This window comes from Mobula hypostoma, chromosome 2, assembly GCF_963921235.1.
Source record: "Mobula hypostoma chromosome 2, sMobHyp1.1, whole genome shotgun sequence".
NCBI classification, from domain to species: Eukaryota; Metazoa; Chordata; class Chondrichthyes; order Myliobatiformes; family Myliobatidae; genus Mobula; species Mobula hypostoma.
In genome coordinates this window covers 123,753,433-123,875,328 of record NC_086098.1, presented here as the reverse complement: position 1 = coordinate 123,875,328, position 121,896 = coordinate 123,753,433, and the positions used below count along the sequence as shown (strand labels likewise).

At 52.2% G+C, this 121,896-nt stretch overlaps 1 protein-coding gene across 1 annotated transcript; it reads right to left on the bottom strand.

The window, feature by feature from the left end:
* Positions 1–358: 358 nt before the first annotated feature.
* parp1 (poly (ADP-ribose) polymerase 1) lies at positions 359–64,332 on the bottom strand. The gene is made up of 23 exons (XM_063040598.1): positions 64,185–64,332; positions 57,437–57,599; positions 47,466–47,581; positions 42,983–43,197; positions 41,672–41,771; positions 41,403–41,519; positions 40,367–40,543; positions 31,391–31,508; positions 30,880–31,020; positions 29,891–30,133; positions 28,579–28,647; positions 21,710–21,842; positions 19,743–19,938; positions 14,927–15,055; positions 12,263–12,346; positions 11,028–11,150; positions 9,832–9,960; positions 7,771–7,869; positions 6,178–6,330; positions 5,051–5,178; positions 3,877–3,938; positions 2,605–2,719; positions 359–965 (listed from the first exon to the last, which is right to left on the bottom strand). Exons 1-23 carry the CDS (start codon positions 64,296–64,298, stop codon positions 884–886), a joined length of 3,006 nt encoding a protein of 1,001 aa, XP_062896668.1. The 5' UTR covers positions 64,299–64,332; the 3' UTR covers positions 359–883.
* Positions 64,333–121,896: the final 57,564 nt, after the last annotated feature.

Genomic DNA, 121,896 nt, shown 5'->3' with positions numbered 1-121,896 from the left:
CAAACCAGATCTACCTCATTAGTTTGAGGAGAACTTCTGGATTCAGACGAAGAGAATTCTGACTGGTTGCATCACCGCCTGGCATGTAGGCTGCAATGTCCAGGATCGCAAGAGGCTGCAGTTCTAGATTCAGCCAGTTCCATCACAGCACGGCCAGCTTGATCCATATACCCACTACCTCTGTACAGAAGAAGTCGGAGACCAGGTGGGGGGGCGGGGGGAATGAGTAGCTCAGGTAAGAATGTGTAGGTCAGGTGGAAGAATGTGAGCACATTATATTTCTTTGTCTGTGTTGTGAATAGTTGCATCCTGAGATACGTCCTGCAGGTCAGACTATAATGAACACAGGCACCAAAGCTCTACTTTAAGCCATCCTTTATTCTTCACATAATATAAAATGGGGGAAAAAAAACAGGAAATTGAAGGGAAAAAAAAAGTAAGAGGGAAGGAGCGAAGAGGGAGAGAATCGCTTTCCAATGGAAGACAAAGCAAGATGGGCTCAAATACAAAAGAAACTCAGCAACTCCTGATGGGCCAGACTTCACAGAAAGGAGGACATGCCCCAACCTTCTGTTCCATTTCACCCCCAATCCAGGTTCTCACAAGTTAAACCAAATGTTTTAAGTTAGTTAAACCACTTCACTGGCCGAATAAAATTAAAGCCATTTTCACATTCTAACACCTCCCAACCCAAATAACTTGCATCATTTATTTGTATTTAAAAATCTAACAATGCTTATTTATGGCTTTTGTCAGCTTTGGTGGAGGGGACAGATTCCTCACCACACTTTCCTAGCCGAGTGGCAGGGTGGAAGCACAACCTCTGACCTGGTGTCTCTGTCGCCCTCTCATTCCCCCTCCACTACCCCATCTGGGCAAGACTTCACCACAGGGAGCTCTTGTACTTGAAGTTCAGTCGAAGCAGGTACTTGAGGTGCACCTGGGCCACGTCATACACAATGTACCTGAAGGAGAGTGAGTTAAGGCAGGTGATCGACAACATCTCGACATTATTACCTTTTCAGAAGCAGCCCACCCATCTGGATCCAAGCACAGAACTGGCTATGCAGCAACTCCGAACCAACAGGGGGCCTCGGCTAGGGAAGCCCACCATCTGTAGGTTGGCACAGCAGTAAAACCACCCAAGTAACCCAGGTTTGATCAGCAGTTCAGGCATTGCCCGTGTGGAGTTTGGGTGGTCTTCCCGTGACCATTGCTCCAGCTTCCTCCCACATCGCAAGGCATGCAGGCCAGTGGGTTCACCGGCTACTGTAAATTGCCCCTAGTGAGTGGACAAGGGGTAGAACCTGGTGGTGGGGGAGGGGATGTGGAGAGAATAAATAGGATTAGTGTAGCATTGATGTAAACGGGTGACTGTTGGTCCTGCTTCTATGCTGTGCAGTTCGCTCTCTGCCAAGCGGCTAAGGTGGGGGCCCAGAAATGAAATGCAGAGAACAGCTCAACACACCCCGCTCCAAACAACACAGCAGACAATGGGGGGGGGGGGGCGGGCAGCTCACCTTAGTGTCCGGAAGCTCACAGCTCAAAACAAACCATGGGGGTTGAAGAACACTCCCCAGCTACAAAGACAAGGTGGTGAGCCCTCCATCCTCCTGCTGCACTCTGCATGCTGTGACATGCTCCCTCCAACAGCAGCCCATTCCCTCCCCAGCTCACTCCTGTCTGACCACCAGATATAGGAGCAGCATTGAGCCATTTGGCCCATGAGTGCATCTGCCACTCAATCACGGCCGATTCTCCCACCTTTTCTCCAAGCCCTTAACCAACCAAGAACCTAGCTATCTCTGCTTCAAACACACTCAGTGTCTTCACCTCCATAGCTGAGGCAATGAATTCCACAGATTCACTATCCCCTGGCTGAAGAAATTCCTCGTCTCAGTTCAAAAGGAACGCCCCTTTATTCTGAGGCTGTGCCCTCGGATCACAGACTCCCCTACTGATGGAAAGGATCAAAATACAAGAAACAAAACAGCAACTCTTAATCCCTTTCTCAACCTGGTTCAGAGGAGCAATGAAGAAGATGCCTATGGAGCCATACACCAAACCTTGGGGGTCTAGCAGCATCCAGAGAGGAATGGGTAGTTGGTGTTTCCGGTCGAGACCATTTATTTGGACTAAAAGAGTACAGGTGAGAGGTGATAGGGAGGGGTGGGGAAAGAGCAGGCAAAATGATAGACCTACCCTGGTGATAAGCAGATGGAAGTGGGGGAGGGTGGGAAGGATAACAGAGATGGGAGGGGGTGTTGACAGACGGAATGGAGGAAGAGAGAGGGAAGAGCAAGAGATAAGAGAGATGATAGGCAGATGGTGAAAGGGAGAGAGGGAATAGCAAAGGAGGTGGGGAGGAGTGATAGGCGGAAGTGACAAAGGGCTGCAGATGACTATCATCTTACTATTTTTCAGCTCAGATGGAGGGCCTCACCCCAAAACATCCACTGTCCATTTCCCTCCACAGATGCTGTCTGAACCCCCAAGCCTCTCCAACGTCTTATTTGTTGCTCCGATTTCAGCATCTGCAGAGCGTGGCTGCAGCCTCCAACCATCAGCACTGCCCCCAACCCCAGACCTGCCTGGGAAGGATACTCGTTGTACAGCAAGCTGGAGTCAGTGATGGAGGTCTGCACTCCTCTGCCCAGCGGCACCTCCACTCCGCCCAAACTGATCGTGGCGTTAGGGTCTGGAGCAGTCTTGCCCACACCTGGCGAGAGAAAAGAAGCAGTCGTCATCAGCCTTCCCTCCCCTCCTGCCTACCTCCCTACAGGGGAATCAGCATTAGGAGACCACGGCTTTCCCATCAATGCTGTCCAACCTCTCAGCGCAGCACAGGACAGGAATGGGGAATGGACAGGGACTGATGGTTGCTCCTAGGAGAGCAGATTACAGAAAGGCAGAGAGCCAAATGGGCCTTCTGCCCAGGCCAGCACCTCTTTACACTACACCCTGGACAGGGGGCAGTAGACTGGGGACCCAAGGAGGTGCTGAGGAACACTTTCGCTGGAGGGACGAATCTCTGGAATTCTCCACCCCATGGAAGCTGGATCGTTAGAATGATTTAAAGAGGAGGTTAATAGATTTTTGAAAGACTGGGGAATGATGGCTGATGAGGAGTAACAAGGTACAGTGAGGAACTTTATTTTGCATGCCACGCAGATCATTCCACCACATCAGTGTATCAAGGGCTCTTTAAGGAAAATCAATGACACAACATAGTGCTACACTTACAGGGCAAGTGCAGTTAATGCAGACAACAAGGTGCAAGGCCTTAACGACAGATTGTGAGACCAATAGTTCACCTTATTGTCCAAGATGTCTGTCTGGTCAATGGTCTTATTTCAGTGAGACAGAAGCTGACCCTGAGTCTGATGGTACGCGCTTTCATTCTTTTGTATTTTCTGCCTGATTTTGGGGTGGAGGGGTGGGGAAGAAGAGAGAATGTCCAGAGTGGGAGGGGCCTTTGATTACATGGGCTGTTTTATTGAAGCAGTGAGCAGTGTAGACAGAGTCCGCGGAGGGGAGCCAAGTTCCCTGAAGTGCTGAGCAGTGTCCGCGACTCTGCAGCTTTGGAGAGAAAAATTACCATACCAAGCAAGAGGAGATGAGGCCTGGGGGCAGATAAATCGTCAAGACATTGAGTGGTGGGGATGACTTTCTTACGCTTCACGCCTGCAGGATTGCCGGCAGAACAAATGGGATCATCTCACTAAATCTGAATCTCAAAACCAGACAATCTGGCATGTCCGTCATAGGTATCAGAGTCTGGGGAAGACAGTTGTCAACAGGGGGTCGGGAGAGGGGGATAAGAACCCCAGACTGCAGAGAACCAGCTTATCATTAACTCTGCATCGCTGAACTTACCTTTCACACTGTGTTTGCCTTTTGGTAACTTCGTAATATGATTGGCTCGTTTTAATTCATACCTGGGAACAAATAAAAATTGTCCAACTTGCTTTAGAAGTGGCAGTGATCTACAAACCAGCAACATTTCTTAATATCACCTCAGAAGTCAAGCCCCATAACAAAGTCCGTAAGTACCTCACTAGAGTTGACCCGCGCCAAGGAGAACATATTGTGGGGCCAAGTACTGAACTCCATGGCAGGGACACAATCCAGCCCCACAGTACTCTGAAATCAGTCACATTCCCAAACCATCTCTTTTCCTCAAATGCTCTCTTTCTGATTAATTCCAAGCCCTTCAGCCCACGACCCTGAACTTCCATCCTACGCTGATGGCAGTAGCCCTCCCAACTCGTGACCCCAAGTCTCCACTCCTCCAAACCCCGAATCTGAACTGGCTGAACCGGGCAATGCCGTCTGAGTGTAGAGAAAGCCCGAGGACCAGGTGGCAACTGAACCATCGAAGACACCACCAATCAACAGACCACTCACACAGACACAATACTTATAGCAAGTTGGTACAAGGATTCAAAAGTTTTTACTTGATTTACTTTACTGACTGATTTAGATTCTGTTTCCAACAAACTCCATCACTGCTGGTAACAAGGAAGGAGGCCTTTGGGCCATGGAGGAAACCAAACATCCGGGGTGAGGACCCACATGATCACAGGAAGAACAGGCAAGCTCCACAGAGAGAACTGAACCTGGGTCTCCGGAGCTGTGCAGCAGCAGTGCTGAGCCTTTCTTGAAGGTAGAGGCTTTTTAAAGTCCTGAACAATACTAAAGGAAAAGATGCTGTCCGAAAGATTGCCAGAGAGCAAGAAGAGCCCTGAGTGATATAAGACTGAGAGAGTGGTTGTATTCCCCTTTGGTGGGAGGAGCTGATAAAGATAATGGTCTTAAAGCTACAGTTAACCCAGTCACTGTTAATAGCAGAAAACAGCTCTTTGCATAAACCGTGGAGAAACTTTGGACATGTTAAGTCGCAGATAGACATCTACTACTCACTGAATGATAGAAAAAGGTGAAGGAGTATTGTGGACAGTCCCGTCACTAAAGCAGATCATTCATACAAACCACAGATCAATTTCTCTCATAGCTGCGCATATTTCTACCACTGTTTTGTGGTACTCACATGTTCCCCAGGGCTACCTCAGCCAGCAATACAAGGCCCACCGGCTCAGCCTGAGACGTGTGGCAGTAGTTGGCACTTTTAGACACCATGTCTGCAAAGTAGACCCCTTTCCCAAACATGTAGCCCGTCTGTTGGAAAAACAAAACACGAGGACACAATGTTAGTTTCCAGCACCGTCAGTACCAGGCAAAGTGCCCCAGGAACCACAAACAGCACTGGAGAATCTCAGTGGGTCAGGCAGCGGCTGCAGGAGAAGGTGGGAGTCAATGTCTCTGGTCGAGGGGTACTGGGGATGGTGTGGGGGAAATGTCTGCAGTCATGTAGAGGCCAAATCAGGCAAAGACGGTCGATTTGTTCCCTTGAGTTTACTTCAGGCAAATCGGTTATTTTGTGACTAAGAACTGTTTTCTGTTTTAAGTCCCAGATTAGTTTGTGGGAGTTAATTTAAATTTACCACAACAGTGGTAGGATTCAAACCAGTGTCTTGTATTACTGGCCCAATACTCAGGTTACAAGACCAGCCACTCCCAGTCACACTTGGCCTGGATTTGAAACATTAGACTGTGATACCCAGACAGGCTGAGAGGGGACAAACGCCCTCTACACCGAGGAAAATTGAAGTGCCTCCTAAAGGCAAGTGCTGTGATGTTGACACAGCCGTGGCCCATACTGATAGATGTGACCCTGTAGGCAGCACTCCCCAGACAGAAGGCCCACTCCAGCAACTCAAAGAAGCCAAGTGTGGTGCTGAGGGACAAGTCAGTTTCTGTCCATCCAGCAGCCCAAAGCAGATGGATCCCACTGTGCTGTCAGCCAACATTCCTCCAAGAGCCTCAGGATAAAGGGGCACTCCATTAAAACCAAGATAATGAGGAATTTCTTCAGCCAGAGGGTAGTGAATTTGTTCTCCAAGGCCAATCGTTAGATATCCCTAGTTCAGGTCGACAGCTCTATTAGAGCTGAAAGGTCTGGTTCCGTGATGTACGACTGACTCAGTTACTGAGTTCTGGTCTTTGCAAGAATGAGGGATACGCAATAAGGCATGGAACTGATACTGAGTGGAAGAACCGTGGGATTACTATCCTCACTACTGGGCGCCCATTTCTGATGTTCCTGTGCCCACTCACCACGGGAGCCTCGGGTGGGGCGATGCGCAGACCCTGAGACAAGATGCCGGCGAAGTTGGTGGTGCGGGAGCCATGCCAGAGAAGCTGCCTGTTGTGGAGGTCACTGAAAGGCTGGAAACGCTGCTCCTCCCCCTCACGCTTGATCTTAAATATCTGTGGGAACAAGACAAGGGTGAAGGGAATGCAACGGACCTGCAGCAGTGTTGTGGGAAGCTCGTCCCGTCCGGAAGAACAGAATCAGGGCAGAGCTGTGGGACCCAGAGGCGCCATTGTCCCACATCCATTGAACCACTCCCTCCCTGGTCAGTCCTGTCCATCCACTGGGTGGGGGCTGGGGGTCAGAGAGCACAATTCTGACCAGAGTACTCACTGGTCATATACACCTTCTCCATACACCACCGGGCTAGACCCCAAACCCCAGCTCACTGCTGGACTCTGGGACAGCTCACAGAGTAGCAGCAGGATGGGCAAAAGCCAGTGGCTCCATCCTTCCCCAGCACCAGCCCCCTCACGCACCCATAAATCATCAACCCCTTACAGGCCCTCTTTAAACCATTCCCCTCCCCTCCCCTTCTCCATCCAACCAAACCAGCCCAACACCAAAAGCTCTGGAGATGACAACTCCCCTGCAGAACTGCATGAAGACGACCACCCCCACCCCCCCAATCTGGACTCCCTGGTCTGATACCAATGATCATGGAGATCTCACCACCGCCCCCCCCCCCACAGACCATGCCAACACCCCCCTGCCCAAAGGATGGTTCTCAGCCTCTTCCCTTCTTGCCAGCAGTCCTGGGGATCCAGCCCATCTCATACCTACCGCATCAGGTTAATCCTGTTACCATGGTGATCCCTACAGCCCAGCAACACTGTTGGGGATTACTTCAGTTTTATTCACTGTCTGTAATTTCATATTATGAGAACCAGTCTTCAGGAAATAAAATCTATAATTTAACTTCAATTTAAGGTCTTTAAAATCACTGGTTGTGGGGCATTCTGAAACTGTACTACACAGGGGAAGGCAATAGATAAATTTTCTGGTTAATTGGTGTCACTGGAAACTTCAGGAAGAGATTGGGAAGGCATTAAGTAACCATCTTCTGTATTAACACATTATTAAAGACATATCACTGCCACTTAATGCATGGTTTAGGACAGGTCTGTTTTGTCTCTTAATAGCTCTGGCCAGTTGTATACTCAGGGAGACATCCCTCAACACCACAATAACAGAGGTACATTTTGGGTATCTGCACTTTGTGCTCAGAAGCTTTCAGACTAGCCACTAAACAAAGCTAGGAAGCAATCAGAAAATACTCAGGAGGTTCTGCTAGTTGGGATGTGCTACCATTATAAATATATAACTCTTTAAGTTATCTGTTTATACTCAAAATGTTAAGGTAAATGATTATAGCCACTAAAACTATAGTTAATTGTTGACTGTTGTTTTGTACTTTTTAAATATAAATACAATGTGTTTGGAGGAGAACTGAATACTCTCCAGAAGATCTGCTGTGTTGAATAAAGACATTCCTATCACCAGTTTCAGCTTCCAGGTGCTTCAGTTTAGTCAGTCACAGTATCTGACACACTCACCTCTAATACTTCAAGGTCATACTGGTTGTGCGTGGCAGCATGTGTGTTTTTAACATAGTCCACAATTATCTTGGCTTCATCTGTCTGTTTGTCCAGAACCTGAAAGGGAGAGTTGAGGAAATGAAGTTAAACAGCAAAAACAAGAGGCAGTGACATTCATGTCAACTCTTGTAACTCTGGGTGAGCGAGGGAGAAAAGCAACAACGGACATTACCTAGGTCAACGGATGGTCTATCCGCAGGAACAGACCATTCAGCCCCTCATACATGCACTGTCATTCAGTATAATGGTGGGGCCTCAACTCTCACATTCCTGCCTAATTCCAGTCTCCTTTGATTTTCTAATAAACCAGCTTGACCTTCAATGCACTCAATATCTCAAGCTTCTAAGCCTCAGGGTAGGTGTCCAAACATTAACAATACTCAGAAGGTATTCCTGAAGTGGACCAGCCCTTATTTGGAAATTGTTGCCCTCCACAGTTCTGAATACCCTCACTTGGGGGAAACGTTCCTTCAATATTTAATCTGTTGCATGTTCTGAACTCCAATATGGGTCCAACTTCTCAGCCCTTCCTCATCAATAACCCTTCCATTGCAAGGAAGGGACAATAAAGAGAAGGACAAACTAGATCCAGTGCTCCATTTCACACCAAGACCAAATGATATAGGAGCAGAATTAGGCCATTCGGCCCATTGAGTCTGCTCTGTCATTCAATCACAGCTGACTCTTCTCGTAACCGTTAACCCCATTACCGGTGAAAAACCTATCCATCTCTGCCTTGAATACAACCAGTGACTGGATCTCCATGGCAACAAACTCTAGCCGCCACCCTCTAGCTGAAGAGATTCTTCCATCTCAGCTTTAAAGGGATACCCCTGTAATCTGAGGCTATGCACTTGGATCCTAGATTCTTCTACTAATGGAAACATATCCTCCCAGTTCACTCTATCCAGGTCTTTCAGTATCTATTAGGTTTCAGTGAGCTTCCCACACCCCCCACCGACCATTCTCTGAACTCCATCAAGTTCTGGTCCAGAGACAGCAACATTAAGCCTTTCATTCCTGGGATTTTTCTTGTGAACCTCTCTTGCATACTGACTGGTTCTATCATGGCCTGATATGGAAACATCAATGCCCTTGAACAGAAAATCCTACAGAAAGTAGTGGATATAGTCCAGTCCATCACGGGTAAAGCCCTCCCCATCACTGAGAGGACCTACATGGAACATTGTTGCAGTAAAACAGCATCCATCATTAGGGATCCCACCACCCAGGCCATGTTCTCTTCTCACTGCTGCCATCAGGAAGGTGGTACAGGAGCCCCAGGGTTCACACCACCAGGTGCATGAACATTTATTACCCCTCAACCATCAGGCTCTTCACTTGTTCCATCACTGAAATGTTCCCACAACAACGGACTCACTTTTGAGAGCACTTCATCTCATGTTCCCAATGGTTACTGCTTGCTTGCTTATTTATTTATTTATTGGTTGATTGATCTCTTTTTGTATTTGCACGGTTTGTTGTCTTTTGCACACTAATTGAACACCCAGTTCATGCGGTCTTTCATTGATCTATTATGGCTATTATTCTCTTACGGATTTATTGAGTATGTCTGCAAGAAAATGAATCTCAGGGTTATATATAGCAATATATACGTACTTTGATAACAAATTTACTTTGAGCTTTGAACACACTCCAAAGCCAACATATCTTCACAACCCACCTCACAACCCACTGCTCACAGTGTTCCAAATGTGGTCCGACCAACCCTTTGCTCTATAAAGCCTTTCATGGGCTAGTCCTCTCGAAATGAATGCTATCACTACATTTGCCTTCCTTACTACTGACTCGGGATGAAATAATGAATTTTGGGAACTCAAACAAGGTTGGGATGTACACATAAATGGCGGTTTTAGACCTTCCCGCAAGTGGAAACAACTGCCGTGATCTGCGGTTCAACAGGCAAGGGGTCACGGCAGAGGTTTAAAGATATTGTAAAGTTTAGCCACAGACTGCTGCATGGAGTAGGTTTAAATAAAGAATAGCTCCACATATTACCTTAATGTCTGTATGCAGCTTCTCATAATTGATGTCAACGGGATCCTTGGCATCATCTTCCATGCCATCCTTGAGGAGACTGTACGCAACCTCGATGTCCAACAGGCTGTCCAGCATCTGGACCTTGGTCTGCAGAGGGGATAGAGCAGAGGGCGGGGCTCAGAGTAGCAGCGATGTTCTCAGGGTTAGTGGGTGGGGGGGGTGGAAACAGAGAGGAGTGCAAGCAGGCAGTCAGAGTGGGGAGTGATGAGAGTAGAGTGTGGTATAGAGGAGTAAGAAAGCTAACGAGCAAGGAGGGAAAGGGAAACCGAGGAACACAGGCAGAACAAACTCCTCAACCCCGCACCATTGCCAATGCAGTTCTGGCTGACACTTGGACAGTATTTCCCAGCTTAATTATAGAGTAACAGCACGAAAGCAGGCCCTTCTGACCAACTTGTCCATGGTTACTATGGTGCTCACTAAGTTAGCCCTTTTGGCCAATATGCCTCCTGTCCATCCACTTCGTCTGGCAGCTTAACCCATATACCCACAATCCTTTGCGTTGCCCCTCAGATCACTGACAATTCTTTCGCCTCCACCTTGGGCAACTCTGCAGGAAGTGGATTCCAATGCTGGGACTGCTCAGTGCCCATGGCGTTCCTCACCTCACTGCCCTGGGCACGCTGGCTGTTTGACCATACTTGTACCAGAGAAAAATGCCATCAAGCAAGATAGGGTGCAGAAAAGCTTTACCAGGATGTTGCCAGGACTCGAGAGGCTGGGTTACAGGGAGAGATTGGACAGACTGGAACTTTCTTCCTGGGAGTGACCCAATTACGCCCTCCTGATTTTATACACACTGATAATCTTATGGAGGTGTTAAAAAATCATGTCAGCATAATTAATTAGTCTTTTTCCTCCAGTGTTGGGAAATCATACAATAGAGGGCATCGGTTTATGACGGCGTGGGGGAGACTTAATTGGAGCCTAAGGAACAATTTTTTCACCTGGAGGGTTGTGAGTATATGGAGGTAGAAACAGGCAGAATAACAGCATTTCAAAGACACTTGGACAGGAACATGGATAGGAAAGGTTTAGAGCTATATGGGCCAACCTGGGGGAAATAGAATTAGTTTAGACCGTGTCAGCACGATTAAGTTGGGCCAAAAAGCCTGTTACTGTCGCACACACAACTTTCCTGTCACCATGGTTACCTGAATATATTCTTCATTGTTCAAGAGCGGAGGTTTCTTCATCCCAAAGTCATGTGGTATGAGTGTGTAGAAGCGATTGGACAAGTCCAGTATCTGAGACTCCGACCCAGCACTGACAACCACCTCAACACAACAGAAAAGTCTGTCAGCCTCTTCCATCAACACAAATTCACCACCACCTCCTTTACCACACCCATTCAGAACTGAACTTGCTTTCAATTTAACCCCATGCTTGGCAATACTTCCCCACCAATCTGCTGAGGTGACGGCATACCCTCGATAGTGTTGGGAAGCCCTGGCTTCTCACATGGTCACATGGCCAGTGGTTGAATACCTCCCCGCGAGATACCAAGGGCCATGCCCACTGATGGGCACCAATCACCGGATGGCACAGTGAAGCAGCAAACAGAACCACCGCCTCAGTGCCAGAGACCCAGGTTCGACCCTGATCTCCGCAGCTGTCTGCATGGAATTTGCACATTCTCCATGGGTGCACTGATTTTCTCCACATCACAAAGACCTGCTGATTGGCAGGTTAAATGTCTGCTGTAAATTTCCTAGTTGTAGCAGGCCCACCATCTGCACCAAGGTATCTTCTCAAAGTTACCTTTTGGCAGGAGAGCCTCATCACCAGTTTAAAGAACAGTCCACTTCACCTCAACTATTTGGTTCTTGAATCAACTGGCATAATCCTACTCACTAATCCAGAATAGCAAAATATGACCTCCTTGCACTACCACTGACTTAAATTTTGTTTTAATTGTGCTCCTTCTTGTAAAAATCGTGAAAAAATTAAACAGTATTTACATTTTCCTTGTGAATATAATTCATCTGTTTTGCTGCTGCAAGATTTTCATTGTACATGTACATAGATGTACTTGTGCATCACAAATGCAATCAGGGGAAGTTGAAGGGAACATAGGAGAGGATAGGCTACGGGGAGAAATAAATGAGGGAACAGAGCAAGTCTGGCAAGCCCTCAATGGACTGACTGGCCGGGAGAATGAGACTCACAGTCCAAGCAAGGAGCACTGAACAGTGAGTATAAAGGGCCACAGATTGGGGAGTGAAGAGCCACTCTGAACAGTAGAAGTGGCTCTGCAGACAATGACCAGGATGGTGCAGCAGAGAGGTTGCATTTGGAATTCCCTTTTGCTGGTCTGGGACCAAGCCCTCAGCTTTCCACTGCTGTCCCAGTGACACACGAGGGCAGAGAGGGAGATCTGTAACATTACCTGCTGAACCTCGTTTAGGATGGAGTAGGCACTCTGGATCTGCCTCTTGCTCAGTTTACCCAGGGGCATCTTCTGAAGATCGATCTGCTCGGGAGAAAAGAATTAGGGATGGAACTGGATCATGGCTAGCTTCATGAAGTCACTAACATTCCCTCATTCCACGATCAATATCCCCACTACTGCTCACACAGAATGGCTAAAGGCCACTACATAAATAGACAAGTCAGTCTGGAGTGACTCCATCCATCCAACACGAAACAGGACACTGATAGTGTCATGCACCTGTGCTCCACATCCAAACAAAGGTCAAACCGCATCACAGCAAATTCAGCTGATTACCTGGAATTTGGAAATACAGTGGATTCTGGTTAATTGGCAAAGAGGCAAACATCAGGATGCTCTTTTTATCAATTACAGCTCGACATTTAACACCATCATCCCCCTCGAAACTAATCGGTAAACTCCAAGACCTGGGCCTCAATATACCCTTCTGCAATTGGATCCCGGATTTCCTCACTTGTAGACCCCAGTCAGTTCGGATTGGCAAAAACATCTCCTCCACAATCTCCACCAGCACAGGAGCCCTGCAGGGACGTGTACTGAGCCCCCCGCTCTACTCACTTTACACCTTTGACTGTGTGGCAAAGTACAACTCCAACACCATATGCAAGTTTGCTGACGACACCACTGTTGTGGGCTGTATCAAAGGGGATGATGAATCAGCATACAGGCGGGAGACTGAAAACTTGGCTGAGTGGTGTAATAACAACAACCTCTCACTCAGTGTCAATAAGACCAAGGAACTGACTGTAGACTTCAGGAGAGGGATGCCAGAGGTCCATGAGTCAGTAATCAGAGGTGGGGAATGTCAGGAACTTTAAACTTTAAAACGCTAAGTATGCCCACAGAAAAAGAATCTCAGGGTTGTATGTGGTGACATGAATGTACTCTGATAATAAATTTTACTTTGAGCTTTTGAACTTTGGGCCAACGGTTAATCAAAGCAGTCACTTATTTGGAACAACTCAAAGAATAAAAATTAATCGAGAAAACAGCTGGGACTCCCTTCGTTTATTTGGGACACAATGCCACACAATTGGGACAGGAGACTCTAGCGTCAGTCATGTGCATTTATGTGGCCATTAGACACTACCACTGTGCTTAAAGTGAACAGTTTTTAAATAGTATCAGTTGTGAGAGTCTGGGTTCAAAGACCAGTGATTTTTGTCTCTGATAGTTGGCGAGACATAATCAGTAAGACAATACGGAACTGCTTTCATCACTGCAGTTTCAAGCATTCAGGCTTGGAGATGCCAGAAACAGCTGGGAATGAAAATGAAACTATTTCACTACTTCAACAAGTTAGGACCTACGAAAAATTTGACAATATGGTCAATCATCTTGAAATGTTACAGTGAAAATTAAGATTTGGAGGATGCAGTCGTCCAAAGCATTGTATGAAGGCAGCCCATTATCTGTGCGAGTAGACCCTGGTTTTGTTCATTTAGTCAATCAAAAGAACACGGCAGTGTACAGCGTATTCCTCCATGAATAACTATTAAGAACTAAGAGCTTTATAGTACTCTGGTACTATCGATAGTGTTCAAATTTATTCTGTATTTTACTTAAATAATTTGTTACTCAGTTAAATGGTAGTTTGTCCTTTTTATACCTTTTTAACAAAACTTCAGCTAATTGAAGCAGCAGATTCAAATGTACAGGCTCTGATATGTCCAATTAACTAGAATCCACTGGATATCAACCAGATTTAGTGACCATGCTTGGAAAAAGTAACTGGGTTATTGTAAGCATCCACCTGGTTCATTAAATTTCCTCTGGGAGCAAGATCCACTGTCCTTACCAAATCCACCCCACCTGTCGACATTTAAATGGGCCCTGAAATTGCCCAGGAACCACCCAATTTCAGGGAAACTAGGGATGGGCAATAAATGCCGGTAGATCTGCGTGGAGCAATTAGTCTCCAACTGACCTGGGAAGGCCCAACAACTGGACCGCAAAATCTTATGTAGTGACAGTGATCCACATACTGTCTGAGAGGGAGCTACTGCGCCACCTGCTGGCCTGTTCCTGTATATACACATCGTGCCTGCAATCTGCTTACATATGGCACAGTATTCCTGGAATTACAAGTTATTAAGTGTGCCCAAAAAACCTCAGCAAAAGGAATACTAGGGAAGTTTTTTTAAACAAAATATTTTATCTCAGTCCGTCTTCCAACCCATCAAATGGGAAAGAACCAGTCAAGGTTCTGCTGCAGAGCCAATCAGATCGCTCCTTTAAAGGGCTAGATCATGTAGAGGGGCTGAACTGCTGGAGGTTCTAGCAGCAGCTATGGAGGGGAAATGGGCAGTCAGCATTTCCGGTTGTGAACATTGTAAAATCTCAAATTTCCTTTTAAACAATGGCTCACAATTACCATCGTTTATCAGCGGAAATCTGATCACCTGTGCAAAATACTTCCTTTCAAGAAAAAAAAGAAACCATCTGCTGAAAGAACTCAGCGAGTCAAGCAGCATCTGTAGAGGGAAAGGAATTGTCGATGTTTCAGGTTGAAAGCCCGCATCAGAACCGATTTCAAACTGCTTGTCAAATAACTTGAAATATGGGCTTGCCCCTCCTCTCCCCTCCCCACCTCGTCCATACCTCAAACTCCACCAGGGCCTTCTTCATACTCTCCACATCAAAGATGGTCCTGATGAGTTCCTGTACGGCCTTATCCAGCTTTGATTTTGTACCAGAGCTGGCAGTCAGCTTCTTCACAGCTTCCTCGTCCTTTGGGAGAGAGGGATACAGCAAGGTTCTTGAGTCTGCACTGCCATCGACCTTTTACCTCAGCAACACACAAAACCCAAGAAATAGGAACAGGATTAGGCCCATCAAGCCTACTCCACCATTCAATAATATCATGGCTGATCTGACCATGGACTCGTCTCCACCTATCTGCCTTTTCCCGTATAACTCTTAATTCCCCTACAATGCAAAAATCTATCCAACCTCGTCTTAAATGTATTTACTGAGGTAGCCTCCACTGCTTCATTGGGCAGAGAATTTGACAGGTTCACCACTCTGGGAAAAGCAGTTCCTCCTCATCTCTGTCCTAAATTTACTCCCCTGAATCTTGAGGCTACATCCCCTAGTTCTAGTCTCACCCACCAGTGGAAACAACTTCATAATTTTGTTTCTATAAGATATCCTCTGATCCTTCTGAATTCCAGGGAGTACAGTCCCAGGCAACTCAATCTCTCCTCATAGTCTAACCCCCTCATCTCTGGAATCAACCTGGTGAGCCTCCTCCGCACTGCCTCCAAAGCCAGTATATCCTTTCTCAAGTAAGGAGACCAGAACTGCACACAGTACTCCAAGTGCGGCCTCACCAGTACCTTATACAGTTGCAGCATAACCTCACTGTTCTTAAATTCAATCCCTCTAGCAATGAAAGCCAACACTCCATTTGATAGCCTGCTGCACCTGAAAACCAACCTTCTGCGATTCATGCACAGGCACTCCCAAATCCTTCTGCACAGCAGCAAGCTGCCATTTTTCACTATTTAAATAATAATCTGATCCTCCATTTTTCCTTCCAAAGTGGATTAATTCCACTGAACAGTGCACAAAGAAGCAGCTCCATCATATCCGTGCCACCCTGACACCAATATAACCAATCTAATCGGCCTGAACTTGGTCTATACGTCCCTCCATTCCCTGCCTGTTCAAATATCCATCCAAATGCTTCTTAACAGTTGTATCCACTACTTCCCCTGGCAACATATTGCAAGCACCCAATCCCTGGAAACACTTACCCCACACTTCTTTAAACTTTCCCCTCATTTTAAATCTATACCCTTTAGCCTTTGACACTTCTACCCTGAGAAAGAGTCTATCTACCCTATCTTAACTCTATACACTTTCACCCGGTGGCCCAGTGCTTCAGTGTAAACCATCCAGTGTTCAACCTTTTCTTACAGCTAATAAACTCCAATCCAGAGAGAGCCCTGGTGAGGCTTTTCTGCACCCTCACATCCTGCCACAAATGCAAACTAAACACCAAATGTTGCCTGAACTCTTATATAGATGCAATCCAACATCCCAGATTTCATACTCAGTGACTCAACCAATGAAGGAAACTACACCATACACCTTCTTTAAGGCCCAACCTACTCTGAGGGAGTTACGGACTTGCACCCACAGGTCCCTCTCTACAGCAAAGTGCCCAAGTGTGCTGCCATTTATCGCATATTTGCCTCTTATGTTTGATCTCTCAAATAATGCAACACCTCATATTTGTCCAGATTAAACTGCATGAATCTCACATCTGCCAACCCTTCTGTTGAATATACTCAGTGACCAAGCCCCCACCTCTGGGTGAAGAAACCTCACTGCAGTTCCCAATGGCCAACCCATTGGCACTTTCGACCCCAACTCCAGATACCCCAAGGGAAACATCAAACACAGAAACAGGTCCTTCCAGTCCACAATATCTGAGCCAAACATGACACCAAATTAAACTAATTCTCTTCTACACACGATCAAAAGAGGTTGCACAGACTAGGACTTCATTCCCTGGAGTGCAAGGGATCAAGGGGTAAACACGAGGAATTCTGCAGATGCTGGAAATTCAAGCAACACACATCAAAGTTGCTGGTGAACGCAGCAGGCCAGGCAGTATCTCTAGGAAGAGGCACAGTCGACGTTTCGGGCCGAGACCCTTCGTCAGAACTAACTGAAGGAAGAGCTAGTAAGAGATTTGAAAGTGGGAGGGGAAGATCCAAAATGATAGGAGAAGACAGGAGGGGGAGGGATGGAGCCAAGAGCTGGACAGGTGATTGGCAAAAGGGATATGAGAGGATCATGGGACAGGAGGCCCAGGGAGAAAGAAAAGGGGGAGGGGGGGGAAACTCAGAGAATGGACAAGGGGTATAGAGAGAGGGGCAGAGGGAGAAAAAGGAGAGAGAGAGAGAGAGAGAGTGTGTGTATATAAATAAATAACAGATGGGGTACGAGGGGGAGGTGGGGCATTAGCGGAAGTTAGAGAAGTCGATGTTCATGCCATCAGGTTGGAGGCTACCCAGACAGAATATAAGGTGTTGTTCCTCCAACCTGAGTGTGGCTTCATCTTTACAGTAGAGGCGGCCGTGGATAGGCATATCAGAATGGGAATGGGATGTGGAATTAAAGTGTGTAGCCACTGGGAGACCCTGCTTTCTCTGGTGGACAGAGCGTAGGTGTTCAGCAAAACGATCTCCCAGTCTGCGTCGGGTCTCGCCAATATATAGAAGACCACATTGAGAGCACCGGACGCAGTATATCAAGGGGTGACCTGTTAGAGGTATATAGGATCGCAAGGGCCATAGACAGGGTGAAAGCAAATAGGCTTTCCCAAGGTTGGGGTGCTAAATACAAGAGGATACACAAGATCAAGAAGGAAGAGATTTAAAAGGGACACCAGGGGCAGCTTCTTCAAGCAAAGGGTGGTACGTATTTGGAATGAGCTGCCAGAAATAGTGGTCAAGGTTAATTAACATTTAAAAGCCATCTCCACAAGTACGTGGGTAGGAGAGGTTCAGCAGGCTAGGGGCCAAGTATGGGAGGATGGGATTAGCTTTCTGGTCAGAGTCAGCACAGACAAGTTGGGTTGAAGAGCCTGATTCCACGATGTAAGACTCTTGATCCAAATCCCTTGATGCCCATACCCGTGTGAACACCACGACGGTGTCTGCTGCCATCATCTCTAAATTTACCTTACCAATTTCTCTAAAAATCTATTAATGAATAGTTGGGCCCCAGGAAGCACTGAGGAACAGAGGGATCTTGCTAGACAAATCCACAGATCCCTGACAATGGCACGCCGATTTTGGAAATGGGAAAGAGTCTAAAGAGAAAATGGGAAAGTCCAGTTAGACTTTCACTAACTGGAGCATAGAATGTAAGAGCAGGGAGGTTATGGTTAGGCTACAGCTGGGATTCTGGTCACCAGACTATAGGGAGGCTGTGATTTCATTTGAGAGGGTGCAGAGAAGATGGAGCACTTTAATTATCAGGAGAGTCTGGGTAGGCTGGGTTGTTTTCATTGGCTCAGAGGAGCACCTGACAGAAATGTACAAAATTACAAGCAGCATGGATTGGGCATATAGCGCCCCTGAGCAAAGGCATCTAAAATCAAAGGGCACGGATTTCAGATCAGGGGCAAGTTTAAAGGGGATCCAAGGAAGTGAATGGGGGAAAATCTGGAATGAACTGCCTCACAGGGTGGGGGTGGGTAATCTAGAATGCACCGCCTGATTTGGGGGAGGGGTGGGCAGAGACTCTCACAACATTTAAGAAGCAACTGGGCGATCAGTTGAATGACAACGCAATAGAAGGCTGTGGAGCAGCTGCTAGGTGAGATTAGTGAAGATGTGGAATACAAGAGGGTGCAAAGCCTGAATTAACTGCCAAGTCATTAATACGCAGCTAGACTTCCAGAAACACCAGCAGCCTCAGCAAAGCAGTAGACAGAACTAATGAGCCCCCCCCACCTCAAACATTCTCCCGTCGTGCAGAAGAATACAAAAGCTTGTGAACAGGTATCACCAGGCTCAAGGCTAGCCGCTATCCCTTTATTACCAGACTCTTCAATAGATCTCTTGTAAACTGAAGATGAAGTCGTGACTTTGCAATCTACCCATTCATTGCCTTGTACCTTATTGCACTGCACCTTCTCTGTAAGTGTGACTACTCTGCATTCTTCTGCCTTTTTATAACCTCGATGTATGTATGGAACAATCTGCCTGGATGGCTTGCAAACAAAAGCTTTTCACTACACCATGAGACAGTGATAACCCACAACACAGCAGTGTGGTTTATCCACCAAGCTTTGAGATGGCACTCGGAGGGTTAAACAGATGTACCATTGCTAGAAACCCATCATGGTCAGGTACGGCAATTCTAATGCAACAGAATCCGCTGCAATAGAATTGCCGTGAGCAGTGGACTCTGCCCAGTACACTATGGGCACACACCTCCCCTTTCATATTGGTCGCATTTACATAAAGTACTGCATCAAGGAGGATCTCCACTATCTGGGTCAAGCCAGCTTCTCACACGTACCATCGGGCAGGAGGCACAGAAGCCCGAAGTCCCACACCACCAGCTTTAGGAACAACTACTTCCCTTCAGCCATTCGGTTCTTGAACCAAGCAACAACACCCTGATCCCGACACTTGAGCAACACTCTGACCACTTTGGACCAAGGTGGACTTCTTTTGTCGCAGTAGTGTTCTTCCTTGTAAATAAAGTACATAATCTACTTTTAATTAATGTTTTTCTTGTGAATGCTGCTAATAGGACGCCACGTGCCTGTGGCATGGCTGAAGGAAGTTTTCAATACGCCTCTGCTACACATACCTGTGCGCACAGCAGTAAACACAGTGATCAAAGCCGGGTTGGTGTGGGGTAGCTTAGAGGGATGCCATCCACCCACCTGGCCATAGTCGATTTCTAAGGGGTAGAACTTGTTGGGATATTTGGTGAAATTCTTGGAATGCCAGGCATTGCCCGTCTTCTCCTCGTATAGACCCAGGAAGTGATCGATCGCATGCTCCTTGGAGGACATCTTCTCCAGCTTGTTGCCACCGATTGTGGTCCCCACTCGGCCCCAGGACCTGAAGACCCAGTATCTGTGGGCATCAAGAGAAGCTTCCAGGAACAGCACTCCATACCTGAACCCCCTTCACCCCTACCCAGGCGGTCTGCAGGGCCCACCCAGTCAATGAGATATGCTGGAAACCCAGAAAATTAATCAGAGCTGGGGAAAACCCCGACCTTTTGGTATCAAAGAAACGTACAACAGAGAAACAGGTCCTTCAGCCCACTGTCTCCATGACAATCATGATGTCCATTGAGGCCCATAACCCTGTATAACTTTCCTATTGAAGTACCTGCCGAAACACCTTTTAAATGTAATCATTGCGTCTGCCTTCATCGCCTTTTCAGGCAGATGTTCCAAAATCTATCCATCGCCCTCGGTCTGGAAAAACTTGCCTCTCAGATCTCCACAAAATGTCTCACCTCTCACTTTAAACCTGTGCCCTCTAGTTATAGACTCCCCTGCCCTGGGAAGAAGACTCCACTCTCTCCATAATTTTAATAGAGCCATCGTCAAACTGCACAGAAACAGGACTTTTGAACAAATGTGTCCATGCCAGCCAAACCTTCAATCTGAACTCGTCATCCGGCTAAACCTTTCCTATCCATGTACCTGTCCAAAAATACTTTTAGATGTTGTCACCAGACCCACCTTTCATAACCATTCTCCACGGGAAAAACTGTCCCTCAGACCCCTTCTAAATCTCCCCCCTCCCCTCTAAATCCATGCCTGTGACTCCCCTATCCTGGACCATCCTCTTACCTTCACATACATCTCCTCTCAGGATACTGCTCAACCTCCTTCTCTCCAGTGACAATAAGCCCAGCCTATCCAATCTCTCCTTATAACGACAGCCCCTCCGTCCCAGACAACATTCCAGCGGATCTGCTCTGCACCCTCTTCACTGCTACCACACCCTTCCCAAAGCGGGGCAACCAGAACTATACACGAAACTCCAAGTGCCGTCTAACAAGAGGACAGCAACCGCAGCACAGAACGTCCTTTCATCTCGCCTTGCTCCCTCAATCAACTGTCCGACTGGGTGAAGGCCCACATCCTAGAGCAGAACCCAGCCTGCACACAAACAGCATGGTCACTCAGAGCTCAAGGGTCTCTGATCCAAAAGCTGACTGGGCCCCTGGAAGGGAAAATCAACCAACACCATGCCATCCTCTCGAGCTTCCATCAGGCAGGAAGTACAAATGCCTTGAGCACCACGTCACCACGTTAAAGAACAGCTACTGAACCAACCTTAACGCTAACCAGTACCTCAGTATAGCTAACAGCTACAATAGTTTTGTTCTTGTTTTCATTGTGGTCTGTGAAAACTGTAATTTAGATTTTTCATGTGAATGTTGCCTGTCCAATGCTACCTCCCTGTGATACTGTCACAAGTAACTGTTCCACTGCAGCTTTGTATACACGTACTTGCACACACCACAAAGAACTTGACTTGTTGACAACTTCTGGGTCCAGGAGTGAGGCCATGGGATCTTCCTGATCTGCTCAATGGAAGGGCTGGGGTTGGGACAGAAGTGAAAAATGCCCTGGCAGGCAATCGGGGATGGTGAAGAGACCCTCAGGGAAGGGGAGGTGACAGGCATTATTTTCTTTTTGCCCCCTCCTGATCCGACATTGCCACAAACCCCACCCCCCAAGCAAGGCCCCTGGTTAAATCGAATGGAACGAAGCAACAACCAGGGAGGGCCTCAACCCACCAACCCCCACTCAAGTGAGGTGAGCCAGCCCTCTCTCCACACTGCTCCTTGGCCAGGGGCCACTCCCCAGCACCTCTGACCCACCTTTTCCTGTTGTCATCCTCCAGCAGCTGTAGCTTGTAGTAGGAGTTGGTGCCCCGGGAGATGTCGACCAGGCCTAGCGTGGCGCTGAGGATCCGGCCGCCCTGCTCGAAGACGTGCGCTGCGTCCTCCAGCCCTGCCAGAGTGAACGTAGAGTCACTACCCGCCCATGCCCCCACCCTCACCTCGTCCGCAGGCCAGACACAGGCCCTGGAGATCACACAACCTGGCGTAGACGGAGGGCAACTCTACAGCAGGAGCCACTTTCCCCCCACCGAAGCACTGCAACGAACCCCTCCCTTGCAACATCCCAGAAGCAGTATAGACAGAGCGAGCAGACGTGTTTTTGTGGTAACCTGATCCAAAAGGAAAGAGGAGTGGGTCTCCACTTTCAGAGTGCAATTAATCCCTGGCTTCATGCGGTCTCAGCCACAGACACGCCTGAGGGGAGCTGAGGAACCATTTCACTTGCTGTGTGATTTCTTGCTTCACGTGGTGCTGGAGACTGAAAGAAAGCTCTCTCCTTCCGCTCAAAGCCACCACGAGGTGAGAACAGGGAAATGGCAGGGACAGCGTCAAAGAGCACAGAAAAAGACTCTTCGGCCCCTCCAGGCCATGTTTGACCATCAACCACCCATTTACACTAATCTCAGAAACTCCCCCCTCCCCCCCCGCCCCCCAGATTCTACCTTTCACCCACACAGCCGGGACAATTTTTTTTGTAATCTAATTTTTATTGAATTTTCAAAAAGAATACATGAAAAAATAGAATCTACCCTCCCCCCTCCCCTTAACCCTCCCCCCCCCATATATACAGTCCTACCTAAAAGAAAGAAAAAGAAAAAAAAGAAAAGAGCCGTCTGGGTATTGGAAGGTTTCCACATGCTCCATGGGATTCAAAATAAATTTGGTATAATTATTTGTTACTTTCCCCAAGTGACCAAAGTCTTTATCGGAGCACTTAAATATGCCACCCTATCTTTTGTAAATAAGGGTGCCAAATATTCAAAAATGTTACATATTTATCTCTTAAATTATAAGTAATTTTTTCGAGTGGAATAGAACTAGCCATTTCATTATTCCAACGATCCATACTTAAATACGAATCAGATTTCCAAGTAACTGCTATAGTCTTCTTAGCTACTGCCAATGCAATTTTTATAAATTCTTTCTGATATTTATTCAATTTAAGTTTCGGTTTTATCCCTTCAATATCACCTAATAAAAATAATACAGGGTTATGTGGAAGTTGAGTTGCAGTAATTTGTTCCAATAAGATTCTTAAATTTATCCAAAAGGGTTGAATTTTAAAACAAGACCAAGTAGAATGTAAAAAAGTACCAATTTCTTGATTACACCGAAAACATTTATCAGATAGATTTGAATTTAATCTATTTATTTTTTGCGGTGTAATATATAATTGGTGTAAAAAATTATATTGTACTAATCTAAGTCAAAAATTTATTGTATTTGTCATACTGTCAAGACAAAGTCTTGACCAATTTGTTTCATCAATAATAATATTCAGATCTGTTTCCCATTTTTGCTTTGACTTATGGGTTCCTTGTTTAATTGTCTGTTCTTGAATCAAATTATACATACAAGAAATAAATTTTTTAATTTTCCCTTTTTGAATTAAAATTTCAATTTCATTAGGTTTTGGCAAAAACATTGTTTGACCCAGCTTACCTTTCAAGTAAGCCCTTAATTGAAAGTAACAAAAGAAAGTATTATTAGATATTTTATATTTATCCTTTAATTGTTCAAATGACATCAATATACCTCGTTCAAATCAATCTCCTATAAATTTAATCCCTTTTTGGTACCAATTATATAAAAGTTGATTGTCCATTGTAAAAGGAATAAGTCTGTTTTGGAACAAAGGTCTCCTTGCTAATAGAGATTTCTGTGTTTCATTATCAACATTTATCTTATTCCATAGATCAATCAAATGTGTTAATATAGGAGATTCTTTCTTTTCCCGTATCGATTTAGATTCCCATTTATATATAAAATCTTCAGGTCTATTTTCTCCTATCTTGTCTAGTTCTATTTTAATCCATGCTGGTTTTCGATCATCGAAGAAAGATGCAATAAATCTAAGTTGATTTGCTTTATAATAGTTTTTAAGTTTGGAAGTTGTAAGCCTCCTAACCCAAATTTACATGTCAATTTTTCCAATGATATTCTTGACATTTTACCTTTCCAAAGAAATTTTCTCACACATTTATTTAACTCTTGAAAAAATTTCTGTGGCAATTGTATTGGTAATGTTTGAAACAAATACTGTAATCTAGGAAATATATTCATTTTTACAACATTGACTCTACCTACTAATGTTATTGGTAATATCATCCATTTGTCAAGATCTTCTTAAATTTTTTTCAATAGTGGTAAATAATTAAATTTATATAAATTCTTTACATCATTATCAAGTCTTATACCTAAATACTTCATACCATTTACCGGCCATCTAAATTGGGTTACTAATCGACATTGACTATAGTCTCCTTTAGTAAGAGGTAAAATTTCACTTTTATCCCAATTTATTTTGTAACCTGATACCTTCCCATATTCATCCAATCTAGAAGATAATTTATGTAACGAATGTTGTGGATTTGTTAAATAGATCAAAACATCATCGGCAAAAAGATTAATTTTATATTCCTCCTGATTAACTCTAAAACCCATAATATCTGGATCAATTCTGATTAGTTCTGCTAATGGCTCCATCGCCAATACAAATAAAGCAGGTGATAGTGGACAACCTTGTCTAGTTGACCTTTTTAACTGGAATGGTGTTGAAATTTGAGAGTTTGTCACTACTTTAGCTTTAGGGTTAGAATTTAAAGTTTTGATCCAATTTATAAAAGATGTTCCTAACCCATATTTTTCTAGTACTTTAAATAAAAAATCCCATTCTAATCTATCAAATGCTTTTTCTGCATCCAAAGCTACTATTATACTCTTCTCATCCCTTTTTTGTGCCAAATGAATTATACTGAGTAGCCGAGTTACATTATCTGCCAATTGTCTATTTTTAATAAATCCTGTTTGATCCATATGTATTAATTTTGGTAAATATTTAGATAATCTATTCAATAAAATTTTTGCTATTATTTTATAATCCGTATTCAATAAAGAAATAGGCCTGTATGATGCTGGTTTCATAGGATCTCTGTCTTTTTTGGCAATACTATTACAATCGCTGTTGGAAAAGCTGTCTGGAAGTTGATGTATTTTTTCTGCTTGACGTATTAGTTCCATAAAAAGAGGAAATAATAAATCTTTAAATTTTTTATAAAATTCAGGTGGAAAACCATCTTCTCCTGGAGATTTATTACTTTGGAGTGATCCTAAAGCTTCTTCAACTTCTTTTAATGTAAAAGGCATATCTAATCCCTTCTGTTCTTCCAAATTCAATTTTGGAAGAGAAATTTGTGCTAAAAACCTTTCTATCTCATTAACATCAGTTTGGGATTCTGATTGATATAATTCAGAATAAAAATTTTTAAAGGTTTCGTTTATTTCAAGAGGTTTATAAGATATTTTATTTGCCCTTGTTCTAATTGCATTTATTGTTTTAGAAGCTTGTTCTGTTTTCAACTGCCAGGCAAGAATTTTATGTGCTCTCTCACCTAACTCATAATACCTTTGTTTAGTTCTTATAATTGCTTTTTCCATTCTATATGTCTGAAGGGTATTATATTGTAACTTCTTATTGACAAGTTGTTTTCGTTTTTCTTCTGACATATATCTTTGAGATTCTTTTTCTATTTTTGTAATCTCTTTTTCCAATTGATCTAGTTCTGCCATATATTCTTTCTTAATTTTAGACGTATAACTTATTATCTGGCCCCTAAGATATGCTTTCATTGCATCCCATAATATAAATTTATCATCCACTGAATGAAAATTTTTATCCAAAAAAAATTGAATCTGCTTTTTCATAAAAATCACAAAAATCTTGACGTTTTAATAATGTTGAATTAAATCTCCATCTATAAGCCACTTCTTCCTTATCAGCCATTATTATTGTCATTAATAAAGGGGAATGATCTGATAATATTCTTGCTTTATATTCCATATTTTTCACTCTGTATTGAATATGCATTGATAATAGAAACAAATCTATCCTTGAGAAAGTTTTATGTCTATGGGAGTAGAACGAATAGTCTCTTTCTTTAGGATTGATTCTTCTCCATATATCAATCAGATTTAAATCCTTCATCAATGATAAAGTTAAATTTACTACCTTCGATTTTATAACAGCCTTGGTTGATCTATCTAAGACTGGGTCCAAGCAGAAATTAAAGTCTCCACCAATTAATATTTTTTCATGCGCATCCGCCAAATTCAGAAAAGCTTCTTGTATGAATTTTGCATCATTTTCATTTGGTGCATAAATATTCATAAAAGTCCATAGTTCAGAAAAAAGTTGACAATGTATAATCACATATCTCCCTGCAGAATCAGTTAATACATTTTGTATTCTAATTGGTAACGTTTTATTGATCAAAATTGCTACTCCCCTCGCTTTCCAATTAAATGAAGCCGCAACAACACTACCCACCCAATCTCTCTTTAGTTTCTGATGTTCTGTTTCCGTTAGGTGCGTTTCCTGTAAAAAAGCTATATCTATCTTCATTTTTTTTAATATGTGTTAAGATTCTTTTTCTTTTCACTGGTCCATTAAGCCCGTTAACATTAAAACTCAAAAAATTCAATAAATTAGTCATTATTCTTAACAAAGTTACTCCAATCTAAAACATTATTTATCTTCTCAACTTTCATAGTTCCTTGGGGAAGCTCTTTAAACTTCACCATGTTGCTATGTGTCTCCCTCCCAACCTTCCAGGCAGAAAGAAAAAAGATAGAAAAAGTACAAAAAAAGAAAAAAACAAAATACCCCCCCCCACTAATGTTGTGAATGAAAGGATACACAACACTACCCCCCTCCATTTTACGGGTCGTGGCAAAAGCCACGCTTGCACACATGATTAGCGTAGCAATCAATCAGTGCTTCTTCCAGCTCCCCCGCAACAAAAAAACATTATATATATATAGACAAAATTAGTATTACTATTCCCAACTAATATTCCTCCAGTTTTAACCTTTCTTACCCCCCTCGTATAATTAATAATATATTTATACATTCATCCAGCTTCAAAAATCCATCAAGTCCATTCTTTAACCCAATCTTCATCTTCAATCTATCTCGCTCTCCTGGGTTTGTTCCTGTATCTGGTGAATTTTCAGAGAATCTCGCACAAACTGCTCTGCTTTCTGGTAATCATCAAAAAATCTTTTTTCTCCACCAGACAAAAAAATCTTCAAGGTTGCAGGATAACGCAGTGTAAATTGATAACCATGATCCCATAGGATTTTTTTCACTGGATTAAATTTCTTCCTTCTCTTCAAAAGTTCATAACTTATATCAGGATAGAAAAAAACTTTGTTCCCTTCAATTATCAATGGCCCTTTTCTATCTTTGGCAGCTCGAGCAGCTGCCTGTAGAATCCTTTCCATGTCTTGAAATCTTAAGAATTTTATTAAAATCGATCGTGGATATTGGTCATCTTTTGGTTTTGGTCTTAAAGCTCTATGTGCCGGCTCAATTTCAATTGATCGAACCTCCTCTTCCATTTGCAAAACATCCGGGATCCATCTTTGAAAAAATTCTATTGGTTTATCTCCCTCCATACCTTCTTTAAGACCAACAATTTTAATATTATTACGTCTACTAAAATTTTCCAACATGTCCACTTTCTCCAAGTCTTTTTCTTTCCGAATTCCAGACAAGCAAATCATTTTCTGTTTTTTCCACTCTATCATTCATATGCTCCATTGCTCTTTCCATCTTCTGAAGCTTCTTATCCATTTTGTCCTGTCTTGCCATAACTTTATCATAGCACATCTTCATATCTCTAAGCTCTTCTCTTACTTTTCTTAATTCAGCCGTTAATTGCAATATAGCCTCTCTCATGTCTCTATCATCTCCTTTACTTCCAATCGCTTCCAATTCTTCCTCCTCTTCTTCATCTGTATTCTCTGCAGAATCCGATTCTGAGTCTGAGTCATTTTCAATTGCAGTGGCTGTCGGTTCTTGTAGTTTGTGTTGTATCGATTTGCGCATGCGCATTTCCGGTGTCTTCTTCGAAGAACCCGTTACCACCGCCATTGCTCCCTGTTCTACCAAAGGAGATCCAACCTGAGCCCGAGGCTCCATCGTTGCAGTAGGCCCTTTTTTCTTCCCATCTCGCGGCTGCTTCGCAACAGCAGACTTCTTTTGTTGCGGTTTAGGAGGCATATCGTAGTCTTACAAAGTTTATAAATAGTTTTCAGAAAATATTTACTAACTTTGTTTTGTTTAAACGGTACTTTACTGACTTGTTGCGGGAGAGCTGGATTTACACGTCTCAATCCCACGTCATCATGTGATGCCCCCCCACAGCAGGGACAATTAGCCAACTGGCACACACACCTTTGGGATGTGGGAGGGAACTGGGACACTCAGGGGGAACCACTGGAAGAACATGCAAACTCCAAACAGAAGGCACCAGAGGTCAGGACTGAACCCAGGTGTCTGGAGATCAGAGACAGCAGCTCACCTTGATGCATGCAGCCCACTGGGACATTTTTAGAAATGATAAACCAAAGCTACTCAGCATGGAAAACAGGCTCCTCAACCCAGTTTGTCCACGACAGCCAACTTGCCCAACTAAGCTGGTCGCATTTGCCTACATCTGGTCTCCTCCTGTGCTGTAAGTGCCCAGGTCTCCAGCTGATGGGTGATTCCGAAGGCTGTGTGTTTACACAACGCCCCCGCCAGCCCTACCCGACTCTCCCCCAAGCACAGAGCCCTCACCTACCCGAGTCAGGATCCACTGCCCCGCCTCCTTTCACCGTCAGCTTCATCTTCTTCTCGGACTTGCCAGAGCCTGTGAAAGGGATCAGATTCGGACTGAGTGTCCCGGAGTTTCAGTGGAGGTGTACATGTTCCCAGCAGGATGCTGTCACAGAGTCATACAGCATGCAAACAGGCCACTTGGCCCAACTGGTCCGGTCCATGCCAACCAGGATTACCATCTAAGGTAGCCTAGCCCCATTTGCCCATATTCCTCTAAACCTTTCCAATCTGTGCACCTGCCCAAATAACTTTTAAATGTCATTAATATACCTGCCTCAACCTCTTCCCCCAGTAGCTCATTCCACATACTGACCACTCTCTGGGCGAAAATGTCCATGGGGGTCCAACGAAATCTCCCCCCTTTCACCTTAATCCTCTGCCCTCTAGTTCTTCATTCCCCAACTCTGGGGAAAAGACTGTGTGCATTCACTCTATCTATGCCCTTTCTGATGTAATAAACCTCTTTAATCACCCATTATCCTACACTCTGCTCAACCTCTCTCCATAACCCAGTCCCTTGAATCGTGACAATAATCTTATCAACTTTCCTCTGCACCCTTTCCAGTTTACTAACATCTTTCAAAGCTGAACATGATACTTTCTTGCTTAGTAACATCTTTCATATAGCAGTGTGACCAAAACTGAATTCAAAATAGAGGGCTATGTGCTAGGGAAAGGCAGTCTCTACAATTGGTTACATGGCCAACACAAAACTGTGGCCAAAGTGCCTGCAGTGTGCTGTAAATTTCTATGTTCTATGTAACACTTCAATGCAATGTCACAAGCATCTGGTACAATCACACTGTGTCTTCACATCTTCTATCCTCAATTCCCTGATGACGACCTGCAAGGCACATCTTCTTCATCACTTTTATCAAGCTGTGACACCACTTTCATGGAACCGTGTAGCTGAACAACTAGGTCCTTCTAATAAACAACACTTCCTAGGGACTTATTGTTTACAGTGGAACTCCTGGCCTAGTTTCACTTCCCAAAATGCAACACCAATCACTCCATTTGCCATTCATCAGCCTACTAACTCAGCCGATCGAGATCCCCCTATAAACTTGGATAGCCTTTTATGCTACCCACTTTCCCACCTATTTTAGTTCATGCAATATAGAAAATACATACAGGAAAAGAATAGGGTTGTTGACTCTGTGCAGAACACACGTGATCTTTGACCACCCGTACTCACAGCCTAACCTCCTGGTGCAGTGCCGAGGGGATGCCACGCAGTCAGCTACTTTCTCAAAGGTCTCTGACCCTCTCACCTTCCTCTTGCTTGATTTTGCCACTGGTGTTTTTCACAGTCTTGTTCCCAGTAGATTTCCCAGCGACAGGAGGCTCGGGAACCTCGGAGTTAACTTCAGCCCCCCAGGGAGAAATTCCGTGGACCGAGAACAAACCCTGGAGGCTCTTCCCTGACTTCAGGTCCACGAGGAAGTCCTCAGACACCACCCGGACGTTCGCTTCCTTCACCTCCTCCATCTTCTTGGTCATCTTGTCCACTTCCTCTGCAGAGAGAGTATAAGTCCAGCATCAACTGCGGGAAGTAGTGAAAGTGGGCAGCCTCATCTAAAGTAGCCTCTCCCTTCCCAAGTAAACCAGAGCAGAGCAGGAGCTGAGCTACATCACACAGGAACACAAACCCCCCTTTAGCTCTTCCCTCTCACAAACTAGAGGTCACCTTCTCTCTCAAACTTACTCCATCTTTTAGTTTGACCAGCTCTCAATTCCCTCTCCATGGCTAGGAGGAAGCTGGCAAATATGCAGTTCAGACCCAATGTCTCAGAACACTAACTACAGACACAGTCATTGTACCTTTTGGTGTTAATAGTCCTCACGGAGTAAGGCCCCCAGTGCACTGTGTCAGCACACTAAGCCAGAGATGGACAGTGAAGCTACCATTTGTTCCACCATACATTCCCAGGGTTAGACGTAGAGTGAAGCCCCATTAACACAGTCCAAACACACACTCCCAAGGACACACAACACAGGAAAACACCCAATACATTGCCCACTACACACTCCCAATAGCCCTCAATACACTCTATCACACAATCCAGGGTTTATGCCCCCAATACTCCACCCAGTCACACAACCCCAGGGTTTAAGCCCCCAATACACCACACAGTCACACAGTACCAGGGTTTAAGCCCCCAATACACCACCCAGTTGCAATACATGGCCCAGGACAGGGACAGGTACTAAGCCTGGTGTGACACGGCAGCACTGACACCCCTGAGATCCATCACCGTACTTTGAGAGCTGACACACAGCTGGGCCTTGTTCGCCGAGTTGGTGGTCTTGCCCCCCAACTCCTCCACCAAGCTCTTCAGTTCGTCCTTGCCCTTCGAGAATTTCCCCAGGAGGATCACCTTCAGGTTCATCAGTGGCGGGCCTGAGGAAGAAGAAGACTGTGACCCCACTCTTTTGTGCAACACACAAAATCCTCTGGCTTCCCAGCACCGGAACCACAGGAGCTCCATAGTTCCCAGCAGAACCCAGAACCTGCAACTGACTTCAAGGCGATGAAGCAGATTAACAACGGCTGTTGGAGAGACCCCACCCCACCTTCAACACCACTGGAGAGACCCCACCCACCTTCAACACTATTTCAGAGACCCCACCCACCTTCAACACCACTGGAGAGACCCCACCCACCTTCAACACTGTGTTGTCACCCCGAGGAATCGGCCTGATCAGTGGTGCAGGACCCTCCTCACTTTCCCAGACAGGTCTCACCTGCCCTAGCCAGGGGTGTCGCCTACCTGTCACGGCGGAAGGGGCGTCAGTGGGGCTGGATTCGGCAGCTGGAGCGGCCGGCGCAAAGACCCGGTTCTGCCTCTTGAACTTGAATTTCTTCAGGTAGGCAATGCTGTGGAATTCCTGGGAATCACACAGAAAAGCGGGCAGGGATCAGAGCAGGAACAACCCCTCCACGGGGCAGGAAAAGCCCCGTAGGATGGATGCAGAGACGTAGGCAAGTCTTGCTACATGTACCGGGTGTTGGTTAGACCACATATAGACTCAGCGTTATCCAGCAGATACAGGTCTTCCAGCTGAACAGTTCACGCTAACCACGCTGCACACTTAGCTAGCCCCAATTTCTTGCACTCAGCCCACATCCCTCTGCCCTCCATGTACCTGTCCAAGTGCTTAAGTGACACTACTGTACCCGTTTCAACGACTTCGTCTGGCAGCTCATTCCATAAACTCACCACCCCCTGCATAAATATGTTGCCCCTCATCTCTTTTAAATCTTTCCCCTCTCCCTAAACCTACACCCCATAGTTTTGGACTCTCCTACCCTGGGTAAAGGGGTAGCAGGGTGGAGATACATCGCTACCGAAGGTGTAAGACACCCCCTTCTCTCCTCTAGCCCGTAGGTCACCCTTGGGGAAGGTGTAGCACCTGCTGAGCCCCCTCCCTGATCAGGACCACATGAAGCTGCGGGAACAGGTGGTGGATGGTCGTCTGAGCAGAGTGAATGTCACAAGTCCTGGTTAAGTGACCACTGACACCAGGCAGGCAGTCTCTGAGGAGAAGAGATAATGACTGGGCTCCCCGTCTTGTAACAACACTGCCCAGAAGGCAGCAATGATGTACCATTTCTGTAGAAAAAAAAATTGCCAAGAACAATCATGTCATGAGTAGAGAAAAGAGTAACAAGAGCAGCGGGAATGGGGTCCTGCACAGGCACAGATTAAAGACAGCTGGAGGACCATGATCCCTTACGTCATATGATAGAGCACATAATGACAACTACCCTGGGTAAAAGATCACTTCATCTCTCATAATTTTAAATGTTCCTATACGGTCATCCCTCATTCTCCTACATTCCAGGGGATAAAGAACTAGCCTGGCCAACCTCTCTCTGTGACTGAGGCTCTCGATTCCTGACAACATCCTTGTAAATCTTTTCTCTATTTCATCCTCCCTACAGTAACCAAAACTGTGCACCAGAGTCCAAATGTGGCCTCAGTGACTTGTTCAAATGTAACAGTGTCCCTCATCCTACACTCAGTGTCCTGACTGCTGAAGGACAGTGTACTAAATGCCTTTTTCACCACCCCGTGACACACACCACTTTCGATGAACTATGGAGTTGTAATCCTCGGTCCCTCTGTTCCATTATGCTCTCTAGTGCCCTACCTTTCATTCGTAGCACAATTCCTCCGCTGGTTTGATTTTCCAAAATGTTATCACCTCACACTCACCTGTCTTGAAAGCTATTTACCAGTCCTTGACCTACTTCCCTAAATGCTCATGATTTCCTTGTAAACTACAATAATCTTCACTATTAACTTCACTGCCTAATTTGGTGTCACCTACAAAACTTACTATTCAAGCTTGTTCTTTCGCATCAAAATCATTTATACAAATAAATAACAAGGGCCCCAACACCATCCTCTGCGGAACACCGATTGTTACCAACCTACATTCCAAGAAACGACCATCAACCACCACCATCTGCTTCCTACTTCTGAGCCAACTTTGAATCCACCACAGTTCTCCCCAGATTCCACAGGAATGACCCCTCCAGACCAAGCTACCATGCAGGACCCTGTCAAACAGTCACTGACTGCATCCTCATCTACCTTGCCATGCACAAAGCCATGCTGCCTCCTCCGAATCAGATTGTCCATCTAAATGCTGGTAGATCACATACAGAACTCCCACCGGTAACTTCCTCACAACTTGTGTCAGGCTGACCAGCCTGTAGTTCACAACTTGAGTCCGGCTGACCAGCCTGTAGTTCCTGTACAGTGCTTTGACCTCCTTTACAGTAACAATGAAAGTTGTTGATAGGAGATCCACCAGGCTAATTCCTGGGATTAGAGGACAGTCTTATCTAGCAGGTCTGAGCACTCTGGTCTTTACTCCTTGGATTTTGGAAGAATGAACGTTACGGAAACACATCAGATGCTAATAGACTTTGACAAGGTGAATGCCAAGATGTTTACACCAGTGAGAGTCATGAGGGAACTTAGTTACAAGGAGTTAGACATTTGAAACTGCAGTACATGAAAATTAGTGAAATGGTTTATTACTGTCAAATGCAATGGGGTGAAAAATCTGTTTTGCATCTCACCCATACAGATCATTTCATTACATTATTCTATTGAGATAGTCCAATGGAAAAATAATAAGAGTGCATTATAAAGAGCTACACTTACAGAGGAAGTAAAATAAGGTGTAAGACCATGACGAAATAGATTCTGAGACTAAGAGTCCATTTTAGCATACTAGGGAAACATTGAATAGTCTTACAACAGGGGGTTAAAAGCTAGCCTGGTGGTTCATACTTTCAGGCTTTTGTATCGCCTGCCCAATGGAGCGGGGGGAGAAGAGATAATGTGTCTAGGGTGGGTGGTGTCTTTAATTATGTTGGCTGCTTTACTGAGGCAGCAAGAAGCATGGCAGAGTCCATGGAAAGCAGGCTCGTCCTTCTCTCAAAGATGGTAAATCCTTGAAATTTACTACCCCAGAGTGTGTGGAAGTCAAATCAATATTTTAAAAAATTTGTTCAAAAAACTGTTCTAAGATATTTGGAGATATAAGACCATAAGATATAGGAGCAGAATTAGACTATTTGGCCCATCGAGTCTGCCACGTCATTTCATCATGGTGGATCCAATTTTCTTCTCAGCCCTAATCTCCTGCCCCGTATTCCTTCACACCCCGACGAATTAAGAATCTATTAACCTCTGCCTTAAATATAAAGACTTGGCCTTTATATTCAGATTCACCACTCTGGAATGAAGAAATTCCTCATCTCCATTCATTGAGGCTGAGACTCTCGCGCGATAGGAAACATCTGCTCTATCAAGGCCTTTCACTGTTAACAGATTTCGGCGAGGTCACCCCGCATTGTTCTGAATTCTAGTGTACATAGGATTCAGAGCCAAACGCTTTTCATATGACAAGCCGTTCAAACCTGGATTCATTTTTGTGAACCTCCTTTGAACCCTCTTCAGTTTCAGCACATCCTTTCTAAGATGAATAACACAATACTCCAAGTGAGGCCTCACCAGTGCTTTATAAAGTCTCAACATTACATCCTTACTTTGATATTTCAGTCCTCTTGAATTGAATGCTAACATTAAATTTGCCTTCCTCACCACTGATTTAACCTGCAAGTTAACCTTCAGGACATCTCAACAAGGTCTCCCAAGACCCTTTGCACCTCAGATTTTTGCAATTTCTCTCCATTTAGAAAATAGTCTATCCATTTCATTTCTTCTACTAAAGTGAATGACCATCCCCTCCCAGACACCGCATTCTACCTGCCACTTATTTGCCCATTCTCCTTATGCAGAGTCCTTCTGCAGGCTCTCTACTGCCTCAAAACTACCTGCACATCCACCTATCTTCATATTGTCTGAAAACTTTGCAACAAAGCAAACAATTCCTCATCCAAATCATTGACAAATAACATAAAAAGAATCGGTCCCAACACAGACCCTTATGGAACGCCACTTGTCACTAGCAGCCAACATGAAAAGGCTCCCTTTATTCCCACTCTTTGCTTCCTGCCGATCAGCCATTGCTTTATCCATGCTAGAATCTTTCCTGTAATACTAGGGGCTCATATCTTGCCAAGCAGCCTCATGTGTGGCACCTTGTCAAAGGCCTTCTGAAAATCCAAGCATATAACATCAACCGATTCTCCTTTGTCTATCCTGCTTGTTATTTCTTCAAAGAGTTCCAACAGATTTGTCAGGCAAGATTTTCCCTTGAGGAAATCATGCTGACTACGGCCTATTTTATCATGTACCCCCAAGAACCCTGAAACCACAACCATGACAATTGAGTCCAACGTCTTCTCAACCAGAGAGGTCAGACTAACTGGCCTACAATTTCCTTTCTTCTTCCTCTCTCCCTTCTTGAAGGGTAGAGTGACATCTGCAATTTTCAAGTCTTCTGGAACTATTCCAGAACCTAGTGATTCTATAAAGATCATTACAAATGTCCCCACAACCCCTTCAACCACACTTTCAGAACCCCGTGTGTACACCATCTGGTCCAGGAGATTATCTACCTTCAGACCTTTCAGTTTCCTAAGAACCTTCTCCCTAGTAATGGTAACTTCACACACATCATGCCCCCTGACACCTGGAACTTCCACCATATTGCTAGTGACTTCCACAGTGAAGACTGATGCATAATACTTATTCAGTTTGACTGCCACTTCCTTGGTCCCCATTACTACCTCTTCAGCATTGTTTTCCAGTGGTCCGATATCTACTCTCTCCTCTTTTACACTTTATGTGTCTGAAAAAACTGTTGGTATCCTCTTTGATATTATTGGCTAGCTTACTTTTGTATTCCATCTTTACCTTTTTAATTATTTCTTTAGTTGGTTTTAAAAATCTTCCCAATCCTCTAACCTCCCAGCAGTTTTTGTTCTAGTATATCCCCTCTTGGCTTTTATGGTGGCTTTGACTTCTCTTGTTAGCCACAGTTGTGTCATCTTGCCTTTAGAATACTTCTTCCTCTTTAGGATGTACTTACCTTCTGAATTGCTTCCAGAAATTCCAGCCTTTGCTGCTCTGCCATCATCCCTGCCAGTGTTCTTTTTGTATCAATTCTGGTCAACTCCACTCTTATGCCTCTGTAATTCCCTTTTCTCCTCAGTAATACTAATACATCTGACTTTAGCTTCTCTTTCTCAGATTTCACGGTGAATTTAATCATATTACGATCACTTGCTCCTACGATTCTTTTACCTAAGCGTTCTGATCAATTCCAGTTCACTGTATAACACCCAATCGTGATCCCCCTAGTGGGTTCAACCTTGAGCTACTCTAAAAAGCCATTTCATGGGCATTTTAGTAATTCCCCCTCTTGGAAACCAGCACCAACCTGATTTTCCCAATCTACCCACATATTGAAATTGTACCATTGCCCTTTTGCTATGCATTTTCTATTTCCTGTTGTAATTTGTAGACCACATCCTTGCTATTTTTGAGGGTCTGATTCAACACCTTCCCACCCTATGTCACCTCTTTCTAATGATTTGATTTCATTTCTTTTTCCAACAGAGCAACACCACCCCAACTGCCTTCCTGCCTGTCTTTCTGAAACAATGTGCATCTTTGGACATTAAGCTCCTAGCTATAAACTTCTTTCAGCCATGATTCAGTGATACCTACAACATCATATTTGCCAATCTGTAACTATGTTATAAGTTCATCTTCCTTATTCTGTATACTGCGTGCATTCAGATACAACACCTTCAGTCCTGTATTCACCTTTTCCGATTCTGTCCGCCTTTTACATTGCAACTTATCCTGTTGACTGCAATTTTGCCCTATCAGCAGCCTTTCCTTGCTAGGAGTCTCACTACACATCGCCTCTGTTTGTAAAACAACTCACTCACCTTCAGCACTATCACTCCGGTTCCCATCCCCCTGCCAAACTTGTTTAAACCCACCCGAACAACTCTAGCCAACCTGCCCGCAAGGATATTGGACCCCCTTGAGTTCGGGTGTAAGCCATCCCTTTTGTACAGGTAATACCTTGCCCAATGATCTGTACATTTGAACACCTCCCTCCTGCTCCAGTTCCTCAGCCACACATTCACCTACCAGATCATCTTATTCTTACCCTCACTGACACATGGCACAGGCAGCAATCCAGAGATTACTCCCGAGAGGTCCTGTCTCTCAACTTTCTGCCTAGCTCCCTAAGATCTCCTCTCTTCAGGACCTCGTCACCTGTCTATGTCATTGGTGCCAATATGTACCAAGACTTCTGGCTGCTCACCTTCCCCCTTGAGAATGCCATGAACTCGATCCGAGACATCTCTGATCCTGGCACCTGGCAGGCAACATACTATCCAGGTGTCTCTATCGCATCCACAGAATCTCGTCTCTGACTATGGAATCTCCTGTCAACATTGCAGTCTTCTTCACCCTTCTGGTCTTCTGAGCCACAGCACCAGACTCAGTGCTGGAGACACGGTCACTGTTCCCCCCTCCCGGTAGGCCATCCCCCTGAATAGTATCTACAGTTTTATCTTTATTACTGAGGGGAAAGACCACAGGTGTACTCTACACTGGCTGTGCATTTCCCCTCTTTCTCCTGACTGTCACTCAGTTACCCGTTTCCTGCAATCTAGGGGTGACCACCTCCCTGCAGCTCCTATCACCTCCTCATTCTCCCGTACGTGTCGAAGGTCATCGAGCTGCAGCTCCAGTCTTCTCTCAGAAGCTTCAACTTGGTGTACCTGGTGGAGAGGTGTTTATCTGGGAGACTGGAGGTCTCTCAGACTTCCCACATCTCACATTGAGTACAAAACACTGCCATGGAGCCATTCTCACTAAACTAATATGTCCTAGCAGATGAAGAATAAACAGATGAGAAAGAGAGCAACTTACAACATAGCCTGATGAGCCAAAGCCACCCTAAAGACGGACACACTCAGAAGGTTGGCCGCTCCGTTTGCACCTGCATTACTTGCATTCCCCCTTTTTAATTAATCTCTCTTGCTGATTGATCGCTCAACTGAGAAACGGCCACAAAATCCTGCCTTCAAAATCTCGACCTGCGTCCTGATCAAAAATAGCTCTTCCTACGCGGCCCTGACTTTGAATGTCCAACTCAGAGTAAACTACCGCAAAGCTCTGCTTTATAAATCTTGAATGCCTCGTCACTGAAAGTTGGCAGCTTTTACGCACTGCCTCTTGCTAATTAGTCGCTCCTCAACTCAGGAAAAACTACTGCAAAACTCTGTCTTTAAAATCTCAACTGCAGTCCTGATAAAAAGTAGCTCTTTTTAGGCACATGACTTTGACTGTTGAACTCAGAACACTGCCATGAAGAGATATGGGAATTGGCATAGGCAAGTCACAAACATGTTTAATGGTGGGGCAGACTTAAGAGGCCCAAGACCGACTCCTCCTATTTTGTATTTTTGCATGGTGTGGTTTTATGGGATGTCCCAGAACTGAATAAGGGAAGGGTGATCTTACCACAACCGCTGAGAGAAATTGACAGGATAGATGCTGAGAGGGAGCTTCCCTTGTGATGGGGTGTCTAGGACTGGGGATCATGGTTTCAGAAAGAGTTGTCCATTTAAAACAAAGATACAGAGGAATTTCTTCTCTCAGAGGGTGTAGTGAACCACTGGAATCCTTGTGCAGGAGGTGGAGTCATTGAATATATTCAGGTAGAGGCAGACAGACAATTAAACAACGGGGGAATATCAAGGATGATGGGGAGGGCAGAGGAAATTAGCACAGAGAAGACCAGATAAGCCACCACCTTACTGGAGATGTAACACGTGGCACAAATCTTTTGATCCTTCAAGCTACCTTGTTGTGGGCCATGTACTTTATTTGTCTACCTGCACTTCATTTTCAAAGTTCGGAAGATTCAAAGTACACTTATTATCAAAATATGTATGCAGTACACAACCCTCAGATTCGTCTTCCCACAGACACCAAACAAAGGAATCCATGGATCCTGTTCAAAGAAAAACACCAACCCCCCCACGGGCAAAAAAAAACAAATCGCGCAAACAGCAACAACAAAAAAAAAAGAACGAAAAACACAGAATATAAAACTCAAAATCAAGAGTCCAGACATACTCAGTTCAGTTCAGTGTTCTTTATCTGCAGGCTGCCCAGATTCAAAACTCGCCTAAAATAAAAAGGGGAGCAACTGAATACCAGAAACACATTATAACTGAACTAGAGTCCAATCCACAAAGTGCATGAGTTAAACTTTAATTATTTCACTAGATTCTGCACTGAGACTGTTCTTCCTGTTGGAAGTAATACCTCAATGCATTTATGTTGGGAATGATCAGTCTGAGAGCAATGCTGTCACAATGCGGTGAGCTATTTTGTGCCCTGTACCGGAGGATGGCCCTGGAGAGGGCCCAGCAGTTGTTTACAAGAATGACCCCAGGAATAGAAGGCTTGATGCAAGAGGAGAGTTTGCTCTCTCCAGATTGGTGCTTGGATTTCAGAAGGTTGATGGTGGATCTCACTGAAACCTCCTGGAAACGGAAAGGCCCAGAGAGTGGACGCGGGGAGGATGCTTCCATTTGTAGGGAAGTCTAGATTCCAAATGCACAGCCTCAGGATAAAGGGATTGCTCTTTAAAAATGAGAAGAATTTATTCAGCCAAGGGGTAATGAATCTGTGGAATTCAATGCCACAGAGGGCTGTGGAGGCCGAGTCATTGGGTGTATTTAAGGGCGACAGGGAGAAGGCGGGAGAATGGATTTGGGAAAAGAAAAATCAGGCATGACTAAATGGGGGAGAAGACTCAACAGGGAAAATGGTCTAATTCTGCCCCTGTATTCGATGTACGGCAAACAAAAACAAAACCTCAGCACCTGTGACAATTATGAAATGGCTTCTTCCTGCTTATAGACAACAGCAGACTGACACACTTCAGATACACACATGGGGTAACACAAACGTAACAGCACTTGATGCTTTTTGACAGTGCAGACGGACGAGTTGGGCCTAACCCTGGAGAAAATCTGTCTGTACATGCAGCTGTTTGGCCCATTTAACTCTACTAGCCCCTTGCCCTCCTGACCTTTGATGTAAATGGGCAAATGTTAGGCCCTGAATCCAAGGACATGAGGTATCTCTTGCAACCCAGCCCCCACCTGCACTACAGAGCTGTGTGTAGTCAGTGCCCTGACACAGGGCTCAAAGCCAGAAGTCCAAGAACTGACAGGTCACAGGCAGAAAATGGCAAGCCCCAGTATTAGCGCCTACCTTGGGAATGACCCAGTCTTTGCAGAGGGGCACTTGGGTGCTGAAGCTGCACTTGGTCCAGGCAGTGATGTTGCCGGTGCAGGTATAGGCCGAACCCTTCAGCACCAGCTGGCCCTGGCACTCGGTGCAGGGCTGCAGAGCTCCAAAGGCCATCCCATCCGACACCCGATCCAGGATCTGCACTAGGACAACAGAACACGTCAGCAGCACAGCCCAACCAGCAACAGCCCTCCCTGGGAGACCACCACATGCACACATGCAGCTACCCCCACCCCCACCCAACCAGGCACAGGTCCCTGCCCCTCCCAATCCCAGCACTGACCACACCCCCAACTCCAGCCCGGCCAAGGGTGAGCACCCAAACCCTTTATGAAACACGGATATGTGCATGCTCCACCCCGCCCCCCCCACCCCAAAAGACACAGATGCATATACACTTTACCCCACCACCGCCAAAAACTCGGGCACATCGGAGCAAATACAGCCAGACACATAAAACAACGAGCCAAGCAGACTCGGCCGGGGCCAGACCCTCCCGGAGACCAGGGCTCTCCTGTCTCCCCACCCTTGGATTGACAACTTGAGCTCTCCCACGTGACACAAACCACTGTCCCTACAGTCCCACAAGGTTTCCCCAGTGACAGCATCACCACTCAACCTGCCTGGGTGTTTCTGCCCACTGTTCACGAGGAACAACCTCAGACCCGGGCAAGTGACCCAGAGAGCTGGGCCAAATCCACTGGGCACCACAGCAGCAGCCAACCACAGTGGGACAGGCTCTGAGCCTCGAACCCCAACCCTAATGCTCAACACTTCCCCTCACAGGCCACTTCTCGTCATTCAATAAACTACGTACATCTTGTCTTGGTCCCATCCCTGCACACATACTGTCCCAAAGGATCAAACATGCACAGGAGGATGGGCGGGGGAGTTCAGGTGGGGGGGGGCGGGAAGGAAGGGCAGGGAAGAGACAGCGCATTGGGAAAGTGGGGGAGTAAGGAAGCAGGAAAGAGTAATGGGGGAGGAACGGACTCACCGCTGACTCTCCAGATGGAATCTCCTGCCCGTTGGCGATCAGCAGCTCCCGCAGGTCATTCGTGGAACAGTATTTCTTCAGGGCGTCCTTAATGCTCCAGATCAATTGACTCTGCTCCTGGAGAGGGCAAAGGTGAGAGACTGTGAGGAGAGGGGATGAAATGGGGCAGGAGGTGGGATGAAGATGTGTCTGAGTGGGGGGGGGCGGGTGAACAGAGCGAGAGATGTGGGAGGTGCAGACAGCAAGGTCACAGCTCCCCTCGGACAAACCTTCAGCTCCTTCTCCTGTTTCACCACTTTCTCCTCCTCCTTCTTCTTCTTCTTCTTCTTGCTTGTCGCCTCCCCATCCACCTCGTCCCCCTTTCGCTTCCTAGAGAGCAATGCAGGAGGCACATCAGTAACGCGAGTGCCATCTACAAGACTGTATCAGTTGTCACACTTTCTTCACCTGTAGCCCTGCTGGGGGTTGCAGTGCTAAATCCCAAACACTCTGCCCCACCTGGGTGGGTTCAGACCAAATGCGGATGACCAGTGCAGTGTAAGGTACAAATCTCTACAACCATCCTCTGCTGCTTTATCAGTGACCTTGCTTCGTCAGGTCAGATACGGAGATGGCTACACTCACAACCCCTCGGCAAACAGGGCAGTCCAAACCAGCCGCCGCACAGTAAGACCTGAACAGCATTCAGGTGTGGTCTGATAAGTGGCACGGGGTATTACTGTTACAAAAGCATTAGGGCAGAGAGAGTTCAACCTCACACCCTTGACACGCAGCACTACCATCGCTAATTTCCCTACCAAAACCCCCAGGAGGCCGGCATCAACCGGACAAACTACAGAAACACAGTGGTAACAGCTGGTCAGAGGCTGAACACCCTGCAGTGAATGACTCACCTCCTTTTCCATCGTCTACAAGATGGGAGCCAGGGTGTGATAGAGAACTCTCCACCTGTCTGTTGTAACTACACTCAAACCCAACATCATCCAGGACAAGGTAACTGCTTGATTGACAGCTCATCAACCAAACCCGTTACTTATTTAGAAGGTTTACATGTCGAATGGGGTGGCGGGGTGGAGGTATGTCTCTACCAAAGGAGGTGTAAGATGCTCCGTTCCTCTGCCAGCCTGCAGGTCACCCCTGGGTAAGGTGAAGCCCATGATTAGCAACCCCACCCTCCTCCCCCCCTCCTCAATCATAGTCACGGGAAGCCATGGGAGCAGGGAGTGGATGGTCGTATGAGCAGCCGGTGCACGTCACAAGTCCTAGTTATACGACCACTTACACCAGGCAGGCAATCACTGAAGAGTACTGATAATGGCCGGGTCACCCAGCTTGCAAAAACACTGCCCAGAAGGCGGCAATGGCAAACCACTTCTGTAAGATATTTGGCAAGAACAATCACAGTCATGGAAAGACCATGATTGTCCATGTCATATGACACGGTACCTAACGAATGAACATGCAGAATAATGTATACTTGAGTGATTACAACTGGGATCTGATCCAGGGGTTGAAGTGATTAAATGCCTAGACAAAGTATATTGTCACCAAGTTAGGAGGGCTGAGGAACTGGTAAATACCCTTCTGTCTTGGTTGCCGGAAGCTTCTTCTTCAGCTCAGCCTTGTCGTCACCTGTCAGGGTGCTGAAGCCTTTCAGCTGGGCAGCACTATACCTGGGCAAAAAGCCCAGCTCAGCCCTGCTCACCACGAAACAGTCGGGATGGTACCAGCGGTCGATCATGCCCAGCTGAGGTTTTTCAGGGTCAATCATCTTCTTGGAGACGCGCACAGTGTCCTGTGGGATGAAGGGATGGGAAATGCCAGTGAGAAAGGGCTCACTCTAACCTTACCCCAGTGTGCACCATCCACAGTCACTCACAGAGGAGAATCTGACAGCACTTCCCAAACCACTCCTAACCTGACCTCTGTCCACATCCCCCCCCACACGAAAGAGGCAGCAGGCTCAGGGGAACACCACCACCTCCAGGTTCCCCTCCTAGTCCTACACCACCCTGACTTGGAAATATATTGCCATCACTGGGTCTAAACTCTAGAACACCCTTTTCAACAGCACTGTGGGAGCACCCCCACCTTCTCCAGTTCAAGGGGGTTCACCCCACTTTCTCCAGGGTGATAAATTCTGGCTTCGCCTGCAATGCTCAGACGTCAGGAATGGATCCAAGGCCATGCTTGCCCCCCTCCAATCCTTGGTCAGGCTGAGGCACAGCCTGGGAGACCAGTGGTCCAGTGTTGTGGCAGAGAGTACTGCGGTAGAGTTTCTTGGGAGCAAGGGTCAGACACTCCTCTTGACACATTACAGGGGCCAGGGATAACCAGGCCTTGGCCGGAGGTGCAAGACACAGAGCGAGGCTGACCTCTTCCCGCTCACGAGGTTTTCACATCCTTAAAGTAAGAGAACTACCCCTATAGTATGGTTTGGAAGAAAGGACCCTTCCAGCAGGAAGCCCAAACCTCACTGAGCTGCTGTCTGGACCCAAACCCACATGCTTTGCCTTCCAACCTTGGGCTAATTCTCAAAGCTGTCATCAGGCCTCAATTCCACAATCACCATATCACCAAAGAGACCTTTAACCCACAAGCTGCCAGGTTCTCTCCACACCCGATTCCTCAGGACGTGTTGCTCAGTAGCAAGTGCTGGGCCATTACCTTCTATAATCCCTGATAATACTAAGTGGGTTGGCAAGTTGAGACAGGGGCACAAATCAGCTGCAGAGGACCTGGGTAGGTTAACGAACAGGCAAGAGATTGACAAATGGATTATAACGAGGGAAAACGTGAGATGACCCCACTCAGCAGAGAGTAGTGGCCTCAATCCAGTACATCATGGGAATATCCCTCCCTCCCCATCAGTGGTGACATCTACAGGAGGCTCTACCTCAAGAAGAGGCTACCCAGCTGGAATAGGAGGTGCTGCTCCTCCAACCTGAGCGTGGCCTCATCACAGCACAAGAGGAGGCCATGGACCAACATAGCAGACGGGAATGGGATTAGGAATCAAAGTGGTTGGCCACTGACAAATTCCACTTATGGCTATGAAGTTTGTTTGAGGACTGTTTTCTCTAGACTGAAGGAAGCTGAGGGGTGACATTATAGAAGCATATAACATCGTAACATCAACAGAGCCTTAAGGTTGTATAGCTGGGAGGAGGGGTGGGACAAGCTCCCACTGCCTGTTAAATACCCCTAGTTGCATGCATCTCAAATAGCTCCTGACCTACATGTGGATTAGCTACTAAACCCGGCAGAACCGTTTCTACTGACAGGGGAAGGGGTAAAGATGGGTTACTGGCACCTTAAAACCCATCTCTTTGGGCAAATGGCAGCTCATCCAGGAGAAAGAAAACTCTGATCTCAAACGTCCCCTGCCTTGCGGCTATACCCACTCAGGAGAAGGCTTCGGGAGTAAACTCATGGAAAAATCTGGAGCGGGATTTCCTAAAGGCAGTCCTACATTGAGTTCAACGCTTGCTGGCAACTCCTGCGATGCTGCTGGTGCAAAACGGTATCTATCTCTGCCGTTGCTTTGGATTTATCAGCCGCGTGGAGAGGGGAAACCTGCTGCATGGACAACAGCTTGTTCTCCATATCGCACTGCCAGCTTGTGTACTGACTGACCGTAGATAGTTAGGACACAGCATCCATGGTCAACTCCGACCAGCAGAGGCCACGTCCCATGACATCTTGAGAGGCATATTCAAGATGGATGGTCACCGTTGAAATGTTGTGTGAACTTCTGGATGTTAAGCCAGGAAGGGCACAGAAGAGAATGATGAGGATGTTATTGGGACTGGAAAGCCTGAGCTAAAGGGAGAGACTGGGTAGGCTGGGACTGGTTTTCCCAGAGCGTAGGAGACTGAAATGTGACCGCACAGATGTTCAGAAAATAATGGCGGCCACATTCTTTTTTCCAGGGTCGGGTCGGGGAGTCTAAAACTAGAGGGAATAGGTTTAAGGTGAAGGAGAAAGATTTAAAGGGGACCCAAGAGGCCAGCTTTCCCCCAAAGATGGTAGGGTGGTGTGAGGTGGTTAGTAATTGGAAACAGGTTGCCAGAGGAAGTGTACAATTCCAACATTTAAAAGACCTTGTTATATGACTCAATGGGACTACGCAGAATAGTCGCTAGGCACAAACTGGATGGGCCAAAGTGCCTGAATCCATGCAGTCATGTTCTATCACCTTCAGACAGGTGCATGGATAGGAAAGGTTTAGATGGGCAAAGCGTTGGCAAATGGAACTTGGAGACACCTTGGTCGGTGTGGATGAGTTGGGCCAAAGGACGAATTTCCATCTTGTTCAGCACAGACATGGTCGTTCGAAGGACCTGCTCCTGTGCTGTACTATTACATATTCTAATTCTCAACAAACTGAATGGCCAACAGAAACTGACTTTTATTGTAAGCAGTGGCATTCAAGAGAAGGGATGCTTTAATGGAACAATAGAAGGCTGGTGGTGAATCCACACCCAGGGACGGTTTTGGTTTCCTTACAGAGGGAGATCCTTGGATTGGAAGAAGTCCAAAGAAGCTTCACAGGAACCAGTTGGTTCCTGAGATTAAGTACTTGAGCAGGATGGACCCGTACTCATTGGAGTTAAGAAGAATAGAGGTGATGATACTGAATTAATAATGTTTCATGGAAGATCGACAGGGGATAGACTAAGAGGATGTTTACCCATTGGGAGGGGCTATCAAGAACCAAAGGAGCAATTCCAGAAGAAAGCGTCACCCATTTCAGACAGATGAATTGGAATTCTCTACCTCTGAGAGCTGTGGAGACAGAATCAGCAAGTACAAGTGGAGGCTGTCAGATCAGAAAAGGGAAGCGTTACAGTTGGGAGTGAGAAGGTGGCATTGGGGCCATGAGTGCATCAATAACATTCAATGGAATGGTAGAACAGCCCTGAAAGACTCATTGGCCTACTCCTAGTTGTAATGTTCCTATCTGACTGTCCAGGATTTCCCCTTCACATAGCAACAATCCCCAGGTGGGACACCTGAATAGTGCCAACCTTAACACCTTCCCACCATTTCAGAACCATACAGCATAAAAACACTTTCTTAGCCCAGCTTGTCCACACATTGCTGAGGTGTTCACCAAGCTGGTTCACCTGTCCCAGCTTGTCCAGGCCAACTGAGGGTTCACCAAGCTGGTTCATCTGCCCCATTTCCCACTAAGCTTCCCTATCCACGACCTGTCCAAGTATCTTTTAAACAGTTAATTAATCTTCCATGACCACTTCCTCTGGCAGTTCTTTACATATACTGACCAGCCTCTCTGTGAAGAAGTTGCCCCTCAGGTCTCATTTAAATGTTACCTCTCACACCTTAAACTTATTCTCTCTAGGTGTTTAGCTTCCATACCCTGTGTGCATTCACCATATGTGCCCCTCCTGATTTTATACATGTCTATAAGGTCATCCTTGTCTCCTACACTCCCTTGTCTCCTACACTCCCAGGAATGAAGTTCAGGTCTATCCAATCTCTCTCTATATCTCAGTAATCCCAGCAACATCCTGTTAATCACCCCTGCACTCTTTCCTAAAGCAGGGAGACCAGAACCAAACGCACAAACAACCAGATAAAGCTCTTCCCTCAGCCCCAAAGCTGGATCCTCCCCTTCACCAACAGTCCCATAATCAGACTCGATCTCTTCCAGCAGGTCATGTCGCTTGCCCACCACCCGTAGACTAAGTACCTCAATTATCCTCTGATTCCCCTCATCCTCTCAGACCAGACCCCTTCCTCTCCCCCAACGCAATGTCCAGTTCTCCACTCACCTTCTCTTTCTTTTTAAATCTTTTTATTGAGTAAGTATACAAAAAAGGTAAGCCATATAAACATTAATACAATGTTAAAGTATAATAAAATTCCAAAAGATAACAATACCAAAAAGAAAATACTACAATGTAATTTAAGCATAAGAAACCAAGATAACATAATAGTATACTAAATTTTATATATATCAATGGAAAAAAAAGAAAAAAAAAACCCCCAAAAAAAAAAAACAACAAAAAAACCCACCGTGCAGCTAACTCCACTCACCTTCTCAATTTTCTTGCCACAGCCTTTACAAGTGCTCCGGTTCGATTTGGCGTACTCCACTGCAAAGTCACTGAGTGTCTTCTCCCCTTTGCCCTCTCCTTGCTCACCGCCCTTTCCTGCATTTATGCGAAGAAAAGAGTGTTCGAGAAGGCGCCCCGTGTTTAGTGGCGAAATGCAAGGGGGTGGGGGAAGGGAGAAAAAGCTGTCTGTTCGAAAGAGCAGAGAGCGGAATTGAACGGGTGGTGGGGGGGCGGGCGGTCTGATGATGCAGGTGCAAGGAAGCAGCCTCGACAGAGCAGATCTAGAAATAAAGGCACCAACTAAAACTCGGGGAGGAAGGAAGAGGAGGCTTCATATTTTACACAGCATGTTGCTACAACAATAACACAATTGGTACATTGGTACGGTCAATTGTGTTCAGCTTGGGTCACCCTGCCATAGCAAAGATACCATTAAGCTGGAAAGAGTGCAGAGGAGAGGAATCAAGAACTAGAGGGCACAGGTTTAAGGTGAGGGAGAAATCTGAAAGACAGCCTTTATCTTAAAGATGTACGTGTGTGGAATGAGCTGCCACAGGAAGTGGTTGAGGCAAGTTCATTGTACTTGGACAGGTACAGGATAGGAAAGGAATATGGTGAAGTGTGGGCAAATGGGACCAGCTTAGACAGGAAACTTGGTCTGTTTCTGTGCGGCATGACTGTGACTGGAATCACACATCAAAGATTAACTGGTTCTTGACTGGTACGGGAGAGTTAAAGTTTAAAGAGAGAAGTTGAAAGAATGGGGAATGAAAGAAAAAAAGTCAGACATAATTAAATGGCACAGCAAACTTGATAGGCCAAAATGGCCTAATTCAGTCCTGCCAAAAGGTTTCGGCCTGAACCGTCGACTGTACTCTTTTCCATAGATGCTGCCTGGCCTGCTGAGTTCCTCCAGCATTTTGCGTGTGCTGTTCGGATTTCCAGCATCTGCAGAGATTTTGTCTGTGACTCTGCTCCTGCCCACAAGACAGGGAGTCAAGACTCAAGTATGCAAGGGAAAAAGAAAGGAGCTGGCCACGAACACCGGAGATTCTGCAGAATGTCAGGCAGCATCTATGGAGGGGAATAAACAGTCACCATTTCGGGCTGCAACCCATACCTATTCCCACATTCAATACGACTATTCCTTCCCATCTACAGTTGCTGCCTGACCCAGCGATTCCCTCCTGCAGTTCTCTTTGCTCCAGAATCAATCACTACAGCTTCACATCTTCAATATGATCAGTACTGCTTTACCTCAGCACCAACTACCCTGTGCGAATAGACCGCACCCTCCCCACACCTTAAAACTTACACCCTCTTCCTATGACACACCCAATGAGGAAAAATACCATACGTACGCTATTTATAATTCTGTACAGGTCCATCAGGCGAGACCTCAGGCCCCTCAATTCCAAACAAACCCAGCCTCTCCCGTTTCTCATTACTAAACTACAATCCAGACAACAACCTGGTGAATCTCCTCTTCACCCTCTCCAGTGCAATAACATCCTTCTTATTGTGTGGTGATTCCAACGGTGGCCTATCCAACATTGAATTATGTTGCAACATGACATCCTGCCTTCCATATTCCATTCCCCGGCTGTTGAAGGCAAACATCCAATACGCTTGCTTTACCCACTGCACGGCCACTTCCTGGGATCTACGGCATTCTATTGCAAGGTTCAAGTTTATTGTCATGGGCAAACATACACAGGAATGCCATGAAACAACTTGACTCAGCAGCGCAGTACGTTGCAAGACAAGAACAAAGACAACTTTACATAAAACTGAATTAATACCAATCATACACAACTTAAATGGCACAATAAACAAATTACATAACAGCAATGGTCACGTTGCTCAGCACTCCCCAGGGATCCCCACTTACAATGATAAATGCAAATCCAGCTCTTAACTGAAATGCAACACCTCACACTTGCCAGGATTCAATTCCACCTGCCATTATTCCACCCAACTTGAGCTGATCAATATCCAGAAAGGGGTAAAAAAATCTCAGGCGGAACACAGTGTAGGGAAATGCCTAGTCAAGCACTTTGGTAGAAGGAATAAAGACACAGGCTATTTTCTAAGCAGGGATAAAATTCAAAAATCAGAGGTGCCAAGGGATCTGGAGTTCTTGTGCAGGATTCCCTAAAGGTTAAATTGCAGATTGAGTCACTGGCAAGAAAGGCAAATGCAATGTTAGCATCCATTTCGAGGGGACTAGAATATAAAAACAAGGATGTAACATGGAGGCTTTATAAGGCACTAGTCAGACCACACTCGGAAAACTGTGAGCAGTTTGGTCCTTTATTGCAGAAAAGATGAGCTGGCATTGGAGACGGTCCAGAGGGGGTTCACGAGAATTAATCTGGGAATGAAAGGGTTGACATACGAGGAGCGTTGATGGCTCTGGGCATGTACTGGAGTTTAGAAGAATGGGGGTGGGGGGTGGGGATCTCATTGAAACCTATCGAAAATATTGAAAGACCCAGACAAAGTGGATGTGGAGAGGATGTTTCCTATCGTGGGGAAGTCTAGGATCAGAGGGCACAGCCTCTACTCAGAATTGAGGGATGTCCATTTAGAACAGAAATGAGGAAAAATTTTCTTTAGCCAGCGGACAGTAAATCTGTGGACATCATTGCCACAGACAACTGTGCAGGCCAAGTCATTGGGTATATTTAAGGTGGAGGTTTATAGGTTCTTGATTAATCAGGGCATCAAAAGATACGGGGAGAAGAAGAATGGGGTTGAGAAGATAATAAATCAGCCATGATGGAATGGCAGAGCAGACTCGATGGGCCAAAATACCTAACTCTGCTCCTTTGTCTTATGGTGTAACCTCAGACAACCTTCCTCACTTCCTACAATACCACAGTTACCAGTCATTTACAAAGTCACAAATCATACCTCCTACTTTCAACTGCGAGCGTGTGGGAGAAAGGACGACACAGGGAGGCAAGCAGTGGGACGAGATTGTGATGTGAGCTGGCATAGTCACAACAGGCTGAATAACCACCAGCTGTGTGGCAAAGGAAACCTGTCCAACACAACAAGTCAGGGCTGAAACAAAAGAGAAACGCTTCAGGTCTAAGACTATCAGAACTAGGAAAGAAAGGAAAAAGAAGCAAGGTTTTAAGTTGTACAGGTGGTGGTGTAGCATTGGATTGAACAAAGGGAACGCCACCACTGGTGCACCTTGAGGATGCTCGGTTAGCCCACTGCTCTACTCTCCCTACACCCACGACTGTGTGGCTAGACACAGCTCAAACGCCGTCTATACATTTGCCAATGACACAACTACTGTTGGCAGAATTTCACATGGTGATAAGGAGGCAGACCGGAGCAAGATAGATCTGTTGGTTGAGTGGTGTCACAGTGACAACCTTGTACTCACTATCAGTACGGCCAATGAATTGACCATGGACTTCGAGGGAACACACACCAGTCCTCATCAAGGGATCAGCACTGGAAAGGATGAGCAGTGTCAAGTTCCTGGGTGTCAACATCTCCGAAGATCTCTCCTGGGTCAGATCAAGCACCAAGCACTGGTATATTGATGCAATTACAAAGGAGGTACAACAGCAGCTACATTTCATTAGGAGCTTGAGAAGATTTGATATGTCACGACAGATACTGTAGAAATTTCTACAGATGTACTGTGGAGAACAGTCTAACAAGTTGCATCACCATCTGGTATGGCGGGGTCACTGCACAGGATTGGAAAAAGCTGCTAAGTTTATAACTTTCTGCCAGCTTCAACGTGGGCTCTAGCCTCCCCAGCACCAAGGACACCGTCAAAGGCAATGCCTCAAAAAGGCAGCGTCCATCGTTAAGGACCTCCATCACCCAAGATGTGTCCTCTTCTCATTACTACCATCAAAGAGGAAGTGCAGGAGCCCTAAGACAAACTCAACATTTCTTCCCCTCTGCCATCGGGTTTCTGAATGGACAATGAACCTCACAATTGGTTTTCTTTTTTCAGTCTTTTTGCACTACTTTTATTTAATTTTAAAACATATATTCCTTATTGTAATTTATATTTATTTCTAAGTATTGCAACGCACTGCTGCTGGAAAAACAACAAATTTCACGATATATGCCAGTGATATTAAAGCGGATTCAGATGGGGTTGTTGTGAAGATGGCTTGTTAATGGGGCAATTAAGAGTGTGACAAAGAAGCACTGCACTTTGTTTGTGCTAACAAAGAGCCAACTTCATAAGATCATTTATAGCAAAATAGTGCGGGTTTGTAAAGATATGGGTCAAACAGGCAAATGGAAATCTTGATCAGCAAGGATGAATTGGGCTGTTTCTGTGTTGTAAGACTCTGAGTAAATGGATGATTCTGATAATGCACAGGGAAAACAAGAGGCTCTCAGACAGGCACATGAAAGTGCAGGGGATGGAGGGATAGAGGCAAAAGGGATTAGTTTCATTAGGAGTCACCAGTTTAATTAGTTCAGTACATCATGGACTAAAGGGCCTGTTCCTGTGCTGTACACTAATGACGTTATGATTTTGATTCTACTACTGAATTGAGGGATAGACATACTCAGACACTGAAGGGTAAGACACAAATGGAAACACTGATGGTGATGAGGAACCCTGCAGGAGATAGGTCAGCTGGTTGAGTAGTGTCATAACAACAACGCACAATCAACGGCAGCAAAAGTTAAGAAATGATTGTGGACTTTACGAAGGGATGTCAGGAGAACAGCAAGGATGTGATGTTGAAACTTTACAAAGCACTGCCAAGGCCTCATTTGGAGTAATATGAGCAGTTCTGGGCCCTTTATCTTAGAAACAATGTACTGAAACTGGAGAGGATTCAAAGGAGGTTCACAAAAATAATTCCAGGTTTGAATGGCCTGACATGTGAAGAACATTTGATGGCTCTGGACCTGTATTCACTGGAACTCAGAAGAATGAGGGGTGACCTCAATGAAACCTATTGAATGGTGAAAGGCCTTGATAGATCGGATGCAGAGATGATGTTTCCTATCATGGAAGAGTCTAAGACCAGAGGACACAACCTCAGAATAGAGGGGCGTCCTTTTAGAACGGAGATGAGGAGGAATTCCTTTAGCCAGAGAGTGGTGAATCTGTGGAATTCTTTGACACAGGTAGCTGTGGAGGCCAAGTCTTTATGTACATTTAAAGCAGAGGTTGATAGATTCTCGATCGGTCAAGGCATGAAGGGATACGGGGAGAAGGCAGGAGATTGGGGGCTGAGAGGAAAATTTGATCAGCCATGATGAAATGGCACAGCAGACTCCATGGGGCAAATGGCCTATTTCTACTCCTATACCTTATGGTTTTACAGAACACACACCCGTCCTCAATAAAGGGTTGGTGGGGAAGAGGGTGAGCAGCCTCAAGTTGCTGGCTGTCAATATCTTGGAGGATTGATTGTGGGTCCAGCAGAGACGCAGCCATGAAGAAGGTTCTCAGCACCTATAGTTCCTTAGATGTTTTAAGGCGTTCCATTGAGGACGCTGACAAACTTCTACAGATGTACAGTGGAAAACATTCTGAGTGGTCGCATCGCAGCTTTGTATGGGAACTCCAATGCACAAAGAAACAGGAGCTACGCAAAGTGGTGGGCTCTGCCTATTCCATCACAGGCACAGCTCTCCTACCATCAACCACATCGACTGGAGTTGATGTCTCAGGAAGGAGATGATCACCACCAGGAACCTCATCATCACGGCCATGTCCACTCCTCAATGATGCTGCCATTAGGCAAGAGGTACAGAAGCCTGAAGACCCACACCAGAAGATTCAACAACAGTTTCCTTCCTGATGCCAGATTCTTAAACCCATCTGAAAAACCGCAAACTATATTTTCCTCTTTCTCAATCTTGTGCTGGTGTCCTTAATGCTTATTTTTGCACAGTTATGTATAAATTGTTAACTTATATGCTCATCCTCCCTCTTGTAATGTAATGTACTGTGCCGCTGCTGCAAACATCAAATTTATACCTTCCGTGTGTCTGCCTAATAAAGTTAAGAGCCTCACAGCATTGAAACAGGTCCTTCAGCTCAACTGGTCCATGCCAATCCACATTCCCATGTAAAGTAGGTCTGTCATATTGCCTTTTAAAAATTATAAATCATATCTGCCTCAACCACTTACTCTGGCAGCTTGTTCCATGGATCACCTTCTGTGTAAAAATAGTTGTCCCTCAAGTTCCTGCTAAATCTTTCTCTTCCCACTTGAAGCCCATGCTCTCCAGATCTCAATTTCTCAGCCCTATCTACACCCCCACTGATTTTTATACACCCCTCATTCTCCCAAGCTCAATGAAAAAATGTCCCAACCTGCCAAACCTCTTCCTGTAACTCAAAGCAAATGTATTATTAAAGTACATATACGTCACCATATGCAAGCCTGAGCTTCACTTTCTTCCGGGCAGTCACAGTAAATACATGAAACAGAATCAATGAAAGACCACACCCTACAGGAGGAAAAACTACCAATATGCAAAAGACAGCAAACTGTGCAAATACAAAAAGAAAAATAATAAAGAAATAAGCAATCAATATCAGGAACAAGAGATGAAGAGTCTTTGAAAGTGAGTCCGTAGGTTGCTGGAAGAGTTCAGTGATGTGGAGTGAAGTTATCCACTCTAGTTCAAAAGCCTGGTGGTTGAGGGGTAGTAACTGTTCCTGAACCTGGTGGTGTGAGTCCTGAGGGTCCTGTACCTTCTCCCTGCTGGCAGCAGCGAGACAGCATCTCCTGGATGGTAGGGGTCCTTGATGATAGATGCTGCTTTCCTGTGACAGCACTCCATATAGACGTGCTCGGGGGTGGGAAAGGCTTTAACCACGATGGACTGAGCTGTATCCACTACTTTTTGTAGGCTTTTCCCTTCAAGGACATTGGTGGTGTTTCTATACCAGGCTGTGATGCAACCACACATCCATGGAGCTTTGTCGAAATTTTAGATGACATGCCAAATCTTCACAAACTTCTAAGAAAGTAGAGGTCCTGCCGTGCATTCTTCATAATGGCACTTACATGCTGGACCAGAACAGCTCCTCTGAAATGACAGAGGAATTTGAAGTTGTTGACCCTCCATCTGATCCCCTGGTGAGGACTGGCTTATGGTCCTCTGGTTACCTCCTCCTGGTCAATAATAAACTCACTGGTTTTCTGACATTGAGTGAGAAGTTGTTGCTGTGGAACCACTCAGCCAGATTTTCAATCTCCCACCAAATGCTGATTCATCGCCAACTTTCATACAGCCAACAACAGTGGTGTCGTCAGCAAAATTAAATATGGCATTGGAGCTGCCCTTAGCCTCAGTCATAAGTATAAAGCGAGGAGAGCAGGGGGCTAATCACACCACCCTGTGGTACACCTGTGCTGCTGGAGACTGTCCTCACTTGCAGACTACGCATCGAGGATCCAGTTGCACAAGGAGGTAGCGAGGCCTAGGCCTTGAAGCCTACTGATTAGTTTTGAGGGGATGATAGCGTTGAATGCCGAGCTGCAGTCAAAGAGTACAACGTTGTATGCATCTTCGCCACCCAGATGTTCCAGGGTTGAGTGAAGACACAATGAAACGACATCTGCTATTAACCCGTTGTAACAGTAGGCAAACTACAGCAAATCCAAGTTGTTTATCAGGCAGGAGTTGATATAATTCACCACTAACCTCTCAAAGCACTTTGTCACAATGGATGCAGGTGCTATCATTGAGACAGGTTACCACACTCCTCTTAGTCACTGATACAAATGAAACATCCCTGAAACAGGTGGGTAACTCAGACTGCCAAGCCAAGAGTTTAAAGATATCGGTGAACACTCCAGCCAGTTGATCAGGACACGTTGATCTTTTGTACTTGGCCAGGTACCCCAACCAGGCCGGATGCTTTCTGTGGGTTCACCCTCCTGAAGGATGCCCTCACGTTAGCCCCAGAGACTGAGATCACAGGATCACTGGGTGCTGTGAGAGTTCATGAAGGTGCCTCCATGTTTTGAAAGTCAAAGCAAACATTAAAGGAAACAAGCTCATCTGGGAGTGAAGAAGATCCTTGTTATCACCCATGTCGCTGGGTTCCACTTTGCAGAAGGTGATAGCATTCAAGTCCTGCCACAGCTGTTGAGCACCCTTCAGTGATTCAGGTTTGGTCCAGAATTGCCACTTCGCACATGCGATGGCTTTCCAGAGCTCGTACCTGGCACCCTGTATCACTTGGAATGTCACTGATCTGGCCCTCAGCAGATTACAGATCTCATGGCTCATCCAGCGATTCTGGTTGAGAAAGACTCAAGTGATTTTGTGGGGACCCATTCATCTATGGCTGTTTTGGTGAATTTGTTCAGCTCCTCTGATGAGTGACCCAATCCATCGATGAAGCAATCCATAGCCACGTCTCTGGCTCCCGCAACCACCTCTTTGCTGCCCCCATCTCTGGCGCCTTACTCTTGCCTCTGGCAGTATGCAGCTACGAGGAGGACAGTCAAGTGATCAGATTTCCTGAAATGCAGTCCCGGCATGAAATGGTAAGCATTCCCAATTGTAGTATAGCAGTGGTCAAGTATGTTGGGACCTCTTGTGCTGGAAGTGATATGTTGATAATCAGGCAGAAATATTTTCAAGCAAGCCTGACTGAAGTCCCCGACAATGATCTGAAAGGCATCGAGGTAGACTGTTTCTTGTTTGCTGATGACGATATTCAGTATTTCGAGTGCCTGCTTAACATCACCCTTTGGTGGTACACAAACTGCAGTCAGGATCATGGAGGAGAACTCTTGGTAAATAAAACTGTTGGCACTTAATCATTAGATGCTCCAGGTCAGGGTAACAACAGTGTGACAAGACCACTGCGTTTGAGCACCACTAAGAGTTTACCACGAAGCAAAGACCCCCACTTTTGCCTTCTCTAAATCAAGAGTTTGGTCTATCCTGTGCATCGAGAAGCCCTCGAACCTCATCAACATATCCAGTACATCCGGTGAGCCTTATCTCCGTGAAACAGATAACAGTGCAATTCCTCATTTCCCTCTGATATAGCAACCTGCCCTTAGTTCCTCAATCTTATTCTTCAGTGACTGTACATTTGCGAGCAAGTTGTTGGGTAAGGAAAGTTTATTACCCCAGTGTTTTAGCCTGGCATGGAGTCTGCCCCTCTCTTTCAGTTGTGGCAATGTACCTTCATTTGCTTAAAGGTGCTATACCCGCATTCTTGAGAGTTTAGTCCACTGAATCCCTTAGAAGATAGTGACATTACTAGTTATTTAAGACTGTAAAAACGTATATTACTTAAGGGAAAATTACAGATTGCGGATTGCAGTGCGAGTAGCTCAGAAGTACTTTTATAAGTTTTGTAAGCTGCCTGCAACACACTGCCATGGTTCACCAGCGCCATTTTGTCATTACTCAGTCCCTCAAGTCCCAGCAACATTCTCAAACCTCTTCTGCATTCCTTCCAGTTTAACAGCATCTCTTGGAGGGTGGCCAAAACTGAACACCATTCCAAATGTGGCCTCACCAACATCTTATACAGCTACAACGTATTATCCCAATTTCTATATTCAAAGCTCTGACTGATGAAGGCCAGCATCCCAAAAGCCTTTTTCACCACCTTCTCTTCCTGCGATGCCACTTTCAGGGAACTATGCACTTATACTCCCACGTCCCTTCCCAGGGACCCACCACTCATTTGTCTTCCTAAACTCCAACACTTTGAACTTATCCAAATTAAATTCTCTTTGTCATTCCTCAGCCCACTGAGCAAATTCCCTCTGTAAATCCTGATAACCATCTTCACCGTCAACGACACCGTTTTTAGTGTCACCTGCAAACTTAATACCCATCCCGTGTACATTCTCCTTCAAATTATTGTTACAGACGACAAACAGCAATGTATCCAGAGATATCCGAGAGGGCTGAGATCTGTACCAGGAGGGGCTTAGACAAACACATACTTACCTCCTCCTCCGCCCCCCGTTTCAATGGCCTTTTTGATCTTTTCCTGGTCATCCCACCGCAGGTCTGACAGTCCATCCACGTCAGCAGGTGACACCACCCGGGCTCGCTTCCAGAAGCAGGCATAGTGATGCCAGTGTGGGACTTTTCCATCGAACATGGGCGACTGGCAGGCGGAAGGGGGGGAGGGGAGAAAAACAAGCACACAAAAGGGAGTGAGATCCTAGTAATCAATGGTTACAGGGTTTCCAGCACCAAGGAGCAACAGCGCCAACCTCCCACCAGCTAGGGGTGTACCACCCAGCACCAAGGGGCAACCAACTGGCCAGGAAGCCTGACCAGTCACAAGGTGGGGAAGCAGAGAGGAGGGCTGACGGAAGTAAGGAACACCTTTAATAATCTCGGACAACCCACAGCACCTTAGCCAAGGTGAAGCTCCCATTGTAAAGTCAGTCGGGTGGCCCAGCAAGATCATGGGCAGGAGGATGTCAAGTTGGGGGGGGGGGCTGGGTCACTGCGGGAGGAGCTCCCCCGTTCTTCCTCGAAAGATCAGTAACTCAGGGCTGTGGCTGGTAAAACTGCTGCTTCATGGTGCCAGAGACCAAAGTTTGATTCTGACCTCAGGTGCTGTCCCTCTGGAGTTTACACGTTCTCCTCTGTGACCACGTGGGTTTTCACTGGGTGCTCCTACTTCCACCCACATCCCAACGGTGTACAGCTCAGGTTTTTTGGTTGCTATAAAATTGCCCCTAGTATGTAGGTCAGACTTATACAATAGGGAAACAGGCCCTTTGGCCCAACAACCATGCTAATCAAGGTGCCGAATTAAGATAGACCCATTTGCCTGTGTTTCACCCATATTCTGTAAACCTTTCCTCACTATGAGTCTGTTTAAATTACTTTTAAGGTAATTGTGGCCTCCTCTACCCCTTCCTCTGGCAGCTCCTCCATATGCCCACCCTGCTGGATGGGAAAAACTTCCCCAAGAATGGTAGAATTGATGAAACTGCGAGGAGAATGGCTTGCAAGGAAATTTGAAGGGGACTGGGATTATTCTGCAGTCTAGCATTGACAATGTACTGAGCAGCCTTCTACCTCACTAAGAAATAAGAAAAACTGTGCCATGCGATCCTCAGCATCTCCGCGGGGCCACGGACAGGGCACCCCATCTCAGCAGGACTACGACACACGTCCAGAACCAAACAGGGAGCCAGCCTCGGGTGCTGGAGCTGTGACCCCAGTGGAGGGTTTGAGGATACAAACTGCCGCCCCCCGGGTCTCATCTACAGGGACTGCATTTCCAGCAAGCACAGGTATTGAAACGGGCACCAGTTTGATGGCCACACGTTCATTCGCAGCAGCTTCCATGGGGTTTACAAAAGGCGCTGCTGTCATATTTTTAATGAAGGCAAGATCCTGCTGAGTATTAATAACTTAAAAGTACTGCAGGTCGGTCCCATCGGCTGGCGGAGATAATGAAGGAGCTGTGCGACGTGCTGCTGCCTCAGTTGAAGGAGGCTCACGGTCCAGTAGCGACCGACAGTCTTGGGCACTTCTCCTGTGATCGCAAAACCCCTTTGGACATTGTTAAGGTGAAATGCTGCAAGTTCCATTCACTGATTTATTGGCGAAGATCAGAGGCAGCTAGCTAGGGGGTGGGGAGGGGGACACTGCACGGTCTCAGTTACAGTGGGGGCGAGACCTCAAGCCACAGTGTCACCTGTCTGCAGCCACCAGGAGAGAGGTGTCATCGTAACCACCGCACTCCACCGGGGCGGTTTGGCACGGCATTCAGGCTGGTGTCCGTGCTGCCCCCGCCAGTGTTTGCTCAGCAAAAGACAAGCTGTACTGTGGTCGACTGCAGATTTTGGTAGTATTCGGTTGGACTCGGGGCCTCAAGTGGCAGTGTGAAATGTGAGGAGGATGTTATGAGAATGCAGGGTGACTTGGACAGGTTGGATGAGTGGGCAGATGCAGTTTAATGTGGATAAATGTGAGGTTATCCACTTTGGTGGCAAGAACAGGAAGGCAGATTACTACCTGAATGGTGTCAAGTTAGGAAAAGGGGAAGTACAATGAGATCTACATATCCTTGTACATCAGTCACTGAAAGTAAGCATGCAGGTACAGCAGGCAGTGAAGAAAGCTGATGGCATGTTGGCCTTCATAACAAGGGAAGTTGAGTATAGGAGCAAAGAGGTCCTTCTGCAGCTGTACAGGGCACTGGTGAGATCACACCTGGAGTATTGTGTACAGTTTTTGTCTGCAAATTTGAGGAAGGACATTCTAGCTATTGAGGGAGTGCAGCGTAGGTTCACGAGGTTAATTCCCGGGATGGCGGGACTGTCATATGTTGAAAGATTGGAGCGACTAGGGTTGTATACACTGGAATTTAGAAGGATGAGATGGGATCTGATTGAAACATATAGGATTATTAAGGGATTGGACACGCTAGAGGCAGGAAACATGTTCCTGATATTGGAGGAGTCCAGAACCAGACGCCACAATTTGAGAGTAAGGGGTAAGCCATTTAGAACGGAGTTGAGGAAAAACTTTTTCACACAGAGGGTTGTGGATCTGTGGAATACTCTGCCTCAGAAGGCAGTGGAGGCCAATTCTCTGGATTCTTTCAAGAAAGAGTTAGATAGAGCTCTTAAAGGTAGCGGAGTGAAGGGATATGGGGAGAAGGCAGGAACTGGATACTGATTGTGGACGATCAGCCATGATCACAGTGAATGGCAGTGCTGGCTCGAAGGGCCGAATGGCCTACTCCTGCACCAATCGTCTGTTGTCAAGCTGTGGTGTTGCCTGTTTACAGGTGCTGGGAGAGACATTGGAGCTGGTGTGCAGAGTGGTGCAGCATGCAGGCCAGAGTTGGTGCTGATCCCATCCCTCCCCCCAATGTTCAATGGGCAGAACAACGGACTCAGGGTCTGGACTATATTCATATATATTGTGTGTGACTGTACTTTACAGAAAAGACTTGGCCTCAGGCCGCAGTATAGCCTGCTCACAGCTACCAGGGAGAGGCACACAGAGTCCAGACTGGAGTCCCCCACACCCCAATGTTCACTCAGCAGAAAACAAGCTCCAATGTGATCTGTAGATTTCAGTGGCATTGAACGGCTTGAGTTTGGTCCCTTTTATTGAGTGCTGTATCTCTCTATTTTATACGTGCGATGTGTGCTTTGTGTTGTGTGTGACTGTTGGTACTGTGTTTTGTACCCTGACCCTAGAGTAATGTCTCGTTTGGCTGTATTCATGTATGGTTGAATGACAATTAAATTTAATTGAATTGAATTATTAATGAAAGCCAGAAGAGGCTGCAAATGCTAGGATCTGGAGCAACACAACAAAATGGTGGAGGAACTCAGCAGGCCAGGCAGCATCTATGGAGAGAAAAAGAGAGTTGATGTTTCAGATCAAGACCCTTTATCTGGACTGAGAGAGAGCCAGCCTAAACAGGTAAAGGGAAGGGGTGACTGGTGGTGGGATCCTGTTGTAGATGCCAGAAGCTGCAGAGCATGTTACATTGGATATGGGGACTGGTGAGGAAGAAAGTCAGGTCTGGGGAACCCTACCCCAGGCTCTGACCAGAGAGGGAATAGGGCAAAGAAGGAAATACAGGAAATAGAGAAGATTACTAATGGTAATCTTGTGGCTAGATTCATTATAGCACAGCATCCGGAGAAATCAAAGCATAGAAGGCTATGGACCTATGCCATTACATGGGAACAGTATTGATGGGCTGAAGAGCCTGTTTCCCTGCTAAATGACTAACTATAAAGCTGACAGAGGTTCCAAGGGAGTATTACACTGGAGTAAAGGGAATTACAGAGACATGAGAGAGGAGTTGGCCAGAATTGATTGGAAAAGAACACTGGCAGGGATGACGGCAGTACAGCAATGCCTGGAATTTCTGGAAACAATTCGGAAAGCACAGGATATACACATCCCATTGTGCTTTCCCCTATTCCTTCTTCACCTTTCCTGCCTATCACCCCCCTGCTTCCCCTCCCCCACCCCTTTATCTTTCCCCTTACTGGTTTTTCACCTGGAACCTACCAGCCTTCTCCTCCCCACCCTCCCCCCACCTTCTGCCCCTTCCCTCTACAGTCCTGACGAAGGGTTCCGGGCTGGAATGTTGACTGATCATTTCCACGGATGCTGCCCAACCCGCTGAGTTCCTCCAGCATGCTGTGAATGTCGATTTCGGATAAGGGATTGTGGACCTGTATCTTTCATAATTTTAAAAACCTCTTTTGGGTCTCCCCTCAACTTTCAACGCTCTAGGGAGAAGTTTGCCCAATTTTTCCATACAGCTCATACCTTCTAATCCACACAGCAGTCTGGTAAACCTCTTCGGCACCTTTCCACAGTCCTCCTCATCCTTCCGATTAACAGGATGACCAGAACTGTGATCTTATTGAACAATACAACAGGGTGTGGTGGTGGTGGGGGGGGAGGGTCAAGTAGCTAGGCTCAGCTGTTGTAAATTGTGAAAGGGCATTTAAAATACAAGAGCCTATAATGGGTGCTCTATGTTTAATTCATCCCAGGGGAGAAAGAGAGGAAGGTGGAACGGTGGTACATTGGAACCACATGGCTTACAAGGCATGTCCCACAGTGCTAATAGCAGCACATTAACACAGACAGAGCAGACTTGCCTTCATCACTAAAGGACTAAACGTATCAGGAAGTCATGGTGCAGTTGCATAAAAATTTGGTTAGACTGCACGAAGTTTTGCATGCACCTTGGCTGTTCCATTACAGAAGGATGTAGAGACTCTGGTGAGGGGACAGAAGAGGTTCACCAGGATGCTGCCCACTCAAGGGTATCAGCTGGAAGTTGGGCCATTTTCTCTGGAGCAGTGGAGAGGCGCGACAAAAGTTTATAAAATTATGAGCCCCCTAGATAAGGTAAATAGTTGGAATTATTTTCCACAGGGTTACAATATCAAGTACTGGAGGGCATGCATTCACACACACAGACAGTGCTAGGTGCCAGAGTGGTGCAAGCAGAGACAATAGATACATGAATATGCATTGAATGGAGGGATATGGATTGTGTGCAGGCAGAAGGGATGAACTGAATTGGGATTGACCTCGACAGAGACATCTGCAGACTGAATGGCCTTTCCTTGTACTGTTCAGTGTTCTAATTGTCATGCTAACCCATCTGGTCTCATCCCATCACAGACATCCCCTTTGTCCTGTTTATCCCTCCCCTACCATCTCGCAACTGAAAACTAATTTGTTTTTCCTCTCTTCCTCAGTTCTGACGAAGCGTCACTGACCTGAACGGTCCGCGGCTCCTCTCATCACAGATGCTGCCTGCCATTCGGAGCCATTCCAACACATTGCTGGTGGGGCTTGTAAACAGCCAGCAGCCTGTTGGGCTGAATAGCTTCTTGGCATTGCCGGTTTCAGGGTCCCACACCCTAGCTGGCAGTGTGCCGGGGTTTAGGGTCAAACACCAGAGCAAGGAGCACTCAGTGCCAATTTGGTGCCCATTAAATCACAATGAGGTCCTTCAGCCCAGTGTCTGTACTAGCCATTAACCACCCATTTACACTCATCTTACATTAATCTATTTATTCTACAACCTCCCCCCCCCCCCGACACCAGATTCCACCCCTCACCCACACAACAGGGGCAAACTACAGCAGCCAATTAACTCACTGACCGGCACGCCTCTGGGGTGAGAGAGGAAAGCAGAGCCCGTGGGCAAAACCCGGACAGATATAGCGGAAAAACTGCAAAAAAAAGAGGCGTGGAAAGATACAGTCCCTATTGCAGGCAAATGGGAACAGCGTAGACGGCCAGAAACGACGGCATGGATGTGGTGGTTTTTAAAGAGTCTGTTTCTGCACTGTTCAGCTCTGTAACAGTGCCGGTGGTCAGGACCGAACCCGGTCTCCGGTGCTGAGAGCTGTATTGCCACCACTCCCAGCAACACTTGTTTGCCCCGGGTGTCAGGGCGTTAGAGAGGGGAGAGAGTGGGAAAAGTGGGCGTTTTTTCAATCCGCAACACCACCATGCCGTTAACCATTTCTTTTCCTTTAGTAAATATTTGCATAATGCCGTCCTTCCCACGATTGACCTCATTATGTACCTCTGCAGATCGCGTGGTTAAATAAAAATAAACAAATTCAATATTTCCGCTGAGGATAAATCAGCATTGTCAATTTAAAATGCAATCACTGGAAGTTTAAACAAGAGCATTTGCACTGAATTTTTTGGATTTTTTTCCCCGCAGCTATTCATCCAGCGGTGATTTTAAAACGCCCACACTGTGGAGATTATACATGTTTAAATTATGATCATCGTCGCCAAAGTTAGAGCTGGGGGAAAGAGCAGAGGAGGTGGGTTCCTTCACAACGGAAAGGGAGTTTTATAACAGTGCTTTATGGGCATTGTACTGAAATTTTTCTACCAAAGTAGTTGCTGCCGGCTTTAGGATGGGACTATTTACAGGCTGCTAATAGGCCTGTTTTACATCATCACAATACAGCGAACCAAAACATCACCGGTTCGTGGGGCGAAAGAAAAACTTGAACTCACAGAAGTGAATGAAAAAACCACGACAGTGCATCAGTACAAAATTTTCCTATCTCGCCCTAGAAAAAAAAAGCATGCATCGTAGAATATATCCAGTCGGCCCAAATCAGCACCACGAGGCCTGCGCGCTTGCAGCGGAGAAAAGCGAAACCAAGTTTCTCGCCGCTCCATTCATTCTCATGCGCCTTACCTGCACCATAATTGCAAGCCGCAGAGAGTCCTTCGCAATACTCTCCCCGCATTTCTTACAGGAGGCGCGTCCGCTCTTTGCATACTCGGCCTTGAAGAGCTTATCCTCGGCCATGTCTCTGCAGGCAACTCCAAATGGAGGAGGACACGCCGCGCGCACCGGCGGTGATTGACAGGTGGCCCGGATCGCCCCCCCCGCGCCGCGCGAGCGTGAGGCACCGCCCACGCGCGCGAAATCAAATACTGTACAGCACCCGATGGTGAGCGGAGGGTGATTGACTCAGTTTGCAGACTGAAAGACTCTGTCCCAGGCAACATCCTGCTGAATCTCCCCTGCAGATACATCCTTTCAATAGTGTAGTGACCAGATGTGCACACACATTTTCATCTAACTTTCAAAGTTGTACCGTAGCCTCCCCACTCTTACATTCCACACAACACACATAAAAATTGCTGTTGAACACAGCAGGCCAGGGTAGCATCTATAGGAAGAGGTACAGTCTCTTACTATCTCTTCTTTCAGTTAGTCCTGATGAAGGGTCTCGGCCCGAAACGCGGACTGTACCTCTGTCGATGCTGCCTGGCCTGTTGCGTTCACCAGCAACTTTTATGTGTGTTGCTTGAAATTCCAGCATCTGCAGATTTCCTCGTGTTTCGTCTTATATTCCACATCTTGGCTAATGAAGGCAAACATCATTATAGATATATAGCACAGAACAGCGCCAAGCTACGCTGCCCAGTAACCCACCAATTTAGCCCCTAGCCTAATCAGAGGACAATTTACAATGACCAATTAACTACCAACCAGTACATTTTTGGACTGGGGGAGGAAACCGGAGCACCCAGAGGAAACCCACGCACAAGAACATACAAACCACTGTCTGTACTGCTGCCTACTGAGATCGTTGGATGTGTACAGCGGGGTCCCTCTGTCTCCCTGTACTTTTTAGGGCTTTGCCATTCACTGAGTGCTTCCTAAAATAAAAACAGAAAATGCTAGAAAGGTCAGACAGCATCTGTGGAAAGATAAACATTTCAGATCCGTGTGCCTTCGTCAGGTGCCTCAGTGATAAAATGTTGTCAATGACCCATTGGCAGTGAGCAATAAATAAGTCAAGAGTAAAGCTAAGAGTCAAGAGAGATGCAGGTGGATTAGAGGTTCTAGAGATGCATGAAAGTTAAGAGTGCCAGGCATGAAGAATTGATGGGTTCTCTCTCCCCAGACCTGTTGAGGTTTTCAACTTTGTTCCTTTTCATCTCAGATTTTGGACATTCCCATCATGTGTGTCCAATCATCTCTGGTCCTCCCAGCAGTCACCTTGTCTTCCTCCTCCTGGGCAGACCCTCATGATCATGGATGACGTACTCTTAACCCAGTTCTGTGGGCTCTGAGCTGACCAATGCGGCTGATGTGGGAACTAGTTACTCGTCCACAGACAGAGGCACCAGAGAATGCAGATACTGGAACCTGCCAGCAAACCACAACACACGATCTGCTGGAGGCACTCAGCAGTCGAGCAAGACAGCTGCGGGGTTTCGACCCAAAATGTAAACAATTCCTTTCCTCCTATGAATGTTTTCCTCCAGCAGATTGTATGTTCATCCACAGATGGAGTCGTCAGTGATGGTCTGTGTTGTCTCCTGCCTTTGCTTCCAAGGGGCTTATGAGTTTTCCCACTCCATGGCCTTGAGCTTCCCAACACCATCCCACTCCCCTCCTCCTCTTTGGATATGGGTCATGGATGCCCAGGAGTGAGTGGGAGTGTTATGTTTCTTCAGCGACGTTTTGAGCACATCTATGAATCCTTTCCTGCAGCCATCTGGTAATATCTGACCGCAACGCAGCTAGGAAAAGAGTTTCGGCAACCTGGAGTCAAGCAGGCAAGTGATGTGGCCTGCCCAGAGTTGCAGATGGGTATAGCTGGAGATGTTGGTCTTGGAGAGGATGCGGACGTTGTTTTGCCTATCCCTCCAGAGAATTTCAGAGGATTTCATAGTGACGGTACTGATGCGACCTCTCCACGGCCTTGAGGTGCCTGCTGTAGGTAATCCAGGTGTCTAAGCATGTAAGAACATTATCTTGCACATTTTGAGAATGCAAGAAAATCAGAATCCACAAACACAAGGAAATCTGCAGATGCTGGAATTTCAAGCAACATACATAAAAGTTGCTGGTGAACGCAGCAGGCCAGGCAGCATCTCTAGGAAGAGGTACAGTCGACGCTTCGGGCTAAGACCCTTCCTAAATCAGAATCCACATCAGGTTTATCAAACTGACTTAGATGATGCCACAGTAGTGTAGCGATTAGCACGACATATTACAGCTCGGGACGTTGGAGTTCAGAGTTTAGTTCTGACGTCATCAGTATGAAGTCTGTAAGTCCTCCCAGTGGAATGTGTGGGTTTTCCCTGGGTCCTCTGATTTCCTCCCACAGTCCAAAGACATACCAGTAGGTTAATTGGTCATTGTAAATAGTTCCTTGATTAGGCAAGGTTTGAATCGGGGTTTGGCTCAAAGGACCGGAAGGGCCTGGTCCACACTGTACCACAATAAATAAATAAATAAACAGACAAACAAACAAACAGTCAATAAATAATGACATGAAACTTATTCTGCAGCAGAAGCACAGACTGAAGTCACAAAATTACTACAAATCACATAAATAGGAGGAGGAGAAGATGGTAGTGCGACGCAGCTTGTGCGGCCACTCCGGTGGTGATGTCTGTAATCTGTCAAGTAGGGTGTCGTGCACAATCCTGATTAGATGGAGACAGATGTGAGAGAACGGAGGAACATCTGGAGAAACTTCTGAAGTGCCTGCTTCGCTGCCGCTGTTACTGTGTGATCCAGAATCTCCGGAGGAGAAGGCCCCGAATCCTCAGCGTTGCTTGTTGCTTGGCGGCCGGGATGGGGTCAAAGCGCTCGGCAGAAATGGTGCTCAGTGCTTGGTGTCGAAGGGCTGGTCGGAGGATCAAAGTTTTCGGACGGACTCAGAGTCAGCTGTGGTCAGGTGCTTCCAATGCATCGACAGTTGTCGGTGCCTGGAGGTTTATGGCAGAGAGAGTTTCTCTCTTCTGCCGCCTGCTATTGGGGACTATCGGGAGCCGATCAGAACATTGAGACTTTTTTTTACTGTTCCCATGGTCTGCTCTTTATCAAATTATGGTATTGCTTTGCACTGCTTTAACTATATGCTATAATTATGTGGTTCTGTCAGTGTTAGTCTTCGGTTTGTCTTGTTTGTTTGTGATATCAGTCTGGAGGAACATTGTATCATTTCTTAATGCATGCATTTCTAAATGACAATAAACGAGGACTGAGTGTCATAATCTAATCTAATAAATAATACAAAAAAGGGATAGCACGGTAGTATTCATGGGTTTGTCGACCTTTCAGAAGTCTGATGATGGAGGAGAAGATGATGCCGTCTCCAAACAAAAAAAAAAGTTCATCCCAATGCATTTTAAATCATAGTTGAGGATTTCAATCAGGTTTGTTTGAAGAAAACCCAGCCCAATTATCATCAGCATATATCCCGTAGCACCAGAGGTCCCAGCACACTAGACCACTGTTATACTAAAATGAAGAATGCCTACTGTTGTATGGCCAGACTGCATTTCAGGAGATCTGATCACTTGGCTGTCCTTCTCCTACCTGCATATAGACAGAGGCTAAAGGGCAAAGCTCCAGAGATGATAATGACAGCAAAGAGGCCTTTGCAGGATTGCTTCGAATCTGAGAACTGGGTCGTATTCAAGGATTCATCTACGAATCTGAATGAATACACCACAGTTATCATCAGCTTTATTAAAACAACTGTCCTCACAAGATAATTCAGAGTCTTCCCAAACCAGAAGCCCTGGAAGAACCATGAGATCTGCAACATACTGAGGGCCAGATCAGAGGCAATCAAGCCCTGTGACCAAGAAAATTACAAGAGATCCCCATACGATCTCTGGAAAGCCTACTCACAGGTGAAGTGAAAACTCGGGGCCAAACTTGAATCAACGAAAGATGCTTGACAGATGTGGCAAGGTGTGAATGCTACCACCTCTTAAAAAGTGACGAAGATGAAGGTGTTAAAAGGGGTTCACTTCCAGGTAAGCTCAATACCTACAATGCTCACTTTGACCGTCAAGACAAACTCACCATGATCCTGTGATTTCAGTCTCTGCTGCCGACATGCAAGTGGCCTTCAGGAGGGTGAACCTATGAAAGGCATCCTGCTCACCAGGTACTTTGTCAAGTACTAAAGACCTGTGCTGATCAACCGGCTGGAGAGTTCACTGAGATCTTTAACCTCTCGCTTTGACAGACTGAGGTAGCCACATGCTTCACGTATACCGATGCCTCAGCAGAAAGTCGTAATCTGTGTCGTGTACTGTTCTGCTAGATCTTCTAATATACAGAAACAAACTACGAAAAATTCAGAGTGGATCATGTTGGAACACATTTATTATTTTACTTGCAAGGGAAGTTCTGTCTCCAGATGAGTGTCTGGAAAAGAGCTTCGATCTTATGTCGAAAACAAAGCACTTTTATACTTTTACAATGAATAGTAATTAGGCTGCTCCATTCCATAACAGTCCTCCATTATCTTGTTCTGACATTTATTCTTCAGAATCTGTTTACCTCTATTGTCAAACATTCTCTCCCCCACCATAAAACACACCTCCTGTCATGTAAAAAACACACAGCTTCCTATCATGAAACACACCCAGACTTGTAAGCCTCCCATCCAAACGGGAATGCACCTTGGGATTTCATAGGTTCCATTTCGTCACAATACATTTTACAAACGTTACAAATTCATAAAGTCTTCAGGGTTACAGATGTATTCCCATACCTGCCTCAGTCACTATTGTCCCTAGCACTTACATCCACAGTGACGAAGTGTTTTGAGAATTTGTTGATGATACACATCAGCTCCTGCCTGAGAAGTGACTTAGATCCATTCCAATCTGCTACCGGAGCAACAGGTCCATAGCAGATGCCATCTCACTGGCTCTTCACTCAAACCTCAACATCTGGACCGTGAAGATGCATACATCAGTATGCTCTTCATTGACTACAGATCAGCATTCAATACTATCATCCCCTCAGAGCTAATCAATAAGCTTCAAGACCTTGGCCTCAATACCTCTTTGTGCAATAGGATCCTCGATTTCCTCACTTGCAGACACCAGCCACATCAGATTGGCAACAACATCTCTTCCACAATCTCTATCAGCACAGATGCACCACAAGGCTGCGTGCTTAGCCCCCTCCTCTACTCCCTTTATACTTATTATACTTACGATTGCAAGGCTAAACACAGCTGCAAATCCATATTGAAGTTTGCTGATGACACCACTGTTGTTGGCCAAATCAAAGGTAGTGATGCATCAGCATGCATCTTTTGCTCATCGGTTGAATACCCCATTGATGTTCACTGATCCTCATATGGCTTTTAATCTATTATGGATTTATTGAGCATGCTCAGAAGAAAATGAATCTCAGGGTCGTATATAGTTACATATACAGTATGCACTTTTATAATAAATTTACTTTAAACTTTGAGGAAGCTTTTTTGTTCTGAATTGTTGTATGTGTCTTTAGGTTCCTGTACCTTCTTCCTGATTGTGGTAATGAGAAAAGGGCATGTCCTGGAACGTGAGGGTCCTTAGTGCCCCCTCTTGAAGATGTCCTCAATAGTTTGGAGGGTTGTGCGATGGTGGGGCTGGCTACAACCCTCTGCAGCCTCTTGCAATCCTGTGCAGTGGAGCCTCATTACCAGGCAATAATGGAACAAGTCAGAATGATCTCCACGGTACAGGAGAGCAGGACCAGGCCACTTGCCCCTACAAACCTGCCCCACCATTCAATATCATCATGGATGATCTGCCTCAGACCTCAACTGCTTTAAAAGTCAGAGGAATATACCAAATATTATATGTTATAGGAGAGTTATATAACACATCAGTATCAAGTCACCTCAATATGAGGTGGAATTCCAGTCAGCTGGAACTTGTCCAGCAAGTTGTTTTCTTTAGTCGTGGCTCTCTGACCCTCAAATACAGAGAGAAATAGATTCGCAGCTATACCAAAGAATCAAAAAGTAACATTGTTCATATCTTTCTAAACCTCCCCTTTTCTCTACTGAACCAGAAACCTCAATTTAATTTATCTAACTCCTCTTTAAATCCTTCCAGTGTTCTAGTCCATTTTGAGAATTCCCTAGATTCATGTCCCTCTATGACAAGAAAAACTTATACCCTTCACTTTAAGCTTTAAATGCACGCCCTTGAGCATTAGACATGTCCATGCTGCAGAAAAGAATACTAACCGTTCACTTATGCCACTCATCGCTTTATGAATTTCTAACAAGTCTCCCCTCAGCCTCCGCTGCTGCTCCAGAGAAAAAAAAATACAGGTTTATTTAACTCCTTATTTCTCACACCATCTAGTCCAGGCAGCATCCCGGTGAACTTGTTCCTGCACTATCTCTAAAGTCTCCAGTAAAGTGGACATGGCTACCAGGATACACTCATGTCCAGCCTCCCTCACTCCATCCTCTGTCTTTGCTCAGACCAGGCCCTGTTCCCCTTTGCTCCTCAGCTCTTGTCGCACACCAGCTCCTGAACAAGCAAAGCTTCAATTTTAAAAGTCTTGTCGTTATTCTCAAAAGATCCTGTGGTCTCTTCCCTTCATACCTCTGGATCCCCTCGAGCCTCTAGTCCTCTATGTTGCTCCTTGCCCTGTTATGGAAAAGAGATTATTAAGCCAAAAGAAGTGCAAAAATGATTCATGAGGAGGTTGCCAGGATATGAGGGAGAGGATGGGCAGGCTTGATCTTTATTTCCTGGAGAATAGGAGAGTGAGGAATGATCTTATAGAGGTGTATAAAACCGTGAAGGGCAGCGATTGGGTGATGCACACAGGAGAGGAATCAAGAACTAGAGAGCATAGGTTGAAGTTGGAAGGGGAAAGATTTAGAGGGACCTGAGGGATAATTTCTTCACACAGAGAGTGGTGGGTACATGGAACGGGCTGTCAAAGGGAGTGGTAGAATCGTAATGCTTAAAGGACATTTGCTAAGGTATATGGTGGGAATAGTTTAGAGCAGCAGTTCCCAACCTGGGGTCGAGGGACCCCCTGGTTAATGGTAGAGGTTCATGGCATTGAAAAGGTTGGGAACCCCTGGTTCAGAGGGATATGGGTCAAACACAGGCAAATGATATCAGCATAGAGGGATATTCTGCTCAGCGTGGGCTCTCTTCCTGGCTGTGTTATGAATTAAATCACTCCACTGCTAACAGCTGTGCCTTATACTGCCTGCAATCAAAGCTCTGAAATTCCCTCATTAAATCTCCCCTCCCCTACCTGTGCCCTCCTCTAAGATGCTTTCAGGAACCCAACAGTTTGAATGATACCTCATACCAGATGGCTCAGAGGCACAGCTGGTGGGGCCACTGCTTCACTGCTACAGAGACATGGGTTCAATCCTGACCTCAGGTGTTGTCTGTGTGGAGTTTGCATGTTCTCCCTACGAATGTTCCAATATCCCAAGGACAGGCAGATCAGTAGGTTAATTACTCACTGTAAATTGCCCTGTGTGAATCCAAAGTCTGATGTGTTAAACGTGCCATATTTAAGACCATAATCCTATAAAGCACAGGCCATTTGGCCCATCAAGTCTGCTCCACCTTTCTATCATGGCTGATTTATTATCCCTCTCAACCCCATTCTTTTGCCTTCTCCCTGTAACCTTTGACGTCCTTACTAATCAAGAACCCATCAGCCTCCACTTTAAATATACCCAAAGACTTGGCCTCCACAGCCCTTCCTGCCATTGAATTCCACAGATTCACCGCCCTCTGGCTAAAGAAATTCCTTCTCAGCTCTCTTCTATAGGGACGTCCTATTCTGAGGCTGCACTCTCTGGTCCTAAACTCCCTCACTGTAGGAAACATCCTCTCCACATTCACTTTGTCCAGACTTTTCAATATTCAATAGGTTTCAATGAGATCCCCTTCCCCGCTCATCCTTCTAAACTCCAGTGACTACAGGCTCATCAAGCACTCCACAGAATGTACGCTAACCCTTTCACTCCTGGGAGTAAAGCCGACGTTTCGAGCAGAGACCCTTCCTCAGGACTGGGGAGAAAAAGATAAGGAGTCAGAGTTAGAAGATGCCCTGACACAACCCACTGGGGATAGGATTCCTCTTGTCCTCACCGAGCACCCACTGGGGATAGGGTTCCCCTCACCTACCACCCACCAGAGATAGGATTCCACTCACCTACCACCCACTGGGGAGAGGGTTCCCCTTGTCCTCACCCACCACCCACTGGGGATAGGATTCCACTCACCTACCACCCACTGGGGATAGGGTTCCCCTCACCTACCACCCAATGGGGATAGGATTCCACTCACCCACCACCCACCGGGGAGAGGGCTCCCCTTGTCCTCACCCACCACCCACTGGGGAGAGGACTTCCCTCACCTACCACCCACCGGGGATAGAATTCCCCTCACCTACCACACACTGGGGATAGGATTCCACTCACATACCACCCACTGGGGATAGGGTTCCCCTCAACTACCACCCACTAGGGATAGGATTCCACTCACCTACCACACACCGAGGATAGGGTTCCTCGTGTCCTCACCCACAGGGGATAGGATTCCCCTCACCTCCCACCCACCAGGGATAAGGTTCCCCTTGTCCTCACCCACAGGGGATATAATTCCCCTGACCTCCCACCCACCAGGGATAAGGTTCCCCTTGTCCTCACCCACTGGGGATAGGATTCCCCTCACCTAACATCTACCGGAGATAGGGTTCCTCTCACCTACCACCCACCACCCACCGGGGATAGGGTTCCCTCACCTACCACCCACCGGGGATAGGATTCGCCTCACCTCCCACCCACCGGGGATAGGGATCCCCTCAACTACCACCCACCGGGGATAGGGTTCCACTCACATACCACCCACCGGGGAGAGGTCTCCCCTCACCTACCACACACCAGGGATAGGGTTCCTCTAGTCCTCACCCACTGGGGATAGGATTCCCCTCACCTACCACCCACCGGGGATAGGGTTCCTCTCACCTACCACCCACCACCCAGCGGGGATAGGGTTCCCACACCTACCACCCACCGGGGATATAGTTCCCCTTCTCCTCACCCACCACCCACAGGGGATAGGATTCCCCTCACCTACCACCCACAAGGGATAGGATTCCCCTCACCTCCCACCCACAGGGGATAGGGTTCCCCTCACCCACCACCCACCGGGGATAGGGCTCCCCTCACCCACCACCCACCGGGGATAGGGTTCCCCTCACCTCCCACCCACGAGGGACAGGGTTCCCCTCACCTCCCACCCACCGTGGATAGGGTTCCCCTCACCTACCACCCACCGGGGATAGGGTTCCCCTTGTCCTCACCCACCGGGGATAGGGTTCCCCATGCGCTCACTTACCACCCACAGGGGATAGGGTTCCCCTTATCCTCACCTACCACCCACCAGGGATAGGGTTCCCCTTGTCCTCACCTACCACCCACCAGGGATAGGGTTCCCCTCACCTACCACCCACCAGGGATAGGGTTCCCCTCACCTACCACCCACCAGGGATAGGGTTCCCCTTGTCCTCACCCACAACCCACTGGGGAAAGGGCTCCCCTCACCTACCACACACCGGGGATAGGGTTCCCCTCACCTACAACCCACCGGGGATAGGGTTCCCCTTCTCCTCACCCACCGGGAAGAGGGTTCCCCTTGTCCTCACCCACCACCCACCGGGGATAGGATTCCAAAAACCTACCACACACCGGGGATAGGATTCCAGTCACCTACCACCCACCGGGGAGAGGGCTCCCCTCACCTACCACCCATCGGGGATAGGGTTCCCCTCACCTACCACCCACCAGGGATAGGATTCCACTCACCTACCACCCACCGGGGAGAGGGCTCCCCTTGTCCTCACCCACCATCCACTGGGGAGAGGGCTCCCCTCACCTACCACCCACCGGGGATAGGCATCCTCTCACCTACCACCCACCAGGTATAGGGTTCCCCTTCTCCTCACCCACCGGGGAGAGGGTTCCCCTTGTCCTCACCCACCACCCGCTGGGGATAGGATTCCACTCACCTACCACCCACTGGGGATAGGGTTCCCCTCACCTACCACCCACTGGGGATAGGATTCCACTCACCTACCACCCACCGGGGAGAGGGCTCCCCTTGTCCTCACCCACCACCCACTGAGGATAGGATTCCACTCACCTACCACCCACTGGGGATAGGGTTCCCCTCACCTACCATCCACCAGGGATAGGGTTCCACTTCACCTCACCCACCAGGGATAGGGTTCCTCTTGTCCACACCCACTGGGGATAGGATTCCCCTCACCTCCCACCCACCAGGGATAGGGTTCCCCTTGTCCTCACCCATTGGGGATAGGATTCCCCTCACCTACCACCCACTGGGGATAGGATTCCCCTCACCTACCACCCACTGGGGATAGGGTTCCCCTCACCTACAACCCACCGGGGATAGAGCTCCTCTCACCTACCACCGACCGGGATAGGGTTCCCCTTATCCTCACCCACCACCCACCAGAGATAGGGTTCCGCTTGTCCTCACACACCACCCACCGGGGATAGGGTTCCCCTCACCTACCACCCACTAGGGATAGGGTTCCCCTTCTCCTCACCCACCGGGGAGAGGGTTCCTCTTGTCGTTACGCACTGGGGATAGGATTCCCATCACCTCCCACCCACCAGGATAGGGTTCCCCTTGTCCTCACCCACTGGGGATAGGATTTCCCTCACCTACCACCCACCGGGGATAGGGTTCCCCTGACCTACCACCCACCGGGGATAGGGTTCCTCTCACCTACCACCCACCACCCACTGGGGATAGGGTTCCCTCACCTACCACCCACCGGGGATAGGGTTCCCTTTGTCCTCACCCACCACCCACCGGGGATAGGTTTCCCCTCACCTACCACCCACCACCCACTGGGGATAGGGTTCCCCTCAACTACCACCCACCAAGGATAGGATTCCACTCACCTACCACACACCGGGGATAGGGTTCCCCTTGTCCTCACCCACCACCCACCGGGGATAGGATTCCCCTCAGCAACCACCCACTGGGGATAGGGTTCCCCTCACCTACCACCCACCAGGGACAGGATTCCACTCAACTACCACCCACCGGGGAGAGGGCTCCCCTTGTCCTCACCAACCACCCACTGGGGATAGGATTCCACTCACCTACCACCCACTGGGGATAGGGTCCCCTCACCTACCACCCACCAGGGATAGGGTTCCCCTTTTCCTCACCCACCGGGGATAGGGTTCCTCTTATCCTCACCCACTGGGGATAGGATTCCCCTCACCTCCCACCCACCAGGATAGGGTTCCCCTTTTCCTCACCCACTGGGGATAGGATTTCCCTCACCTACCACCCACCGGGGATAGGGTTCCCCTGACCTACCACCCACCGGGGATAGGGTTCCTCTCACCTACCACCCACCACCCACTGGGGATAGGGTTCCCTCACCTACCACCCACCGGGGATAGGGTTCCCTTTGTCCTCACCCACCACCCACCGGGGATAGGTTTCCCCTCACCTACCACCCACCACCCACTGGGGATAGGGTTCCCCTCAACTACCACCCACCAAGGATAGGATTCCCCTCACCTACCACACACCGAGGATAGGGTTCCTCGTGTCCTCACCCACCGGGGATAGGGTTCCCCTTGTCCTCACCCACCACCCACCGGGGATAGGTTTCCCCTCACCTACCACCCACCACCCACTGGGGATAGGATTCCACTCACCTACCACCCACTTGGGATAGGGTTCCTCTCACCTACCACCCAGCAGGGATAGGATTCCACTCACCTACCACCCACTAGGGATAGGGACCCCTTGTCCTCACCCACCGGGGATAGGGTTCCCCTTGCCCTCACCTACCACCCACTGGGGTGAGGGTTCCCCTCACTTACCACCCACCGGGGATAGGGTTCCCCTTGTCCTCACCTACCACCCACCAGAGATAGGGTTCCGCTTGTCCTCACCTACCACCCACCAGGGATAGGGTTCCCCTTGTTATCACACACCACCCACCGGGGAGAGGGTTCCCCTTGTCCTCACCCACCACCCACTGGGGATAGGGTTCCCCTCACCTACCACCCACCAGGGATAGGGTTCCCCTTGTCCTCACCTACCACCCACCAGGGATAGGGTTCCCCTTGTCCTCACCTACCACCCACCAGAGATAGGGTTCCCCTTCTCCTCACCCACTGGGGAGAGGGTTCCCCTTGTCCTCACCCACCACCCACCGGGGATAGGATTCCACTCACCTACCACACACCAGGGATAGGATTCCACTCACCCACCACCCACTGGGGATAGGATTCCACTCACCTACCACCCACTGGGGATAGGGTTCCCCTCACCTACCACCCACCAGGGACAGGATTCCACTCACCTACCACCCACCGGGGAAAGGGCTCCCCTTGACCACACCAACCACCCACTGGGGATAGGATTCCACTCACCTACCACCCACTGGGGATAGGGTTCCCCTCACCTACCACCCACCAGGGACAGGATTCCACTCACCTACCACCCACCGGGGGGAGGGCTCCCCTTGTCCTCACCAACCACCCACTGGGGATAGGATTCCACTCACCTACCACCCACTGGGGATAGGGTCCCCTCACCTACCACCCACCAGGGATAGGGTTCCCCTTCTCCTCACCCACCGGGGATTGGGTTCCTCTTGCCCTCACCCACTGGGGATAGGATTCCCCTCACCTCCCACCCACCAGGATAGGGTTCCCCTTGTCCTCACCCACTGGGAATAGGATTTCCCTCACCTACCACCCACCGGGGATAGGGCTCATCTCACCTACCACCCACTACACACCGGGGATAGGGATCCCTCACCTACCACCCACCAGGGAGAGGGTTCCACTCACCTACCACCCACCAGGGAAAGGGTTCCCCTTGTCCTCACCCACTGGGGATAGGATTTCCCTCACCCACCACCCACTGGGGATAGGATTCCACTCACCTACCACCCATTGGGGATAGGGTTCCCCTCACCTACCACCCACCAGGGATAGGATTCCACTCACCTACCACCCACCGTGGAAAGGGCTCCCCTTGTCCTCACCAACCACCCACTCGGGATAGGATTCCACTCACCTACCACCCACTAGGGATAGGGACCCCTTGTCCTCACCCACTGGGGATAGGGTTCCCCTTGCCCTCACCTACCACCCACCAGGGATAGGGATCCCCTTCTCCTCACCCACCGGGGAGAGGGTTCCCCTTGTCCTCACCCACGACCCAGCGGGGATAGAATTCCACTCAGCTACCACCCACCGGGAAGAGGGCTCCCCTCACCTACCACCCACCAGGGATAGGGTTTCCCTTGTCCTCACCTACCACCCACCAGGGATAGGGTTCCCCTCATCTACCACCCACCAGGGATAGGGTTCCCCTTGTCCTCACCTACTACCCACCAGGGATAGGGTTCCCCTTCTCCTCACCCACCGGGGAGAGGGTTCCCCTTGTCCTCACCCACCACCCACCGGGGATAGGATTCCACTCACCTACCACACACCAGGGATAGGATTCCACTCACCTACCACCCACCGGGGTTAGGGTTCCCCTCACCTACCACCAACCAGGGATAGGCTTCCGCTTCTTCTCACCCACCGGGGAAAGGGTTCCCCTTGTCCTCACCTACCACCCACCAGGGATAGGATTCCACTCACCTACCACCCACCAGGGATAGGGTTCCCCTCACCTACCACCCACCAGGGATAGGATTCCACTCAACTACCACCCACCAGGGATAGGGTTCCCCTTCTCCTCACCCACCAGGGATAGGGTTCCTCTTGTCGTTACGCACTGGGGATAGGATTCCCCTCACCTCCCACCCACCAGGATAGGGTTCCCCTTGTCCTCACCCACTGGGGATAGGATTTCACTCACCTACCACCCACCGGGGATAGGGTTCCCTCACCTACCACCCACCGGGGATATGGTTCCCCTTGTCCTCACCCACCACCCACCGGGGATATGTTTCCCCTCACCTACCACCCACCGGGGATAGTGTTCCCCTCACCTACCACCCACCAGGGATAGGATTACTCTCACCTCCCACCCCCCGGGGATGGGGTTCCCCTCACCCACCACCCACTGGTTATAGGGTTCCCCTCACCCACCACCCACTGGGGATAGGGTTTCCCTTGTCCTCACCCACCGGGGATAGGGTTCCCCTTGTCCTCACCCACCACCCACCGGGGATAGGATTCCCCTCAGCAACCACCCACTGGGGATAGGGTTCCCCTCACCTACCACCCACCAGGGACAGGATTCCACTCACCTACCACCCACCGGGGAGAGGGCTCCCCTTGTCCTCACCAACCACCCACTGGGGATAGGATTCCACTCACCTACCAGCCACTGGGGATAGGGACCCCTCACCTACCACCCACCAGGGATAGGGTTCCCCTTTTCCTCACCCACCGGGGACAGGGTTCCTCTTGTCCTCACCCACTGGGGATAGGATTCCCCTCACCTCCCACCCACCAGGATAGGGTTCCCCTTTTCCTCACCCACTGGGGATAGGATTTCCCTCAACTACCACCCACCGGGGATAGGGTTCCCCTGACCTACCACCCACCGGTTATAGGGTTCCCCTCACCCACCACCCACTGGGGATAGGGTTTCCCTTGTCCTCACCCACCGGGGATAGGGTTCCCCTTGTCCTCACCCACCACCCACCGGGGATAGGATTCCCCTCAGCAACCACCCACTGGGGATAGGGTTCCCCTCACCTACCACCCACCAGGGACAGGATTCCACTCACCTACCACCCACCACCCACTGGGGATAGGGTTCCCTCACCTAACACTCACCGGGGATAGGGTTCCCTTTGTCCTCACCCACCACCCACCGGGGATAGGTTTCCCCTCACCTACCACCCACCACCCACTGGGGATAGGGTTCCCCTCAACTACCACCCACCAAGGATAGGATTCCACTCACCTACCACACACCGAGGATAGGGTTCCTCGTGTCCTCACCCACAGGGGATAGGATTCCCCTCACCTACCACCCACCAGGGATAGGCTTCCCCTTCTTCTCACCCACCGGGGATAGGGTTCCCTTTGTCCTCACCCACCACCCACCGGGGATAGGTTTCCCCTCACCTACCACCCACCACCCACTGGGGATAGGATTCCACTCACCTACCACCCACTTGGGATAGGGTTCCCCTCACCTACCACCCAGCAGGGATAGGATTCCACTCACCTACCACCCACTAGGGATAGGGACCCCTTGTCCTCACCCACCGGGGATAGGGTTCCCCTTGCCCTCACCTACCACCCACTGGGGTGAGGGTTCCCCTCACTTACCACCCACCGGGGATAGAGTTCCCCTTGTCCTCACCTACCACCCACCAGGGATAGGGTTCCCCTTGTCATCACACACCACCCACCGGGGAGAGGGTTCCCCTTGTCCTCACCCACCACCCACCGGGGATAGGATTCCCCTCAGCAACCACCCACTGGTGATAGGGTTCCACTCACCTACCACCCACTGGGGATAGGGTTCCCCTCACCTACCACCCACCAGGGACAGGATTCCACTCACCTACCACCCACCGGGGAAAGGGCTCCCCTTGACCACACCAACCACCCACTGGGGATAGGATTCCACTCACCTACCACCCACTGGGGATAGGGTTCCCCTCACCTACCACCCACCAGGGACAGGATTCCACTCACCTACCACCCACCGTGGTGAGGGCTCCCCTTGTCCTCACCAACCACCCACTGGGGATAGGATTCCACTCACCTACCACCCACTGGGGATAGGGTCCCCTCACCTACCACCCACCAGGGATAGGGTTCCCCTTCTCCTCACCCACCGGGGATTGGGTTCCTCTTGCCCTCACCCACTGGGGATAGGATTCCCCTCACCTCCCACCCACCAGGATAGGGTTCCCCTTGTCCTCACCCACTGGGAATAGGATTTCCCTCACCTACCACCCACCGGGGATAGGGCTCATCTCACCTACCACCCACTACACACCGGGGATAGGGATCCCTCACCTACCACCCACCGGGGAGAGGGTTCCACTCACCTACCACCCACCAGGGAAAGGGTTCCCCTTGTCCTCACCCACTGGGGATAGGATTTCCCTCACCCACCACCCACTGGGGATAGGATTCCACTCACCTACCACCCATTGGGGATAGGGTTCCCCTCACCTACCACCCACCAGGGATAGGATTCCACTCACCTACCACCCACCGTGGAAAGGGCTCCCCTTGTCCTCACCAACCACCCACTCGGGATAGGATTCCACTCACCTACCACCCACTAGGGATAGGGACCCCTTGTCCTCACCCACTGGGGATAGGGTTCCCCTTGCCCTCACCTACCACCCACCAGGGATAGGGATCCCCTTCTCCTCACCCACCGGGGAGAGGGTTCCCCTTGTCCTCACCCACGACCCAGCGGGGATAGAATTCCACTCAGCTACCACCCACCGGGAAGAGGGCTCCCCTCACCTACCACCCACCAGGGATAGGGTTCCCCTTGTCCTCACCTACCACCCACCAGGGATAGGGTTCCCCTCATCTACCACCCACCAGGGATAGGGTTCCCCTTGTCCTCACCTACCACCCACCAGGGATAGGGTTCCCCTTCTCCTCACCCACCGGGGAGAGGGTTCCCCTTGTCCTCACCCACCACCCACCGGGGATAGGATTCCACTCACCTACCACACACCAGGGATAGGATTCCACTCACCTACCACCCACCGGGGTTAGGGTTCCCCTCACCTACCACCCACCAGGGATAGGCTTCCGCTTCTTCTCACCCACCGGGGAAAGGGTTCCCCTTGTCCTCACCTACCACCCACCAGGGATAGGATTCCACTCACCTACCACCCACCAGGGATAGGGTTCCCCTCACCTACCACCCACCAGGGATAGGATTCCACTCAACTACCACCCACCAGGGATAGGGTTCCCCTTCTCCTCACCCACCAGGGATAGGGTTCCTCTTGTCGTTACGCACTGGGGATAGGATTCCCCTCACCTCCCACCCACCAGGATAGGGTTCCCCTTGTCCTCACCCACTGGGGATAGGATTTCCCTCACCTACCACCCACCGGGGATAGGGTTCCCTCACCTACCACCCACCGGGGATATGGTTCCCCTTGTCCTCACCCACCACCCACCGGGTATATGTTTTTCCTCACCTACCACCCACCGGGGATAGTGTTCCCCTCACCTATCACCCACCAGGGATAGGATTCCTCTCACCTCCCACCCCCCGGGGATAGGGTTCCCCTCACCCACCACCCACTGGTTATAGGGTTCCCCTCACCCACCACCCACTGGGGATAGGGTTTCCCTTGTCCTCACCCACCGGGGATAGGGTTCCCCTTGTCCTCACCCACCACCCACCGGGGATAGGATTCCCCTCAGCAACCACCCACTGGGGATAGGGTTCCCCTCACCTACCACCCACCAGGGACAGGATTCCACTCACCTACCACCCACCGGGGAGAGGGCTCCCCTTGTCCTCACCAACCACCCACTGGGGATAGGATTCCACTCACCTACCAGCCACTGGGGATAGGGACCCCTCACCTACCACCCACCAGGGATAGGGTTCCCCTTTTCCTCACCCACCGGGGACAGGGTTCCTCTTGTCCTCACCCACTGGGGATAGGATTCCCCTCACCTCCCACCCACCAGGATAGGGTTCCCCTTTTCCTCACCCACTGGGGATAGGATTTCCCTCACCTACCACCCACCGGGGATAGGGTTCCCCTGACCTACCACCCACCGGTTATAGGGTTCCCCTCACCCACCACCCACTGGGGATAGGGTTTCCCTTGTCCTCACCAACCGTGGATAGGGTTCCCCTTGTCCTCACCCACCACCCACCGGGGATAGGATTCCCCTCAGCAACCACCCACTGGGGATAGGGTTCCCCTCACCTACCACCCACCAGGGACAGGATTCCACTCACCTACCACCCACCACCCACTGGGGATAGGGTTCCCTCACCTAACACCCACCGGGGATAGGGTTCCCTTTGTCCTCACCCACCACCCACCGGGGATAGGTTTCCCCTCACCTACCACCCACCACCCACTGGGGATAGGGTTCCCCTCAACTACCACCCACCAAGGATAGGATTCCACTCACCTACCACACACCGAGGATAGGGTTCCTCGTGTCCTCACCCACAGGGGATAGGATTCCCCTCACCTACCACCCACCAGGGATAGGCTTCCCCTTCTTCTCACCCACCGGGGATAGGGTTCCCCTTGTCCTCACCCACCACCCACCGGGGATAGGTTTCCCCTCACCTACCACCCACCACCCACTGGGGATAGGATTCCACTCACCTACCACCCACTTGGGATAGGGTTCCCCTCACCTACCACCCAGCAGGGATAGGATTCCACTCACCTACCACCCACTAGGGATAGGGACCCCTTGTCCTCACCCACCGGGGATAGGGTTCCCCTTGCCCTCACCTACCACCCACTGGGGTGAGGGTTCCCCTCACTTACCACCCACCGGGGATAGGGTTCCCCTTGTCCTCACCTACCACCCACCAGGGATAGGGTTCCCCTTGTCATCACACACCACCCACCGGGGAGAGGGTTCCCCTTGTCCTCACCCACCACCCACCGGGGATAGGATTCCCCTCAGCAACCACCCACTGGGGATAGGGTTCCCCTCACCTACCACCCACCAGGGACAGGATTCCACTCACCTACCACCCACCGGGGGGAGGGCTCCCCTTGTCCTCACCAACCACCCACTGGGGATAGGATTCCACTCACCTACCACCCACCAGGGATAGGGTTCCCCTTCTCCTCACCCACCGGGGATAGGGTTCCTCTTGTCCTCACCCACCGGGGATAGGATTTCCCTCACCTACCACCCACCGGGGATAGGGTTCCTCTCACCTCCCACCCACCACCCACCGGGGATAGGGTTCCCTCACCTACCACCCACCAGGGATAGGGTTCCCCTTATCCTCACCCACCGGGGATAGGGTTCCCCTCACCTCCCACCCACCAGGATAGGGTTCCCCTTGTCCTCACCCACTGGGGATAGGATTTCCCTCACCTACCACCCACCGGGGATAGGGTTCCCCTGACCTGCCATGCACCGGGGATAGGGTTCCCCTCACCTACCACCCACCGGGGATAGGGTTCCCCTCACCTACCACCTACCAGGGTTAGAATTCCCCTCACCTCCCACCCACCGGGGATAGGGTTCCCCTCACCCACCACCCACTGGGGATAGGGTTCCCCTTGTCCTCACCCACCGGGGATAGGGTTCCCCTTGTCCTCACCCACTGCAGATAGGGTTCCCCTCACCTACCACCCACTGGGGATAGTGTTCCCCTCACCTCCCACCCACTCTGGATAGGGTTCCCCTCACCTACCACCCACTGGGGATAGGGTTCCCCTTGTCTTCACCCACCGGGGATAGGGTTCCCCTTGCCCTCACCTACCACCCACTGGGGAAACGGTTCCCCTCACTTACCACCCACCGGGGATAGGGTTCCCCTTGTCCTCACCTACCACCCACCAGAGATAGGGTTCCCCTCACCTACCACCCACCGGGGATAGGGTTACGCTTGTCCTCACCTACCACCCACCAGGGAAAGGGTTCCATTTCTCCTCACCCACCGGGGAGAAGGTTCCCCTTGTCCTCACCCACCACCCACCAGGGATAGGATTCCACTCACCTACCACCCACCAGGGATAGGATTCCACTCACCTACCACCCACGGGGGAAAGGGCTCCCCTTTTCCTCACCAACCACCCACTCGGGATAGGATTCCACTCACCTACCACCCACTAGGGATAGGGACCCCTTGTCCTCACCCACCGGGGATAGGGATCCCCTTGCCCTCACCTACCACCCACCAGGAATAGGGTTCCCCCTTCTCCTCACCCACCGGGGATAGGGTTCCTCTTGTCCTCACGTACTGGTAATAGGATTCCCCTCACCTCCCACCCTCCAGGATAGGGTTCCCCTTGTCCTCACCCACTGGGGATAGGATTTCCCTCACCTACCACCCACCGGGGATAGGGTTCCCCTGACCTACCACCCACTGGGGAATGGGTTCCTCTCACCTACCACCCACCACCCACCGGGGATAGGGTTCCCTCACCTACCACCCACCGGGGATAGGGCTCCCCTTGTCCTCACCCACCACCCACCGGGGATAGGATTCCCCTCACCTACCACCCACCGGGGATAGGGTTCCCCTTCTCCTCACCCACCGGGGATAGGGTTCCTCTTGTCGTTACGCACTGGGGATAGGATTCCCCTCACCTCCCACCCACCAGGATAGGGTTCCCCTTGTCCTCACCCACTGGGGATAGGATTTCCCTCACCTACCACCCACCGGGGATAGGGTTCCCTCACCTACCACCCACCGGAGATAGGGTTCCCTCACCTACCACCCACCGGGGATATGGTTCCCCTTGTCCTCACCCACCACCCACCGGGGATAGGTTTCCCCTCACCTACCACCCACCGGGGATAGTGCTCCCCTCACCTACCACCCACCAGGGATAGGATTCCTCTCACCTCCCACCCTTCGGGGATAGGGTTCCCCTCACCCACCACCCACCGGTTATAGGGTTCCCCTCACCCACCACCCACTGGGGATAGGGTTTCCCTTGTCCTCACCCACCGGGGATAGGGTTCCCCTTGTCCTCACCCACCACCCACCGGGGATAGGATTCCCCTCAGCAACCACCCACTGGGGATAGGGTTCCCCTCACCTACCACCCACCAGGGACAGGATTCCACTCACCTACCACCCACCGGGGAGAGGGCTCCCCTTGTCCTCACCAACCACCCACTGGGGATAGGATTCCACTCACCTACCACCCACCGGGGATAGGGTTCCCCTGACCTACCACCCACCGGGGATAGGGTTCCTCTCACCTCCCACCCACCACCCACCGGGGATAGGGTTCCCTCACCTACCACCCACCAGGGATAGGGTTCCCCTTATCCTCACCCACTGGGGATAGGGTTCCCCTCACCTCCCACCCACCAGGATAGGGTTCCCCTTGTCCTCACCCACTGGGGATAGGATTTCCCTCACCTACCACCCACCAGGGATAGGGTTCCCCTTCTCCTCACCCACCGGGAATAGGGTTCCTCTTTTCCTCACCCACTGGGGATAGGATTCCCCTCACCTCCCACCCACCAGGATAGGGTTCCCCTTGTCCTCACCCACCGGGGATAGGATTTCCCTCACCTACCACCCACCGGGGATAGGGTTCCCCTGACCTACCACCTACCGGGGATAGGGTTCCTCTCACCTCCCACCCACCACCCACCGGGGATAGGGTTCCCTCACCTACCACCCACCAGGGATAGGGTTCCCCTTATCCTCACCCACCGGGGATAGGGTTCCCCTCACCTCCCACCCACCAGGATAGGGTTCCCCTTGTCCTCACCCACTGGGGATAGGATTTCCCTCACCTACCACCCACCAGGGATAGGGTTCCCCTTCTCCTCACCCACCGGGGATAGGGTTCCTCTTGTCCTCACGCACTGGGGATAGGATTCCCCTCACCTCCCACCCACCAGGATAGGGTTCCCCTTGTCCTCACCCACTGGGGATAGGATTTCCCTCACCTACCACCCACCGGGGATAGGGTTCCCCTGACCTACCACCCACCGGGGACAGGGTTCCCCTCACCTCCCACCCACCGGGGATAGGGTTCCCCTCACCCACCACCCACTGGGGATAGGGTTCCCCTTGTCCTCACCCACCGGGAATAGGGTTCCCCTTGTCCTCACCCACTGCAGATAGGGTTCCCCTCACCTGCCACCCACTGGGGATAGTGTTCCCCTCACCTCCCACCCACTCTGGATAGGGTTACCCTCACCTACCACCCACTGGGGATAGGGTTCCCCTTGTCTTCACCCACCGGGGATAGGGTTCCCCTTGCCCTCACCTTCCACCCACTGGGGTGAGGGTTCCCCTCACTTACCACCCACCGGGGATAGGGTTCCCCTTGTCCTCACCTACCACCCACCAGGGATAGGGTTCCCCTCACCTACCACCCACCAGGGATAGGGTTCCCCTTGTCCTCACCTACCACCCACCAGAGATAGGGTTCCCCTTGTCCTCACCTACCACCCACCAGGGATAGGGTTCCCCTTGTCATCACACACCACCCACCGGGGAGAGGGTTCCCCTTGTCCTCACCCACCACCCACTGGGGATAGGGTTCCCCTCACCTACCACCCACCAGGGATAGGGTTCCCCTTGTCCTCACCTACCACCCACCAGGGATAGGGTTCCCCTTGTCCTCACCTACCACCCACCAGAGATAGGGTTCCCCTTCTCCTCACCCACCGGGGAGAGGGTTCCCCTTGTCCTCACCCACCACCCACCGGGGATAGGATTCCACTCACCTACCACACACCAGGGATAGGATTCCACTCACCCACCACCCACTGGGGATAGGATTCCACTCACCTACCACCCACTGGGGATAGGGTTCCCCTCACCTACCACCCACCAGGGACAGGATTCCACTCACCTACCACCCACCGGGGAAAGGGCTCCCCTTGACCACACCAACCACCCACTGGGGATAGGATTCCACTCACCTACCACCCACTGGGGATAGGGTTCCCCTCACCTACCACCCACCAGGGACAGGATTCCACTCACCTACCACCCACCGGGGGGTGGGCTCCCCTTGTCCTCACCAACCACCCACTGGGGATAGGATTCCACTCACCTACCACCCACTGGGGATAGGGTCCCCTCACCTACCACCCACCAGGGATAGGGTTCCCCTTCTCCTCACCCACCGGGGATTGGGTTCCTCTTGCCCTCACCCACTGGGGATAGGATTCCCCTCACCTCCCACCCACCAGGATAGGGTTCCCCTTGTCCTCACCCACTGGGAATAGGATTTCCCTCACCTACCACCCACCGGGGATAGGGCTCATCTCACCTACCACCCACTACACACCGGGGATAGGGATCCCTCACCTACCACCCACCGGGGAGAGGGTTCCACTCACCTACCACCCACCAGGGAAAGGGTTCCCCTTGTCCTCACCCACTGGGGATAGGATTTCCCTCACCCACCACCCACTGGGGATAGGATTCCACTCACCTACCACCCATTGGGGATAGGGTTCCCCTCACCTACCACCCACCAGGGATAGGATTCCACTCACCTACCACCCACCGTGGAAAGGGCTCCCCTTGTCCTCACCAACCACCCACTCGGGATAGGATTCCACTCACCTACCACCCACTAGGGATAGGGACCCCTTGTCCTCACCCACTGGGGATAGGGTTCCCCTTGCCCTCACCTACCACCCACCAGGGATAGGGATCCCCTTCTCCTCACCCACCGGGGAGAGGGTTCCCCTTGTCCTCACCCACGACCCAGCGGGGATAGAATTCCACTCAGCTACCACCCACCGGGAAGAGGGCTCCCCTCACCTACCACCCACCAGGGATAGGGTTCCCCTTGTCCTCACCTACCACCCACCAGGGATAGGGTTCCCCTCATCTACCACCCACCAGGGATAGGGTTCCCCTTGTCCTCACCTACCACCCACCAGCGATAGGCTTCCGCTTCTTCTCACCCACCGGGGAAAGGGTTCCCCTTGTCCTCACCTACCACCTACCAGGGATAGGATTCCACTCACCTACCACCCACCAGGGATAGGGTTCCCCTCACCTACCACCCACCAGGGATAGGATTCCACTCAACTACCACCCACCTGGGATAGGGTTCCCCTTCTCCTCACCCACCAGGGATAGGGTTCCTCTTGTCGTTACGCACTGGGGATAGGATTCCCCTCACCTCCCACCCACCAGGATAGGGTTCCCCTTGTCCTCACCCACTGGGGATAGGATTTCCCTCACCTACCACCCACCGGGGATAGGGTTCCCTCACCTACCACCCACCGGGGATATGGTTCCCCTTGTCCTCACCCACCACCCACCGGGGATATGTTTCCCCTCACCTTCCACCCACCGGGGATAGTGTTCCCCTCACCTACCAACCACCAGGGATAGGATTCCTCTCACCTCCCACCCCCCGGGGATAGGGTTCCCCTCACCCACCACCCACTGGTTATAGGGTTCCCCTCACCCACCACCCACTGGGGATAGGGTTTCCCTTGTCCTCACCCACCGGGGATAGGGTTCCCCTTGTCCTCACCCACCACCCACCGGGGATAGGATTCCCCTCAGCAACCACCCACTGGGGATAGGGTTCCCCTCACCTACCACCCACCAGGGACAGGATTCCACTCACCTACCACCCACCGGGGAGAGGGCTCCCCTTGTCCTCACCAACCACCCACTGGGGATAGGATTCCACTCACCTACCAGCCACTGGGGATAGGGACCCCTCACCTACCACCCACCAGGGATAGGGTTCCCCTTTTCCTCACCCACCGGGGACAGGGTTCCTCTTGTCCTCACCCACTGGGGATAGGATTCCCCTCACCTCCCACCCACCAGGATAGGGTTCCCCTTTTCCTCACCCACTGGGGATAGGATTTCCCTCAACTACCACCCACCGGGGATAGGGTTCCCCTGACCTACCACCCACCGGTTATAGGGTTCCCCTCACCCACCACCCACTGGGGATAGGGTTTCCCTTGTCCTCACCCACCGGGGATAGGGTTCCCATTGTCCTCACCCACCACCCACCGGGGATAGGATTCCCCTCAGCAACCACCCACTGGGGATAGGGTTCCCCTCACCTACCACCCACCAGGGACAGGATTCCACTCACCTACCACCCACCACCCACTGGGGATAGGGTTCCCTCACCTAACACCCACCGGGGATAGGGTTCCGTTTGTCCTCACCCACCACCCACCGGGGATAGGTTTCCCCTCACCTACCACCCACCACCCACTGGGGATAGGGTTCCCCTCAACTACCACCCACCAAGGATAGGATTCCACTCACCTACCACACACCGAGGATAGGGTTCCTCGTGTCCTCACCCACAGGGGATAGGATTCCCCTCACCTACCACCCACCAGGGATAGGATTCCACTCAACTACCACCCACCTGGGATAGGGTTCCCCTTCTCCTCACCCACCAGGGATAGGGTTCCTCTTGTCGTTACGCACTGGGGATAGGATTCCCCTCACCTCCCACCCACCAGGATAGGGTTCCCCTTGTCCTCACCCACTGGGGATAGGATTTCACTCACCTACCACCCACCGGGGATAGGGTTCCCTCACCTACCACCCACCGGGGATATGGTTCCCCTTGTCCTCACCCACCACCCACCGGGGATATGTTTCCCCTCACCTTCCACCCACCGGGGATAGTGTTCCCCTCACCTACCAACCACCAGGGATAGGATTCCTCTCACCTCCCACCCCCCGGGGATAGGGTTCCCCTCACCCACCACCCACTGGTTATAGGGTTCCCCTCACCCACCACCCACTGGGGATAGGGTTTCCCTTGTCCTCACCCACCGGGGATAGGGTTCCCCTTGTCCTCACCCACCACCCACCGGGGATAGGATTCCCCTCAGCAACCACCCACTGGGGATAGGGTTCCCCTCACCTACCACCCACCAGGGACAGGATTCCACTCACCTACCACCCACCGGGGAGAGGGCTCCCCTTGTCCTCACCAACCACCCACTGGGGATAGGATTCCACTCACCTACCAGCCACTGGGGATAGGGACCCCTCACCTACCACCCACCAGGGATAGGGTTCCCCTTTTCCTCACCCACCGGGGACAGGGTTCCTCTTGTCCTCACCCACTGGGGATAGGATTCCCCTCACCTCCCACCCACCAGGATAGGGTTCCCCTTTTCCTCACCCACTGGGGATAGGATTTCCCTCAACTACCACCCACCGGGGATAGGGTTCCCCTGACCTACCACCCACCGGTTATAGGGTTCCCCTCACCCACCACCCACTGGGGATAGGGTTTCCCTTGTCCTCACCCACCGGGGATAGGGTTCCCCTTGTCCTCACCCACCACCCACCGGGGATAGGATTCCCCTCAGCAACCACCCACTGGGGATAGGGTTCCCCTCACCTACCACCCACCAGGGACAGGATTCCACTCACCTACCACCCACCACCCACTGGGGATAGGGTTCCCTCACCTAACACCCACCGGGGATAGGGTTCCGTTTGTCCTCACCCACCACCCACCGGGGATAGGTTTCCCCTCACCTACCACCCACCACCCACTGGGGATAGGGTTCCCCTCAACTACCACCCACCAAGGATAGGATTCCACTCACCTACCACACACCGAGGATAGGGTTCCTCGTGTCCTCACCCACAGGGGATAGGATTCCCCTCACCTACCACCCACCAGGGATAGGCTTCCCCTTCTTCTCACCCACCGGGGATAGGGTTCCCCTTGTCCTCACCCACCACCCACCGGGGATAGGTTTCCCCTCACCTACCACCCACCACCCACTGGGGATAGGATTCCACTCACCTACCACCCACTTGGGATAGGGTTCCCCTCACCTACCACCCAGCAGGGATAGGATTCCACTCACCTACCACCCACTTGGGATAGGGTTCCCCTCACCTACCACCCAGCAGGGATAGGATTCCACTCACCTACCACCCACTAGGGATAGGGACCCCTTGTCCTCACCCACCGGGGATAGGGTTCCCCTTGCCCTCACCTACCACCCACTGGGGTGAGGGTTCCCCTCAGTAACCACCCACCGGGGATAGGGTTCCCCTTGTCCTCACCTACCACCCACCAGGGATAGGGTTCCCCTTGTCATCACACACCACCCACCGGGGAGAGGGTTCCCCTTGTCCTCACCCACCACCCACCGGGGATAGGATTCCCCTCAGCAACCACCCACTGGGGATAGGGTTCCCCTCACCTACCACCCACCAGGGACAGGATTCCACTCACCTACCACCCACCGGGGGGAGGGCTCCCCTTGTCCTCACCCACCACCCACCGGGGATAGGATTCCACTCACCTACCACACACCAGGGATAGGATTCCACTCACCCACCACCCACTGGGGATAGGATTCCACTCACCTACCACCCACTGGGGATAGGGTTCCCCTCACCTACCACCCACCAGGGATACGGTTCCCCTCACCTACCACTCACCAGGGACAGGATTCCACTCACCTACCACCCACTGGGGATAGGGTTCCCCTCACCTACCACCCACCGGGGATAGGGTTCCCCTCACCTACCACCCACCAGGGACAGGATTCCACTCACCTACCACCCACCGGGGTGAGGGCTCCCCTTGTCCTCACCAACCACCCACTGGGGATAGGATTCCACTCACCTACCACCCACTGGGGATAGGGTCCCCTCACCTACCACCCACCAGGGATAGGGTTCCCCTTCTCCTCACCCACCGGGGATTGGGTTCCTCTTGCCCTCACCCACTGGGGATAGGATTCCCCTCACCTCCCACCCACCAGGATAGGGTTCCCCTTGTCCTCACCCACTGGGAATAGGATTTCCCTCACCTACCACCCACCGGGGATAGGGCTCATCTCACCTACCACGCACTACACACCGGGGATAGGGATCCCCTTGTCCTCACCAACCACCCACCGGGGAGAGGGTTCCACTCACCTACCACCCACCAGGGAAAGGGTTCCCCTTGTCCTCACCCACTGGGGATAGGATTTCCCTCACCCACCACCCACTGGGGATAGGATTCCACTCACCTACCACCCATTGGGGATAGGGTTCCCCTCACCTACCACCCACCAGGGATAGGATTCCACTCACCTACCACCCACCGTGGAAAGGGCTCCCCTTGTCCTCACCAACCACCCACTCGGGATAGGATTCCACTCACCTACCACCCACTAGGGATAGGGACCCCTTGTCCTCACCCACTGGGGATAGGGTTCCCCTTGCCCTCACCTACCACCCACCAGGGATAGGGATCCCCTTCTCCTCACCCACCAGGGATAGGGTTCCCCTTGTCCTCACCTACCACCCACCAGGGATAGGGTTCCCCTCATCTACCACCCACCAGGGATAGGGTTCCCCTTGTCCTCACCTACCACCCACCAGGGATAGGCTTCCGCTTCTTCTCACCCACCGGGGAATGGGTTCCCCTTGTCCTCACCTACCACCCACCAGGGATAGGATTCCACTCACCTACCACCCACCAGGGATAGGGTTCCCCTCACCTACCACCCACCAGGGATAGGATTCCACTCAACTACCACCCACCTGGGATAGGGTTCCCCTTCTCCTCACCCACCAGGGAGAGGGTTCCCCTTGTCCTCACCCACCACCCGCTGGGGATAGGATTCCACTCACCTACCACCCACTGGGGATAGGGTTCCCCTCACCTACCACCCACTGGGGATAGGATTCCACTCACCTACCACCCACCGGGGAGAGGGCTCCCCTTGTCCTCACCCACCACCCACTGAGGATAGGATTCCACTCACCTACCACCCACTGGGGATAGGGTTCCCCTCACCTACCATCCACCAGGGATAGGGTTCCACTTCTCCTCACCCACCAGGGATAGGGTTCCTCTTGTCCACACCCACTGGGGATAGGATTCCCCTCACCTCCCACCCACCAGGGATAGGGTTCCCCTTGTCCTCACCCATTGGGGATAGGATTCCCCTCACCTACCACCCACTGGGGATAGGATTCCCCTCACCTACCACCCACTGGGGATAGGGTTCCCCTCACCTTCAACCCACCGGGGATAGAGTTCCTCTCACCTACCACCGACCGGGATAGGGTTCCCCTTATCCTCACCCACCACCCACCAGAGATAGGGTTCCGCTTGTCCTCACACACCACCCACCGGGGATAGGGTTCCCCTCACCTACCACCCACTAGGGATAGGGTTCCCCTTCTCCTCACCCACCGGGGAGAGGGTTCCTCTTGTCGTTACGCACTGGGGATAGGATTCCCATCACCTCCCACCCACCAGGATAGGGTTCGCCTTGTCCTCACCCACTGGGGATAGGATTTCCCTCACCTACCACCCACCGGGGATAGGGTTCCCCTGACCTACCACCCACCGGGGATAGGGTTCCTCTCACCTACCACCCACCACCCACTGGGGATAGGGTTCCCTCACCTACCACCCACCGGGGATAGGGTTCCCTTTGTCCTCACCCACCACCCACCGGGGATAGGTTTCCCCTCACCTACCACCCACCACCCACTGGGGATAGGGTTCCCCTCAACTACCACCCACCAAGGATAGGATTCCACTCACCTACCACACACCGGGGATAGGGTTCCCCTTGTCCTCACCAACCACCCACCGGGGATAGGATTCCCCTCAGCAACCACCCACTGGGGATAGGGTTCCCCTCACCTACCACCCACCAGGGACAGGATTCCACTCAACTACCACCCACCGGGGAGAGGGCTCCCCTTGTCCTCACCAACCACCCACTGGGGATAGGATTCCACTCACCTACCACCCACTGGGGATAGGGTCCCCTCACCTACCACCCACCAGGGATAGGGTTCCCCTTTTCCTCACCCACCGGGGATAGGGTTCCTCTTGTCCTCACCCACTGGGGATAGGATTCCCCTCACCTCCCACCCACCAGGATAGGGTTCCCCTTTTCCTCACCCACTGGGGATAGGATTTCCCTCACCTACCACCCACCGGGGATAGGGTTCCCCTGACCTACCACCCACCGGGGATAGGGTTCCTCTCACCTACCACCCACCACCCACTGGGGATAGGGTTCCCTCACCTACCACCCACCGGGGATAGGGTTCCCTTTGTCCTCACCCACCACCCACCGGGGATAGGTTTCCCCTCACCTACCACCCACCACCCACTGGGGATAGGGTTCCCCTCAACTACCACCCACCAAGGATAGGATTCCCCTCACCTACCACACACCGAGGATAGGGTTCCTCGTGTCCTCACCCACCGGGGATAGGGTTCCCCTTGTCCTCACCCACCACCCACCGGGGATAGGTTTCCCCTCACCTACCACCCACCACCCACTGAGGATAGGATTCCACTCACCTACCACCCACTTGGGATAGGGTTCCTCTCACCTACCACCCAGCAGGGATAGGATTCCACTCACCTACCACCCACTAGGGATAGGGACCGCTTGTCCTCACCCACCGGGGATAGGGTTCCCCTTGCCCTCACCTACCACCCACTGGGGTGAGGGTTCCCCTCACATACCACCCACCGGGGATAGGGTTCCCCTTGTCCTCACCTACCACCCACCAGAGATAGGGTTCCGCTTGTCCTCACCTACCACCCACCAGGGATAGGGTTCCCCTTGTTATCACACACCACCCACCGGGGAGAGGGTTCCCCTTGTCCTCACCCACCACCCACTGGGGATAGGGTTCCCCTCACCTACCACCCACCAGGGATAGGGTTCCCCTTGTCCTCACCTACCACCCACCAGGGATAGGGTTCCCCTTGTCCTCACCTACCACCCACCAGAGATAGGGTTCCCCTTCTCCTCACCCACCGGGGAGAGGGTTCCCCTTGTCCTCACCCACCACCCACCGGGGATAGGATTCCACTCACCTACCACACACCAGGGATAGGATTCCACTCACCCACCACCCACTGGGGATAGGATTCCACTCACCTACCACCCACTGGGGATAGGGTTCCCCTCACCTACCACCCACCAGGGACAGGATTCCACTCACCTACCACCCACCGGGGAAAGGGCTCCCCTTGACCACACCAACCACCCACTGGGGATAGGATTCCACTCACCTACCACCCACTGGGGATAGGGTTCCCCTCACCTACCACCCACCAGGGACAGGATTCCACTCACCTACCACCCACCGGGGATTGGGTTCCCCTCACCTACCACCCACCAGGGACAGGATTCCACTCACCTACCACCCACCGGGGGGAGGGCTCCCCTTGTCCTCACCAACCACCCACTGGGGATAGGATTCCACTCACCTACCACCCACTGGGGATAGGGTCCCCTCACCTACCACCCACCAGGGATAGGGTTCCCCTTCTCCTCACCCACCGGGGATTGGGTTCCTCTTGCCCTCACCCACTGGGGATAGGATTCCCCTCACCTCCCACCCACCAGGATAGGGTTCCCCTTGTCCTCACCCACTGGGAATAGGATTTCTCTCACCTACCACCCACCGGGGATAGGGCTCATCTCACCTACCACCCACTACACACCGGGGATAGGGATCCCTCACCTACCACCCACCGGGGAGAGGGTTCCACTCACCTACCACCCACCAGGGAAAGGGTTCCCCTTGTCCTCACCCACTGGGGATAGGACCCCTCACCCACCACCCACTGGGGATAGGATTCCACTCACCTACCACCCATTGGGGATAGGGTTCCCCTCACCTACCACCCACCAGGGATAGGATTCCACTCACCTACCACCCACCGTGGAAAGGGCTCCCCTTGTCCTCACCAACCCACCCCACTCGGGGGCCCCATAGGGATTCCCCACCGGATACTCACCTACCACCCACCAGGGATAGGGTTCCCCTCATCTACTCACCCACCCGGGATAGGGTTCCCCTTGTCCTCACCTACCACCCACCAGGGATAGGGATCCCCTTCTCCTCACCCACCGGGGAGAGGGTTCCCCTTGTCCTCACCCACCACCCACCGGGGATAGGATTCCCCTCACCTACCACCCACCGGGGATAGGGTTCCCCTCACCTACCACCCACCAGGGATAGGATTCCCCTCACCTCCCACCCACCGGGGATAGGGTTCCCCTCACCCACCACCCACTGGGGATAGGGTTCCCCTTGTCCTCACCCACCGGGGATAGGGTTCCCCTTGTCCTCACCCACTGCAGATAGGGTTTCCCTCACCTACCACCCACTGGGGATAGTGTTCCCCTCACCTCCCACCCACTCTGGATAGGGTTCCCCTCACCTTCCACGCACTGGGGATAGGGTTCCCCTTGTCTTCACCCACCGGGGATAGGGTTGCCCTTGCCCTCACCTACCACCCACTGGGGAAACGGTTCCCCTCACTTACCACCCACCGGGGATTGGGTTTCCCTTGTCCTCACCTACCACCCACCAGGGATAGGCTTCCCCTCACCTACCACCCATCAGGGATAGGGTTCCCCTTGTCCTCACCTACCACCCACCAGGGATAGGGTTCCCCTCACCTACCACCCACCGGGGATAGGGTTACGCTTGTCCTCACCTACCACCCACCAGGGATAGGGTTCCCCTTCTCCTCACCCACCGGGGATAGGGTTCCCCTTGTCCTCACCCACCACCCACCAGGGATAGGATTCCACTCACCTACCACCCACGGGGGAAAGGGCTCCCCTTGTCCTCACCAACCACCCACTCGGGATAGGATTCCACTCACCTACCACCCACTAGGGATAGGGACCCCTTGTTCTCACCCACCGGGGATAGGGATCCCCTTGCCCTCACCTACCACCCACCAGGAACAGGGTTCCCCTTCTCCTCACCCACCGGGGATAGGGTTCCTCTTGTCCTCACGTACTGGTAATAGGATTCCCCTCACCTCCCACCCTCCAGGATAGGGTTCCCCTTGTCCTCACCCACTGGGGATAGGATTTCCCTCACCTACCACCCACCGGGGATAGGGTTCCCCTCACCTACCACCCACCGGGGATAGGGTTCCTCTCACCTACCACCCACCACCCACCGGGGATAGGGTTTCCCTCACCTACCACCCACCGGGGATAGGGTTCCCCTTGTCCTCACCCACCACCCACCGGGGATAGGATTCCCCTCACCTACCACCCACCGGGGATAGGGTTCCCCTCACCTACCACCCACCAGGGACCACCCACTGGGGAGGATTCCACTCACCTACCACCCACCGGGGAGAGGTCTCCCCTTGTCCTCACCAACCACCCACTGGAGATAGGATTCCACTCACCTACCACCCACTGGGGATAGGGTCCCCTCACCTTCCACCCACCAGGGATAGAGTTCCCCTTCTCCTCACCCACCGGGGATAGGGTTCCTCTTGTCCTCACGCACTGGGGATAGGATTCCCCTCACCTCCCACCCACCAGGATAGGGTTCCCCTTGTCCTCACCCACTGGGGATAGGATTTCCCTCACCTACCACCCACCGGGGATAGGGTTCCCCTCACCTACCACCCACCGGGGATAGGGTTCCCCTTGTCCTCACCCACCACCCACCGGGGATAGGTTTCCCCTCACCTACCACCCACCGGGGATAGTGTTCCCCTCACCTACCACCCACCAGGGATAGGATTCCCCTCACCTACCACCCACCGGGGATGGGTTTCCCCTCACCTACCACCCACCAGGGATAGGGTTCCCCTCACCTACCACCCACCGGGGATAGGGTTCCCCTCACCCACCACCCACCGGTTATAGGGTTCCCCTCACCCACCACCCACTGGGGATAGGATTCCCCTCACCTACCACCCACTGGGGATAGGGTTCCCCTTGTCCTCACCTACCACCCACCAGGGATAGGGTTCCCCTCACCTACCACCCACCGGGGATAGGGTTCCCCTTGTCCTCACCCACCACCCACCGGGGATAGGATTCCACTCACCTACCACACACCAGGGATAGGATTCCACTCACCTACCACCCACCGGGGAGAGGGCTCCCCTCACCTACCACCCACCGGGGTTAGGGTACCCCTCACCTACCACCCACCAGGGATAGGGTTCCCCTTCTCCTCACCCACCGGGGATAGGGTTCCCCTTGTCCTCACCCACGACCCACTGGGGATAGGATTCCCCTCACCTCCCACCCACCAGGATAGGGTTCCCCTTTCCTCACCCACTGGGGATAGGATTCCCCTCCCTCACCCACCAGTGATAGGGTTCCCCTCATCTACCACCCACCAGGGGATAGGGTTCCCCTGACCTACCACCCACCGGTTATAGGGTTCCCCTTGTCCTCACCTACCACCCACCAGGGATAGGGTTCCCTCACCTACCACCCACCGGGGATAGGGTTCCCCTTGTCCTCACCCACCACCCACCGGGGATAGGATTCCCCTCACCTACCACCCACTGGGGATAGGGTTCCCCTCACCTACCACCCACCAGGGATAGGATTCCCCTCACCTACCACCCACCACCCACTGGGGATAGGGTTCCCCTCACCTAACACCCACCGGGGATAGGGTTCCCCTTTGTCCTCACCCACCACCCACCGGGGATAGGATTTCCCCTCACCTACCACCTACCACCCACTGGGGATAGGGTTCCCCTCACCTACCACCCACCAAGGATAGGATTCCACTCACCTACCACACACCGGGGATAGGGTCCTTGTCCTCACCACCACCCACTCGGGATACGATTCCACTCACCTACCACCCACTAGGGATAGGGACCCCTTGTCCTCACCCACCGGGGATAGGGTTCCCCTTGCCCTCACCTACCACCCACCAGGGATAGGGTTCCCCTTGTCCTCACCTACCACCCACCAGGGATAGGGTTCCCCTTGTCCTCACCCACCACCCACCGGGGATAGGATTCCCCTCACCTACCACCCACCGGGGATGGGTTTCCCCTCACCTACCACCCACCAGGGATAGGATTCCCCTCACCTCCCACCCACCGGGGATAGGGTTCACCTCACCCACCACCCACCGGTCATAGGGTTCCCCTCACCCACCACCCACTGGGGATAGGATTCCACTCACCTACCACCCACTGGGGATTGGGTTCCCCTCACCTACCACCCACCAGGGATAGGATTCCACTCACCTACCACCCACCGGGGAAAGGGCTCCCCTTGTCCTCACCAACCACCCACTCGGGATACGATTCCACTCACCTCCCACCCACTAGGGATAGGGACCCCTTGTCACCCACTGGGGATAGGGTTCCCCTTGCCCTCACCTACCACCCACCAGGGATAGGGTTCCCCTTGTCCTCACCTTCCACCCACCAGGGATAGGGTTCCCCTCATCTACCACCCACCAGGGATAGGGTTCCCCTTGTCCTCACCTACCACCCACCAGGGATAGGGTTCCCCTTCTCCTCACCCACCGGGGAGAGGGTTCCCCTTGTCCTCACCCACCACCCACCGGGGATAGGATTCCACTCACCTACCACCCACCAGGGATAGGATTCCACTCACCTACCACCCACCGGGGAGAGGGCTCCCCTCACCTACCACCCACCGGGGATAGGGTTCCCCTCACCTACCACCCACCAGGGATAGGGTTCCCCTTCTCCTCACCCACCGGGGAGAGGGTTCCCCTTGTCCTCACCCACCACCCACCGGGGATAGGATTCCACTCACCTACCACCCACCGGGAAGAGGGCTCCCCTCACCTACCACCGACCAGGGATAGGGTTCCCCTTCTCCTCACCCACCGGGGATAGGGTTCCCCTCACCTACCACCCACCAGGGATAGGGTTCCCCTCACCTACCACCCACCAGGGATAGGGTTCCCCTTGTCCTCACCTACCACCCACCAGGGATAGGATTCCACTCACCTACCACCCACCGGGGATAGGGTTCCCCTTGTCCTCACCCACCACCCACCGGGGATAGGATTCCCCTCACCTACCACCCACCGGGGATGGGTTTCCCCTCACCTACCACCCACCAGGGATAGGGTTCCCCTCACCTCCCACCCACCAGGGATAGGGTTCCCCTTATCCTCACCCACCGGGGATAGGGTTCCCCTCACCTCCCACCCACCAGGATAGGGTTCCCCTTGTCCTCACCCACTGGGGATAGGATTTCCCTCACCTACCACCCACCGGGGATAGGGTTCCCCTGACCTGCCATGCACCGGGGACAGGGTTCCCCTCACCTACCACCCACCGGGGATAGGGTTCCCCTCACCTACCACCTACCAGGGTTAGGATTCCCCTCACCTCCCACCCACCGGGGATAGGGTTCCCCTCACCCACCACCCACTGGGGATAGGGTTCCCCTTGTCCTCACCCACCGGGGATAGGGTTCCCCTTGTCCTCACCCACTGCAGATAGGGTTCCCCTCACCTACCACCCACAAGGGATAGTGTTCCCCTCACCTCCCACCCACTCTGGATAGGGTTCCCCTCACCTACCACCCACTGGGGATAGGGTTCCCCTTGTCTTCACCCACCGGGGATAGGGTTGCCCTTGCCCTCACCTACCACCCACTGGGGAAACGGTTCCCCTCACTTACCACCCACCGGGGATTGGGTTTCCCTTGTCCTCACCTACCACCCACCAGGGATAGGCTTCCCCTCACCTACCACCCGTCAGGGATAGGGTTCCCCTTGTCCTCACCTACCACCCACCAGAGATAGGGTTCCCCTCACCTACCACCCACCGGGGATAGGGTTACGCTTGTCCTCACCTACCACCCACCAGGGAAAGGGTTCCCCTTCTCCTCACCCACCGGGGAGAAGGTTCCCCTTGTCCTCACCCACCACCCACCAGGGATAGGATTCCACTCACCTACCACCCACGGGGGAAAGGGCTCCCCTTGTCCTCACCAACCACCCACTCGGGATAGGATTCCACTCACCTACCACCCACTAGGGATAGGGACCCCTTGTTCTCACCCACCGGGGATAGGGATCCCCTTGCCCTCACCTACCACCCACCAGGAACAGGGTTCCCCTTCTCCTCACCCACCGGGGATAGGGTTCCTCTTGTCCTCACGTACTGGTAATAGGATTCCCCTCACCTCCCACCCTCCAGGATAGGGTTCCCCTTGTCCTCACCCACTGGGGATAGGATTTCCCTCACCTACCACCCACCGGGGATAGGGTTCCCCTGACCTACCACCCACCGGGGATAGGGTTCCTCTCACCTACCACCCACCACCCACCGGGGATAGGGTTCCCTCACCTACCACCCACCGGGGATAGGGCTCCCCTTGTCCTCACCCACCACCCACCGGGGATAGGATTCCCCTCACCTACCACCCACCGGGGATAGGGTTCACCTGACCTACCACCCACCGGTTATAGGGTTCCCCTCACCCACCACCCACTGGGGATAGGATTCCACTCACCTACCACCCACCGGGGAGAGGTCTCCCCTTGTCCTCACCAACCACCCACTGGAGATAGGATTCCACTCACCTACCACCCACTGGGGATAGGGTCCCCTCACCTTCCACCCACCAGGGATAGGGTTCCCCTTCTCCTCACCCACCGGGGATAGGGTTCCTCTTGTCCTCACGCACTGGGGATAGGATTCCCCTCACCTCCCACCCACCAGGATAGGGTTCCCCTTGTCCTCACCCACTGGGGATAGGATTTCCCTCACCTACCACCCACCGGGGATAGGGTTCCCTCACCTACCACCCACCGGGGATATGGTTCCCCTTGTCCTCACCCACCACCCACCGGGGATAGGTTTCCCCTCACCTACCACCCACCGGGGATAGTGTTCCCCTCACCTACCACCCACCAGGGATAGGATTCCCCTCACCTACCACCCACCGGGGATGGGTTTCCCCTCACCTACCACCCACCAGGGATAGGATTCCCCTCACCTCCCACCCACCGGGGATAGGGTTCCCCTCACCCACCACCCACCGGTTATAGGGTTCCCCTCACCCACCACCCACTGGGGATAGGATTCCACTCACCTACCACCCACTGGGGATAGGGTTCCCCTCACCTACCACCCACCAGGGATAGGATTCCACTCACCTACCACCCACCGGGGAAAGGGCTCCCCTTGTCCTCACCAACCACCCACTCGGGATAGGATTCCACTCACCTACCACCCACTAGGGATAGGGACCCCTTGTCCTCACCCACTGGGGATAGGGTTCCCCTTGCCCTCACCTACCACCCACCAGGGATAGGGTTCCCCTTGTCCTCACCTTCCACCCACCAGGGATAGGGTTCCCCTCATCTACCACCCACCAGGGATAGGGTTCCCCTGGTCACATCACCTACCACCCACCAGGGATAGGGTTCCCCTTCTCCTCACCCACCGGGGAGAGGGTTCCCCTTGTCCTCACCCACCACCCACCGGGGATAGGATTCCCCTCACCTACCACCCACCAGGGATAGGGTTCCCCTTCTCCTCACCCACCGGGGAGAGGGTTCCCCTTGTCCTCACCCACCACCCACCGGGGATAGGATTCCACTCACCTACCACCCACTGGGGATAGGGTTCCCCTCACCTACCACCCACCAGGGATAGGGTTCCCCTCATCTACCACCCACCAGGGATAGGGTTCCCCTCATCTACCACCCACCAGGGATAGGGTTCCCCTCACCTACTCACCCACCAGGGATAGGGTTCCCCTTGTCCTCACCTACCACCCACCAGGGATAGGTTTCCCTCACCTACCACCCACCGGGGATAGTGTTCCCCTTTTCCTCACCCACCACCCACCGGGGATAGGATTCCCCTCACCTACCACCCACTGGGGATAGGGTTCCCCTCACCTACCACCCACCAGGGATAGGATTCCACTCACCTACCACCCACCGGGGAGAGGGCTCCCCTTGTCCTCACCAACCACCCACTGGGGATAGGATTCCACTCACCTACCACCCACTAGGGATAGGGACCCCTTGTCCTCACCCACAGGGGATAGGGTTCCCCTTGTCCTCACCTACCACCCACCAGGGATAGGGTTCCCCTTGTCCTCACCCACCACCCACCGGGGATAGGATTCCCCTCACCTACCACCCACCGGGGATGGGTTTCCCCTCACCTACCACCCACCAGGGATAGGATTCCCCTCACCTCCCACCCACCGGGGATAGGGTTCCCCTCACCCACCACCCACCGGTTATAGGGTTCCCCTCACCCACCACCCACTGGGGATAGGATTCCACTCACCTACCACCCACTGGGGATAGGGTTCCCCTCACCTACCACCCACCAGGGATAGGATTCCACTCACCTACCACCCACCGGGGAAAGGGCTCCCCTTGTCCTCACCAACCACCCACTCGGGATAGGATTCCACTCACCTACCACCCACTAGGGATAGGGACCCCTTGTCCTCACCCACTGGGGATAGGGTTCCCCTTGCCCTCACCTACCACCCACCAGGGATAGGGTTCCCCTTGTCCTCACCTACCACCCACCAGGGATAGGGTTCCCCTCACCTACCACCCACCAGGGATAGGGTTCCCCTTGTCCTCACCTACCACCCACCAGGGATAGGGTTCCCCTTCTCCTCACCCACCGGGGAGAGGGTTCCCCTTGTCCTCACCCACCACCCACCGGGGATAGGATTCCACTCACCTACCACACACCAGGGATAGGATTCCACTCACCTACAACCCACCGGGGAGAGGGCTCCCCTCACCTACCACCCACCGGGGTTAGGGTTCCCCTCACCTACCACCCACCAGGGATAGGGTTCCCCTTCTCCTCACCCACCGGGGATAGGGTTCCCCTTGTCCTCACCCACCACCCACCGGGGATAGGATTCCACTCACCTACCACCCACCGGGAAGAGGGCACCCCTCACCTACCACCGACCAGGGATAGGGTTCCCCTTCTCCTCACCCACCAGGGATAGGGTTCCCCTCACCTACCACCCACCAGGGATAGGGTTCCCCTCACCTACCACCCACCAGGGATAGGGTTCCCCTTGTCCTCACCTACCACCCACCAGGGATAGGGTTCCCTCACCTACCACCCACCGGGGATAGGGTTCCCCTTGTCCTCACCCACCACCCACCGGGGATAGGATTCCCCTCACCTACCACCCACCAGGGATAGGGTTCCCCTTATCCTCACCCACCGGGGATAGGGTTCCCCTCACCTCCCACCCACCAGGATAGGGTTCCCCTTGTCCTCACCCACTGGGGATAGGATTTCCCTCACCTACCACCCACCGGGGATAGGGTTCCCCTGACCTGCCATGCACCGGGGACAGGGTTCCCCTCACCTACCACCCACCGGGGATAGGGTTCCCCTCACCTACCACCTACCAGGGTTAGGATTCCCCTCACCTCCCACCCACCGGGGATAGGGTTCCCCTCACCCACCACCCACTGGGGATAGGGTTCCCCTTGTCTTCACCCACCGGGGATAGGGTTCCCCTTGTCCTCACCCACTGCAGATAGGGTTTCCCTCACCTACCACCCACTGGGGATAGTGTTCCCCTCACCTCCCACCCACTCTGGATAGGGTTCCCCTCACCTACCACCCACTGGGGATAGGGTTCCCCTTGTCTTCACCCACCGGGGATAGGGTTGCCCTTGCCCTCACCTACCACCCACTGGGGAAACGGTTCCCCTCACTTACCACCCACCGGGGATTGGGTTTCCCTTGTCCTCACCTACCACCCACCAGGGATAGGCTTCCCCTCACCTACCACCCGTCAGGGATAGGGTTCCCCTTGTCCTCACCTACCACCCACCAGAGATAGGGTTCCCCTCACCTACCACCCACCGGGGATAGGGTTACGCTTGTCCTCACCTACCACCCACCAGGGAAAGGGTTCCCCTTCTCCTCACCCACCGGGGAGAAGGTTCCTCTTGTCCTCAACCACCACCCACCAGGGATTGGATTCCACTCACCTACCACCCACGGGGGAAAGGGCTCCCCTTGTCCTCACCAACCACCCACTCGGGATAGGATTCCACTCACCTACCACCCACTAGGGATAGGGACCCCTTGTCCTCACCCACCGGGGATAGGGTTCCCCTTGCCCTCACCTACCACCCACCAGGGATAGGGTTCCCCTTCTCCTCACCCACCGGGGATAGGGTTCCTCTTGTCCTCACGTACTGGTAATAGGATTCCCCTCACCTACCACCCACCAGGGATAGGGTTCCCCTTGTCCTCACCCACTGGGGATAGGATTTCCCTCACCTACCACCCACCGGGGATAGGGTTCCCCTGACCTACCACCCACCGGGGATAGGGTTCCTCTCACCTACCACCCACCACCCACCGGGGATAGGGTTCCCCTCACCTACCACCCACCGGGGATAGGGCTCCCCTTGTCCTCACCCACCACCCACCGGGGATAGGATTCCCCTCACCTACCACCCACCGGGGATAGGGTTCCCCTGACCTACCACCCACCGGTTATAGGGTTTCCCTCACCCACCACCCACTGGGGATAGGATTCCACTCACCTACCACCCACCGGGGAGAGGGCTCCCCTTGTCCTCACCAACCACCCACTGGGGATAGGATTCCACTCACCTACCACCCACTGGGGATAGGGTTCCCCTCACCTACCACCCACCAGGGATAGGGTTCCCCTTCTCCTCCCACCCACCGGGGATAGGGTTCCTCTTGTCCTCACGCACTGGGGATAGGATTCCCCTCACCTCCCACCCACCAGGATAGGGTTCCCCTTGTCCTCACCCACTGGGGATAGGATTTCCCTCACCTACCACCCACCGGGGATAGGGTTCCCCTTGTCCTCACCCACCACCCACCGGGGATAGGTTTCCCCTCACCTACCACCCACTGGCGATAGGGTTCCCCTTGTCCTCACCTACCACCCACCAGGGATAGGATTCCCCTCACCTACCACCCACCGGGGATGGGTTTCCCCTCACCTACCACCCACCAGGGATAGGGTTCCCCTTGTCCTCACCTACCACCCACCGGGGATAGGGTTCCCCTCACCTACCACCCACCAGGGATAGGGTTCCCCTTGTCCTCACCTACCACCCACCAGGGATAGGGTTCCCCTTCTCCTCACCCACCGGGGAGAGGGTTCCCCTTGTCCTCACCCACCACCCACCGGGGATAGAATTCCACTCAGCTACGAACCACCGGGAAGAGGGCTCCCCTCACCTACCACCGACCAGGGATAGGGTTCCCCTTCTCCTCACCCACCAGGGATAGGGTTCCCCTCATCTACCACCCACCAGGGATAGGGTTCCCCTCATCTACCACCCACCAGGGATAGGGTTCCCCTTGTCCTCACCTACCACCCACCAGGGATAGGGTTCCCTCACCTACCACCCACCGGTGATAGTGTTCCCCTTGTCCTCACCCACCACCCACCGGGGATAGGATTCCCCTCACCTACCACCCACCGGGGATGGGTTTCCCCTCACCTACCACCCACCAGGGATAGGATTCCCCTCACCTCCCACCCACCGGGGATAGGGTTCCCCTCACCCACCACCCACCGGTTATATGGTTCCCCTCACCCACCACCCACTGGGGATAGGATTCCACTCACCTACCACCCACTGGGGATAGGGTTCCACTCACCTACCACCCACCAGGGATAGGATTCCACTCACCTACCACTCACCGGGGAAAGGGCTCCCCTTGTCCTCACCAACCACCCACTCGGGATACGATTCCACTCACCTACCACCCACTAGGGATAGGGACCCCTTGTCCTCACCCACAGGGGATAGGGTTCCCCTTGCCCTCACCTACCACCCACCAGGGATAGGGTTCCCTTTGTCCTCACCTACCACCCACCAGGTATAGGGTTCCCCTTGTCCTCACCCACCACCCACCGGGGATAGGATTCCCCTCAGCTACCACCCACCGGGGATGGGTTTCCCCTCACCTACCACCCACCAGGGATAGGATTCCCCTCACCTCCCACCCACCGGGGATAGGGTTCCCCTCACCCACCACCCACCGGTTATAGGGTTCCCCTCACCCACCACCCACTGAGGATAGGATTCCACTCACGTACCACCCACTGGGGATAGGGTTCCCCTCACCTACCACCCACCAGGGATAGGATTCCACTCACCTACCACCCACCGGGGAAAGGGCTCCCCTTGTTCTCACCAACCACCCACTTGGGATACGATTCCACTCACCTCCCACCCACTAGGGATAGGGACCCCTTGTCCTCACCCACTGGGGATAGGGTTCCCCTTGCCCTCACCTACCACCCACCAGGGATAGGGTTCCCCTTGTCCTCACCTTCCACCCACCAGGGATAGGGTTCCCCTCATCTACCACCCACCAGGGATAGGGTTCCCCTTGTCCTCACCTACCACCCACCAGAGATAGGGTTCCCCTTCTCGTCACCCACCGGGGAGAGGGTTCCCCTTGTCCTCACCCACCACCCACCGGGGATAGGATTCCACTCACCTACCACACACCAGGGATAGGATTCCACTCACCTACCACCCACCGGGGAGAGGGCTCCCCTCACCTACCACCCACCGAGGTTAGGGTTCCCCTCACCTACCACCCACCAGGGATAGGGATCCCCTTCTCCTCACCCACCGGGGAGAGGGTTCCCCTTGTCCTCACCCACGACCCACCGGGGATAGAATTCCACTCAGCTACCACCCACCGGGAAGAGGGCTCCCCTCACCTACCACCGACCAGGGATAGGGTTACCCTTCTCCTCACCCACCAGGGATAGGGTTCCCCTCATCTACCACCCACCAGGGATAGGGTTCCCCTCATCTACCACCCACCCGGGATAGGGTTCCCCTTGTCCTCACCTACCACCCACCAGGGATAGGGTTCCCTCACCTACCACCCACCGGGGATAGTGTTCCCCTTGTCCTCACCCACCACCCACCGGGGATAGGATTCCCCTCACCTACCACCCACCGGGGATGGGTTTCCCCTCACCTACCACCCACCAGGGATAGGATTCCCCTCACCTCCCACCCACCAGGGATAGGGTTCCCCTTATCCTCACCCACCGGGGATAGGGTTCCCCTCACCTCCCACCCACCAGGATAGGGTTCCCCTTGTCCTCACCCACTGGGGATAGGATTTCCCTCACCTACCACCCACCGGGGATAGGGTTCCCCTGACCTGCCATGCACCGGGGATAGGGTTCCCCTCACCAACCACCCACCGGTTATAGGGTTCCCCTCACCCACCACCCACTGGGGATAGGATTCCACTCACCTACCACCCACTGGGGATAGGGTTCCCCTTGTCCTCACCTACCACCCACCAGAGATAGGGTTCCCCTTCTCGTCACCCACCGGGGAGAGGGTTCCCCTTGTCCTCACCCACCACCCACCGGGGATAGGATTCCACTCACCTACCACACACCAGGGATAGGATTCAACTCACCTACCACCCACCGGGGAGAGGGCTCCCCTCACCTACCACCCACCGGGGTTAGGGTTCCCCTCACCTACCACCCACCAGGGATAGGGATCCCCTTCTCCTCACCCACCGGGGAGAGGGTTCCCCTTGTCCTCACCCACGACCCACCGGGGATAGAATTCCACTCAGCTACCACCCACCGGGAAGAGGGCTCCCCTCACCTACCACCGACCAGGGATAGGGTTCCCCTTCTCCTCACCCACCAGGGATAGGGTTCCCCTCATCTACCACCCACCAGGGATAGGGTTCCCCTCATCTACCACCCACCAGGGATAGGGTTCCCCTTGTCCTCACCTACCACCCACCAGGGATAGGGTTCCCTCACCTACCACCCACCGGTGATAGTGTTCCCCTTGTCCTCACCCACCACCCACCGGGGATAGGATTCCCCTCACCTACCACCCACCGGGGATGGGTTTCCCCTCACCTACCACCCACCAGGGATAGGATTCCCCTCACCTCCCACCCACCGGGGATAGGGTTCCCCTCACCCACCACCCACTGGGGATAGGGTTCCCCTTGTCTTCACCCACCGGGGATAGGGTTCCCCTTGTCCTCACCCACTGCAGATAGGGTTTCCCTCACATACCACCCACTGGGGATAGTGTTCCCCTCACCTCCCACCCACTCTGGATAGGGTTCCCCTCACCTTCCACCCACTGGGGATAGGGTTCCCCTTGTCTTCACCCACCGGGGATAGGGTTGCCCTTGCCCTCACCTACCACCCACTGGGGAAACGGTTCCCCTCACTTCCCACCCACCGGGGATTGGGTTTCCCTTGTCCTCACCTACCACCCACCAGGGATAGGCTTCCCCTCACCTACCACCCGTCAGGGATAGGGTTCCCCTTGTCCTCACCTACCACCCACCAGAGATAGGGTTCCCCTCACCTACCACCCACCGGGGATAGGGTTACGCTTGTCCTCACCTACCACCCACCAGGGAAAGGGTTCCCCTTCTCCTCACCCACCGGGGAGAAGGTTCCCCTTGTCCTCACCCACCACCCACCAGGGATAGGATTCCACTCACCTACCACCCACGGGGGAAAGGGCTCCCCTTGTCCTCACCAACCACCCACTCGGGACAGGATTCCACTCACCTACCACCCACTAGGGATAGGGACCCCTTGTTCTCACCCACCGGGGATAGGGATCCCCTTGCCCTCACCTACCACCCACCAGGAACAGGGTTCCCCTTCTCCTCACCCACCGGGGATAGGGTTCCTCTTGTCCTCACGTACTGGTAATAGGATTCCCCTCACCTCCCACCCTCCAGGATAGGGTTCCCCTTGTCCTCACCCACTGGGGATAGGATTTCCCACACCTACCACCCACCGGGGATAGGGTTCCCCTGACCTACCACCCACCGGGGATAGGGTTCCTCTCACCTACCACCCACCACCCACCGGGGATAGGGTTCCCTCACCTACCACCCACCGGGGATAGGGCTCCCCTTGTCCTCACCCACCACCCACCGGGGATAGGATTCCCCTCACCTACCACCCACCGGGGATAGGGTTCACCTGACCTACCACCCACCGGTTATAGGGTTCGCCTCGCCCACCACCCACTGGGGATAGGATTCCACTCACCTACCACCCACCGGGGAGAGGTCTCCCCTTGTCCTCACCAACCACCCACTGGAGATAGGATTCCACTCACCTACCACCAACTGGGGATAGGGTCCCCTCACCTTCCACCCACCAGGGATAGAGTTCCCCTTCTCCTCACCCACCGAGGATAGGGTTCCTCTTGTCCTCACGCACTGGGGATAGGATTCCCCTCACCTCCCACCCACCAGGATAGGGTTCCCCTTGTCCTCACCCACTGGGGATAGGATTTCCCTCACCTACCACCCACCGGGGATAGGGTTCCCTCACCTACCACCCACCGGGGATATGTTTCCCCTTGTCCTCACCCACCACCCACCGGGGATAGGTTTCCCCTCACCTACCACCCACCGGGGATAGTGTTCCCCTCACCTACCACCAACCAGGGATAGGATTCCCCTCACCTACCACCCACCGGGGATGGGTTTCCCCTCACCTACCACCCACCAGGGATAGGATACCCCTCACCTCCCACCCACCGGGGATAGGGTTCCCCTCACCCACCACCCACCGGTTATAGGGTTCCCCTCACCCACCACCCACTGGGGATAGGATTCCACTCACCTACCCCCCACTGGGGATAGGGTTCCCCTTGTCCTCACCTACCACCCACCAGAGATAGGGTTCCCCTTCTCCTCACCCACCGGGGAGAGGGTTCCCCTTGTCCTCACCCACCACCCACCGGGGATAGGATTCCACTCACCTACCACACACCAGGGATAGGATTCCACTCACCTACCACCCACCGGGGAGAGGGCTCCCCTCACCTACCACCCACCGGGGTTAGGGTACCCCTCACCTACCACCCACCAGGGATAGGGATCCCCTTCTCCTCACCCACCGGGGAGAGGGTTCCCCTTGTCCTCACCCACGACCCACCGGGGATAGAATTCCACTCAGCTACCACCCACCGGGAAGAGGGCTCCCCTCAACTACCACCGACCAGGGATAGGGTTCCCCTTCTCCTCACCCACCAGTGATAGGGTTCCCCTCATCTACCACCCACCAGGGATAGGGTTCCCCTCATCTACCACCCACCAGGGATAGGGTTCCCCTTGTCCTCACCTACCACCCACCAGGGATAGGGTTCCCTAACCTACCACCCACCGGTGATAGTGTTCCCCTTGTCCTCACCCACCACCCACCGGGGATAGGATTCCCCTCACCTACCACCCACCGGGGATGGGTTTCCCCTCACCTACCACCCACCAGGGATAGGATTCCCCTCACCTCCCACCCACCGGGGATAGGGTTCCCCTCACCCACCACCCACCGGTTATAGGGTTCCCCTCACCCACCATCCACTGGGGATAGGATTCCACTCACCTACCACCCACTGGGGATAGGGTTCCCCTCACCTACCACCCACCAGGGATAGGATTCCACTCACCTACCACTCACCGGGGAAAGGGCTCGCCTTGTCCTCACCAACCACCCACTCGGGATACGATTCCACTCACCTACCACCCACTAGGGATAGGGACCCCTTGTCCTCACCCACAGGGGATAGGGTTCCCCTTGCCCTCACCTACCACCCACCAGGGATAGGGTTCCCCTTGTCCTCACCTACCACCCACCAGGTATAGGGTTCCCCTTGTCCTCACCCACCACCCACCGGGGATAGGATTCCCCTCACCTACCACCCACCGGGGATGGGTTTCCCCTCACCTACCACCCACCAGGGATAGGATTCCCCTCACCTCCCACCCACCGGGGATAGGGTTCCCCTCACCCACCACCCACCGGTTATAGGGTTCCCCTCACCCACCACCCACTGGGGATAGGATTCCACTCACGTACCACCCACTGGGGATAGGGTTCCCCTCACCTACCACCCACCAGGGATAGGATTCCACTCACCTACCACCCACCGGGGAAAGGGCTCCCCTTGTCCTCACCAACCACCCACTCGGGATACGATTCCACTCACCTCCCACCCACTAGGGATAGGGACCCCTTGTCCTCACCCACTGGGGATAGGGTTCCCCTTGCCCTCACCTACCACCCACCAGGGATAGGGTTCCCCTTGTCCTCACCTTCCACCCACCAGGGATAGGGTTCCCCTCATCTACCACCCACCAGGGATAGGGTTCCCCTTGTCCTCACCTACCACCCACCAGAGATAGGGTTCCCCTTCTCGTCACCCACCGGGGAGAGGGTTCCCCTTGTCCTCACCCACCACCCACCGGGGATAGGATTCCACTCACCTACCACACACCAGGGATAGGATTCCACTCACCTACCACCCACCGGGGAGAGGGCTCCCCTCACCTACCACCCACCGGGGTTAGGGTTCCCCTCACCTACCACCCACCAGGGATAGGGATCCCCTTCTCCTCACCCACCGGGGAGAGGGTTCCCCTTGTCCTCACCCACGACCCACCGGGGATAGAATTCCACTCAGCTACCACCCACCGGGAAGAGGGCTCCCCTCACCTACCACCGACCAGGGATAGGGTTCCCCTTCTCCTCACCCACCAGGGATAGGGTTCCCCTCATCTACCACCCACCAGGGATAGGGTTCCCCTCATCTACCACCCACCAGGGATAGGGTTCCCCTTGTCCTCACCTACCACCCACCAGGGATAGGGTTCCCTCACCTACCACCCACCGGGGATAGTGTTCCCCTTGTCCTCACCCACCACCCACCGGGGATAGGATTCCCCTCACCTACCACCCACCGGGGATGGGTTTCCCCTCACCTACCACCCACCAGGGATAGGATTCCCCTCACCTCCCACCCACCAGGGATAGGGTTCCCCTTATCCTCACCCACCGGGGATAGGGTTCCCCTCACCTCCCACCCACCAGGATAGGGTTCCCCTTGTCCTCACCCACTGGGGATAGGATTTCCCTCACCTACCACCCACCGGGGATAGGGTTCCCCTGACCTGCCATGCACCGGGGACAGGGTTCCCCTCACCTACCACCCACCGGGGATAGGGTTCCCCTCACCTACCACCTACCAGGGTTAGGATTCCCCTCACCTCCCACCCACCGGGGATAGGGTTCCCCTCACCCACCACCCACTGGGGATAGGGTTCCCCTTGTCTTCACCCACCGGGGATAGGGTTCCCCTTGTCCTCACCCACTGCAGATAGGGTTTCCCTCACATACCACCCACTGGGGATAGTGTTCCCCTCACCTCCCACCCACTCTGGATAGGGTTCCCCTCACCTTCCACCCACTGGGGATAGGGTTCCCCTTGTCTTCACCCACCGGGGATAGGGTTGCCCTTGCCCTCACCTACCACCCACTGGGGAAACGGTTCCCCTCACTTCCCACCCACCGGGGATTGGGTTTCCCTTGTCCTCACCTACCACCCACCAGGGATAGGCTTCCCCTCACCTACCACCCGTCAGGGATAGGGTTCCCCTTGTCCTCACCTACCACCCACCAGAGATAGGGTTCCCCTCACCTACCACCCACCGGGGATAGGTTTACGCTTGTCCTCACCTACCACCCACCAGGGAAAGGGTTCCCCTTCTCCTCACCCACCGGGGAGAAGGTTCCCCTTGTCCTCACCCACCACCCACCAGGGATAGGATTCCACTCACCTACCACCCACGGGGGAAAGGGCTCCCCTTGTCCTCACCAACCACCCACTCGGGATAGGATTCCACTCACCTACCACCCACTAGGGATAGGAACCCCTTGTTCTCACCCACCGGGGATAGGGATCCCCTTGCCCTCACCTACCACCCACCAGGAACAGGGTTCCCCTTCTCCTCACCCACCGGGGATAGGGTTCCTCTTGTCCTCACGTACTGGTAATAGGATTCCCCTCACCTCCCACCCTCCAGGATAGGGTTCCCCTTGTCCTCACCCACTGGGGATAGGATTTCCCTCACCTACCACCCACCGGGGATAGGGTTCCCCTGACCTACCACCCACCGGGGATAGGGTTCCTCTCACCTACCACCCACCACCCACCGGGGATAGGGTTCCCTCACCTACCACCCACCGGGGATAGGGCTCCCCTTGTCCTCACCCACCACCCACCGGGGATAGGATTCCCCTCACCTACCACCCACCGGGGATAGGGTTCACCTGACCTACCAGCCACCGGTTATAGGGTTCCCCTCGCCCACCACCCACTGGGGATAGGATTCCACTCACCTACCACCCACCGGGGAGAGGTCTCCCCTTGTCCTCACCAACCACCCACTGGAGATAGGATTCCACTCACCTACCACCCACTGGGGATAGGGTCCCCTCACCTTCCACCCACCAGGGATAGAGTTCCCCTTCTCCTCACCCACCGAGGATAGGGTTCCTCTTGTCCTCACGCACTGGGGATAGGATTCCCCTCACCTCCCACCCACCAGGATAGGGTTCCCCTTGTCCTCACCCACTGGGGATAGGATTTCCCTCACCTACCACCCACCGGGGATAGGGTTCCCTCACCTACCACCCACCGGGGATATGTTTCCCCTTGTCCTCACCCACCACCCACCGGGGATAGGTTTCCCCTCACCTACCACCCACCGGGGATAGTGTTCCCCTCACCTACCACCCACCAGGGATAGGATTCCCCTCACCTACCACCCACCGGGGATGGGTTTCCCCTCACCTACCACCCACCAGGGATAGGATTCCCCTCACCTCCCACCCACCGGGGATAGGGTTCCCCTCACCCACCACCCACCGGTTATAGGGTTCCCCTCACCCACCACCCACTGGGGATAGGATTCCACTCACCTACCACCCACTGGGGATAGGGTTCCCCTCACCTACCACCCACCAGGGATAGGATTCCACTCACCTACCACCCACCGGGGAAAGGGCTCCCCTTGTCCTCACCAACCACCCACTCGGGATACGATTCCACTCACCTACCACCCACTAGGGATAGGGACCCCTTGTCCTCACCCACTGGGGATAGGGTTCCCCTTGCCCTCACCTACCACCCACCAGGGATAGGGTTCCCCTTGTCCTCACCTTCCACCCACCAGGGATAGGGTTCCCCTCATCTACCACCCACCAGGGATAGGGTTCCCCTTGTCCTCACCTACCACCCACCAGAGATAGGGTTCCCCTTCTCCTCACCCACCGGGGAGAGGGTTCCCCTTGTCCTCACCCACCACCCACCGGGGATAGGATTCCCCTCACCTACCACCCACCAGGGATAGGGATCCCCTTCTCCTCACCCACCGGGGAGAGGGTTCCCCTTGTCCTCACCCACGACCCACCGGGGATAGAATTCCACTCAGCTACCACCCACCGGGAAGAGGGCTCCCCTCACCTACCACTGACCAGGGATAGGGTTCCCCTTCTCCTCACCCACCAGGGATAGGGTTCCCCTCATCTACCACCCACCAGGGATAGGGTTCCCCTCATCTACCACCCACCAGGGATAGGGTTCCCCTTGTCCTCACCTACCACCCACCAGGGATAGGTTTCCCTCACCTACCACCCACCGGGGATAGTGTTCCCCTTTTCCTCACCCACCACCCACCGGGGATAGGATTCCCCTCACCTACCACCCACTGGGGATAGGGTTCCCCTCACCTACCACCCACCAGGGATAGGATTCCACTCACCTACCACCCACCGGGGAAAGGGCTCCCCTTGTCCTCACCAACCACCCACTCGGGATACGATTCCACTCACCTACCACCCACTAGGGATAGGGACCCCTTGTCCTCACCCACAGGGGATAGGGTTCCCCTTGTCCTCACCTACCACCCACCAGGGATAGGGTTCCCCTTGTCCTCACCCACCACCCACCGGGGATAGGATTCCCCTCACCTACCACCCACCGGGGATGGGTTTCCCCTCACCTACCACCCACCAGGGATAGGATTCCCCTCACCTCCCACCCACCGGGGATAGGGTTCCCCTCACCCACCACCCACCGGTTATAGGGTTCCCCTCACCCACCACCCACTGGGGATAGGATTCCACTCACCTACCACCCACTGGGGATAGGGTTCCCCTCACCTACCACCCACCAGGGATAGGATTCCACTCACCTACCACCCACCGGGGAAAGGGCTCCCCTTGTCCTCACCAACCACCCACTCGGGATACGATTCCACTCACCTTCCACCCACTAGGGATAGGGACCCCTTGTCCTCACCCACTGGGGATAGGGTTCCCCTTGCCCTCACCTACCACCCACCAGGGATATGGTTCCCCTTGTCCTCACCTTCCACCCACCAGGGATAGGGTTCCCCTCATCTACCACCCACCAGGGATAGGGTTCCCCTTGTCCTCACCTACCACCCACCAGAGATAGGGTTCCCCTTCTCCTCACCCACCGGGGAGAGGGTTCCCCTTGTCCTGACCCACCACCCACCGGGGATAGGATTCCACTCACCTACCACACACCAGGGATAGGATTCCACTCACCTACAACCCACCGGGGAGAGGGCTCCCCTCACCTACCACCCACCGGGGTTAGGGTTCCCCTCACCTACCACCCACCAGGGAAGGGATCCCCTTCTCCTCACCCACCGGGGAGAGGGTTCCCCTTGTCCTCACCCACGACCCACCGGGGATAGAATTCCACTCAGCTACCACCCACCGGGAAGAGGGCACCCCTCACCTACCACCGACCAGGGATAGGGTTCCCCTTCTCCTCACCCACCAGGGATAGGGTTCCCCTCATCTACCACCCACCAGGGATAGGGTTCCCCTCATCTACCACCCACCAGGGATAGGGTTCCCCTTGTCCTCACCTACCACCCACCAGGGATAGGGTTCCCTCACCTACCACCCACCGGGGATAGTGTTCCCCTTGTCCTCACCCACCACCCACCGGGGATAGGATTCCCCTCACCTACCACCCACCAGGGATAGGGTTCCCCTTATCCTCACCCACCGGGGATAGGGTTCCCCTCACCTCCTACCCACCAGGATAGCGTTCCCCTTGTCCTCACCCACTGGGGATAGGATTTCCCTCACCTACCACCCACCTGGGATAGGGTTCCCCTGACCTGCCATGCACCGGGGACAGGGTTCCCCTCACCTACCACCCACCGGGGATAGGGTTCCCCTCACCTGCCACCTACCAGGGTTAGGATTCCCCTCACCTCCCACCCACCGGGGATAGGGTTCCCCTCACCCACCACCCACTGGGGATAGGGTTCCCCTTGTCTTCACCCACCGGGGATAGGGTTCCCCTTGTCCTCACCCACTGCAGATAGGGTTTCCCTCACCTACCACCCACTGGGGATAGTGTTCCCCTCACCTCCCACCCACTCTGGATAGGGTTCCCCTCACCTTCCACCCACTGGGGATAGGGTTCCCCTTGTCTTCACCCACCGGGGATAGGGTTGCCCTTGCCCTCACCTACCACCCACTGGGGAAACGGTTCCCCTCACTTACCACCCACCGGGGATTGGGTTTCCCTTGTCCTCACCTACCACCCACCAGGGATAGGCTTCCCCTCACCTACCACCCGTCAGGGATAGGGTTCCCCTTGTCCTCACCTACCACCCACCAGAGATAGGGTTCCCCTCACCTACCACCCACCGGGGATAGGGTTACGCTTGTCCTCACCTACCACCCACCAGGGAAAGGGTTCCCCTTCTCCTCACCCACCGGGGAGAAGGTTCCTCTTGTCCTCAACCACCACCCACCAGGGATTGGATTCCACTCACCTACCACCCACGGGGGAAAGGGCTCCCCTTGTCCTCACCAACCACCCACTCGGGATAGGATTCCACTCACCTACCACCCACTAGGGATAGGGACCCCTTGTTCTCACCCACCGGGTATTGGGTATCCCCTTGCCCTCACCTACCACCCACCAGGAACAGGGTTCCCCTTCTCCTCACCCACCGGGGATAGGGTTCCTCTTGTCCGCACGTACTGGTAATAGGATTCCCCTCACCTCCCACCCTCCAGGATAGGGTTCCCCTTGTCCTCACCCACTGGGGAAAGGATTTCCCTCACCTACCACCCACCGGGGATAGGGTTCCCCTGACCTACCACCCACCGGGGATAGGGTTCCTCTCACCTACCACCCACCACCCACCGGGGATAGGGTTCCCTCACCTACCACCCACCGGGGATAGGGCTCCCCTTGTCCTCACCCACCACCCACCGGGGATAGGATTCCCCTCACCTACCACCCACCGGGGATAGGGTTCACCTGACCTACCACCCACCGGTTATAGGGTTCCCCTCACCCACCACCCACTGGGGATAGGATTCCACTCACCTACCACCCACCGGGGAGAGGGCTCCCCTTGTCCTCACCAACCACCCACTCGGGATAGGATTCCACTCACCTACCACCCACTGGGGATAGGGTCCCCTCACCTTCCACCCACCAGGGATAGGGTTCCCCTTCTCCTCACCCACCGGGGATAGGGTTCCTCTTGTCCTCACGCACTGGGGATAGGATTCACCTCACCTCCCACCCACCAGGATAGGGTTCCCCTTGTCCTCACCCACTGGGGATAGGATTTCCCTCACCTACCACCCACCGGGGATATGTTTCCCCTTGTCCTCACCCACCACCCACCGGGGATAGGTTTCCCCTCACCTACCACCCACCGGGGATAGTGTTCCCCTCACCTACCACCCACCAGGGATAGGATTCCCCTCACCTACCACCCACCGGGGATGGGTTTCCCCTCACCTACCACCCACCAGGGATAGGGTTCCCCTTGTCCTCACCTTCCACCCACCAGGGATAGGGTTCCCCTCATCTACCACCCACCAGGGATAGGGTTCCCCTTGTCCTCACCTACCACCCACCAGAGATAGGGTTCCCCTTCTCCTCACCCACCGGGGAGAGGGTTCCCCTTGTCCTCACCCACCACCCACCGGGGATAGAATTCCACTCAGCTACCACCCACCGGGAAGAGGGCTCCCCTCACCTACCACCGACCAGGGATAGGGTTCCCCTTCTCCTCACCCACCAGGGATAGGGTTCACCTCATCTACCACCCAGCAGGGATAGGGTTCCCCTCATCTACCACCCACCAGGGATAGGGTTCCCCTTGTCCTCACCTACCACCCACCAGGGATAGGGTTCCCTCACCTACCACCCACCGGTGATAGTGTTCCCCTTGTCCTCACCCACCACCCACCGGGGATAGGATTCCCCTCACCTACCACCCACCGGGGATGGGTTTCCCCTCACCTACCACCCACCAGGGATAGGATTCCCCTCACCTCCCACCCAGCGGGGATAGGGTTCCCCTCACCCACCACCCACCGGTTATAGGGTTCCCCTCACCCACCACCCACTGGGGATAGGATTCCACTCACCTACCACCCACTGGGGATAGGGTTCCCCTCACCTACCACCCACCAGGGATAGGATTCCACTCACCTACCACCCACCGGGGAAAGGGCTCCCCTTGTCCTCACCAACCACCCACTCGGGATACGATTCCACTCACCTACCACCCACTAGGGATAGGGACCCCTTGTCCTCACCCACAGGGGATAGGGTTCCCCTTGCCCTCACCTACCACCCACCAGGGATAGGGTTCCCCTTGTCCTCACCTACCACCCACCAGGGATAGGGTTCCCCTTGTCCTCACCCACCACCCACCGGGGATAGGATTCCCCTCACCTACCACCCACCGGGGATGGGTTTCCCCTCACCTACCACCCACCAGGGATAGGATTCCCCTCACCTCCCACCCACCGGGGATAGGGTTCCCCTCACCCACCACCCACCGGTTATAGGGTTCCCCTCACCCACCACCCACTGGGGATAGGATTCCACTCACCTACCACCCACTGGGGATAGGGTTTCCCTCACCTACCACCCACCAGGGATAGGATTCCACTCACCTACCACCCACCGGGGAAAGGGCTCCCCTTGTCCTCACCAACCACCCACTCGGGATACGATTCCACTCACCTGCCACCCACTAGGGATAGGGACCCCTTGTCCTCACCCACTGGGGATAGGGTTCCCCTTGCCCTCACCTAACACCCACCAGGGATAGGGTTCCCCTTGTCCTCACCTACCACTCACCAGGGATAGGGTTCCCCTCATCTACCACCCACCAGGGATAGGGTTCCCCTTGTCCTCACCTACCACCCACCAGAGATAGGGTTCCCCTTCTCCTCACCCACCGGGGAGAGGGTTCCCCTTGTCCTCACCCACCACCCACCGGGGATAGGATTCCACTCACCTACCACACACCAGGGATAGGATTCCACTCACCTACCACCCACCGGGGAGAGGGCTCCCCTCACCTACCACCCACCGGGGTCAGGGTTCCCCTCACCTACCACCCACCAGTGATAGGGATCCCCTTCTCCTCACCCACCGGGGAGAGGGTTCCCCTTGTCTTCACCCACGACCCACCGGGGATAGAATTCCACTCAGCTACCACCCACCGGGAAGAGGGCTCCCCTCACCTACCACCGACCAGGGATAGGGTTCCCCTTCTCCTCACCCACCAGGGATAGGGTTCCCCTCATCTACCACCCACCAGGGATAGGGTTCCCCTTGTCCTCACCTACCACCCACCAGGGATAGGGTTCCCCTCACCTACCACACACCGGGGAGAGGGTTCCCCTTGTCCTCACCTACCACCCACCAGGGATAGGGTTCCCCTCATCTACCACCCACCAGGGATAGGGTTCCCCTTGTCCTCACCTACCACCCACCAGGGATAGGGTTCCCTTTCTCCTCACCCACCGGGGAGAGGGTTCCCCTTGTCCTCACCCACCACCCACCGGGGATAGGATTCCACTCACCTACCACACACCAGGGATAGGATTCCACTCACCTACCACCCACCGGGGAGAGGGCTCCCTTCACCTACCACCCACCGGGGTTAGGGTTCCCCTCACCTACCACCCACCAGGGATAGGCTTCCGCTTGTTCTCACCCACCGGGGAGAGTGTTCCCCTTGTCCTCACCTACGACCCACCAGGGATAGGATTCCACTCACCTACCACCCACCAGGGATAGGGTTCCCCTCACCTACCACCCACCAGGGATAGGGTCCCCTCACCTACAACCCACCAGGGATAGGGCTCCCCTTGTCCTCACCCACCACCCCCTGGGGATAGGATTCCACTCACCTACCACCCACTGGGAATAGGGTCCCCTCACCTACCACCCACCAGGGATAGGGTTCCCCTTCTCCTCACCCACCGGGGATAGGGTTCCTCTTGTCCTCACGCACTGGGGATAGGATTCCCCTCACCTCCCACCCACCAGGATAGGGTTCCCCTTGTCCTCACCCACTGGGGATAGGATTTCCCTCACCTACCACCCACCGGGGATAGGGTTCCCTCACCTACCACCCACCGGGGATAGGGTTCCCCTTGTCCTCACCCACCACCCACCGGGGATAGGTTTCCCCTCACCTAACACCCACCGGGGATAGGGTTCCCCTCACCTACCACCCACCAGGGATAGGATTCCTCTCACCTCCCACCCCCCGGGGATAGGGTTCCCCTCACCCACCACCCACCCGTTATAGGGTTCCCCTCACCCACCACCCACTGGGGATAGGGTTCCCCTTGTCCTCACCCACCGGGGATAGGGTTCCCCTTGTCCTCACCCACTGCGGATAGGGTTCCCCTCACCTACCACCCACTGGGGATAGGGTTCCCCTCACCTACCACCCACCAGGGGTACGATTCCACTCACCTACCACCCACCGGGGAGAGGGCTCCCCTTGTCCTCACCAACCACCCACTGGAGATAGGATTCCTCTCAGCTACCACCCACTGGGGATAAGGTCCCCTCACCTACCACCCACCAGGTATAGGGTTCCCTTTCTCCTCACCCACCGGGTATAGGGTTCCTCTTGTCCTCACGCACTGGGGATAGGATTCCCCTCACCTACCACCCACCGGGGATAGGGTTCCCCTGACCTACCACCCACCGGGGATAGGATTCCCCTCACCTACCACCCACCAGGGATAGCCTTCCCCTTCCTCTCACCCACCGGGGATAGGGTTCCCCTTGTCCTCACCCACCACCCACCGGGGATAGGTTTCCCCTCACCTACCACCCACCACCCACTGGGGATAGGATTCCACTCACCTACCACCCACTGGGGATAGGGTTCCCCTCACCTACCACCCACCAGGGACAGGATTCCACTCACCTACCACCCA

Bases quoted from the DNA above. Each gene is read 5' to 3' on its own strand.
- parp1 (XM_063040598.1), bottom strand. From the start codon at position 64,298: ATGGCCGAGGATAAGCTCTTCAAGGCCGAGTATGCAAAGAGCGGACGC. The intron at 57,600-64,184 runs GTAAGGCGCATG...TCCGCCTGCCAG, and splicing joins GGCTTGCAATTATGGTGCAG to TCGCCCATGTTCGATGGAAA. The intron at 6,331-7,770 runs GTGAGTGTGTCA...TTGTTCCCACAG, and splicing joins ATGACCTTGAAGTATTAGAG to ATATTTAAGATCAAGCGTGA.